General features: G+C 46.3%; 1 protein-coding gene and 1 long non-coding RNA gene across 3 annotated transcripts; one reads left to right on the top strand and one right to left on the bottom strand.

Annotated features, from left to right (window-relative positions):
• Nucleotides 1-17,817: 17,817 nt before the first annotated feature.
• LOC141117513 (uncharacterized) lies at nucleotides 17,818-27,313 on the bottom strand. The gene is made up of 2 exons (XR_012237168.1): nucleotides 27,114-27,313; nucleotides 17,818-18,707 (listed from the first exon to the last, which is right to left on the bottom strand). It is a non-coding gene; the product is annotated as an uncharacterized lncRNA (long non-coding RNA).
• A 16,875-nt stretch (nucleotides 27,314-44,188) lies between these two features.
• Nucleotides 44,189-124,452, top strand: BTBD7 (BTB domain containing 7). 2 transcript variants are annotated; one of them, XM_073609593.1, is made up of 12 exons: nucleotides 44,189-44,353; nucleotides 73,929-74,115; nucleotides 76,579-77,658; nucleotides 88,184-88,392; nucleotides 92,159-92,234; nucleotides 93,960-94,120; nucleotides 95,913-95,984; nucleotides 102,050-102,193; nucleotides 105,959-106,148; nucleotides 112,763-112,941; nucleotides 114,640-115,071; nucleotides 119,498-124,452. In XM_073609593.1, exons 2-12 carry the CDS (start codon nucleotides 74,034-74,036, stop codon nucleotides 120,308-120,310), a joined length of 3,438 nt encoding a protein of 1,145 aa, XP_073465694.1. In that variant the 5' UTR covers nucleotides 44,189-44,353; nucleotides 73,929-74,033; the 3' UTR covers nucleotides 120,311-124,452. The 2 variants fall into 2 exon arrangements, with proteins under 2 accessions (XP_073465694.1, XP_073465695.1); XM_073609594.1 differs by lacking the exon at nucleotides 95,913-95,984 and having other exon boundaries at nucleotides 44,190-44,353.
• Nucleotides 124,453-144,179: the final 19,727 nt, after the last annotated feature.

The following is a 144,179-nucleotide window of genomic DNA, read 5'->3' as shown; positions in this document are numbered from 1 at the left end:
AGTGGTGTAGAAGAGGTGTAGTGGTGGTATAGTAGAAGTATCGTAGGGGTATAGTAGAGGTGTAGTAGCTGTGTAGTAGTGGTGGTGTAGTAGAGGTGTAGAAAAAATATAGTAGAGGTGTTGTAGTGGTGTAGTAGAAGTATAGTAGTGGTGTAGTAATGGTGTAGTAGCAGTGTAGTACAGGTGTAGTAGCAGTGTGGTACTGGTGTAGTAGAGGTGTAGTGTCGGTATAGTATAAGTATCGTAGGGGTATAGTCGAAGTGTAGTAGCTGTGTAGTAGTGGTGGTGTAGTAGTGGTGTAGTAGCTGTGTAGTAGTAGTGGTGTAGTAGAGGTGTAGTAGAACTATAGTAGAGGTGTAGTAGCTGTGTAGTAGTGGTAGTGTATTAGTGGTGTAGTAAAAGTATAGTGACGGTGTAGTAGTGGTGTAGTAGCTGTGTAGTAGTGGTGGTGTAATAGAGGTGTAGTGTTGGTATAGTAGAAGTATAGTAGTGGTGTAGTAGCTGTGTAGTAGTGGTGGTGTAGTAGTGGTGTAGTGTCTGTGTAGTAGTGGTGTAGTAGCGGTGTCTATACAGTAATTTCCAGCTTCTAGAGGATCCCACAGATATAGTATATACATAGTTGGCCCAACCTTGAACAATGTAACTACGTAAATAAATCCTCACCTGGAATTCTTCTGTAAACCTTCGATCGCTCCGTCTCATGGACACGTTTAGGGCCAACATGGAAATAAGTGTCTTTCCTGTCATATAAAATGTTTCTTTCAGATTGTAACGTTGCCTTTAAAATAAAATAAAAACTGGCAATTCCTCCCCGATGTGGGAGTGTGTGGTCAGTAATGAGGAGACATTGCTGGGGGGCGCCGGAGACCTCTGAGACGATCGAGTTTGGTGAATGGCTTTATTGGATTAAGTAGGATGATGGCGGATTTAATGTCATGACAACAATCAGGTGAGCGCAGCGCTCGGGGGAGGGATAATGAGATTAATGTCCGATAATTGTACTACCCATTAATAACAGACTGTTCCTGCTATTTAACTCCATCTGCTCTTCATCTTCCTCTGCTCTTCATCTTCCTCTGCTCCTTACCTTACTCTGCTCTTCATCTTCATCTGCTCTTCATCTTCCTCTGCTCCTTACCTTACTCTGCTCTTCATCTTCCTCTGCTCCTTGCCTTCCTCTGCTCTTCATCTTTCTCTGCTCTTCATCTTCCTCTGCTCCTTACCTTCCTCTGCTCTTCATCTTCCTCTGTTCTTCGTCTTCCTCTGCTCTTCATCTTCCTCTGCTCTTCATCTTCCTCTGCTCCTTGCCTTCCTCTGCTCTTCATCTTCTTCTGCTCCTTGCCTTCCTCTGCTCTTCATCTTCTTCTGTTCTTCATCTTCCTCTGCTCTTCATCTTCCTCTGCTCTTCATCTTCCTCTGCTCCTTGCCTTCCTCTGCTCTTCATCTTCTTCTGTTCTTCATCTTCCTCTGCTCTTCATCTTCCTCTGCTCCTTGCCTTCCTCTGCTCTTCATCTTCATCTATTCTTCATCTTCTTCTGCTCTTCTTCTTCCTCTGCTCTTCATCTTCCTCTGTTCTTCATCTACCTTTGCTCCTTGCCTTCCTCTGCTCTTCCTCTTCCTCTGCTCCTTACCTTCCTCTGCTCATCTTCTTCTGCTCTTCATCTTCCTCTGCTCCTTACCTTCCTCTGCTCTTCATCTTCCTCTGCTCATCTTCTTCTGCTCTTCGTCTTCCTCTGCTACTTACCTTACTCTGCTCTTCATCATCCTCTGCTCTTCATCTTCCTCTGCTCTTCATCTTTCTCTGCTCCTTGCCTTCCTCTGCTCTTCATCTTCTTGTGCTCTTCACCTTCCTCTGTTCTTCATCTTCCTCTGCTCTTCATCTTCCTCTGCTCATCTTCTTCTGCTCTTCGTCTTCCTCTGCTACTTACCTTACTCTGCTCTTCATCATCTTCTGCTCTTCATCTTCCTCTGCTCTTTATCTTCCTCTGCTCCTCATCTTCTTCTGCTCTTCATCTTCCTCTGTTCTTCACCTTCCTCTGCTCTTCATCTTCCTCTGCTCCTTGCCTTCCTCTGCTCTTTATCTTCTTCTATTCTTCATCTTCTTCTGCTCTTCTTCTTCCTCTGCTCTTCATCTTCCTCTGCTCTTCATCTTCCTCTGCTCCTTACCTTCCTCTGCTCTTCATTTTCCTCTACTCTTCATCTACCTCTGCTCCTTGCCTTCCTCTGCTCTTCATCTTCCTCTGCTCATCTTCTTCTGCTCTTCATCTTCCTCTGCTCCTTACCTTCCTCTGCTCGTCATCTTCCTCTGCTCTTCATCTTCCTCTGCTCTTCATCTTCCTCTGCTCATCTTCTTCTGCTCTTCGTCTTCCTCTGCTCCTTACCTTCCTCTGCTCTTCATCTTCTTCTGCTCTTCATCTTCCTCTGCTCTTCATCTTCCTCTGCTCATCTTCTTCTGCTCTTCGTCTTCCTCTGCTCCTTACCTTCCTCTGCTCTTCATCTTTCTCTGCTACTTACCTTACTCTGCTCTTCATCATCTTCTGCTCTTCATCTTCCTCTGCTCTTCATCTTTCTCTGCTCCTCATCTTCTTCTGCTCTTCATCTTCTTCTGCTCTTCATCTTCCTCTGCTTTTCGTCTTCCTCTGCTCTTTATCTTCCTCTGTTCTTCATCTCTGTCTGCTCTTCATCTTCCTCTACTCTTCATCTGCCTCTACTCCTTGCTCTTCCTCTGCTCTTCATCTCCCTCTGCTCTTCCTCTGCTCTTCATCTCTCTCTACTCTTCATCTTTCTCTGCTCTTCATCTTCCTATGCTACTTACCTTCGTCTGCTCTTCGTCTTCCCCTGCTCTTCCTCTTCCTCTGCTCCTTACCTTCGTCTGCTCATCTTTTTCTGCTCTTTGTCTTCCTCCGCTCTTTATCTTCCTCTGCTACTTACCTTACTCTGCTCTTCATCATCCTCTGCTCTTCATCTTCTTCTGCTCTTCATCTTCCTCCGCTCTTCATCTTCCTCATTTTCTTACCTTCCCCTGCTCTTCATCTTCCTCTGCTCTTCATGTCCGTCTGCTCTTCATCTTCCCCTGCTCTTCATCTTCCTCTTCTCCTTGCCTTCCTCTGCTTTTCATCTCCCTCTGCTCTTCATCTTCTTCTGCTCTTCATCTCCCTCTGCTCTTCATCTTCTTCTGCTCTTCATCTCCCTCTGCTCTTCATCTTCTTCTGCTCTTCATTTTCCTCTGCTCTTCATCTTCTTCTGCTCTTCATTTTCCTCTGCTCTTCATCTTCCTCTGCTCTTCGTCTTCCTCTGCTCTTCATCTTCATCTGTTTCTTACCTTCCTCTGCTCTTCATCTCCCTCTGCTCTTCATCTTCCCCTGCTCTTCATCTTCCTCTGCTCCTTACCCTCCTCTGCTCTTCATCTTCCTCTGCTACTTACCTTACTCTGCTCTTCATCTTCCTCTTCTCCTTGCCTTCCTCTGCTCTTCATCTTCTTCTGCTCTTCATCTTCCTCTGCTCTTCATCTTCCTCTGCTCCTTGCCTTCCTCTGCTCTTCATCTTCTTCTGCTCTTCATCTTCCTCTGCTCTTCATCTTCCTCTACTCCTTGCCTTCCTCTGCTCTTTACCTCCCTCTGCTCTTCATCTTCCTCTGCTCTTCATCTTCTTCTGCACTTCATCTGCCTCTGCTCTTCATCTCCCTCTGCTCTTCATCTTCTTCTGCTCTTCACCTCCCTCTGCTCTTCATCTTCCTCTGCTCCTTACCTTCCTCTGCTCTTCATCTTCCTCTGCTCATCTTCTTCTGCTCTTCGTCTTCCTCTGCTACTTACCTTACTCTGCTCTTCATCATCCTCTGCTCTTCATCTTCCTCTGCTCTTCATCTTTCTCTGCTCCTTGCCTTCCTCTGCTCTTCATCTTCTTGTGCTCTTCACCTTCCTCTGTTCTTCATCTTCCTCTGCTCTTCATCTTCCTCTGCTCATCTTCTTCTGCTCTTCGTCTTCCTCTGCTACTTACCTTACTCTGCTCTTCATCATCTTCTGCTCTTCATCTTCCTCTGCTCTTTATCTTCCTCTGCTCCTCATCTTCTTCTGCTCTTCATCTTCCTCTGCTCTTCATCTTCCTCTGTTCTTCACCTTCCTCTGCTCTTCATCTTCCTCTGCTCCTTGCCTTCCTCTGCTCTTTATCTTCTTCTATTCTTCATCTTCTTCTGCTCTTCTTCTTCCTCTGCTCTTCATCTTCCTCTGCTCTTCATCTTCCTCTGCTCCTTACCTTCCTCTGCTCTTCATTTTCCTCTACTCTTCATCTACCTCTGCTCCTTGCCTTCCTCTGCTCTTCATCTTCCTCTGCTCATCTTCTTCTGCTCTTCATCTTCCTCTGCTCCTTACCTTCCTCTGCTCGTCATCTTCCTCTGCTCTTCATCTTCCTCTGCTCTTCATCTTCCTCTGCTCATCTTCTTCTGCTCTTCGTCTTCCTCTGCTCCTTACCTTCCTCTGCTCTTCATCTTCTTCTGCTCTTCATCTTCCTCTGCTCTTCATCTTCCTCTGCTCATCTTCTTCTGCTCTTCGTCTTCCTCTGCTCCTTACCTTCCTCTGCTCTTCATCTTTCTCTGCTACTTACCTTACTCTGCTCTTCATCATCTTCTGCTCTTCATCTTCCTCTGCTCTTCATCTTTCTCTGCTCCTCATCTTCTTCTGCTCTTCATCTTCTTCTGCTCTTCATCTTCCTCTGCTTTTCGTCTTCCTCTGCTCTTTATCTTCCTCTGTTCTTCATCTCTGTCTGCTCTTCATCTTCCTCTACTCTTCATCTGCCTCTACTCCTTGCTCTTCCTCTGCTCTTCATCTCCCTCTGCTCTTCCTCTGCTCTTCATCTCTCTCTACTCTTCATCTTTCTCTGCTCTTCATCTTCCTATGCTACTTACCTTCGTCTGCTCTTCGTCTTCCCCTGCTCTTCCTCTTCCTCTGCTCCTTACCTTCGTCTGCTCATCTTTTTCTGCTCTTTGTCTTCCTCCGCTCTTTATCTTCCTCTGCTACTTACCTTACTCTGCTCTTCATCATCCTCTGCTCTTCATCTTCTTCTGCTCTTCATCTTCCTCCGCTCTTCATCTTCCTCATTTTCTTACCTTCCCCTGCTCTTCATCTTCCTCTGCTCTTCATGTCCGTCTGCTCTTCATCTTCCCCTGCTCTTCATCTTCCTCTTCTCCTTGCCTTCCTCTGCTTTTCATCTCCCTCTGCTCTTCATCTTCTTCTGCTCTTCATCTCCCTCTGCTCTTCATCTTCTTCTGCTCTTCATCTCCCTCTGCTCTTCATCTTCTTCTGCTCTTCATTTTCCTCTGCTCTTCATCTTCTTCTGCTCTTCATTTTCCTCTGCTCTTCATCTTCCTCTGCTCTTCGTCTTCCTCTGCTCTTCATCTTCATCTGTTTCTTACCTTCCTCTGCTCTTCATCTCCCTCTGCTCTTCATCTTCCCCTGCTCTTCATCTTCCTCTGCTCCTTACCCTCCTCTGCTCTTCATCTTCCTCTGCTACTTACCTTACTCTGCTCTTCATCTTCCTCTTCTCCTTGCCTTCCTCTGCTCTTCATCTTCTTCTGCTCTTCATCTTCCTCTGCTCTTCATCTTCCTCTGCTCCTTGCCTTCCTCTGCTCTTCATCTTCTTCTGCTCTTCATCTTCCTCTGCTCTTCATCTTCCTCTACTCCTTGCCTTCCTCTGCTCTTTACCTCCCTCTGCTCTTCATCTTCCTCTGCTCTTCATCTTCTTCTGCACTTCATCTGCCTCTGCTCTTCATCTCCCTCTGCTCTTCATCTTCTTCTGCTCTTCACCTCCCTCTGCTCTTCATCTTCCTCTGCTCCTTACCTTCCTCTGCTCTTCATCTTCTTCTGCTCTTCATCTTCCTCTGCTCTTCGTCTTCCTCTGCTCCTTGCCTTCCTCTGCTCTTCATCTTCTTCTGTTCTTCATCTTCCTCTGCTCTTCATCTGCCTCTACTCCTTGCTCTTCCTCTGCTCTTCATCTCCCTCTGCTCTTCCTCTGCTTTTCATCTCTCTCTACTCTTCATCTTTCTCTGCTCTTCATCTTCCTATGCTACTTACCTTACTCTGCTTTTTATCTTCCTGTGCTCCTTACCTTCGTCTGCTCATCTTTTTCTGCTCTTTATCTTCCTCTTCTCCTTGCCTTCATCTGCTCTTCATCTTCCTCTGCTCCTTACCCTCCTCTGCTCTTCATCTTCCTCTTCTCCTTGCCTTCCTCTGCTCTTCATCTTCTTCTGCTCTTCATCTTCCTCTGCTCTTCATCTTCCTCTGCTCCTTACCTTCCTCAGCTCTTTATCTTCCTCTTCTCCTTGCCTTCCTCTGCTCTTCATCTTCCTCTGCTCCTTACCCTCCTCTGCTCTTCATCTTCCTCTTCTCCTTGCCTTCCTCTGCTCTTCATCTTCCTCTGCTCCTTACCCTCCTCTGCTCTTCATCTTCCTCTACTCCTTGCCTTCCTCTGCTCTTTACCTCCCTCTGCTCTTCATCTTCCTCTGCTCTTCATCTTCTTCTGCTCTTCATCTGCCTCTGCTCTTCATCTCCCTCTGCTCTTCATCTTCTTCTGCTCTTCACCTCCCTCTGCTCTTCATCTTCCTCTGCTCCTTACCTTCCTCTGCTCTTCATCTTCTTCTGCTCTTCATCTTCCTCTGCTCTTTGTCTTCCCCTGCTGTTCATCTTCCTCTGTTGCTTACCTTCCTTTGCTCTCCATCTCCCTCTGCTCTTCGTCTTCCTCTGCTCTTTGTCTTCCTCTGCTCTTTGTCTTCCTCTGCTCCTTACCTTTCACCTTGCACAAGAAGAGAGAGCAGAGGTGTGGGAGGGGACCCAGCAGGCTCCACCCACTACAGGCTTCCTGTAGAAACATACAGGAGAGGGCGGAGACAAGACCAACCCCCCGACACGAGGAGAGAGAGCAGGGCTGTGGGAGGGGAGCACCCTCTAGTTGTGGTAGGTGTTAGTGCAGGTAAATTTCTTGTAGCTCAGGGCAAATGCCCCCATACACACGATCCGGAAATCAGGTGACAAATTGTCCGACATTTTTTGCTTGCTAGTCGCAAGTAGAAACTGAAGAGGTTACTAACGTTATGAAAATTCTCGTACGACAGAAAACAAATTGGGAAGTGATGTCATGTGTTGTAATGTATTTGTATTGTATTTTCTGATGACAATTGTACTGATTAAAATTGTGCAATCTGGCAATGTATGAGGAAAATCGGATAATATTGGAAGAACTGTCCTGATCAGCTATTATAAGATGTGTACTAACGATTAGATTATCATACGATCGATCAGAAAACTGTATTTTTCGGATCGTGCGTACGGGGCCATAAGCCTGAGCTGTTAATCTGGGTCAGGGGTCAGTGATTTATTCTTGGTGACTCATCCTGACAGCTTCTCTGGCGCCTCGCCCTGTTTTCTGGGACATTGGAGAATGTTCTAGACATAGTGGGTGGAGGTTAGGAGGAGCTGTTGGGAATATTTATGAGGGCCTCGGCTAATCCCCATTAAAGGGCTGGCAGAGGGCAGGGGGCAGGGGGCAGACCACCTAATAAATAGGTATGGGCCATGCCAGCAGGGGGAGTCAGGTGGAAGATGGAGTGCTGAGAATGCTGTCGGAGGGCCTCAGTGGTGCCCCCTAGTCGGGAGGGGTGACCATGGGCCAGGGCTCGGGTGATGGAAGGATCCTACCAAAACACAAGGAGGAAGCCCTTCCTGGAGGCACCGGAGCAAGGAGAGAGGAGAGCGGGAGCATGGCAGCACTTCTGGGAGGTCTCCTGAGAGTCAGCCAGGTGGGTTGGCAGTGGCTGAAGAGGTGGTGCTGGGATCTGTAGTCACCAGAGGAAGAGTACAAGCTGGACACTCTAATCTTTTTGCTACATGAAATACCTGTATAAAGCACTCATAACTTCCTCTGATAGATGCATAAAAACAAATGGTATTATGCTTCTGCATTCATATACAAAAAGTGGAATAGAGAAAAATGATTATAAGTGTGTATTCAAGTCCACTTCAAAGAAATTGATTCCAACGGTGAAAAGAAAAAATGTTGTTACATCCATCCAAATAGAAACAGCAGTTTGTCAAAAACCACCCATCACCCAGCACCTATAGGTGAAATGCTCACCTCCCTTTATGACCCATTACAGGTCATATTGCTCCTTTTAGATCCTGCCTTGTAGGCTTGGTGTGCCTCCGTATGGAAGAGGAAGTCACGTGACAAGTGACGCAACGCGTGGGGCGGAGGTGGTGACATAATTTCCGGTGTCTCAGAGACGCGGGAAGTTGGTGGTGAGGAGGCAATCAGCCGCTGTTTTTGTCCCTGGATTTTAACACTATTGACAAGAAACATTCTTAGACCCGATTCCCAGGTTCCCCTAATTAAAGGACAGAGCATAAGAGGGGTGATCCATCCGGAGACACACCAAGCCCACAAGACAGGATCTAAAAGTAAGCGCATAAGGAAACCACTCTTTTTAAGTCTTTTTTTGCTACACATCCAATGGGCCTCGGGTTCCTGCCTGTAATGGGCCTCGGATTCCTGCCTGTAATGGGCCTCGGATTCCTGCCTGTAATGGGCCTCGGATTCCTGCCTGTAATGGGCCTCGGATTCCTGCCTGTAATGGGCCTCGGATTCCTGCCTGTAATGGGCCATTGCCTTTAATCTGACTGAGTGATCTTTAGATCCTTACAGTGTTCCTGCTGGGTTCTGCAAGCGAGTGCTGGAGGAAGAAGAGGAGCTGTACATAGAAACTGTATATAGAGACTGTATATAGAGGCTGTATAAGAAGCTGTATATAGAGACTGTATATTATTATTATTATACAGGATTTATAGAGCACCAACAGTTTGCGCAGCTCTTTACAACATGAGGGCAGACAGTACAGATACCATACAAATCAATACAGGAGGGATCAGGTGGCTCTGCTCGTTAGAGCTTACAATCTAGAAGGGAGGGTCAATTAGAGACTGTATATAGAGACTGTATATAGAGACTGTATATAGAGACTGTATATAGAGATGTATACAGAGCTGTATATAGAGACTGTATATAGAGACTGTATATAGAGATGTATACAGAGCTGTATATAGAGACTGTATATAGAGCTGTATATAGAGACTGTATCAGGGGCGGACTGACCATTGAGCCACTCGGGCACTGCCCGAGGGCCCTGGGCCACTAGGGGGCCCCATCAGGGTTGCCAGCCTCAGTAAAACCAGGGACAGGATGTATAAATCTGTGTTTTTTTTTACATCTGTCTGTGTATACTGTGTGATTGTATGCTGTGTGTGTGTATACTGTGTGATTGTATGCTGTGTGTGTGTATACTGTGTGTGTGTATACTGTGTGTGTGTATACTGTGTGATTGTATGCTGTGTGTGTGTATACTGTGTGTGTGTATACTGTGTGTGTGTATACTGTGTGTGTGTATACTGTGTGATTGTATGCTGTGTGTGTGTATACTGTGTGTGTGTATACTGTGTGTGTGTATACTGTGTGTGTGTATACTGTGTGATTGTATGCTGTGTGTGTGTATACTGTGTGTGTGTATACTGTGTGTGTGTATACTGTGTGTGTGTATACTGTGTGATTGTATGCTGTGTGTGTGTATACTGTGTGTGTGTATACTGTGTGATTGTATGCTGTGTGTGTGTATACTGTGTGTGTGTATACTGTGTGATTGTATGCTGTGTGTGTGTATACTGTGTGTGTGTATACTGTGTGTGTGTATACTGTGTGATTGTATGCTGTGTGTGTGTATACTGTGTGTGTGTATACTGTGTGTGTATACTGTGTGTGTATACTGTGTCTGTGTATACTGTGTGATTGTATGCTGTGTGTGTGTATACTGTGTGTGTGTATACTGTGTGTGTGTATACTGTGTGATTGTATACTGTGTGTGTATACTGTGTGATTGTATACTGTGTGTGTGTGTATACTGTGTGTGTGTATACTGTGTGTGTGTGTATACTGTGTGTGTGTATACTGTGTGGACCCATAATCTCCTATTGCCCGGGGGCCCCATGAGTTATCAGTCCTCCCCTGGACTGTATATAGAGAGTGTATATAGAGCTGTATGTAGAGCTGTATATAGAGACTGTATATAGAGACTGTATATAGAGCTGTATATAGGACTGTATATATAGAGACTGTATACAGAGACTGTATATAGAGACTGTATACAGAGACTGTATATAGAGCTGTATATAAAGCTGTGTATAGGACTGTATATAGGACTGTATATAGAGACTGTAAATAGCGCTATATATAGGACTGTATATAGAGCTGTATATAGAGACTGTATATAGAGCTGTATATAGAGACTGTATATAGAGCTGTATACAGAGACTGTATATAGAGACTGTATACAGAGACTGTATATAGAGACTGTATATAGAGCTGTATATAGGACTGTATATATAGAGACTGTATATAGAGACTGTATACAGAGCTGTATATAAAGCTGTGTATAGGACTGTATATAGGACTGTATATAGAGACTGTATAGAGAGCTGTATATAGAGACTGTAAATAGCGCTATATATAGGACTGTATATAGAGCTGTATATAGAGACTGTATATAGAGCTGTATATAGAACTGTATATAGAGACTGTATAGAGAGCTGTATATAGAGACTGTATATAGACACTATATATAGACACTGTATATAGAGATGTATATAGGAAGAATGTCTCTGAAGTTCTGCTAAAGTTAAGTGGACATCCCATAACCTCCCATCTCTAAGTTATTATCCCTCAATAAACAAATCCAGGGCCTGTTCTCTGACTCTGGGGTGACTGGAAATTCGGTGTGCCTGGCTGTGCAGGGTGGGGGATCCCTGTGGCACTACATGTGAAAATTCTGGCTGTTTTCACTCCACATCGGATGTTCTTCATTCTTAAAAAAAAAAAAGTGTGACGCAGGAAAATACTGCACTATGGTCACTAGAGGGAGCTGCTGTTCGCAGGTATAAAAACATATTGGGGGAAATGATGAGGATGAGGGTTTGTGATATCAGTGGGAACGCTGGGGTGACATTCGCACAGCTAATGTTTTTTTGTTTTGTCTTTTAGAAATAGACCCCTTATTGTACTGTATCTATGGAGGAGCTAGGGCAGAACTACAGAACACCTCCCCCTCTCCTCATCCACGTAAGATGGGGGGGGGGGGTGGAGTTCTCAGCAGTAACATAGGCAGGGCTGATAACACCAGATAGGATTTCAACTCAGCAGAGGCTCTGTGTTCACTACAGGAAGTTATGAACTCTTTGGGTTTCTGGCAGGATCAACAGGCCATTTTTTGCACTTCTATAAAAGAGATAACAAACTGCTTTGTTACATTGTTTCGGGGGGGGGGGGCAGTTTGTCCCATCTGGAACGATCGGTTTGTTTGGCAGTGAAGATGAAAAGCGGAATGTTTATTTTAATATACGACAATAAATACATTTACAGCTGAACCCGCGCCAACGCGTTCCGACTTCCCGTCCTGGGAGAGTGTCCTCCTGGCATCGCACCAAACCCTCCGATCTGGGAAAAAACGATCGGCGGTCAGGAAGACTCCTCCGGGGCGAATATCCTTCCCTCGCTCTTCATTAACAGACGCTCCGCATTAAAGGAGCCAAAAAAACAGAAACATTTCGCAGAACGCCAGAAATGTAAAGATTAAATAAAAAAAAGAATGAATGGTAGTTATAATATTATTATATTATATATTATATTATTATATTATATTATAATATTATTATATAATATTATTATGTTATATAATAATATAATAATAATAATAATAATCATAATGAATTACATTCAGAGTTTTGCTATTCTGAAATAAGTTATTAGATTATTTGAATTGTTTATTGTACTCCTAAAACTTTGTTACACCCATATTATGGACATGTATATATTGTAGACATTGCACTACCGAAAAATTTGCTTGTTTCATTCGTTTGTATTTTTTTTATTTTTCGTTTTTTGTGTCATTCGTTATGATTGAAATTCGTTATTTCAAATAAATTCGTAACCACTGAAAATTTGAATTACTTACGTTCCATTCGTTTCGTTGCAGTATTTGGAAATTTGAAAATTCGGAAATTTGGAAATTCGAAAATTTGGAAATTGGGAAATTGGAAAATTGGAAAATTGGAAAATTGGAAAATTTAGATATTTGGAAATTCGAAAAATTTGGAAATTTGGAAATTCTAAAATTCTAAAATTCAGAAATTTGGAAATTCGAAAATTTGAAAATTGGAAAATTTGGAAATTCGAAAAAAATTCGGAAATTTGGAATTCTGAAATAAGAACTAACTAATAATAACTATTAAATTATAGGTATTGGAATTTCCTTTTAAATTTGGCTGCTGGTGAACGTAACGAATACGAATTTATCCGAAGTTAGGAATTACCCGAAATAACGAATGCTGCATCTAAACGAATGGAACGTAACTAATTAATAATAATAAATAAGAATTATAATAACAATAAAACGTTTTTATTATTATTAATTCATTCCGTTCCATTCGTTATTTCAGATAATTCTATAAATACCTAAAATTTAATAGTTAATAATATTAGATAGGTAGTTATTATTTCGGATTTTCACATTTTCGGGTTTTCGAATGTTCGGATTTTCGCTCTTATTTTCGGATTTTCGTTCTTTTGAATTTTTGGATTTTCATTCTTATTTTCGGATTGTTTGAATTTTCGGAAAAATACGGGTTTTCGTTAATTCGAATATTTCTGAATAAACTCATTTGTCAAATTTCATCGAAAAAACAAATTCGGAACAAAACGAATTGCACATGTCTAATATTCTGACCATATTTTGTGTATCTCCTCGGATTTCTATGGAAACTATTTCTGATGCTTTTCTCTATTTCTTTTGGAATCTAAAAACAAAATAAATCTCCACTGAAAAAAAAAAAAAAAAAAAAAAAACAGGCCTTGCCCCATGCAGTACTTCTTTTCAGCCACAAGATGTCCTCAGTCTGTCAGGTTGAATGACAGCCAGCATCATTCAACTCACTTCCTCTGAGCCCAGGTCGTCATGGGACTGAAGAGTGAAGGAGAAGCGGCACAGTGATGACTTAGTCCCCATGAACATGGGTCTTTATTAACCATTCAAGCGCAAACCCCGCCCCCCAGGGAGCCGCAAGTGACACATACAGCCGCCAATACAAGTGAACGGCAGTTTGCGGGTGTAAACGCTGATCACATTGGCATTGGTGTTTAAGTTGAACGTCTGTGTGGAATATTTCCCCGGACGCAGGAGTCTGGCAGCACACAGTCAATCACTTGTATTGGCGGCTGTATGCTGCACCTGCAGGCTCCCCCGGGCGCTGGAAACTTTCAAATATTACACTTGAGGAGCTGATAAACATCTATGTGAATGACGCCTAAGTCATCACTCAGTCCCAGGTGGGGAGGAGGACCCACGACGACCTGGGCTCAGAGGAAGTGGGTTGAATGATGCTGGCTGTCATTCAGCCTGGAAGACTGGGGACATCTTGTGGCTGAAGAGAAGTACTGCAAGGTTTTTTTATTTAGTCTTTAAAGGGGTTGTAAACCCTCGTGTGTTTTTTTTTTTTTAATAACAAACATGTCATACTAACCTCCACTGTGCAGTTCGTTTTGCACAGAGTGGCCCCGATCCTCCTCTTCTGGGGTCCCCCAGGCGGCGCATGGTAGCTCCTCCCCACATCAGGTGTCCACATTTTAGAAGCACTCTCCTTGGTGGACACCCGTGCGGGCGGGCTCCTGAGTCCTGCTTTTGCGTGTATTCACACAGAAAAGAGGACTCAGCCCCGCCCCCCGCGTCATTGGATTTGACTGACAGCAGCGGGAGCCAATGCCTGCGCTGCTATCAATCTATCCAATCAGGACACGAGACATGTGCTCGTTCCTGGCTGGAGAAAGACAGCGTTCAGGTAAGTAAAACCGGGGGGGTGGGGGGGGGGGGCTGCAGGACTACAGAAGGTTTTTCACCTTAATGCATAGAATCTTACACATGAGGAATTTGGAGCTAATAAATGTTCGTTCTCACGAGGCCTAATTTCTTTCTGACCTCTCCTCCTATCAGCATGCTCCTTGCACTGCAACAAAACTGGTTCATTGTGCTGATTCTCCCTCTTCCAGTCTGAGCTCTGCTGCGCAGGCATACCTCCCAACCGTCACGGATTGGCCAAGACCGTCCCGGATTGCCCGGGACAGTCCCGGGATTGCAAGTAAGTCCCGGCGTCCAATGAATCCGGCTGAAGTCCCACAGTTGGCGCCAGAATAAGATCGCCTGGGGCTGATACCAGGTCTCATTTAGGTACTCACACTGCTTGTATTTGACAGATTTATTATGTATTAATTAGGGGAGGTTAAATACCAGATTCAATATACAATCTTTATTGACCACAGACATTATTATTCAATACAATGGTAAAAACATTTAGGAAGGGAACTTCTCACCCCACCACCAGGGGTACCCATACAGATGAATTTGTTTTCAAATATCCAAAATTAATTTGAATAATTTTGGCCACTAGATGGAGCTGATAATCATAAGGTGAAAAAAAACATATTTACTATGATCTATAGTTCCATCTAGTGGTCATTTCCTGGTTTGATCCATGAAGAACATTCGACCTGCAGAGAAAATAGCCTGATAACATTTAATTTTGCTCCATTTACACACAATGAAGCAATTTCTAGACATGCGCAATTGTTTTTTTTCCGAATTCATTCTTTAACGAATTTCGACAAATTCATCTATTCGGAAACATCCAAATTAACGAAAAAACGTTTAGTGAATTTTTCTGAATATTTGTAAATTCGAACAATCATAAATTCGAAAACCCAAAAATGTGAAAATCTGAAATAACTGGCTATTAGTGAACGTAGAAAATACGAATGTATCCGAAGTTTCGAATTATCCGAAATAACGAATGCCGCACCTAAACAAATAAAACCTAATGAATTAATAACAAAAACAATAATAATAATAATAATAAAAACTTTTTATTATTATTATTTATTATTAATTCGTTCCATTCGTTTAGATACAGCATTCGTTATTTCTGATTATTCGTAACTTCGGATAAATTCGTATTCGTTGCGTTCACAGCCGAATTTGAAAGGAAATTCCAACACCGTTAATTTAATAGTTAGTTATTATTAGTTAGTGACTTATTCTTTCGAATTTTCGGATTTTCTTTCTTATTTTCAGATTTTTGAATTTACGAAATTACCAATTTTCGAATTTTATAAATTTACCAATTTATGAAATTACGATTTTTCGAATTTTCTAATTCACTAATTTTGATCATTACGAATGACCCGAAAAACAAAAAAAAAAAGAAAAACGAATGAAACAAACAAATCTTTTAGCAGTGCACATGTCTAGCAGGTTCACAGAAAAGCTCTGCAATTTGAAAAAAAATACACCCCTATGTGTCCTCCAAACCTTCTCTATACATTGACAGATGGTATGCTGTAGAAGAAGACATACAATAAAACATAATATATAACTTTGAGAATATCTATAGACATTGTGATTCTGTTTAATCGTTGGGTCTCTGGATCTCTGTAGTGAGTATGTTGCGCCATCTTGGTGTGGTCACAGATGGAAGACGTCTCCCTCTAGTGTCTGATCTTGGTGCGGTCACAGATGGAAGATGTCTTCCTCTAGTGTCTGATCTTGGTGTGGTCACAGATGGAAGATGTCTCCCTCTAGTGTCTGATCTTGGTGGGGGTCACAGATGGAAGACGTCCCCCTCTAGTGTCTGATCTTGGTGTGGTCACAGATGGAAGATGTCTCCCTCTAGTGTCTGATCTTGGTGTGGTTACAGATGGAAGACGTCCCCCTCTAGTGTCTGATCATGGTGGGGGTCACATATGGAAGACGTCTCCCTCTAGTGTCTGATCTTGGTGCGGTCACAGATGGAAGACGTCTCCCTCTAGTGTCTGATCTTGGTGTGGTCACAGATGGAAGACGTCTCCCTCTAGTGTCTGATCTAGGTGTGGTCACAGATGGAAGACGTCTCCCTCTAGTGTCTGATCTTGGTGGGGGTCACAGATGGAGGACGTCTCCCTCTAGTGTCTGATCTTGGTGTGGTCACAGTTGGAAGACGTCTCCCTCTTGTGTCTGATCTTGGTGGAGGTCACAGATGGAAGAGGTCTCCCTCTAGTGTCTGATCTTGGTGGGGGTCACAGATGGAGGACATCTCCCTCTAGTGTCTGATCTTGGTGTGGTCACAGATGGGAGACGTCTCCCTATAGTGTCTGATCTTGGTGTAGTCACAGATAGAAGACGTCTCCCTCTAGTGTCTGATCTTGGTGTGGTCACAGATGAAAGACGTCTCCCTCTAGTGTCTGATCTTGGTGTGGTCACAGATGGTAGACGTCTCCCTCTAGTGTCTGATCTTGGTGGGGTCACAGATGGAAGATGTCCCCCTCTAGTGTCTGATCTTGGTGCGGTCACAGTTGGAAGACGTCTCCCTCTAGTGTCTGATCTTGGTGCAGTCACAGTTGGAAGACGTCTCCCTCTAGTGTCTGATCTTGGTGCGGTCACAGTTGGAAGACGTCTCCCGCTAGTGTCTGATCTTGGTGCGGTCACAGTTGGAAGACGTCTCCCTCTAGTGTCTGATCTTGGTGGGGGTCACAAATGGAAGACGTCTCCCTCTAGTGTCTGATCTTGGTTTGGTCACAGATGGAAGACGTCTCCCTCTAGTGTCTGATCTTGGTGCGGTCACAGATGGAAGACGCCTCCCTCTAGTGTCTGATCTTGGTGGGGGTCACAGATGGAAGATGTCCCCCTCTAGTTTCTGATCTTGGTGGGTGTCACAGATGGAAGACGTCTCCCTCTAGTGTCTGATCTTGGTGGGGGTCACAGATGGAGGACATCTCCCTCTAGTGTCTGATCTTGGTGGAGGTCACAGATGGAAGAGGTCTCCCTCTAGTGTCTGATCTTGGTGTGGTCACAGATGGAAGACGTCTCCCTCTAGTGTCTGATCTTGGTGTGGTCACAGTTGGAAGACGTCTCCCTCTAGTGTCTGATCTTGGTGGAAGTCACAGATGGAAGATGTCTCCCTCTAGTGTCTGATCTTGGTGTGGTCACAGATGGAAGACGTCTCCCTCTAGTGTCTGATCTTGGTGGTGGTCACAGATGGAAGACGTCTCCCTCTATTGTCTGATCTTGGTGTGGTCACAGATGGAAGACGTCTCCCTCTAGTTTCTGATCTTGGTGTGGTCACAGATGGAAGACGCCTCCCTCTAGTGTCTGATCTTGGTGGGGGTCACAGATGGAAGATGTCCCCCTCTAGTTTCTGATCTTGGTGGGTGTCACAGATGGAAGACGTCTCCCTCTAGTGTCTGATCTTGGTGTAGTCACAGATGGAAGATGCCTCTCTCTAGTGTCTGATCTTGGTGGGGGTCACAGATGGAAGATGTCCCCCTCTAGTTTCTGATCTTGGTGGGTGTCACAGATGGAAGATGTCTCCCTCTAGTGTCTGATCTTGGTGTGGTCACAGATGGAAGACGTCTCCCTCTAGTGTCTGATCTTGGTGGGGTCACAGATGGAAGACGTCTCCCTCTAGTGTCTGATCTTGGTGGGGGTCACAGATGGAAGACGTCTCCCTCTAGTGTCTGATCTTGGTGTGGTCACAGATGGAAGACGTCTCCCTCTAGTGTCTGATCTTGGTGGGGGTCACAGATGGAAGACGTCTCCCTCTAGTGTCTGATCTTGGTGTGGTCACAGATGGAAGACGTCTCCCTCTAGTTTCTGATCTTGGTGTGGTCACAGATGGAAGACGCCTCCCTCTAGTGTCTGATCTTGGTGGGGGTCACAGATGGAAGATGTCCCCCTCTAGTTTCTGATCTTGGTGGGTGTCACAGATGGAAGATGTCTCCCTCTAGTGTCTGATCTTGGTGTGGTCACAGATGGAAGATGTCTCCCTCTAGTGTCTGATCTTGGTGGGGTCACAGATGGAAGACGTCTCCCTCTAGTGTCTGATCTTGGTGGGGGTCACAGATGGAAGACGTCTCCCTCTAGTGTCTGATCTTGGTGTGGTCACAGATGGAAGACGTCTCCCTCTAGTGTCTGATCTTGAGGGGGGTCACAGATGGAAGACGTCTCCCTCTAGTGTCTGATCTTGGTGTGGTCACAGATGGAAGACGTCTCCCTCTAGTTTCTGATCTTGGTGTGGTCACAGATGGAAGACGCCTCCCTCTAGTGTCTGATCTTGGTGGGGGTCACAGATGGAAGATGTCCCCCTCTAGTTTCTGATCTTGGTGGGTGTCACAGATGGAAGATGTCTCCCTCTAGTTTCTGATCTTGGTGTGGTCACAGATGGAAGACGTCTCCCTCTAGTGTCTGATCTTGGTGGGGGTCACAGATGGAAGACGTCTCCCTCTAGTGTCTGATCTTGGTGTGGTCACAGATGGAAGACGTCTCCCTCTAGTGTCTGATCTTGGTGTGGTCACAGATGGAAGACGTCTCCCTCTAGTTTCTGATCTTGATGTGGTCACAGATGGAAGACGTCTCCCTCTAGTGTCTGATCTTGGTGGGGGTCACAGATGGAAGACGTCTCCCTCTAGTGTCTGATCTTGGTGTGGTCACAGATGGAAGACGTCTCCCACTAGTGTCTGGGACGAGCGGGAAGGTTCATCAGGATATATCCAGCCGGGGAGAGAAGGCCAAAGGCGAAAACGGAAAATCCGATAATGGTTCCCTAGGAGGAAGAGAAAAGGGGAGGTACCAGAATGAGACCAGAAACAAGCTTTACACTCACTACTTTACATTGTAGACAAGTGTCATTTCTTCAGTGTTGTCACATGAAAAGATAGAATATTGAACCACAATCCAAAAATGTAACATATTGCAGTTTACCAATCATTAGATGTGGCGGCTGCATTAGTTTTCTTTCCTTTGGTTCCCCCCCCCCCCCCCCCGTTTTCACCTGGTGATCTGGCCAGTAACCCATTTCCTGTATTAGTGAGACACCACTCTGGATGAAGGAACACAGGAGGCACAACGGACAGCAGCATTGTGAGTCTTGAGGGAAGGGGAGTGTTAAGATGAACTAGCAGATTTAGATACACTAACAAATTGAAGCTGAATTCCAGCTCACGCTTTGTAATCAGTTACAGCTATCTTTTTTTCCCCTTTTGGGATAAAGATTTTACATGAATAAAGAAAAGCTGATCAAAGCTGAGCACCCCTGCCAGTGTTAAGTGGTTTGTCTCATCCATGTAAACTGATACATTCTGCTGGAGAGCTTGTGCTTTGGACAAAAAAAACAGACCTGTTGGCCGGATCACCAGATGAAAATAAAGGGAGAGAAAGCCTAAAAAAACCCCAAAAAACGAATGCAGCCGTCATATCTAAGGATTGGTAAGCTGCAATATAATAATATTTTACGTTTTGGGTGTAATACATCTTAAAAGCGTCATAAAAGCAGCATAATTAAAATAACAAACATGTTATACCTGCCTGCTCTGTGGAAACCCCCAACCTTTTCTTCTGGGGTCCCCCGCCAGCCCCCTCCTCTTCTTCTGGGGTCCCTCGCCAGCCCCCCAACCTCTTCTTTTGTGGTCCCCCGCCAGCCCCCTCCTCTTCTTCTGGGTTCCCCCTCAGCCTCCCAACCTCTTCTTCTGGGGTCCCCCGCCAGCCCCCAACCTCTTCTTCTGGGGTCCCCCGCCAGCCCCCTCCTCTTCTTTTGGGGTTCCCTGCTAGTCCCCCAACCTATTCTGGGGTCCCCATGCCAGCCCCAACCTCTTCTTCTGGGGTCCCCCACCAGCCTCCTCCTCTTCTTCTGGGGTCCCCCACCAGCCCCCTCTTCTTTTTCTGGGGCCCCCTGCCAGCCCCCCAACCTCTTCTTTTGGGGTACCCTGCCAACCCCCTCCTCTTCTTCTGGGGCTCCCTGCCAGCCCCCTCTTCTTCTGGGGTCCCCCGCCAGCCCCCAACCTCTTCTTCTGGGGTCCCCCGCCAGCCCCCTCCTCTTCTTTTGGGGTTCCCTGCTAGCCCCCCAACCTCTTCTGGGGTCCCCATGCCAGCCCCAACCTCTTCTTCTGGGGTCCCCCACCAGCCTCCTCCTCTTCTTCTGGGGTCCCCCGCCAGCCCCTTCTTCTTCTGGGGCCCCCCGCCATCCCCCCAACCTCTTCTTTTGGGGTACCCTGCCAACCCCCTCCTCTTCTGGGGCCCCCTACCAGCCCCCTCTTCTTCTGGGGTCCCCCGCCAGCCCCCTCTTCTTCTGGGATCCCCCACCAGTCTCCTCCTCTTCTTCTGGGGTCCCCCACCAGCCCCCTCCTATTCTTCTGGGGACCCCCGCCAGCCCCCCAACCTCTTCTTTTGGGGTACCCTGCCAACCCCCTCCTTTTCTTCTGGGGCCCCCTGCCAGCCCCCTCTTCTTCTGGGGTCCCCTGCCAACCCCCTCCTCTTCTTCTGGGCCCCCCTGCCAGCCCCCTCTTCTTCTGGGGTCCCCCGCCAGCCCCCAACTTCTTCTTTTGGGGTCCCCTGCCAGCCCCTCCTCTTCCTCTGGGGTCCCCCGCCAGCCCCCTCCTTTTCTACTTGGGTTCCCCCGCCAGCCCCTTCCTCTTCTTCTGGGGTTCCCCGCCAGCCCCCCAACTTCTTCTTTTGGGGTCCCCCCGCCAGCCCCAACCTCTTTTTTTCAGGGTCCCCTGCCAGCCCCCAACCTCTTCTTCTGGGGTCCCCCGCCAGCCCCCTCCTCTTCTTGGGTTCCCTGCCAGCCCCCCAACCTCTTCTTTTGGGGTCCCCCTGCCAGCCCCCCAACCTCTTCTTTTGGGATTCCCAGCCAGCCCCCTCCTCTTCTTCTGGGGTCCCCCACCAGCCCCCCAACCTCTTCTTCTGGGGTCTCCTCCCAGCCCCAATCTCTTCTTTTGGGGTCCCCTGCTAGCCCCCCAACCTCTTCTTCTGGGGTCCCCCGCCAGCCCCCCAACCTCTTCTTCTGGGGTCCCCCGCCAGCCCCCCAACCTCTTCTTCTGGGGTCCCCTCCCAGCCCCAATCTCTTCTTTTGGGGTCCCCTGCTAGCCCCCCAACCTCTTCTTCTGGGGTCCCCCGCCAGCCCCCCAACCTCTTCTTCTGGGATCCCCCGCCAGCCCCCAACCTCTTCTTTTGGGGTCCCCCGCCAGCCCTCTCCTCTTCTTCTGGGGTCCCCCGCCAGCCCACAACCTCTTCTTTTGGGGTCCCCCGCCAGCCTCCACCACTTTTTCTTTGGTCCCCCGCCAGCCCCCAACCTCTTCTGGGGTCCCCCGCCAGCCTCCTCCTCTTCCCCCACCATGCTCCCCATGGAAAGCTGCTCTATTGACACAGACCGGGTGACTCTACCCTGCCCCCTGTTCCCTTCTTACAGCATTTGATTGACAGCAGGGGGAGCCATTGGCTGTCGCTGCCATTAATCTGCCCAGGGAGAAGAGAGACAATGGCGAGAGCCACCCGCTCTCCTGCCCATCACTGGATCGGATCGGGCTCAGGTTAGAAAAAGGGGGTTGGGGGGATTCTGCAGCACAGAAGGTTTTTCACTTTAATGCATACAATGCAAACTTTTAGGATCCTTTCACACTTGTGCGACTCGTCCTGCGACTTGGGACTGCAAAGTCGCATGACAAGTGGAACTCCATGATTTTCAACAGTACCGTTCATATCTGTGCGACTTCAAGTCGCAGCGACTTCTAAGTAGTCCCCGCAGTACTTTGGTCCGACTTTGAAGCGACTCGGGGTTCATAGACCTCAACATTACACGGGCATTGCTTCACGTGGCGGCAAAATCGCACGACTTTAGCGTCGTACGAGTGTGAAAAGGGGCCGAAGGCTTTACAACCACTTTAAATATCACCTCCAAAGCTGCGATTGCACACGCATGTAGGAGCGTTTAGGATGGGTCTTTAGTGATTCAGATTTCATTGATTCCAAAATAGATTAATATGATGGCCAATGGAATCAATGAATGCCCAAGCGATTGATGCACCTAAAAGCGTCTAAACGCACGTGCAAAAACACGACTTTAGGTGCGATTTTTTTAAGCTGCTTTTTTCCTGCCAGAAGCAAAGGCATCGGGGGAGGGGGAGGGGGTAAAATGTCCTTATAAATGAGGTCCATTGTATTGGGGAGAAGGACGTTCTATGAGGGTCTCGGTGAGGATGAGTCTCGAGGGGGGGGGGGGGGGCAGAACGATCGGATCTGAACACACAACAAGGACAGTAATGAGTTCTGAGGAATCATATTGTTAGGGAAATACTTTTTAGTTTTTTCTTCTTGCGGACAAATCTTGGCACATCATGAAAAGAATTCGGAGCGACCTTTTCATCCGAGTGTGAGAAGCGATTCTGAATAAATGTCATCGGTGGTGGGAAAGGTTTATGGAGGAACCGCTTCCCCTCTCCGGCCATCAAAGACACAATTCTGCCTCTAGTCCCAGAACGAGGTCATCTAGAGCCCGGGGTGAGCTGCCAAACCCCCCCCCCCCATATGTATGATTATGTGTCAGCAAAAATCCCCCCCCATATGTATGATTATGTGTCAGCAAAAATCCCCCCCCATATGTATGATTATGTGTCAGCAAACCCCCCCCCCAATATATATGATTATGTGTCAGCAAACCCCCCCATATGTATGATTATGTGTCAGCAACCCCCCCCCATATGTATGATTATGTGTCAGCAAAAATCCCCCCCCCGAAAAAATAAAAAACGAGCACTATCCTGCATGCTCCCCCCTAAGCATAAATCCTGCTTCCTCCCAGTACAAATCCACCCTTCTACTGAAATCCCTCCTGCAAACCTATGCCCCCCCAACACAAATCCCCCCCCCTGAAAAAAAACTACCCCCTCCAAATCTTTGACCCCCCCCAAGCACAAATCCCCCCCCAAAAAAAAACTTCCCCCTTCTAGCACAAATCATCTCCCCCCCCACTCCTAACATAAATACCTCCCAATCATCCATACTAGCCTAAATCCCCCCCCCCCATATGTATGATGATGTGTCTGCAAAAATCCTGCCCCCCCCCCCCGAATAAAAAAATTGAACGCTAACCTGCATGCTCCCCCACCTAAGCATAAATCCACCTCTGTGCAGCGGGCGTGCACGTGCACACCCACGGTACCTATTGCACGAAATGATGTCCAGGTATGCTGTTTCGCACAATAAAGCCGCCCTGCTGCAGTACATATGCGGTGGGTGGACTTCAAGTGGTTATTTTTTTTTCACTCATTTTTTACAGGATGGGAAGTGAAAGAAAATCTCCACAATGTAGACATGTGCACTGACAAAAAATGTGTTCGTCTTTGTTTTAATTTCATTTATTTTTTTGCTTTTTTCGGAAATTCGGAAATTCAAAAATTTGGATTTTCATATTTCCTATTTTCTGAATTGCTAATTTTCGTATTTCAGAATTCTCAAAATTTTTGAATTTACAAATTTACGAATTTTCTAATTTTCTAATTTCTAATTTTCGAATGTTCAAATATTAGAATTTCTGAATTTTCAAATGTTCAAATTTTCCAATTTCCGCATTTTCAAATTTCCGAAATTTCAAATTTTTTGGAATTTGACAATTTGGAAATTAAAAAATTCGAAAATTCTAAAATCTGAAAAAAAGAAAGAAAATCAGTAAAATTCAAAATAATAACTAACTAACTATTACTATCTAACTATTAAATTATAGGTATTGGAATTTCCTTTCAAATTTGGCTGTTAGTCAAAATAACGAATACAAATGTATCCAAAGTTACGAATTATCCAAAATACTGAATGCCACATCTAAACAAATAGAATGGAACAAATTAATAATAAATAATAATAATAAAAAGGTTTTATTTATTTATTATTTATTATTATTAGATCGTTACATTCCATTCAGGTTTTCAAAATTTCAGATTTTCATTCTTTTGAATTTTCAGATTTTCATTCTTATTTTTGGATTTTCAAATTTCCAAATTTTCAAACTTTCAAATTTATGAAATTTCCAAATTTTCGAATTTCTGAACTTCCGAAATTTCGAATTTCCGAAATTCGGAAATTTCGGAATGAACGAATTTGCCAAAATTTGTTAAAAAACTAATTCGGAGCTGAAGGAATTGCACATGTCTACCGCAATGGACTCAAATAAATATTTATTCCCTCCTTTATACAAAACAAGTCAGAAAGTTTTGTCTGTAGACAGAGCATGATAAACATTCAGCAATCCTGAGAATGAATGCGGTTAGGACTTATGAAAGAAGGAAGCGATCGTTACAGACTCCGGAGATCGATCTGATTTATTATTATCGCTCTTCACGTCTCCGATAGCCAATAACTTTCCTTCATCTGTTCCAGCGGCCGGACTGATAATCTCCTAAATTCATCATCAACTGTGTTAAAAGACTTTAATTTCTTCTTATCATTTTATTTCTTGTCCTATAACAAATATTTACAGTGTTTTTTTCATCTGTATTTTTATTTATTTATTTTTTTTTTAAATTGAATTATAACTTTCTTTCTTATGATTTTATTTCTTGTTCTTTTATTCATCTAATTGTTTCTTTATTTAATCACTATTTATTTCCTGTTATCATTTTATTTTTTGCTCTATAACATTTATTGAGGGTGCTTCCTGCACGGGAGAAATAATCCGCATTATATTTATACTTCTAAAACTGCAGCAGAAACCTTTGAGGTCCTCTTCACACCAACAACAACAACAATGCACATTCGCTTGACCTGCTTATGAATGGTTAATTGGACTAAAAGTGTTACTAAACTCACAACAGTAAAATCAGGGTGTATCTGCAGTAAAGCATGCTTGTTACACTCACTGTGCAACCTAAGGAATTAATCCTCTGCATTGTGTATAAACGCTGTGTGATCTTTCTTCTCTGATCCTCCCCTCCTTCCGCTGTCCCAAATCTATCTGCTGTTACAACAGAGCATTTGGAGTCAGGCTGCACATGCTCAGTTTGGTGTGTATTGCTAGAGAGTTTTTTATTTTTCTTCTTGGGAGATTGCATGTGATCAGCACAGGGCCAATCAGCACTGTCCAGACAGAGGGGGGGGGGGGGGATGAAAACTCCCCCTACAAGCTGTAACCAGACACTGATAGAAGTCACAAGACTGCTATATACTGCTGATGAGAAAAGGTATTTAGCAGTTTATATTTACTAAAATAATTGCATTACCATGTTCTCTGTACTGTAGGAGATCAGATATAGTGAGTGCAGGCTCCTGGGGAGACCAGATATAGTGATCACAGAGTCCTGGGGAGAGCAGATATAGTGAGTGCAGAGTCCTGGGGAGATCAGATATAGTGAATGCAGGCTCCTGGGGAGATCAGATATAGTGAGTGCAGGCTCCTGGGGAGACCAGATATAGTGAATGCAGAGTCCTGGGGAGAGCAGATATAGTGAGTGCAGGCTCTTGGGGAGAGCAGATTCAGTGAGTGCAGGCTCCTGGGGAGAGCAGATATAGTGAATGCAGTCTCCTGGGGAGACCAGATATAGTGAATGCAGGCTCCTGGGGAGACCAGATATAGTGAATGCAGGATCCTGGGGAGAGCAGATATAGTGACTGCAGGCTTCTGGGAAGAGCAGATGTAGTGACTGCAGAGTCCTGGGGAGAGCAGATGTAGTGACTGCAGGCTCCTGGGGAGACTAGATATAGTGACTGCAGAGTCCTGGGGAGAGCAGATATAGTGAATGCAGGATCCTGGGGAGAGCAGATATAGTGACTGCAGGCTTCTGGGGAGAGCAGATGTAGTGAGTGCAGAGTCCTGGGGTGAGCAGATATAATGACTGCAGGCTCCTGGGGAGACCAGATATAGTGACTGCAGAGTCCTGGGGAGAGCAGATATAGTGAATGCAGGCTCCTGGGGAGAGCAGATATAGTGAATGCAGGCTCCTGGGGAGAGCAGATATAGTGACTGCAGGCTCCTGGGGAGAGCAAATATAGTGACTGCAGGCTCCTGGGGAGACCAGATATAGCGGCTGCAGGCTCCTGGGGAGACCAGATATAGTGAATACAGGCTCCTGGGGAGAGCAGATATAGTGAATGCAAGCTCCTGGGGAGAGCAGATATAGTGAATGCAGGCTCCTGTGGAGAGCAGATATAGTGAGTGCAGGCTCCTGGGGAGACCAGATATAGTGAATGCAGAGTCCTGGGGAGACCAGATGTAGTGAATTGCAGGCTCCTGCGTTTAGTAACACTTTAAAGCTGATACAATACTGTGCAATGCAAAACACAATTGTCTGTAGTCACAACAATGTAACTTTGTTATAAAAAAGGAAATCTTTTTGTAAAATGTTACAAAATAAGATACATTTTTAATGATTACATTCCAATCATTGGGTCTGGAGCTTATTTTGGAAATTAGGAAAAGTTGGCAACTTTCATAGCCATAGGGCTCCTTTAGATTAGCAGTTGGTGGGGGTATTAAAAAAAAACCTGCATTGGTTATTATACAGGATTTGTCATATTTTTATTAGCATACAGTATTTATCATATTTGTATTATTATTATTATTACTACTATTATTATACAGCAATATTATTATTAGCATTACTACTAGTGTTATATAGGATTTATAATATTAAAATAGTTATTATTAATATTATTATCCTGGTTTTATAACAATATTATTATTTTACAGGATTTATAAAAATATTATTATTTTACAGGTACATTATTATGAATATTGTTGTTGTTGTTATTAATTATTTTTATTATACAGGATTTATAACAATAGTATTATTTTACAGGTTATATTTTTATTAATGTTGTTGTTGTTATTATTATTATTATTATACAGGATTTATAACAATATTATTATTTTACAGGTTATATTTTTATTAATGTTGTTGTTATTATTATTATTATTCAGGATTTATATAGCGCCAACAGTTTGCTCAGCGCTTTACAATATAAAGAGACAGAACAGTTAAAAAAAATAAAATTCAAGAGTTTTAGGAGAAAACCTCCTCCGGAGAGTCTTAATATGGGTGTAATTGGGGTACACTGCTTGGACCCTGTGGAAGTGGGGGGGGGGGCACACCCAAAAACTTGTCCTGAAAATTTGGATGTTAGTGCGAATATAAAAAGTATTACAGACAGCCCTCAATATCCAGGTGAAAATAAAATAAAATTGACTTACGAGAACTCCGATGTTTTTTCGGGGGGGGTTGCTGTGCCGCCATCTTAGCGCTGCGTGGGTGGCGGCGTTCCGCGGTGGGTACCGCACAGACACCCCAAGTACTTTGTACATCCCGGCCAGCATAGTGATGGGAGTTGAGTACAGATGTCCCTGTCCTTGTACCGCTCTGTCCTCAGTGAGAGTCAGATGGAAGCAGACCAAGTGATGGGACCAGGGGGGGGGGGTCCTGAGGGACCTCCCCGCCCCCACCACACAGGACAGGGTCACCTCCTTCTCCGGGTTCACATTCATTAGAATTGAATTTATTTTACAGATGTATGATGGAGGAGGTGGAACCCCCCCGGGGGGGGGTGACATGAATAATGACAATCACCATCTGACAGATTGCCTGATAAACAAATTAAGAGCAATGAGACCGAAATCCAATTATAATCAAACAAAATACATTTATGGTGGGGGGGGGGGTCACGTGGGGGTGTACAGAACACGTAAGTGGCGGGTATAGTCGCTTTTTCTAAACGATCGCTAAAATGTCAAGCTGATTAAAAAAAAAGAGACCCTGTCACCAACTTCAGAAATTTCCATTACAAGCAGAGAAGCATCCATATTATAAATACTTGTAGCGATTTTCTTCTCCATAAATACATTTTATCCAATTGGTTGTAAATCTCTGAAATGAAAAATGAACAAAGCATATCCTTCTATAGTGTGTACCTGCTCCAATTCAAAGCACTGAGTGTGATTTCTCTCTGCTCTTTCATTCCTTTCCTACCTGTATGAATCACTTCTGACAGTCTATACCAGGGGTCCTCAAACTATGACCCAAGGGCCAGATACGGCCCGCCAAGGTCATTTACCCGGCCCGCCCATGGACTAACCATTTTGGGACTGGAGCCCCCACAATGAGTGGTCTGCACTCAGCCGCCCGGAGAGATTCCCGCAGACCCTGCCCCATAGGGGGAAACTGGACCAATCTCCGGCATCTAACAGCGTGGGAAAGCTATACAAGGGGAGTCGGCTCTTAGTCCTCCTCGCCGCTGTCCTCCGATTTCCTGTTGACAGCGGTAAGTACCCGGGAGTTGTTAAAACTGACCCTCAGAGGAGACCATTATCGGCAGCTCTGTGTGATCCGGCGGCGCTCCTCTCTCTTATCCCCATAACTGGAGAGGCTGTGCTGATGGGCACTGGTGAGGCTGCATTAATGGGCACTGGTGAGGCTGCATTGATGGGCACTGGTGAGGCTGCATTGATGGGCACTGGTGAGGCTGCTTTGATGTGCACTGGTGAGGCTGCATTGATGGGCACTGGTGAGGCTGCATTGATGGGCACTAATCAAGCTGCACTGATGGGCACTGGTGAGGCTGCATTGATGGGCACTGGTGAAACTGCATTGATGGGCACTGATTGGGCTGCATTGATGTGCACTGGTGAGGCTGCATTGATGGCCACTGGTGAGGCTGCACTGATGGGCACTGGTGAGGCTGCATTGAAGGGCACAGGTGAGGCTGCATTGAAGGGCACAGGTGAGGCTGCGCTGATAAGTACTGGTAAGGCTGCGCTGATGGGCACTGGTGAGGCTGCATTGATGGGCACTGGTGAGGCTGCATTGATGGGCACAGGTGAGGCTGCACTGATGGGCACTGGTGAGGCTGTGCTGATGGGGCACTGATCAGGCTGCATTGATCTGGCCTTCAACAGTCTGAGGGACAGTGAACTGGCCCTCTGTTAAAACCTTTGAGGACCCCTGGTCTATGCGGCTGCATTAATGGACACTGTGAGGCTGCATTGATGGGCACTGGTGAGGCTGCATTAATGGACACTGGTGAGGCTGCATTGATGGGCGCTGGTAAGGCTGCATTGATGGGCTCTGGTGAGGCTGCATTGATGGGCACTGGTGAGGCTGCTTTGATGTGCACTGGTGAGGCTGCATTTATGGGCACTGGTGAGGCTGCATTGATGGCCACTGGTGAGGCTGCACTGATGGGCACTGGTGAGGCTGCACTGAAGGGCACAGGTGAGGCTGCACTGAAGGGCACAGGTGAGGCTGCGCTGATAAGTACTGGTAAGGCTGCGCTGATGGGCACTGGTGAGGCTGCATTGATGGGCACTGGTGAGACTGCATTGATGGGCACAGGTGAGGCTGCACTGATGGGCACTGGTGAGGCTGTGCTGATGGGGCACTGATCAGGCTGCATTGATCTGGCCCTCAACAGTCTGAGGGACAGTGAACTGGCCCTCTGTTTAAAACCTTTGAGGACCCCTGGTCTATGCGGCTGCATTAATGGACACTGTGAGGCTGCATTGATGGGCACTGATGAGGCTGCATTAATGGACACTGGTGAGGCTGCATTGATGGGCGCTGGTAAGGCTGCATTGATGGGCTCTGGTGAGGCTGCATTGATGGGCACTGGTGAGGCTGCTTTGATGTGCACTGGGGAGGCTGCATTTATGGGCACTGGTGAGGCTGCATTGATGGGCACTGGTGAGGCTGCATTGATGGGCACTAATCAAGCTGCACTGATGGGCACTGGTGAGACTGCATTGATGGGCACTGATTGGGCTGCATTGATGTGCACTGGTGAGGCTGCATTGATGGGCACTGGTGAGGCTGCATTGATGGGCACTGGCGAGGCTGCATTGATGTGCACTGGCGAGGCTGCATTGATGTGCACTGGCAAAGCTGGATTGATGTGCACTGGTGAGGCTGCACTGATGGGCACTGGCGAGGCTGCATTGATGTGCACTGGCGAGGCTGCATTGATGGGCACTGATCAGGCTGCATTGATGGGCACTGGTGAAGCTGCATTAATGGGCACTGGTGAGGCTGCTTTGATGGGCACTGATCAGGCTGCACTGATGGGCACTGGTGAGGCTGCATTAATGGGAACTGGTGAGGCTGCATTGATGGGCTCTGGTGAGGCTGCATTGATGGGCACTGGTGAGGCTGCTTTGATGTGCACTGGTGAGGCTGCATTGATGGGCACTGATGAGGCTGCATTGATGGGCACTGATGAGGCTGCATTGATGGGCACTGATTGGGCTGCATTGATGTGCACTGGTGAGGCTGCATTGATGGCCACTGGTTAGGCTGCACTGATGGGCACTGGTGAGGCTGCATTGAAGGGCACAGGTGAGGCTGCATTGAAGGGCACAGGTGAGGCTGCGCTGATAAGTACTGGTAAGACTTCGCTGATGGGCACTGGTGAGGCTGCATTGATGGGCACTGGTGAGGCTGCATTGATGGGCACTGGTGAGGCTGCATTGATGGGCACTGGTGAGGCTATGCTGATGGGGCACTGATCAGGCTGCATTGATCTGGCCCCCCCAACAGTCTGAGGGACAGTGAACTGGCCCTCTGTTTAAAACCTTTGAGGGCCCCTGGTCTATGCGGACATCGGACATTTCCGGGAGATGCCCCCTCCAGCGATGATTGACAGCCTTAGCTGTGCATGTTTCCCTATGAGACTTTGTGGAGGGGAGAGCTTCCATTACCTCCACTCAGGTCTCAGATTATACTAAGCTCGCTGCTCTAAGCTGTGCAGTGTGTGACATTAGATCCCCGTCCCCTGTCTACTGGAGCTCAGAAATGCTGTGTAAATTCTGCAGTTTGAACAGCTGTAGAGAAGAGAAGACTGTAGATAAACAGGTACAACTTATGTATGAGGATTTGTTTAATCTCTGTGCATCACCTGAGGCCAGTCACCTCTCTAGGTATATAAAAAAAAATTGATGCGGTTTACTACCACTTTAAAAAGTTTACCAATGGAAAATAGAGGGTACTGAAGTTCATCGTGGTTTTGCCAGCGGGCGCAAATTTAAACCCGGGGCATTTGTTTACTCGATGCAACCTCATCTGTTTTATTTTACCAAAAAAATTGGGTAGTATTTTGTGTGGCCTGACACCAAGGGGTTTTTTTTTTTATTGCATTCATTTCTGTTTTTTATGTCTTTTTTATGAGTTCCCATTTGACTCTCAGCACACTCGTGTACGTCGGCTGACAGCGGGAGGGCCTGCGCCGCCTGCCGCAATGAGAGGAGGTCAGAGAGTGACTGACACCAATCCACATACAATGTCTGACTTCTCTTCAGATGAAATATTTCTGGGTGTAGGGATCAGAGTTCAGGCACCAGAGACTGATAGACATGTATGGGCGGGGTACAGAGGATGGCGCACAGCGCCGAGCGATGAAAAGAGACGACGACTAAAGCTTAGTTTTCTACATTTGTCTGAAGTTGTGTGGAGGCGATTTTATTTATTGGATGAGGAAGGATTAGAAATGGGGGGGGGGGGGGGGCATTTCAGACCAGAACCAAACATAACAAATAAATAAACAGAAACAGATCCGCACTCTAATGAAATAAACCGCAAACCGACATTCCGAAGACGTGCGCGTCATAAGAGGAGCAACACCATCTAGTGGCTGGAAACCAAACCTGCAGGGTATGTATTGGATATACTGTATCGTTTGTAATATATATAATACATCTAATAATATATTAGTATATAGTAGTATAATAGTGTATATACAATGGGGAAAATAACGATCGTCTCCCCTGCAGATTGTGTAAGTTTTGCCCCCTTACAAAGAAATGAAGGGTCTATAATTTTTATCATAGGTGTATTTTATATGATAGAGACAGAATATCAACCAAAAATCCAGAAAAATCACACAATACAAATGTTATAAATGGAGTTGCAGTTCAGTGAGTAAAATAAGTATTTGATCCCCAAGCAAAACATGACTTAGTAGTTGGTGGAGAAACCCTTGTTGGTGATCACAGAGGTCAGACGTTTCTTGTAGGTGGTGATCAGGTTTGCTCACATCTCAGGAGGGATTTTGGTCCTCTCTTCTCTACAGATCTTCTCTAAATCCTGAAGGTTTCTTGGCTGTTGCTTGACAACTCGAAGTTTCAGCCAGTGGCGTTGCTATGGGGGTGCGGGGGGGTGCGGCCCGCACCCGGGTGACACCCATCAGAGGGTGACACCCGGCTCAGACTGGCACCGGCGCCGCATTGAGAGGGGCGCCGCCGCCTCGGCTCCCTCCTTCCCTTCCCTCCTCTCCTCTGCTCTATGCGATCTGTGGGGAGAGTGGGGGAGGAGGGAGTGAGGCAGAGATAGACTGGCTGCCCAGGATCCGACCGTCCCCACACACACCTCCACTTGGCACGGCCGCGGCTGCACTCACTGCAGCTTCCTCCTTGGCTGAGTTGACTCTAACGTGCTGTACACAGGCAAGGAGGAAGACCCGAGGATGTGGATGCACACCATCCATGCTACAGCACCTGCCCTGAGGTATGCAACAGGAGTGTTGCAGAGGAGGGGGACATAGTGGTTGGGGACATTGGCAGGTAACAATTATGCTGCCAGGAGTGATTTTAGGGGGGTTAGAGAATAGGTGCTAGGGGGTGCTCTTTGTTTTGGGTTGGAGAGGACTTGTACTAGAAGTAGGAGAGGGCAGATTTGAAGTTTGACCCCCCTCCCCCCAGCGCAATTCCTCTCCCCTCCCAAAGCACCCCCTAGCACATATCCTTTCACCCCCCCAAATCAAAGATCCTATCTCGGATCCATCCACCCCCAAATCCCATTCTGGCTCCATCCACCCCCCAATCCCATCCAGCTCCACCCACCTACCGATCCCATACCTGCTCATCCACCCCCCTGATCCCATACCCACTCATCCACCCCCCCTGATCCCATCCCGGCTCCATCCATCCCCCCTGATCCCATACCCGCTCATCCACCCCCCCTGATCCCATCCCGGCTCCATCCATCCCCCCTGATCCCATACCCGCTCATCCACCCCCCCTGATCTTATACCCGCTCCATCCATCCCCCCTGATCCCATACCCGCTCATCCACCCCCCCTGATCCCATCCCGGCTCCATCCATCCCCCCTGATCCCATACCCGCTCATCCACCCCCCCTGATCTTATACCCGCTCATCCACCCCCCCTGATCTTATACCCGCTCATCCACCCCCCCTGATCCCATCCCGGCTCCATCCATCCCCCCTGATCCCATACCCGCTCATCCACCCCCCCTGATCTTATACCCGCTCATCCACCCCCCCTGATCTTATACCCGCTCATCCACCCCCCCCTGATCCCATCCCGGCTCCATCCATCCCCCCTGATCCCATACCCGCTCATCCACCCCCCCGATCTTATACCCGCTCATCCACCCCCCCCTGATCCCATACCCGCTCATCCACCCCCCCCTGATCCCATACCCGCTCATCCACCCCCCCGATCTTATACCCGCTCATCCACCCCCCCCTGATCCCATACCCGCTCATCCACCCCCCCTGATCCCATACCCGCTCATCCACCCCCCCTGATCCCATACCCACTCATCCATCCCCTCTGATCCCATCCCGGCTCCATCCATCCCCCAATCCCATTCTGGCTTCATCCATCACCCCTCTATCCGTCCCCCCGTTCCCATTCCGGCTTCATCCATCCCCCTGATCCCATACCTGCTCCATCCATCCCCTCAATCCCATCCCCAATCCCATCCCGGCTCCATCTATTCCCGCGATCCCATCCCCACTCTATCCATTCCCCCGATCACATCCTGGCTCCATTCATTCCCCCCATCCCTTCCCAGCTCCACCCAGCCCCCGATCCCAAACCCGCTCCAGCCATTCCCCTGATCCTGATCCCATCCCGGCTCCATCCATCTCCTCAATCCCATCCTGGCTCCATACATCCCCCGCCTGATCCCATACCCACGTCATCCACCCCCCTGATCCCATCCCCGCGCCATCCATCCCCCCCGATCCAATTCCGGCTCCATCCATCACCCCAATCACATCCCAGCTCCATCTATTGTGGTAGATTAAGGGGGGGAAACCACACCGACCCACTAGCCTGCTTAGTGCCAGGGGGTGGGGGGGGTGGGGGTGACACCATGTATTACCGCACCAGGTGACACCAACCCTAGTGACGCCACTGATTTCAGCTCCTCCATAAATTTTCTATAGGATTAAGGTCTGGAGACTGGCTGGCTAGCCTCCGTACCAACCAACAATAATTCTGCCCCCCACAGACTGGCTACAGTAGGTGCTCATGTGGTACACAGATTAGTCCTGTCAATGTAAGAAGGTTCTCCTAACGACAACTCGTTATGTGTATAAAAGACACCTGTCCACAGAATCTCTTTCTTCCATCCATTCCTCACCATCATGGGGAAGACCAAAGATCTGTCAGAGGACGTCAGGGAGAAGATTGTAGACCTGCACAAGGCTGGAATGGGCTACAAGACCATCAGCAAGAAGCTTGGTGAGAAGCAGACAACTGTTGGAGCCAGGCCCGGACTGGCCATAGGGCAGACCGGCATTTGCCCGGTGGGCCGCCTGTTCCGTGGGCTGTTGATGTTCAGGCTGCACAGCGGGAGGTAAGCGGCGACCGCGGCCTGGACAGGGTTAACACAGGCCACAGCCGCCGCTCGCCTACCGCTATGCGGCCGTGCCTGTGCCTTCTCCGGCGGAACTAGTGGCTGCATGGGCTGAGCTGTGTGTCTCTCACACACTGCTCAGCCTCAGAGCCGCACTGAGAGTTCAGCTCTTGGCCCCTCGTTCCTCCTCCTCTGGGCCGCTGTCACGATGCCCCCCCCCTTTCTCATGTCAGGCTTGTGGCAGCACGGGATGGGAGAGAAGAAAGCTTCCTGCTTGTTCTTCTTCTCTCCCAATTGGCCACAGCGGAGGGCCAATCAGAAATAACTAGTTGGGCATCATGGGAAATGTAGTCCCAGAGATAGGATACCCAATTGATCTCAGCAGGGAGACGGCTACACTCTGCAGCATGCACTCTGCTGGGGGGAAAAAGAGAAAACCTGGAAACAAGCAGGTACTACAGGAGACATGGAAAAAGAAAGAGGACTGTGCTGGTGGAACTAATAGCCCCAGCACCACCAGATAGAGCCACGCTGTACCCACACCTCCAGAGCGCCACGTTGTACCCGCACCACCAAAGAGCCATGAGAGCCATGCAGTACCCGCACCACCAGAAAGCCACGCTGCACCCGCACCACCAGAGAGCCACGTTGTACCCACACCTCCAGAGCGCCACGTTGTACCCACACCACCAAAGAGCCATGAGAGCCATGCAGTACCCGCACCACCAGAAAGCCATGCTGCACCCGCACCACCAGAGAGCCATGTTGTACCCACACCACCAAAGAGCCACGCTGTACCCACACCACCAGAGAGCCATGAGAGCCATGCTGTACCCACACCTCCAGAGCACCACGTTGTACCCACACCACCAAAGAGCCATGAGAGCCATGCAGCACCCGCACCACCAGAACGCCACGCTGTACCCGCGCCACCAGAGAGCCACGCAGTACCCGCACCACCAGAGTGCCACTCTGTACCCGCACCACCAAAGAGCCATGAGCGCCACACTGTACCCACACCACCAGAGAGAGCCATGAGCGCCACGCTGTACCCGCACCACTAGAGAGAGCCACGCTGTACCTGCACCACCAGAGGGAGAGAGCCACGCTGAACTACACCAGCAGAAAGCCACGAGTGCCACGCTGTACCATACCACCAGAGAGAGCCCTGCTGTACCATACCACCAGAGAGAGCCACATTGTACCGCGCCATGCTGTCCAGGACCACTAGAGAGAGCAGGTCAGTGTCACTGGGCAGTGTGGGCACAATAGTAGACAGACAGTACTAGCATTGTATGGCCACAATAGGACTGGGACACTGTAATATATAGGGGACTTCACTGTAAAGGGGCACTGTAATCATTACATTGTCCCTTTACAGTGCAGTCCCCTTTATATCACAGTGTCTCTGCACATTACAGCGTGGAGGACCGACACCAGCCACCCCTGCGAATGTGTACCGACATCTCTCCCCCCCAGTCCCTGGAAAAGTTGGCTGCTCAGTCTAAAATCCCCTTGCCTATTTTTTTCCCAGTCCGGGCCTGGTTGGAGCGATTATTTGCAAATGGAGGAAATACAAAATAACCATCAATCGCCCTCGGTCTGGAGCTCCATGGAAGGTTTCTCCTCATAGGGTGAGGATGGTCATGAGAAAAGTGAGGGATCAGCCCAGAACTACACGGGAGGAGCTTGTGAAGGATCTCAAGGCAGTTGGGACCACAGTCACCAAACAGACCATTGGTAACACAATACACCACCATGGACTGAAATCCTGCAGCCCCCACAAGGTCCTCCTCCTCAAGAAGACACATGTAGAGGAACGTCTGAAGTCTACCAATGAGCATCTAAATGATTCGGAGAAGGATTGGGAGAAGGTGCTGTCGTCGGATGAGACCAAAATTCAGCTCTTTGGCATTAACTCAACTTGCCGTGTTTGGAGGAAGAAAATTGCTGACTATGACCCTAAGAACACCATCCCTACATCACATGGAGGTGGAAACATAATGATTTAGGGCTGTTTCTCTAATAAGGGTTCAGGCCGACTTTTCCGCATTGAGGGGCCAATGGATGGGGCCATGTATTGTAAAATCTTGGATGAGAACCTTCTTCCCTCAGCCAGAACACTAAAGATGGGTCATGGATGGGTCTTCCAGCATGACAATGACCCAAAACATACCGCCAAAGCAACAAAGGAGTGGCTCAAGAAGAAGCACATTAGGGTCATGGAGTGGTCTAGCCGGTCTCCAGACCTTAATCCTATAGAAAATGTATGGAGGGAGCTGAAACTTCGAGTCGCCAAGAGACAGCCAAGAAACCTCAAGGATTTGGAGAAGATCTGTAAAGAAGAGAGGACCAAAATCCCTCCTGAGATGTGAGCAAACCTGATCACCAACTACAAGAAACGTCTGACCTCTGTGATCGCCAACAAGGGTTTCTCCACCAACTACTAAGTCATGTTTTGCTTGGGGATCAAATACTTATTTTACTCACTGAACTGCAACTCCATTTATAACATTTGTTTTGTGTTTTTTCTGGATATTTGGTTGATATTCTGTCTCTATCATATAAAATACACCTATGATAAAAATTATAGACCCTTCATTTCTATGTAAGTGGGCAAAACTTACACAATCTGCAGGGGAGACAATCATTACTCCCCAGTATGTCTGGTTTTGTTTCTAGGTGAGGTTGTACCCCTAAAGTGATGATTTCCCTTTGATAGACTTATTTTTATATATATTCTAACGGCTGGATCATCAATAGTTTGAAGTAGATACTGTAGATGTAATCTGGGTACATGCTTATTCCAAATGGTTGTTTTATACTCTCCATGCTTTTTCGTTCTATACCAGTGGCAGTGGTGCTCTATTTTAGGGAGGCGGCAAACAAACCACCCGACCCCCCCCCTTTTGTTTGGTCGGTCAAACTCGCGAACAGTAATTGGGAAGCTTCGGGGGCTTTTCCCCTGTGTCTCCTCCTCTGCGCCCCCTGCTCCCGGCCAATACGTCGCTTCTCCTCTCGGCCAATCATGTCGTAAGATCCGCTTCCTGATTGGCCTGGGAGGAGAAGCAGGAAGACAATAGTGAACATTAATTTGCTATTGTCACACAGCTCGGTGGGCTCGGGGCGCAGTGCTCTGTGCCCCGAGCCTGCCCCTTTTTTGAAGCCAATTACAGCCTCAGGCTCTAATCAGGTGCTTAAAGAAAAAAAAAGAAGCCAATTGGAATCCATGTGTCCGGTGCCCCGCATGTAGATTAGGGGGGCGGCTGCATAGATTAGGGGGGGGGCGACACCCCCGCACCTCATATGGACGGGCCGCCACTGCTCTATACATAAATCTTTTGTTTTTCACACTCCATTGGATAAGGAATACTATATAGCCGCCTCTTTCGGGTGTCGGTGTTCACTATTGATCCACTGCCGTTCTGTGCAATTCAAGATTGCATATGTACAGTATATATTTCTTCAGGTTACTCTTCTTTGCCTCCTAGAATACAAGGTCCTGAAGAGGCAAATCCAGCGAAACGCGCCAGAATTTGGCCTCTTTCAATTATGTTGGGCCAAAAACAGTAATTGGGAAGCGTATGTGGCCTAAAAGGGTCTGATAAAAACGGGACCAATTTGTTGTATTTTTAATCTGTGATTTTTTTTTTTTTTAAACTTAACAAACTTCATGTAAACGTTTGTTACCCATTTATGTGTTTGTCCTCTCTGCGCCAGAAAAAGTCCAAATCAAATTTGTTTTTTGTTTTTTTACATCTATTATTTGAAGTGTCGCAGAGTGAAACGCACATACAAGAAAAATGAATGTATTTCGATGAGCATCGTGTGCAGCATTGTCTACTAAGATAAACTGACGGAGCTTTGAGAGCAAAAAGCTGATTGGAGAACATCCATTCCCTGATCCCGCCTGGAGACGAATGAACCCGGAAGTGACATCACCTCCGGGGTCACAACTGTCATTCCTTGCAATGCCAGGACAAGGTCATCTAGAGTCCAAACATGCCAAACTGTGCCCCTGCCAAGAGGTATGAGCGCCAATCTGCATGCTTAGCTCAAATCATTACATTCCACATATGCCCCCAGCCCAACAACCCCCCCCCCCCAAAAAACAAAAACAAAATCCCCCTCCCTTGCACAAATCCTCTATCCCTCAAATTTCCCCTCCAAGCACATATCCTCTCCCCCACCCCGCTCCAAAGCCCCCCTCCCAGCACAAATTCCCCTCCTCCAATCCCCCATCCTAGCACAATCCCCCCCCCCCACCAAAAAAAAAAAAATTCCCCCCTCCAGAACACAAATCTTCCACCCCTCAAATTTTCCCTTTGAGCACAAATCCTCCCCCCCCCCCCGCTCCAAAGCCCCCCTCCCAGCACAAATACCCCTCCCCCAATCCCCCATCCTAGTACAATCCCCCCTCCCCAAAAAAAAATTCCCCCTCCAGAACACAAATGCTCCACTCCTCAAATTTTCCCTCCGAGCACAAATCTTCTACCCCCCACTCCAAAGCCCCCCTCCCTGCACAATTTTCCCTCCCCCAATCCCCCATCCTAGCACAAATCCCCCCCCCCCACACACACACACCTTAAACCCTCCCCCAATTTCCCCTACAAGCAAAAATATCCCTCCCCAAAAAAATAACCCTTCTTAGCACTAATACACCCCCCCCCCCACTATATTACCTTTTGTAGCACAAACCCCCAAATCCCCCATCCCAGCACAAATCCTCACTCCTTGGCACACCTCCCCCAATTATCCCTAGTAGAATACATTTTTTACTTCCTAACGCCCCCCCCCCCCCCCACAATTCACCCTCCCAACCCAAATTCTTCCCCCCCTATCTTCTTGTGAAGCCCCCCGAACCTCACATGATACCACAGAAGGTGAATCCCCCTCTCTTGCACAAGTCCGAGGAGTGGAGCATTTGTGTTCTGGAGGGGGAATTTTTTTTCCTCCACCCCTCAAATTTCCCCTCCCAGCACAAATTCCCCTCCCCTAATCCCCCATCCTAGCACAATCCCCCCCACACCCAAAAAAAAAATTCCCCCTCCAGAACACAAATCCTCCACCCCTCATATTTTCCCTCCAAGCACAAATCCTCCCCCCCCACTCCAAAGCCCCCCTCCCAACATGAATTCCCCTTCCCCAGTCCCGCATTCTAGCAGAAATCCCCCCCACCAAAAAAAAAAATTCCCCCTACCTAACACAAATCCTCCACCCTTCAAAAAATTTCCCCTTCCTAACACAAATCCTCTACCCCTCAAATTTTCCCTCCCCCATCCTAGCACATATCCCCCCCCCCCATTTCCCCTACTAGCAAAAATACCCCTCCCCACACCCCCACACACAACTTAAAAAAAATTCCCCCTTCCTAACAGAAATCCCCTACCCCTCAAATTTTCCCTCCCCCATCCTAGCACATACCCCCCCCCCCCCAATTTCCCCTATAAGCAAAAATACCCCTCCCCCCAAAAAAAACCCCTCTTAGCACAAATACACCCCCCACTATATTACCTTTTGTAGTACAAACCCCCAAATCCCCCATCCCAACACAAATCCTCTTCCCCCGTCCCCCCATCTCAACACAAATCCCCCACTCTTTGGCACACCTCCCCCAATTATCCCCTAGTAGAATACAATTTTTACTTTCCCGTCCCCACAATTCACCCTCCCAATCCAAATCCTTCCCCCCCGAACCTCACATGATACCACAGAGGGGGAATCCCCCTCTCTTGCACAAATCCCCTTCCTAACACAAATCTTCCACCCCTCAAATTTCCCCTCCCAGCACAAATTCCCCTCCCCTAATCCCCCATCCTAGCACAATCCCCCCACACCAAAAAAAAAAAATTCCCCCTCCAGAACAAAAATCATCCACCCCTCATATTTTACCTCCAAGCACAAATCCTCTCTCCCCCACTCCAAAGCCCTCCTCCCTGCACAATTTTCCCTCCCCCAATCCCCCATCCTAGCATAAATCCCCCCCCACACACCCCCCCACACACAACTTAAAAAAAATTCCCCCTTCCTAACACAAATCCTCTACCCCTCAAATTTTCCCTGTCCCATCCTAGCACATACCCCCCCCCCCCAATTTCCCCTACTAGCAAAAATACCCCTCCCAAAAAAAATAACCCCTCTTAGCACAAATACACCCCCCCCCCACTATATTACCTTTTGTAGCACAAGCCCCCAAAACCCCCATCCCAGCACAAATCCTCTTCCCCCATCCCCCCATCTCAACACAAATCCCCACTCCTTGGCACACCTCCCCCAATTATCCCTAGTAGAACAATTTTTACCTTCTAACACCCCCCCACAATTACCCCCCCAACCCAAATCCCCCCCTCCATCTTCTTTTGAAGCCCCCCGAACCTCACATGATACCACAGTGCCCAGGGCAGCCATCCCTCCTGCCCTCCCCTTGTCCCGGCCCCCCTGATTCCTTGGCTGTTGTAGCCAACGGTGCAGCTAATCATGTACAATCTGTGCTTCAATAGTTTGTATTGGAGGGCGGTGGAGACACTGACCCCCCCCCCCCCCCCCCCGATGTCTCCATAAAGAGGACCTCTCATCTGCCTATGCAATCGCTGAGGGGGAGATCGCAATAAAGGTAAAATAGAACTAAAGGCAAAACTTTTTTTTCTTTTTTTTGCCACCTGTATTCCCATTGGGGAGATTTCCCTTCACTTCCTGTCCCAAAGCCAGAACAGGAAGTGAGAGGAAATCCCTCTAAAGGCAAGTGAAGGAATCCCTGGTTGTCACCACTGGGATATTTCTTCTTTATTCTTGTTCTGGGGACAGCCTATAATTTGGGGATTTTCTTTCACGTTCAGTGATAACAAGACCAATAAAGAGGGGGGGGGAGGGGGTCTCCCTAATAGGGACACAGACAGCAATAAAAACTCAAAATACAATGTATTTCCTTAGGTAAACTTTATTTGAAAAAATTATTAAAAAAATAAATAAATGATATAAATTAAAAAAATATAAAAAAACATATAAGTGATGTAAATTAAAAAAATATTTAAAAAAAACATATAAATTTAAATTTATAAAAAAACAAAGAAATGATATAAATTAAAAAATAAAAAAAAAACATATAAATTATATAAATTTATAAAATTATAAAAAAAAAAACATATAAATGATATAAATTAAAAAAAATATTAAAAAAAACATATAAATTATATGAATTAAAAAATTATTTTAAAAAAATATATAAATTAAAAAAATATATATGTAAAAGGACCCCTGCCCCCCTCCCAAATAAAAAGTGCAATGAAGGAATGTGTATGTAAACATCAATTGTGTCACACATATGAGGAATGCGAAAATTGGAGGGAAAGCGATAATTCGAGGGTCATAATTCATGATGACCTGTAAAGGCTTCTAAAGTAGACATGTGCCGAAACAAAAAAATTTGCTTCGCTTCGATTCATTATTTACATAAATTGTTTCGTTAAATTTGTTTCATTCGTTTAATTTGTCTTCAGAATTCGTTTCCTTTATTCGTTTTCAAATCGTTTTGAATTTTTCGAATCGATTCGAAAAGTTTTTGAAACAATTTCGAATCGTTTTCGAATTCGAAAAATATCGAATTCGAATAGTTTTCCAATTTCCAAAGAGAATGAAATAGAATAGAAAATAAAGGAATATTCTATATTCTATTCCTTTATTTTCTGTTCTATTTTATTCTCTTTGCAAATTGAAAAACTATTCGATTTTGAAAAAGTATTCAAATTTCGTCCAAATTTTTTTTTTTCATCATTTCGGATACGTTTAAATTCGGTATTATTCTAATTCAGAAATTTGGATACATCCGAATTTCCGAAAAACTAAAATTCGTCTGAATTTTAATTCGGAACGAAACGACCCGCACATGTCTATTCTAAAGCGATAATAAACCTGAAAACCAAAAGTGTCACGTATTGCAGCTTACCAATCATTAGATGTCGAATTACGCTTCTCTGAATTTTTTTGTGATTTCAATGGTGAGCACAATTTTAAGATTTGACATGTTTGGTATCTATTTACTCGGCTCCAACCAATCTTTTATATTTTACTCCCCCCCCCCCAAAAAAAAAGGGTATTATCTTGTGTTTGTTTGCAATAATATCAATTTTCGTAATATCAATTTTCAATTTTTTTTATTATTATAATAATAAAATGATATATTATAATATATTATATTATTATTATTATTATAGTATTGATATATAATATATAATTTTAATATATTGTTATTATATTATATTATTATATATTATAATAAAATGTATTATAATAATAATAATTTTTAATAATAATAATAATATCAATTTTCAATTGTTTGATTATTATAATAATAAAATGATATATTATAATATATTATATTATTATTGTTATTATTATTATTATTATTATTATTATTATAGTATTGATATATAATATATAATATTAATATATTGATATTATATTATTTTATTATATATTATAATAAAATGCATTATAATAATAATCATTTTTAATAATAATAATATCAATTTTCAATTTTTTATTATTATAATAATAAAATGATATATTATATTATTATTATTATAGTATTGATATATAATATATAATATTAATATATTGTTATTATATTATATTATTATATATTATAATAAAATGTATTATAATAATAATCATTTTTAATAATAATAATATCATTTTTTTTCCCCTGAAAATATGTGTTTAATAAACAACCACAAATATCGTGCATCTTTAAAATTTGCAACTGCCACCATTTTATTCTGCAGGTTCTCTGCTTTCAGAAAATAAATACTTTTTTTTGGGGGGGGGGGGTGTACGGTAAACAATGCGGATTTCACCATGTGTGCAAAATGTCAAAAAAAAAAATAAAAAATGCCCCCGGAAGAGCAAGGGGTTAAAAAAAAAAAAAAAAGACAGCATGTCGCATTTTTTTTTTTTGCCGGTGATCGCAGCACAAATGCGTGTAAGGTGCAACTCCAGCCCCAAAAAATGTTCTGCAAACGCATAAGTGGAAAAATCGCTCTGAATGCGGGGATCGCACCGGATGCATTTTAGACGCAGAACGCAGGAAGAACGATTTATTTTGATGACTTCTCGCCATCGCTCGGCTTTTAGGTATTTATTAAAAAAAAACAAGAAAAAAAAAGGACGACACGCGGCATTTCATTGCATCCGAATGTTGCGCCATCGCAAGAAATGCCAAAGAAACGTAATTTGATTGCGTCTGAAATTCATGCAAACGCACAGACGGGCGAATGAGGCAATAGCTCATCATTTTTTATATTTTATTATTATATATTATTATTATTATTTTACTATTAATATATATTATTATTATTTTAGCAAATAAAAATGACTGACCAATCAAATGAAGGCTGAATGAAAAGTTTATATAAGGCTGTGCGCTGCAGTTCATTTAGACGGCTCTGTCCATCCAATGGGGGGGGCGAGCTCAGAGGAGGGGGGCGGGGCCTGTCGGGGTAGGACCCGGGAATCGAACTCAGAGAGCAGCCAGGAAAGAGGAGAGGGCGGGGCGAAGGGTGGAGAGGGCGGAGCGGAGGGTGGAGAGGGCGGAGCGGAGGGTGGAGAGGGCGGGGCCTCCCGGTATCACTCCAAAACCACGCCCCCTTCTCCCTTCTCTGGCTGAGGACGTCACAGTCAGGTCACGTGTCCCGCCGACGTCGGCTGAGGGAGGGGGAAGAGACAAGATGGCGGCGGCGGGGATGTGAGGCGGAGGGGGGAGGAGAGAGACGCCAATCACCGGGAGAATGTCCGCCGAGGAGCACCGGAGAGGGGCGGAGCCAGAACGGAGCTGCTAAACCGCCGGGAGGTGAGTGAGGAGGATGGGGGAGGGGAGACTGACACCCCAAATCCGTCACCGAACACCCCAATACACCCGACACCCCATATCCTATACTACCGACACCCCAATACACCCGACACCTCATATCCTATACTACCGACACCCCAATACACCCGACACCTCATATCCTATACTACCGACACCCCAATACACCCGACACCTCATATCCTATACTACCGACACCCCAATACACCCGACACCCCTCATATCTATGTCCCCGACACCCCAATACACCCGACACCTCATATCCTATACTACCGACACCCCAGTATACATCTCTACACCCCAAATATGTCACCACACACCCCACATTCATCACCGTACACCCCAATACACCCGACACCCCCCATTTATATCACATACACCCCCTTCTATCTCCAAACACCCCAAATAAACCTGAGATACCCCAATATGTCACCACACACCCCAAATAAATCAACACACCCCAATATACATCCTACAGTGACCCCAACACCCCATATCCATCACCAGACACCCCAATATACATCTCTACACCCCCTTCTATCTCCACACACCCCAATATAACCTTAGTCACCCCAAATCCAAACCAGACACCTCACATCTATATCGCCTACACCCCCTTCTATCTCCAGACACCCCAAATACATCTACACACCCCACACTGACCCCACATCCATCACCGTACACCCCAATACACCCGACACCTCACATCCTATACTACATACACCCCCTTCTATCACCACACACCCCAATATACCCCAGAAATCCCCCATCTATATCCTTACACCCCAATATAACCTAGTCACCCCAAATCCAAACCAGACACCCCAATAAACCTGACACCCCTATCTATATCCCCCAGAGACCTCTATATACACCCCACATCCATCATCCTACACCCCAATATACCCAAGACTTACCCGAACACCCCAATATACCTCAGAAATCCCCCATCTATATCCAGACACCCCACACCCTGTGTACACCCCGATATCCCCCGACACCCCACACCCCGATATCCCCCTCCCTCCCCCCCCTCATACACATGTTGGGCTCCTGACCATGAAGACGTTGCGTATCGCCGCCCCCCAGAATGAGGGCGATAATTCCAGGCCCCGCCCCCTCCAACACTGAACTCACCAATAGGAGACAAGTAAAGAAGAACTGGAGGCAAAACTTTTTATTTTTTCCATTATGGATGAAGCAAAGAAGGGTTATAACCCCGGGCAGATTTTATTTATTTTTGCTATTTGTGTCCCATTGGGGAGATTTCCCTTCACTTCCTGTCCCATCGCCGATCACCAGAACTAGTGACCCCACACAAACACTCCTGTGCATTGGTGTGATGAGCGGGGGTGGGGTGGGGTTGGCAGGGCGAAGGGGTCATGTGTCTGAGCAGCGGGGGGGGTCTCTGACTCGGGGGGGGGGGGGGGGGGGTGAAGGGGTCGTGTGTCTGATGGGGGGGGTGAAGGGGTCGTGTGTCTGATGGGGGGGGGGTGAAGGGGTCGTGTGTCTGATGGGTGGGGGGGGTGAAGGGGTCGTGTCTCTGGCCTGGCTGCTCTCCAGGATAGGGGACCCCCCCCCCCCCATTGGAAGATTTCCCCTCTATTACTTTTTTGGGGACAACCCAAAATTTGGAATTTCCTTTTATTTTCAGTGGTAAACATGACAAATAGAGAGAGGGGGGGGGATCTCCCCAACGGGGACACAGCAATAAAAACCTGACAGGGGGTCTAATCCCTCTCCACTCCGTCCAACACCAAATACAACATTTTTCCCTTTTAGTTCTACTTTGAAGTGTCACCTCATGGAGAATATCGGGTAGTGAAGCTTGTCACACACAATGACATGTTTGGTATCGATGGACTCGATGTAATCCTCGTCTTTTATATGTTACCAAAAAAAAACAAATTGGGTGATTTTATAAAGTTTGTGTTCCCCTGATATTCACTTCAGTGTATTTTCTGTCGTCATTTTGTTTCCTGGACTTTTGCAGTGATATCGTTCGACATAAAAAATTGGAACTACCAAAACATTTTATTCTCGAGGGCCGAGATGTGCGATCAGAGGAACCTCCAACTACGGCAAAACTACAACTCCCATCATCCCTCTGTCTCTGGGTGTCATAGTGGTGGCTGTCAGAGTCTTGCTATGCCTCGTGGGACTTGTAGTTCTGCAACAGCTGGAGGTCCAATAATTGCATATCCCTCCCCTAGGGGGTCGGCCTTCAGAATATATGTTGTGGTTTTTGGGGAGGTCCGTGTAATAATTTAAGCCCTGAAGATTACATTATTATTATTATTATTTATTTTTTTAAACGTGCAAAAAATTTTAAAAAATATGGCTCTGGCAGGGAAAGGAAGAGAGTGCACTGAATGGAAATTTTGGTGCCAAAAAAAAAAAAAATTATTATTTTTTTTTTTTTTTTTGGTGCCAAAATTTCCGTTTGGTACACTCTCTGCCTTTCCCTGCCAGAGCCATATATATATATCTATCTATATAATCTAATCTATCTATATATATCTTTTTTTTTTTTTTTTTTTTTTTTCGATTCACGATTCGAATTAAATTATTTTTTTTTTTTTTTTTTTTTTCTTTTTGGTGAACACCACGCCGGTCCTGAGGAGCTGTGGGCAGGAGTTTTTAGGCGAGGCCACAGCCTAAAAAAACCCCCGCCCACAGCTCCTCAGGACCGGCATTGTGTCAGCGGCGGTCCTGGTGGGAAAAAAAAGTCTAAAAAATCGATTTGCTGAAAATTTGAATCAATTTGACCTCTCAACTCGATTCAAGATTCCCCAGCCCTATATTAACGCATGAGTTATTTTATCCATTTCCCTCCCGGAAGGTTCCCCCCTCCCCCCCCTTGATTTAAATAGAGAAATCCCTAATATGAGAAGTGAAGAGGCTGCACACCCTCGAAAAAAGCAACATGTGTGGCTTCTTGCAAGCTCCTTTTGGGCTGGACGCCATCTTGGGGAGATGAGGATTGATCGTGGATCCTTCTGAATTATCCAATTTCTTTTAAACTTCTGCTTATAGGATTTCTGTCCAAAAATTCCATCTTTTAGCAGTATATATACCATTGCTGTGTACATAGATGTGTGTGTGGACTATGAAATGCTTTGAAATTGTGAGTCTTTGTATACCCTTTTAGCGCAAATTCCTCCCTCTGAGGAAGACCATGACTGTACGGGTCAAAACGCGTTGGGTGTCTATGTGGCTGCCATTCTGTAATGTTTTGCTCCACTGTATTACTATCGCTATTCATGATTGAAAATATCTTGTCTTGTATAGCCAGAGCTTATATTTTAACACCCCCCCCCCCCCCCCCCCCCCCCCCCCCCCAAGGGAAGACCATGACTGTATGGGTCGAAACGCGTTGGGTGTCTATGTGGCTGCCATTCTGTAATGTTTTACTCCACTGTATTACTATCGCTATTCATGATGGAAAACGTCTTGTATAACCAGAGCTTATATTTTAACACCCCCCTGAGGAAGACCATGACTGTACGGGTCGAAACGCGCTGGGTATCTATGTGGCTGGCATTCTGTAATGTTTTGTTCCACTATATGACTATCGCTGTTCATGATGGAAAATGTCTTGTAAAACCAGAGCTTATATTGTGACTCATACATGATACTGAACTTCATTTTGGTATAATAAAGAACTTTTACAAATAGTTACCCTCTTTTCAACAATTGAATTTACTTTGCTGCTAAAAAAAAACCCCTTGAGGCAAAAATCCAATACTACAAACCCCCTTCCCCCACCTTTTATGACCTGGTCTTTTTTTTACGATACGGCATTATTTTATCAGACAATTGCGCGGTTGTGCAACGCTGTACCCAAATAAAATTGATGTCTCCCCCCCCCCCCCCCACAAAGTTTTCTTTTGGTGGTATTTGATCACCTCTGCGGTTGTTATTTTTTGCGCTTTAAACAAATAACGACAATTTTGAAAAAAATAACTATTTTTTTACTTTCTGCTATAAAACATGCCCAGTAAAAATATGTAAAAAAAATCCAATTTCTTCATCAATTTATATATATATTTCTGCTACATATTTTTGGTTAAAAAAAAAAAAAATCCCAATAAGCGTCTATTGATTGGTTTGCTGCCATGGTGGATCCGATATGTCAGGACTTGTTCTCGCCGGTCGTTAGAATCTTTAATATTTGCAAACAAAAATGAAGGTTTCCTATTTAGAATAATAAGCTTTCAGGTTAGTAAAACAACGATATCAGAACCGATTCAATCATACAGTTTGTAGTGTACATAGATTTGCAAAACAATGGGATAAAGGAATAAATATTCCTGAACTTTTGTTTTATCTCCAGGTTACTGTGACATTGTGTGAATGCATCATCGCAGTGGATGTTATCTCAGCTTGGATTCATTGAATGAGTTTACCAAAAATGTAAATACTGCAGAATATACAGCCTCATGCTACATAACTAACCTCCAGTTCATGCTGAATAATCTAAATGTATTTTAACCACTTGACCACTGGGCACTTAAACCCCCTTCCTAACCAGACCAATTTTCAGCTTTTGGTGCTCTCACATTTTGAATGACAATTACTCAGTCATGCAACACTGTATCTATATGAAATTTTTGTCCTTTTTTTCACACAAATGGAGCTTTCTTTTGGTGGTATTTAATCACCGCTGGGTTCTTTATTTTTTGCGCCGTAAAAGAAAAAAGACCGAAAAATCTGTAAAAAAAATACATTTTTCTTCATTTCTGTTATAATATTTTGCAAATTAGTAATTTTTCTTCATATATTTTGGCCAAAATTTATACCGCTACATATCTTTGGTAAAAATAACCCAAATCGGTGGATATTATTTGGTCTTTGTGAAAGTTATAGAGTCCAAAAGCTATGGTGCCAATCTCTGAAAATTGATCACACCTGAAATGCTGACGGCCTATCTAATTTCTTGAGACCCTAACATGCCAGAAAAGTACAAATACCCCCCAAATGACCCCTTTTTGGAAAGAAGACATTCCAAGGTATTTAGAAAGATGCATGGTGAGTTTTTTGAAGTTGTCATTTTTTCCCACAATTCTTTGCAAAATCAAGGTTTTTTTTTTTTACTTCTTTTTTTTTCCCCACAAAATTGTCATATTAGCAGGGTATTTCTCACACACCGCATATGCATACCACAAATTACACCCCAAAACACATTCTGCTATTACTCCCGAGTACGGCGATACCACATGTGTGAGACTTTTACACAGCGTGGCCACATACAGAGGCCCAACATGCAGGGAGCACCTTCAGGCGTTCTGGAGCACCCAGGCCAATTCTGACATTTCTCTCCTACATGTAAAAATCATCATTTATTTGCTAGAAAATTACTTAGAACCCCAAAACATTATATATTTTTTTTTAGCAAAGGCCTTAGAGAATACAATGGCGGTCGTTGCAACTTTTTATCTCGCACGGTATTTGCGCAGCAATTTTTTTAACGCTTTTTTTTGGAAGAAAAACTGTTTTGTGCTTTACAAAAACCAAAACAGTAAAGTTAGCCCAATGTTTTTGCATAATGTGAAAGATGAAGTTACGCTGAGTAAATAGATACCCAACATGTCACCTTTCAAAATTGCACGCGCTTGTGGAATGGCGCCAAACTTTGCTACTCAAAAATCCCCATAGGCGACGCTTTAAAATTTTTTACTGGTTACATGTTTTGAGTTACAGAGGAGGTCTAGTGCCAAAATTATTGCTCTCGCTCTACCGATCGCAGCGATACCTCACATGGGTGGTTTGAACACCGTTTTCATATGTGGGCGGGACTTGCGTATGCGTTCACTTCTGCATGCGAGCACACAGGGACAGGGGTGCTTTAAAAATTTTTTTTTTTTTTTTCTTTATTGTTCATTTTACTTTATTTTAGTTTGATGCTTTTTTTCCAAAAAAAAAAAAAATTTGACCACTTTTATTCCTATTACAAGGAATGTAAACATCCTTGTAATAGGAATATGGCATGACAGGTCCTCTTTACAGTGAGATCTGGGGGGTCAATAAGACCTCACATCTCACCTCTAGGCTGGGAAGCCTGAAATAAAAAAAAAAAAAAAAAAAAAAAAAAACGATCCTGGCTTCGATCGTAGCTGTGAGTCGGTAGAAGCACGGGAGGGGGGGATATCCCCTCTCGCCTCCAATAACAACGATCAAGCAGTGTAACAGCCACTATGATCATTCCTATGGTGTAGGGAATCGCTGGCTGAAAAAGCTGATATCTGAATGATGCCTGTAGCTGCACCCATCATTCAGATATCCCCGCACAAAGTCAAGGACGTTGTATGACGGCCGGCGGGCGGGAAGTGGTTAAAACACTTTTTTTTTTTTTTTAACACAAAGTTGTCCATTTATACAATATTTCTACCACATAACATGTACATACCAAAAATGACATCCCAAAATAGATTCTCCTACTCCTCCTGAGTACGGCGATACCACATGTGTGAGACTTCCACAGCTTGGCCACATACAGGGGCCGAGTACAGCCGAGCATGGCTCAGCATGGCGGGGTATGGCGGGGGTATTGCAGAGTAATGCGGGGGTATTGCAGAGTAATGCGGGGGTATTGCAGAGTAATGCGGGGGTATTGCAGAGTAATGCGGGGGTATTGCAGAGTAATGCGGGGGTATTGCAGAGTAATGCGGGGGTATTGCAGAGTAATGCGGGGGCATTGCAGAGTAATGCGGGGGCATTGCAGAGTAATGCGGGGGCATTGCAGAGTAATGCGGGGGCATTGCAGAGTAATGCGGGGGCATTGCAGAGTAATGCGGGGGCATTGCAGAGTAATGCGGGGGCATTGCAGAGTATTATGGGGGCTTTGCAGAGTATTATGGGGGCTTTGCAGAGTATTGCACAGCAGAAGGGATGGCTGGATGTCTCTGTGCAGCGCTGTGGGCACTACACATCCAGCCATCCATCCATCCCCCTCTCCTCCACAGTGTACCGATCGGTACACAGGAGGGGAGGAGAGGAACCGGCGTCATCAGATGACGCCGGTCTGTTTACATGTGATCGCGCCGTCATTTCACGGTGCGATCACATGGTAAACGGCCGCGATCAGCGGCCATTTACCGAGATCCGTGATGCGCCGGGTCCTCTGGACCCGGCGGTCAAGGATGTGCTCGGGTGCGCGCCCCAGGGGGCGCGCGAGAGGGGAATTTCGGGAGGACGTCATATGACGTCCTCCCAGAGTTAAGCAACCGCCCTGCAGCCGTCATTCGGCTATGGGCCGGTTGTTAAGTGGTTAAATAGAAAAGCTAGATATAGATAGATTTTTTTTTTACTCCAAAAGCATTTTATTAAAATAAATAAATATATAAAAATACATTTGATAAAAATTTAAATCAGATTTAAATTTAAAGAATCAGATTTTAATATTTTTAACCGCTTCAGCCCCGGAAGATTTTACCCCCCCCCCCTTCCTGACCAGAGCACTTTTTGCGATTCGGCACTGCGCAGCTTTAACTGACAATTGCGCGGACAATTGTACCCAACAAAATTGATCGCCTCTGCGGTTTTTATTTTTTGCGCTTTAAACTAAAAAAATTGCGGCAATTTTGAAAAAAATACATTCTTTTCAGCCGTCTGTATCACAACGTAGGAGCTGTAGCTCCCTCTTTATTTTCATGTCATCTGATGATTCTTTTATTCGCATGATTACTTTATGTACTTTTTGTATGTTATATCATTTCTATTTTTCTATGTATCAATAAATTATCTTTTTATCTAAATACAAAATTCTTTCATCGCTACATTGCCTATTTTTTTTTCCTCAGTTTAGGCTGATACGTATTCTTCTACATATTTTTGGTAAAAAAATTGCAATAAGCGTTTATTGATTGGTTTGCGCAAATGTTATAGCGTTTAAAAAATAGGGGATAGATTTATGGCATTTTTAATAATTCTTTTTTTTTTTTATTAGTAATGGCGGCGATCAGCGATTTTTTTTTTTTTTTTTTTTTTTTTTATTTATTAATTTTTGTGACTGCGACATTATGGCGGACAGATCGGACACTTTTGACACATTTTGTCATTTATACAGCGATCAGTGCTATGGAAAATGCATTGATTCCTGTGTAAATGACACTGGCAGTGAAGGGGTTAACCACTAGGGGGCTAGGGAGGGGTTAAGCATGTCCTGGGGGCGTGTTTCTAACTGTGGGGGCGTGGCTACATGTGAAACATCACTGATCTCTGCTCCCAATCACAGGGAGCTATGATCAGTGTCCTGTCACTAGGCAGAACGGGGAGATGCTTGTTTACTATCAGCATCTCCCCGTTCGTCCTCTCCCTGAGGCTCGGTTCACACGGGGGCGACTTGTCAGGCGACCCAGCCGCCTGACAAGTCGCCTCCCGTTCTGTACAATGGAACCGTTCTAATCGTCGCTCCGACTTAGAAGAAAGGTTCCTGTACTACTTTGGGGGCGACTTGCATAGACTTCTATACAGAAGTCGTCTTGCAAGTCGCCCCGGCAGTCGCGTGCAGGTCGCCTCGGTGAGGCGACCTGCAAGTCGTGCCGCCTCTGGTGTGAACCGAGGCTTAAGCGATCGCGGACATGGAACCCACGACCCGACTCGAGGAGCTCCCGGCCGGCGCGCACGCAATGGCACGGCGGCAAATTCAAAGGGACGTACGGGTACGCCCATTTGCCCAGCCGTGCCATTCTGCCGACGTATATCGGCGTGCGCCGGTCGGGAAGTGGTTAAAAAATCTGATTTTAATTTTAAAAAATCACTTTTTAAAAAAAAAAAAAAAAAAAATTTAAATCATTGATTTTTATCCACCCTGCTCGCCACGCCTCTTACTAAACACCTCAGACTGGGGCCCACATACGTGGACGCGGTTTGGTGTCTGGAGCCTTTCTGTTCACCGGTTCAGGTGCAATTTTTTTTTTTTTTTTTTTTTTCCCTGAATTCGCTCGTTAACCGGACCCACACAGGACCTTTTTCAGAACCGCCCCGCACATGTGTGAACCGCCATCATTGAAATCTGACCACAATCACATATATGTGAACCCTGCCTAAGACTTTCTACTTTCCAAAAAGGGGTAATAGGGTGGTATTTGTACTGTCCCGGCGTTTTCAGGTCTCAAGAAACGAGATCATTCGTCAGTACATCAGGATTGATCGATTCTCAGATATTTATCCCATTTGTGGACTCTAAAACTTTCCTTCAGGCTAAATAATAATCACTGATTTGGGTTATTTTTCACCAAAGAAATGTAGCAAAAAACTATTTGGCCTAAATGTTATGAAGAAAGGTTATTTATTTGCAACATTTTATAACGGAAACAAAGAAACTTTTTTTTTTTTGTTTTTTTTTTTTGTTTTTTTCTCTTTTTAAAATGTTTGGTATTTATTTGGTTTATATAGCACAAAAAAAAAAAACCCCAATGGTGATCAAATACTACGAAAAGAAAAATTTACCTAAAAATGTCGTACAGTGTTGCGTGACGGCGCAATTGTCATTCAAAGTGTGACAGCGCTGAAAGCTGAATGTTGGCCTGGGCAGGAAGGGGGTAAAAGCGCCGGTATTGAAGGGGTTAAGACGGATGGCGTGGACGCTGAGTACACTTCGTGTTTTCCTGGAGAGCGCGCGGCGTTCCCCCGATTGATTTCACGCGTTGCTCGAGGTTCCTGTTTAAATATTGATCAGGCAGAAATGATTGATCTGCATTTATCACATTGGAGACATTGGCGGCGTTTGTAGAACGTAAACGTTTGTTTTTGGGTGTTTCCAGACATCGGCCCGGCTTGTCGGTTCTGATCTCTTAATTAAAGTGGAGTTCCACCTCCCCAAAAAAAGGAAAAATAAAAGCCAGCAGTTACACATTCCGCTCACATACCGCAGCTGCTGGCTTTTAACAATCGGACACTTACCTGTCCTGGAGTCCGGCGATGTCGGCACCACAGCTGAATTTTTCATCGGCTGGTCGGGTGCTGCCGCCGCCATTGCGGGTAAGGGTGCCCGGCTGTGTAGCCTTATGGCTTCATGCCAGGAATGCTACTGCGTATGTGCGATGCCCTGCTCCCCTCTCCTACTGGCCCGGCAACAGGGAGAGGAGGCGAAGGGAACCCCGCGGTGATGTCACGGGCCGCAGCCCGGACTCCTGGAAGTGGGAACTGGATACTTGTCAGACGGGTATCCTGTCCCCCCCCCCCCCCCCCCCCCCCCAAAGGTGCCAATTGTGGCACCAGAGGGGGAGAGGAGACAAATGAGTGGAAGTTCCACTTTTGGGTGGACCTCCGCTTTTAATATACAACAGAATATTTATTTTTTGTTGTCCTGTTTGGGGTGTAATTGGCAGAAATGAACTTCATCTTCAGCTTTCATGTCTTCAGCAGATGTACAAGAATAAGTCTTGATGGGGAAAAGACACTGAACCAGTTTCAGTAAAAATGGTTGTTTATTCCAATGAAAATCAGGTGTTTTTCAGGCCTCAGGTCCCAGATGATGTCTTATTAGACGAAACGCGCCGGAACGGGCTCTGCTTATGTACTGCGTCATATTTTATATCAAGTGCTTTTTATCTTTACAAATGTGAGTGTTCCTTTTAAACATGGTGCAATTCCAATTCAGTAAAGTATTATGTATAAAAGGAACACTCACATTTGTGAAGATAAATTTCGCTCAACATAAATAATGACGCACTGGCATCAGCACAGCCCATACTGACGCGTTTCGTCTAATAAGACATAATCTGGGACCTGAGGCCTGAAAACACCCGATTTTTCATTGGTATAAGCAACCATTTTCACTGAAATGGAATTGCGCTGTATGTGGCCTCACTGCTCTTCACACAGGAGAGATCACTCATCAGGTTCCCTGTTAATACCCCCTTGGAGGGCTCTTCATCAGAAGTAATGTGGTGAAGGACCACGGGAGTTTATACCCCTAACCGGAGGTGGTGTATGTTGATGCCGGTATCCCCCGGTGTGTTACACCACAAGCTTGATTGACTCATTAGGCGTTTGCCTATTTGGGTTCAATCCCCCTGGTAAGCCTTGTACCGATTGGTGGTGGATCGTCTATTGGCAACTTTTTCTACACAAACCTCACATTTGAAGTCACTACGATGTCACGTCGTTCATTCATTTATGGACTTTGAATCATTTCACTTTCTGGACTTTTGTTTTATTCGTTTTCTATTATATTCCCACAATTGTTTTCTATATTAGAGACCCGTCACTTTTAAAGTGGTTGTAAACCCTAGAAAAAAAAAAACCCTGGAAGACAAAGGCATAATGAGCTAGTATGCATAGCATACTAGCTCATTATGAATTACCTGAGATCGAAGCCTCCTGCAGCCGTCCTAATACACCGATCCGGCGGCCGACATCGCCCCCGGAGTTACTTCCGGGTATCGCGGGCTCCGGCGCTGTGATTGGCCGGAGCCGCGATGACATCACTCCTGCGCACGCACACGGGAGCCGCCGGTAACGGCACAGTCTAACTGAAGCAACGGAACGTACAGTATGCATGACGTCAGGCACATGCAAATACAGGGGATATCTCCTAAACCGTGCATGTTTAGAAGATATCCAGTGTAGCTACAGGAGTACAGCATCGAGTTGAAGGTCTCTTCACCATTTTTCAAACAACTTTTATGAGTTTTGTTTCACTTTTGATATGGTGTACATTCACTTTTGCATACACTTATTGTTTTGTTTTACCACCATTCGAGGCGTTCACTTATATATACTGCACACCTTTGTCTAAATATTCAGTCTTGGTTCATTCTAAGACCGTTTATTAGCTCTGCACTTTTCACTTATTGTTTTTTTACTTTGCAACGTATCCTTTATTAAACATCTACCTGCCTTTTTATTGGTGGTTTTTATGTGCGTTGTGTTCAGCTTTATACACATTGACCTATATATTCCTCTCCTCCGTATCGCCCTCTCAGCAGTTTGCTCTCTCCTCTTACAGAAGATGTGTGATTTACAGGCAGATCTAATGACCTGTAATTTTCTACACAGACATTCCTTTTCGCTGATTGTTTTTTAGTTTTCATTTTGCTTTTATGTACAAGAAAGAGGAGGATGGGGGGGGGGGGGGGGGGGGTTATTTTTATATACTGAGCAGCGTTAATAGAGAAGAAAAAATATTATATTATATAAAAAAATCATTTGCATGCAGAGGTTTAATCCGATTCCTCATCCTTTTTTTTTTTTTTTGCTAGAAAATTACTTAGAAGCCCCCAAACGTTGTTGTTGTTGTGTTTTTTTTTGTTTTTTAGCAGAGACTCTAGGGAATAAAATGGCGATTGTTGCAACTTTTTACGTCACGCTGTATTTGCGCAGCAATTTTTCAAACGCGTTTTTTTTTGAGGGTAAAATTTTTTTTTAATGAATTTTACAAAAAAAATTGATGTCCCTTCCCGCCGCCTGTAAAGACTGAACTGCCGCTTTGATTGTTCGAATCGCCGGACGAAAAAGATATCTGATGCCCGTAGCTGCGCCCATCATTCAGATTTCCCCACTCAGTCATATGACGTCCTTGGGCTGCAAGTGGTTTAAAGAGGTGTGTTTTTTTTTTTTTGGATTTATACTTGCGTAGCTGGATGCTGCATCAGTCCCCCCCCAGCACCTCCAACACTGAGAACCGAGTGATTGAACGCTGCCAATCTCTCTTTTCTCACAGCTCCCCCGAGCAGAGAGCTGGTGGCTGTCAGTCGCAGCTCTCTGCTCTGCCCCCCTCCTCGCTCACTGGAGCGCTGGGCTGGGGAGGGGTTGGGAGCGGCTGGCTGAGAGGCTGAGCCGGGTGCCGGTCCATGGATGTGGGCGGATCCCAACTCTATGGTCGTGATGATGCCCGCGCCTGGACCGGACTCTGTGACGTCAGCAGAGAGCGGGCTGAAAAAACGGGTCACAGGTGTGCAAAACGATCTGCACTCGTGTGATCTATAGAAGTACAGCCAAGCGAGTTTTCCCCGTACTTCTCCTTTGATTTCCACCACACCTTGGCAATGAGTGTACATTGTATGGCCAATAGTTTGGGCACACCTGACCATCATACCTACAATGCTACAAGATATGCAAGTTCCATATACTATTCCAGGGCTCAACAAATCCCAGGTTGCCATGGCGACCAGAAATTGCATCCTGGCGCCTGGGCTGATGTCTGAATGCTTCCATGAGCGTCTATCCGTGATGTATCCCGCTTACCCATTTGTGGGACCGACATAGCGGGTGGCCCCGGGGTGGAGGGGAGGGAGAAGAGAACGACACATGTCTCTCTCCTCCCCTTCTTGTTCCTGACCCGGAAGTGACGTGTATGACATCACTTCCGGGTCACCGGGAAAGGATGTAATGCGGTGCGATGTGCATTAGATTGAGTGGAGCACAGGGGAGATTTTGGGGGTCTCATTAAAGAGAACTGTCACCAAAAAATCATCACATAAGGGACTTTTTGTCCCCTATGTATTAAAAAAAAAATGAAATAAAAAAGTTAAAGTGGAAGTAAACCCTTTTTTTGAACTTGTACCTACAGGTAAGACTATAATGAGGCCTATAATAAGGCTTACCTGTAGGTAGAGTGAATATCTCCTTAAGTTGCACTGTTTAGGTGACGTCACCGGCACATGTACTCTGAGGGGGTGGCGTACCGTGCTGTCCCTTCAGAGCTCTGTGTCGTGGTCTGTGACTCCCACGCGGTCATTCAGACAGTCCGGGGGGGGCGTGAACCCAGGAGGAAGACTGGGTGAGGATGGAAATGTGTTCAGCGATTGACAGCGCGCCGCTGGAGGACTTTGTTCTAAGGTGTGTATTTCATAGTGTGCATAATAACACATTATACCGTTTAATTGAAAAAAGTTACACCCAAGCACATAAATCTGCCCCCGCCCCCACATATACGGATGTGTAAGTGTAAACGCACATGTTGATTACAATGCACATGTTACATATCGCCGCGTACGCCGGAATGAGAGCACTAATTCTAGAACCAGACCACATCTGTAACTCTAAACAGATGACCTATAGGGGCATTTTTATTAAAGTGTTGCCTATGGATAATATCGGGTACTGAAGTTTGTCGCCATTTCACGGGCGCATGCAAATTAAGATTTGACATGTGGGGTATCTGGAAATATTTGGAGGATGTGGGACTTTAAGGGTGCAAGATATTGAGACAATATGTAAAAAAAATATATATACAAATTTTATTAAATTAACAATGTCATATAAACAATACATACAATATAATCATAGCCATAGGTGTGTGCAAAGCATCGTAATAGTGACAATGATTTACTGTAGTCACGTTTATGTTTTCTACATGTTTCGCCATATGGCTTCTTCAGGAAAGAACGTGGCGGTTCGTTTATTTAGATATAAGAACCTATAATCCGACAACTTTAGTTGTGCAGTAAAGACAAAGAGAAATACAAATTAATACATCAAATATAAGCAGGTTATGCCTTATTATATACCTATGGCTGCACAAGGGTGTCTCTTGCCCTTCATTTAAGTGCAGCCATAGGTATATAATAAGACATAACCTGTTTATATTTGATGTATTAATTTGTATTTCTCTTTGTCTTTACTGCACAACTAAAGTTGTTGGATTATAGGTTCTTATATCTAAATGAACCACCACGTTCTTTCCTGAAGAAGCCACATGGCGAAACATGTAGAGAAGATAAACGTGACTACAGTAAATCATTGTCACTAATACGATGCTTTGCACACACATATGGCTATGATTATATTGTATGTATTGTTTATATGACATTGTTCAATAAAATGTGTATATCATTTTTTTACATATTGTCTCAATATCTTGCACCTTTAAAGTCCCACATCCTCCAAATATTTCCTCTTATCTGTACGGGATATTGGTGCCATATCTCATGTAGATGTTGATACTGGTTTCTGACCACACACTTTACCATGTGTGGTATTTATTTACTCGATGGAACCTCATCCTTTTTTATATTTTACCAACATTTTTTTTTTTTTTATTCAATCTCGTTTTTGTGCCCCTAAAATTTACTTTATACTAATTTAATTGTGCGGTAGTATCGTGTGACAAAAAATTGGAACTACCACTTTTTTACGCTCTAGGGCAGGGGTCTCAAACTAGTGGCCCTCCAGCTGTTGCGGAACTACAAGTCCCATCATGCCTCTGCCTGTGGGAGTCATACTTGTAACTGTCAGCCTTGCAATGCTTCATGGGACTTGTAGTTTCGCAACCGCTGGAGGGCCGCCAGTTTGAGACCCCTGCTCTAGGGGGGTGTCAGCTTTCAGAAAATATATGGTGATTTTTTTTTTTTTTTTTTTTTTTTTTTTTTTTAAACCTGCAAAAACAAAAGGGTTAGAGGATAAGTTCACCTTCCGGAACATGTTACATGTTCCACCCCTAAGCTTAAAAAAAACAAAAAACTGGCTCCTAACTTTTTTTAGATTCAAAGCAAATTTGCACAACTCCCAACTATTTGAGATGGGAATGAGGGACACCTATTAGCAAAAGTAGGTAGGCATAGGACACACCCCCTGCCACGCCCCTCCTAAAGGAGAATTTTACAAAAAATGATTAGTTAAACCATTAAGTGTGTTTGTTTTTTTTTAACACTAATATTCCTTTTATATTGGCTTTTGAAAGTTACAAATGTAGCAGTTTAGAAATTGGATGAAAGGTTTAGCACTGGGTAACACTTCTTGAAAGATAAAAAAGTGAGTTTTATATACAACTATATAAATCAGACCAAAATGAGGGACAAATGATGAGGAGGAAGAAGGGACAGAGGTACATTGTTCCAAATCCGGGACAGTTGGGAGCTGTGTGTTTTGTCAAGCCCCGCTCTATACTTCTATTTATAGGAAGAATTCTATAATATAGGAGATGTGAATGATTGTCTTGCTGAATTGCTGATCCCTCAGTGTCCCCAGTATCGGGTTTGCAGTAGTCCTGTCTGGGTTCACATACTTCTGTCCCCGGTAGAGGGTTTGCGGTAGTCCTGTCTGAGGTTCACATACTTCTGTCCCCGGTAGAGGGTTTGCGGTAGTCCTGTCTGAGGTTCACATACTTCTGTCCCCGGTAGAGGGTTTGCGGTAGTCCTGTCTGAGGTTCACATACTTCTGTCCCCGGTAGAGGGTTTGCGGTAGTCCTGTCTGAGGTTCACATACTTCTGTCCCCGGTAGCGGGTTTGTGGTAGTCCTGTCTGGGTTCACATACTTCTGTCCCCGCAGAGGGCTTGTGGTAGTCCTGTCTGGGGTTCACATACTTCTGTCCCCGGTAGCGGGTTTGTGGTAGTCCTGTCTGGGGTTCACATACTTCTGTCCCCGGTAGAGGGTTTGCGGTAGTCCTGCCCGAGGTTCACATACTTCTGTCCCCGGTAGAGGGTTTGCGGTAGTCCTGTCTGGGTTCACATACTTCTGTCCCCGGTAGCGGGTTTGCGGTAGTCCTGCCCGAGGTTCACATACTTCTGTCCCCGGTAGAGGGTTTGCGGTAGTCCTGTCTGGGGTTCACATACTTCTGTCCCCGGTAGCGGGTTTGCGGTAGTCCTGTCTGGGGTTCACATACTTCTGTCCCCGGTAGAGGGTTTGTGGTAGTCCTGTCTGGGTTCACATACTTCTGTCCCCGGTAGCGGGTTTGCGGTAGTCCTGTCTGGGGTTCACATACTTCTGTCCCCGGTAGCGGGTTTGCGGTAGTCCTGCCCGAGGTTCACATACTTCTGTCCCCGGTAGAGGGTTTGCGGTAGTCCTGCCCGAGGTTCACATACTTCAGTCCCCGGTAGAGGGTTTGCGGTAGTCCTGTCTGGGGTTCACATACTTCTGTCCCCGGTAGAGGGTTTGCGGTAGTCCTGTCTGGGGTTCACATACTTCTGTCCCCGGTAGCGGGTTTGCGGTAGTCCTGTCTGGGGTTCACATACTTCTGTCCCCGGTAGCGGGTTTGCGGTAGTCCTGTCTGGGGTTCACATACTTCTGTCCCCGGTAGAGGGTTTGCGGTAGTCCTGCCCGAGGTTCACATACTTCTGTCCCCGGTAGAGGGTTTGCGGTAGTCCTGCCCGAGGTTCACATACTTCTGTCCCCGGTAGAGGGTTTGCGGTAGTCCTGTCTGGGGTTCACATACTTCTGTCCCCGGTAGAGGGTTTGCGGTAGTCCTGTCTGGGGTTCACATACTTCTGTCCCCGGTAGAGGGTTTGCGGTAGTCCTGTCTGGGGTTCACATACTTCTGTCCCCGGTAGCGGGTTTGTGGTAGTCCTGTCTGGGGTTCACATACTTCTGTCCCCGGTAGAGGGTTTGCGGTAGTCCTGCCCGAGGTTCACATACTTCTGTCCCCGGTAGCGGGTTTGCAGTAGTCCTGTCTGGGGTTCACATACTTCTGTCCCCGGTAGCGGGTTTGCAGTAGTCCTGTCTGGGGTTCACATACTTCTGTCCCCGGTAGCGGGTTTGTGGTAGTCCTGTCTGGGGTTCACATACTTCTGTCCCCGGTAGAGGGTTTGCGGTAGTCCTGCCCGAGGTTCACATACTTCTGTCCCCGGTAGCGGGTTTGTGGTAGTCCTGTCTGGGGTTCACATACTTCTGTCCCCGGTAGCGGGTTTGCGGTAGTCCTCTTTGGGGTTCACATACTTCTGTCCCCGGTAGCGAGTTTGCGGTAGTCCTGTCTGGGGTTCACATACTTCTGTCACCGGTAGCGGGTTTGCGGTAGTCCTCTTTGGGGTTCACATACTTCTGTCCCCGGTAGCGAGTTTGCGGTAGTCCTGTCTGGGGTTCACATACTTCTGTCCCCGGTAGAGGGTTTGCGGTAGTCCTGCCCGAGGTTCACATACTTCTGTCCCCGGTAGAGGGTTTGCGGTAGTCCTGCCCGAGGTTCACATACTTCTGTCCCCGGTAGAGGGTTTGCGGTAGTCCTGTCTGGGGTTCACATACTTCTGTCCCCGGTAGAGGGTTTGTGGTAGTCCTCTCTGGGGTTCACATACTTCTGTCCCCGGTAGAGGGTTTGCGGTAGTCCTGTCTGGGGTTCACATACTTCTGTCCCCGGTAGAGGGTTTGCGGTAGTCCTGTCTGGGGTTCACATACTTCTGTCCCCGGTAGAGGGTTTGCGGTAGTCCTGTCTGGGGTTCACATACTTCTGTCCCCGGTAGAGGGTTTGCGGTAGTCCTGTCTGGGGTTCACATACTTCTGTCCCCGGTAGAGGGTTTGCGGTAGTCCTGTCTGGGGTTCACATACTTCTGTCCCCGGTAGAGGGTTTGTGGTAGTCCTGTCTGGGGTTCACATACTTCTGTCCCCGGTAGAGCGTTTGCGGTAGTCCTGTCTGGGTTCACATACTTCTGTCCCCGGTAGCGGGTTTGCGGTAGTCCTGTCTGGGGTTCACATACTTCTGTCCCCGGTAGAGGGTTTGCGGTAGTCCTGTCTGGGGTTCACATACTTCTGTCCCCGGTAGAGGGTTTGCGATAGTCCTGCCCGAGGTTCACATACTTCTGTCCCCGGTAGCGGGTTTGCGGTAGTCCTGCCCGAGGTTCACATACTTCTGTCCCCGGTAGCGGGTTTGCGGTAGTCCTGCCCGAGGTTCACATACTTCTGTCCCCGGTAGAGGGTTTGCGGTAGTCCTGTCTGGGGTTCACATACTTCTGTCCCCGGTAGAGGGTTTGCGGTAGTCCTGTCTGGGGTTCACATACTTCTGTCCCCGGTAGAGGGTTTGCGGTAGTCCTGTCTGGGGTTCACATACTTCTGTCCCCGGTAGAGGGTTTGCGGTAGTCCTGTCTGGGGTTCACATACTTCTGTCCCCGGTAGAGGGTTTGCGGTAGTCCTGTCTGGGGTTCACATACTTCTGTCCCCGGTAGAGGGTTTGTGGTAGTCCTGTCTGGGGTTCACATACTTCTGTCCCCGGTAGAGCGTTTGTGGTAGTCCTGTCTGGGGTTCACATACTTCTGTCCCCGGTAGAGCGTTTGCGGTAGTCCTGTCTGGGTTCACATACTTCTGTCCCCGGTAGCGGGTTTGCGGTAGTCCTGTCTGGGGTTCACATACTTCTGTCCCCGGTAGAGGGTTTGCGGTAGTCCTGTCTGGGGTTCACATACTTCTGTCCCCGGTAGAGGGTTTGCGATAGTCCTGCCCGAGGTTCACATACTTCTGTCCCCGGTAGCGGGTTTGCGGTAGTCCTGCCCGAGGTTCACATACTTCTGTCCCCGGTAGCGGGTTTGCGGTAGTCCTGCCCGAGGTTCACATACTTCTGTCCCCGGTAGAGGGTTTGCGGTAGTCCTGTCTGGGGTTCACATACTTCTGTCCCCGGTAGCTTGTTTGCGGTAGTCCTCTTTGGGGTTCACATACTTCTGTCTCTCGTGAGCAGACAGTTCTATTTTCTGCATGACTGGTTCATTAGCTCCTCGCTTGTCTCTACATGAAATTCTGCTTTTCACGGTTCTCAGATGCAAATGAACACAAGATGAACACAAGATGAACACCAGGCCGGCAGACACTGAACAGACTTTTTTCGGGACTCTAATTGAGTTTGGTAAATGGAGGCTCTAATGACCGTGTGCTGGAGATGGAATGTTCTCTTTTTTTTTTTTTCCCTTCATCTCTGTTAATGAAGGTTTACTGTCACATTTCCTCTCATTCAATGATTGTCATGTCTGGACGGGTCACAGTCCCCGGATTTTGCTCGCAGTGCTATTGTCTATGGGGGGGGTGACAACTCCAGTGAGGGGGACGCGTCCAGCAAGTTACTGACAGAATCACTAAGTGTGACAGTCCTGACTCAGCAATGTACTAATGAAACGCGTCAGTTTTAAAGACTGGCTTTTATCCGCTGTGACTGTGCTTAGAGTCATCAATAAATGTGAAAAGCAGATTGTCTGGTTTCCATCTGTTGCACAATATGACCAAATTTGTGTTCCTGTGGCTGGACTGAAGCCTAAATGCTGCCAAAATCGGCACAAGGGACATAGGAGGCGTTTCTTCTGCTGATTTCTTTTGGTGAAAATCTCTCTCTGCAGCCCCCAACTCTCCATGTGCTATTAAAGGTGTCTGTTCCAAGGCTGCCTTCGTAAAAATGGCTTTAATACCTCGGTGACTCCCAAGGTAATGAAGCCTGGGTCATAATGGCAGCTCTGGGGAGCCAAGGAGCCAAAGTGAGATTCTGAGTCCAATGTGCTACCCCATGACATAAGACCGGGGTCTCCAAACGTTCTAAACCAAGGGGCCAGTTTACTGTCCTTCACACTTTGGAGGGGCCGGACTGTGGCCAGGGCGAGTAGAAAAGGTCCTGATGTCAGTGGTAAAAAAACAATGCCCCATCTTTGGTGTCAGAGTGAGAAATTGTGCCCCATCATTGTGGTCATTGGGCCCAATTGTTGGTGTCATTGGAAGTGTATCCCATTGTTGGTGTAATTAGGCCCCATCGTTGGTGTCAGTGGGAGGAATTGTGCTCTATCATTTGTGTAATTCGGCCCAATTGTTAGTGTCCTTGTGAAGAATTGTGCTCCATTGTTGGTGTCAGTGAGACCATGGACATAGGAGATAACTGACTACTACTGGTGAACGGGCCGAGCATTGCTGACCCTGCGCCCAGTGGATGTCCAGGCCGAGCATCGCTGACCCTGCGCCCAGTGGATGTCCAGGCCGAGCATCGCTGACCCTGCGCCCAGTGGATGTCCAGGCCGAGCATCGCTGACCCTGCGCCCAATGGATGTCCAGGCCGAGCATCGCTGACCCTGCGCCCAGTGGATGTCCCGGCCCGAGCATTGCTGACCCTGCGCCCAGTGGATGTCCAGGCCCGAGCATTGCTGACCCTGCGCCCAGTGGATGTCCAGGCCGAGCATTGCTGACCCTGCGCCCAGTGGATGTCCAGGCCCGAGCATTGCTGACCCTGCGCCCAGTGGATGTCCAGGCCGAGCATCGCTGACCCTGCGCCCAGTGGATGTCCCGGCCCGAGCATTGCTGACCCTGCGCCCAGTGGATGTCCAGGCCCGAGCATTGCTGACCCTGCGCCCAGTGGATGTCCAGGCCGAGCATTGCTGACCCTGCGCCCAGTGGATGTCCAGGCCGAGCATTGCTGACCCTGCGCCCAGTGGATGTCCAGGCCGAGCATTGCTGACCCTGCGCCCAGTGGATGCCCAGGCCGAGCATTGCTGACCCTGCGCTCAGTGGATGCCCAGGCCGAGCATTGCTGACCCTGCGCCCAGTGGATGCCCAGGCCGAGCATTGCTGACCCTGTGCCCAGTGGATGTCCCGGCCCGAGCATTGCTGACCCTGCGCCCAGTGGATGTCCCGGCCCGAGCATTGCTGACCCTGCGCCCAGTGGATGTCCAGGCCCGAGCATTGCTGACCCTGCGCCCAGTGGATGTGCAGGCCGAGCATTGCTGACCCTGCGCCCAGTGGATGTCCAGGCCGAGCATTGCTGACCCTGCGCCCAGTGGATGTCCAGGCCGAGCATTGCTGACCCTGCGCCCAGTGGATGTCCAGGCCGAGCATTGCTGACCCTGCGCCCAGTGGATGTCCAGGCCGAGCATTGCTGACCCTGCGCCCAGTGGATGTCCAGGCCGAGCATTGCTGACCCTGCGCCCAGTGGATGTCCAGGCCGAGCATTGCTGACCCTGCGCCCAGTGCATGTCCAGGCCGAGCATTGCTGACCCTGCGCCCAGTGGATGTCCAGGCCGAGCATTGCTGACCCTGCGCCCAGTGGATGTCCAGGCCGAGCATTGCTGACCCTGCGCCCAGTGGATGTCCAGGCCGAGCATTGCTGACCCTGCGCCCAGTGGATGTCCAGGCCGAGCATTGCTGACCCTGCGCCCAGTGAATGTCCAGGCCGAGCATTGCTGACCCTGCGCCCAGTGGATGTCCAGGCCGAGCATTGCTGACCCTGCGCCCAGTGGATGTCCAGGCCGAGCATTGCTGACCCTGCGCCCAGTGGATGTCCAGGCCGAGCATTGCTGACCCTGCGCCCAGTGGATGTCCAGGCCGAGCATTGCTGACCCTGCGCCCAGTGGATGTCCAGGCCGAGCATTGCTGACCCTGCGCCCAGTGGATGTCCAGGCCGAGCATTGCTGACCCTGCGCCCAGTGGATGTCCAGGCCGAGCATTGCTGACCCTGCGCCCAGTGGATGTCCAGGCCGAGCATTGCTGACCCTGCGCCCAGTGGATGTCCAGGCCGAGCATTGCTGACCCTGCGCCCAGTGGATGTCCAGGCCGAGCATTGCTGACCCTGCGCCCAGTGGATGTCCAGGCCGAGCATTGCTGACCCTGCGCCCAGTGGATGTCCAGGCCGAGCATTGCTGACCCTGCGCCCAGTGGATGTCCAGGCCGAGCATTGCTGACCCTGCGCCCAGTGGATGTCCAGGCCGAGCATTGCTGACCCTGCGCCCAGTGGATGTCCAGGCCGAGCATTGCTGACCCTGCGCCCAGTGGATGTCCAGGCCGAGCATTGCTGACCCTGCGCCCAGTGGATGTGCAGGCCGAGCATTGCTGACCCTGCGCCCAGTGGATGTGCAGGCCGAGCATTGCTGACCCTGCGCCTAATAAATAATCCTGTTTCAGGTATCTTGGGTAGTTTGGTTGAGCTAGTCAAGGGTTAAAAGTTCACGCTTCTGATTATAGTGTGCCTGTCCTATTATGTTGGGTGAAGCTGCTCAGGCTGCCGTGCATTTCCAGTAACTGAAAACATAAGGCTGTGCTTCTTGGAAAGGCTCGGCTCTGTTACTTTTAAACATGTTCCAGTGGCGTGCTACGTGATCTCCAACCAGCACACTGAGATCTGCTGCGTGCGGGGAGCGCTCCAACATGTCTGTTTTCTGTTTGGATTCAAAGAATAAATGCAACTGAGATCTAAACAAATAGTAATGGAGCGCCCTTCTTGATGCATCCTCAGTAGTTCTAAACCCATTCTTTCTGTGTTCCGGCCTTCGCTTGGGAAAGATAAGGACCGGGAACTGGAAATTTAGACACAATGAAAAGTAGAGGCCGATACCCCTCGTGTTCAGTGTGTGAGGGAGAGCGTCCCTCTACTGGGCTTATTTATTTATTAAAGGAAATACAATTATTTAATTTTATTAAATTAATCGTATTTAAGTATTCGGCCTCTTCTACATGGGCATACTTAAAGTGGAACTTTATGGCAGGGTTTAATACAGAAGAGACTTGTTATAGTAATGTCAGCCTGGTCCGTGAAAGCAGTAGGCAATCAATACCCAGAAACAGGACACTCGATCCCTTCAGAGACTGGACCGCAGGGCAGTATTCCAACATAACGACCCCAAACACACCTCCAAGACCACCACTGCCTTGCTAAAGAAGCTGAGGGTAAAGGTGATGGACTGGCCAAGCATGTCTCCAGACCTAAACCCTATTGATCATCTGTGGGACATCCTCAAACAGAAGGTGGAGGAGCGCAAGGTCTCTAACATCCACCAGCTCTGTGATGTCATCATGGAGGAGGGGAAGAGGACTCCAGTGACAACCTGTGAAGCTCTGGTGACCTCCATGCCCAAGAGGGTTAAGGCAGTGCTGGAAAATAATGGCGGCCACACAAAATATTGACACTTTGGGCCCAATTTGGAGATTTTCACTTAGGGGTGTACTGACTTTTGTTGCCAGCGGTTTAGACATTAATGGCTGTGTGTTGAGTTATTTTGAGGGGACAGCAAATTTACACTGTTATACAAGCTGTACACTCACTACTTTACATTGTAGACAAGTGTCATTTCTTCAGTGTTGTCACATGAAAAGATAGAAGAGAAGATTTACACAAATGTGACTAAGGGGGGTACTTACTTTTGTGAGCTACTGTTTGTGCGTGTGTGTGCGTGTGTGCGTGTGTGTGTGTGTGTGTGTGTGTGTGTGTGTGTGTATATGTATATATATATATATATATATATATATATCTACACCCTTCCATTGTCCTCGGATAAAAGTTGGACGGTTATGACAGTGGAGGGTTTCTCTAGTATTTATGTATGTATTTATATATGCGGAGTCTCTCCCCCCGTATAGACCGCACATTATGTCAGCGGAGCCGTGTAGCACATATTTGTGGATTTGGGATGTATTGGAAAGTTCCATTGCTGGTTTCTTGTTGTGAAGCGGATGTAATAATCCCAGAATGAGTCCTGTGTCTAATTACCGCACAATTTGTAGCCTCATCCCGGCTGTAAACTTCTATTCTATTTTAAAGCCCAACTCCGGGCAAACCTGAAATTCCTCAACCTTGCTTCCAGAACTGTTCCTGAGCCATCCTGCACTGTAATAATGGATCACAATCAGTTTCCTCTTTGAGCCGAGCTTATTTCTCCTGCTGAGGATTGGACATTTCTCCCTCCTTGGTGGGCACTGGTCTCCTCACCACCCAATGACTTCTACCTCTGGGAAACAGTGAGAGAGAACCCTCTGCTGTAAGGGTTGTCTCCACCATTAGGAGGTGTCCACATAAAACAGGCAGCGATGTGGACATCCAAAGAAGGACCCCAGGAACATGGCTTCAGGTAGTTGGTATAACAAAAAGGGAAAAAAAAAAAGTTTAGGGGAGGGAGGGGGTAGTAGTTGGACATATTGCCTTACAGAATATGCTAAGCTGGTGCCCCAGCAAAAGGGAAAATTCATGGTTGGCCGGTAACTAATTCAAGAGACAATATACAAATAAAAATGATCAAAGGCACAAAACGTTATTTAGAAAAAAAAAAGAAAGCAAAAATCTTAATGTAAAAATTTAGCTGCAAAACGTTAATGAAACGCTTCTGGGATAGAAAGTTTCAAAATCGTCCATCCGCATGTCCATAATAAGAAACTAAGAAACTGAACAACTACATCTCAACTCTGGGGATCTTTGTAACCGTTATAAAAATTTTTTTGTAATGTAGTATATATATAAGAGAGGGAGAGAGAGGGAGGGAGAGGGAGAGAGAGAGAGAGAGAGAGAGATCTCGATCTCTCCTAGATACAGAGAGAGATCTCGATCTCTCCTAGATACAGAGAGAGATCTCGATCTCTCCTAGATACAGAGAGAGATCTCGATCTCTCCTAGATACAGAGAGAGATCTCGATCTCTCCTAGATACAGAGAGAGATCTCGATCTCTCCTAGATACAGAGAGAGATCTCGATCTCTCCTAGATACAGAGAGAGATCGGATATATCACATAAAATCCCAATCCATGTTCCCTGCGGCTTATTGTATTCTGTTAAAACAAATTTAAGTTGGCTCATATTCCTTTGGACTTTGGATGTGATGTAGAATTTTATTGTCTTTGTTCTCTTTGATCAAAGAGGAACTTCAGTCTTTTTATCTAACCAGTAGCTAAATGACGGCTACAGCACGGTCTTCCAGTTCTGGGGGGGGGGGGGGGGGGGGGCGCGGCGCATCAATAGACATCCTCTCAGAATCCCACCCCCTGCGTGCCTCCTGCAGCGTTGCATCGGGCGGGCTCGGAGGCCGCTGTGTTCTTCGGACATAGCTGATCACAGATCGGGGTAAAGGGCCAATCACTGTGGCCCTTTACGGTTTGATCAGCTGTGTCCAATCACAGCTGATCACATGTGAACAGATTTGCCGGTTATCGGCAGTCCTTTTCCCCCCCACGCTTTGTCTGTGTGAGGAAAGGAGAGTCGATAACCAGCAAGGCTGTAAGGACATTGATCACACTGGTAATCGGGGCAGCCTATAAGTGTGTCGTCGTGTAACTGGTGTGATGGTGATCAGGGACAGACTGGTGACAGTACAAAAAAAAAAAAAAACATTTTTTTTTTTTCAAATTTATTTTATTTGTATTTTATTTTTAAGATTTATTTATTTTTCACAGACCTGATCAATATGTTACTATGGCAACACTGTACTACTCTGGGAAAGTGATCAGGTTTGTTTTTGTTTTTTATACATTGATTGCTTATAGCAGTAAATTTTATTGCTATAAACAATAATTTTACTGAATAAAACTGATTAATTTTAGTTTATTTTGATTAGCTGTGATTGGTCAGATCTAATCACATGGCACAGATGGGCTATGAATGGCCTGTCTGGTCAGTGTGATCACATGGCACAATCACAGCTAGCAACACAATTGAATGCAATGGATGGCATGAAAGGAAGTCATCCATTGTTTACAACCGTCATGTGACCTGCTGTGATTGGTCAGTGTGATCACATGGTACAGACATAGCCCATCTGTGCCGTGTGATTAGCTCTGGCCAATCACAGCTAATCAAAACAAACTGAATGAATCATCCATTGAATGATTGGTCACAGCGGTCACATTGTACTGGCAGCGAGCCGGTACAGTGATCAGTCTTCGGCTGCGTCTGATGGACACAGCCGGTGACAGATTGTGCCGCAGTGTGCCCGATCTGGGTGGATGTCGTAATGTCTGTGACGGGACTCACTTTGGGCGGGGGGCCTGTGGAATCCAGAATCCCTTGGAGAGGTTGGGAAACCCTTGTTTCAGCTCCCCATGCAGCTCCTATGTCTTTGTCACCTTGTGTCTATTAGGGGCACAGGGTGACTGAGAAAATGATGGGCCGCTATTTAATGGACACTGAGAACGTGGTTTGGATTCTGTAAAATGGAACAGTAATATTTGTCAACAATATCCCTCAAGATATCTGATACAATGTTTTATCATTCTGATACATTGGAATTATTGTAAGAGTTTTGTAGACTGTTGCCATGCCACCTGCAATCCCTGATTAATCAAAGCATTGCTTAGATATGGATTTCATGATCTTCAATGTAGGAGCCGGTCCGTCTGCTACTAGGGGCTCCTGCTATTGTATGAAGGTGTTCTGTGTTTATACTTATGATAATGTGTATTGTGTCTTCTGAGCTAGGAGACGGCAAGTCTGACCTAAAAGGTTAACCTAGGCTGGTTAAATGATTAGTTAAAGAGGAAGTACACCCTAATGGATTTACTTCCTCTTTTGCTCCCTGCAAGGCCTGCAAATTAAAAGCATAATGACATTTTACCTGCAAACGAAGCCCGAGCTTTCCCCTGTGCAGGCCGCGTCCATCTTCGCCCCTCTTCCTTCCGGGGCCGCGGACTCCGGCTCTGTGACTGGCCGGAGCCGCGTGACGTTATTCCAGCGCATGTTGTCAGTCACGGCACTTGCTGGGGGAAGAAACGGCACAGTCCGTTTCTTCACAGCGCATGCGCCGATGATGACATTGGCGCACTACAATACATTTAGGAGATATTTCCACTACCTATAGGTAAAAGTCACCTAAAAGGGTTTACAACCACTTTAATTGGCTCATATTAATTTATGTTTCTGGTTATAATTTGTATTGTTGTGGTAATATGATCAGGAGGGGGAACCTCCTTCTCAAGTGTAGAAAAGACGGTATTCTTCAAATAAACAGTTCTGGTTTATTCCAATTCTTGGGGTAACTATAGTCAGACTCACTGATCTCGTATTCCAGAGTTTTGGAAGCAACGTCTTGGCGGAGATACCCAGTCGGGGTGTCCGGATTCCGTCACAACGTCCACCTCTAATAACGAAAGACCCGGCCGTCTTTTTGTTTTTATAGGCCAGTCGGGAGCTGGTTAACCACAGAAATCTCTAACTAAGCATGTACAAAGACTGCTGGGTGGGGGGAGGGGTTGTTTAGACTTTGTTTACATGAGAATTCTGTTTATCTTGGAAAAGCCGGATATATAAAGTAAGAAGCTGTTGCAGTGACTAAATATAACCGGTTCGCACTTCTTCTACCTCCTTCCCTGCAGTTGGAGCTTCAGAGAAGTTCTCACACCGCGGCTCACCTCCCTTTACATCACATTTATTAGCAGGGATTGAATACATTGTATCCAAAGATTTTTTTTTTTTTTCCTCCTTTTTGTTTAGAACCATGGAGTCACAATGTGCTGAGAATCGATCGTACACAGAAACAGAGATCATTATCTGATTGTGTGCTCACATAGGAAGTTTTATGTTTAGATGTTGTTGTTGTGGGTGAGGGCCGGGCCACTCCCCAGACTGAGCTCATTAATGAGACTTCATAATACAGATGGCAACCGTTCACATTCCTTTCTAATATTAGTAGAAGGCTGTGCCACCTCCCTTAAAGGAAAACTTCATTTTCATTCAAACAGATCCAAACCCATTTACTAAAATAATATTATAGTTTTACCATGCTAACTTCTCCCTCCGCCCTCCCTTTAGGTGTACCGGTTCCTCTCCTGGACTGAAACGGCTTCCTCTGATTTCACTGCACACTGTGAGCTTCTCACCATGTGCATTAGAAGCTGCAGCAAGTCAGATAGAGCCCCGCCCCATTTCCCGAGTGGATGACATCCAGCATCATCTAGTCTTTTTCTTGATTTATTGTAGTAGTGAACATACAATGTTATAGATACTTTCTAACACAGTTATTACTATGCCGTCACCATAACCGCTTCTACTCCTTTTCAGAAATTATCTTGCCCCCCCCCCCCCCCCCCCTTTTTTTTTTTTTTTTTTTTTTTTTTTTACAAGGGTAACAAGTTCAGTCGTGGCCATGCATCTCTTCTTCCTGATTGGGGGGGTGCAGGATTACAGGATGCTGTGAAGGCACACACAGAGCTTGTATTAGGGAGGGGACGAGCGCCGGAGGCGGGCAGTGATCGGGAGGGGGCTTGCGCCAGAGGCGGGCAGTGATCGGTCAGGGGGCTTGCGCCAGAGGCGGGCAGTGATCGGTCAGGGGGCTTGCGCCAGAGGCGGGCAGTGATCGGTCAGGGGGCGTGCGCCAGAGGCGGGCAGTGATCGGTCAGGGGGCGTGCGCCAGAGGCGGGCAGTGATCGGTCAGGGGGCGTGCGCCAGAGGCGGTCAGGGGGCGTGCGCCAGAGGCGGGCAGTGATCGGTCAGGGGGCGTGCGCCAGAGGCGGGCAGTGATCGGTCAGGGGGCGTGCGTCAGAGGCGGGCAGTGATCGGTCAGGGGGCGTGCGCCAGAGGCGGGCAGTGATCGGTCAGGGGGCGTGCGCCAGAGGCGGGCAGTGATCGGTCAGGGGGCGTGCGCCAGAGGCGGGCAGTGATCGGTCAGGGGGCGTGCGCCAGAGGCGGGCAGTGATCGGTCAGGGGGCGTGCGCCAGAGGCGGGCAGTGATCGGTCAGGGGCGTGCGCCAGAGGCGGGCAGCGATCGGTCAGGGGGCGTGCGCCAGAGGCGGGCAGCGATCGGTCAGGGGGCGTGCGCCAGAGGCGGGCAGCGATCGGTCAGGGGGCGTGCGCCAGAGGCGGGCAGCGATCGGTCAGGGGGCGTGGTGGCTGAGCAAGCTACCCAAACCAAGCATGCTATTTGTCTGCAGTGTCCTGTACGTCTGGGGTAACATGGACTTTAATTTCGCCTGCTGTCAGCCCACATCCTGTCCCAGGGTGACAACACAGGCTCACCTTACTGTATATAGTGAAGGGGCATTTTCTCTTTAGCCAGGACTACAGAACACTTTCCCCAATGTTATGAAAAAGAAGGGTGCTGTATTGAGAGCTGAGAATAATTCCACTGATAAGAGTGCAGCACAGGCAGGGAGGACAGGAAGTTAATCGGCTCACTAGGTTTCAGGCGGGATCAACAGGTATTTTTTTGTACTTCCTGAACAGATGTAACCCTCAATCTCAATCATTTTTCTCTGTTTTCAGACATGGATACGCGTCTTCTGGGAGAACCTGGCATTGGGAATCATGCGGCGATGTGGCCTCGTACTTTGGACAGCGGTCAGGCGGAATGTCTGAGTGACTGACGACATGGGTGTGAATGCATCGAGCTACCCGCATTCCAGTTCCCCAAGGGTCGGGGGAAACGCACAGACGCAGCAAACCTTTATAGGTAATCTCTCTCTCTCTCTCTCTCTCTCTCTCTCTCTCTCTCTCTCTCTCTCTCTCTCTCTCTCTCTCTCTCTCTCTCTCTCTCAAGCCCCGGCTTATTCTCTGTGAAATCCAGCGGTGGTATTTGGGGGTTGCCCTGAGAAGAATAAATGCCTTCTGTGTAGAGCGATCGTCCGGCTCGTGCCAACACTAGAAATTTCAGAAATGTTTACAGAGGCGGATGAAGAGTCTCATGTGAACTGCTCTGAATACTTCTCTCTCCCGGATTTCCTGGGCTTATTAAAGAGGTCATACAGCCTATCAGAGAAACCCGTCACACACCCGGGAAATATCGGCCTCGTTCACATCCGTGTTCTGTGTGGCGGCCATGTTTACCTGCACAGAGGTGCACCGATCCTCTGCAGGCTGTCCCATTGCTGTCACTCGGCCCTGCTGACTATATTAGAGCTGAATGTGTGTCTGCCATTCAGGGCAAGGCTTCCTCTGATTGGCCAAGGTGGAGAGGCGGATGACGTCACAATTCCTACTTTTGAACACATCTCTGCTTACTGTATGTAGCTAATGCTACTACCGTGTTGTTGTAGCGCACACACAGCGGCCACATTGTTCTGCAATGGAAATAGTTCATTAGGACCAACTTGGCCCAAATATACCAAAGTGAAATGAAACCCAGAACTCGACTATTAACCACTTACCGACCGCGTTATTGCAAAATCATGTCTACAGTGCGGTCGGCCAGTGCTGGGAATGCGTCATATGATGTTTTCCCGTGATCGGCGCACCTGCTGCTGTGCGTGGACGGCATGCTCGGTGATCGCTGTCTTCTAGACACAGTTGATCACAGATCGGGGTAAAGAGCCAATCACAGCGGCTCTTTACCGGGTGATCAGCTTTATCAAATCACAGCTGATCACGATGTAAACACAAGCCAGTTATCGGCATTCCTTTCCTCACGCTGTCACTGCATGAGCAGAAGAGAAAGTCGGTAACCAGCTAGTGTGAAAGGGGACATCAGCATTGATCAGAGCTGCCTAATAGTGACCATCAGTGCACTCTCCGCAGTGCTGCCTATCAGTGACCCTCAGTGCAGCTTATCGGTGACCCTCAGTGCAGCCTCCTCAATGCAGCCTATCAGTGACCCTCAGTGCAGCCTCCGCAATGCAGCCTATCAGTGACCCTCAGTGCAGCCTCCTCAATGCAGCCTATCAGTGACCCTCAGTGCAGCCTCCTCAATGCAGCCTATCAGTGACCCTCAGTGCAGCCTCCTCAATGCAGCCTATCAGTGACCCTCAGTGCAGCCTCCTCAATGCAGCCTATCAGTTATAGCGTCTACAAACTATGGGATATTATTATTGACTTTTAAAAAGTGCCTCGGATCGATTCAGAGCCTGAGTAACCTCAGCCAACAGTGGACTTTACCCCGCTGTCGGCTGAGAACTGGTCACAGGAGTGCACAACGAAGTGTAGTCCTGTGACTCTCAGGAGAAGTAAGGCTGGAAGAACTTTGGCCCTACTTCTCATTTAAAGAGGAACTGCAGTCTGCTCACATTATTGGTAATAAAAACATCTTTGCCATTCTGAAGCTTCCCTCCAACCACTTTGCATATTATTTTATATATACTGTGATTCTGTACTTGCTAAATATGCTGCAGAAATCTCCCTCCACTGAGTTTGGCTGCAGCCATTTTAACTGTGGGCAGCTGAAGCTGCTGCCTGTTCACTTCCTGGATTTACAGACACACAGAGGCACACATCCAGCCTTGCAGCCCTCATTGGCCCTCTTATGACTCATCCCCCCTCCCTTCCAGGAAAACTCTCAGGAGAGAGAGAGCTGTGTATGATGTCGTAAGCCTAGGCTAATGACCAAAAAGGAAACAGGAAGTGGGCTGTATAAGGGATTTACTGGCAGAAAAAAAATGTTTTACTATCCAAAGTTAAAACAACAACAAGGGCAGAAGATTTAATAGAAGGAAAGATGAAAAAATGACTGAAGTTCCGCTTTAACTTGTAATAAAAAATGTGTAATTGTGTGAAAATTTACACTGTTAATATATATAACTGATTGTACATTCTTTGACAGCAAATTAATCCCCTGAGGAAGACTTTGACCACGCATGTCGAAACGCGTTTGGAATTTGCATTTTAAATATTGATATCTATTGTATGATTACAATATTGTAAAATTGAATGTTTACACATATCTCTGACTGGAGCTCATATTTTAAACTTTTATGTGTGTTTGTCTTGTTATAATTCCAATAAAATCTTTTAAACAAATTCAATGACTAGAATTTTGCTGCGGAAAAACCCTATTGGGGGAGATTTTCCCATATTGTGACCCACTCAGGGTGGCAGCAACATATATCGCTCACATTCATGTGTTTTTCCTATGATATGTGTAGTTGTGTGTGTTGGAATCTTCCACACTTTGAAGATATAATAGCTTGTTTGTTTCTTCCCCCAGGTACATCCTCCTACACCCAGCAAGGCTATGGCTACGAATCGAAGCTCTACAGTCTGGAACATGGTATTGAGAAACCCCAAGACAAGAAAAAGAAAACCTCCGGCCTGGCCACCCTCAAGAAGAAATTCATCAAGCGTCGGAAGACGAGTCGCTCGGCGGACCATGCCAAGCAGATGCGGGAGCTGCTCTCCGGGTGGGACGTCCGAGACGTCAACGCGCTTGTGGAGGAATATGAGGGAACGGCAGCCTTAAAAGAGCTCTCCTTACAGGCCAACCTGGCCAGGCCAGAGACCCGGACCTTACAGAAGGACATGGCCGACCTGTACGAGTACAAATACTGTACGGACGTCGATTTAATATTCCAGGAAACGTGCTTTCCTGTCCACCGTGCCATATTGGCAGCGAGGTGTCCATTTTTTAAGAAGCTGCTCTCGTCCTCTCCGGAATTTGGGGCAGAAATCATCATGGACATTAACACCGCCGGCATCGATATGCCGATGTTCTCTGCCTTGTTACACTACCTGTATACGGGCGAGTTTGGCATCGAGGACTCCAGGTTCCAGAACGTGGATATCCTCGTCCAGCTCAGCGAGGAATTCGGTACACCAAACTCGTTGGACGTTGACATGCGTGGACTGTTCGATTACATGTGCTACTACGACGCGGTGCTGAGCTTTTCCGCCGACTCCGAGTTGGTGGAGGCGTACGGGGCTCAGGGCTGCCTGGACGAGGAGCTCCGGGCGCACAAGGCGGTTCTCTCAGCGCGTTCTCCGTTCTTCCGCAACTTGCTGCAAAGGCGAATACGGACTGGGGAGGAGATTACTGATCGGACTTTGAGGACTCCGACCAGAATCATTCTGGATGAATCCATAATACCAAAAAAATATGCAAAGGTCATTTTGCATTGCATGTACACGGATGTAGTGGACTTGTCCTACGTCTTGCACTGTAGCCCATCAATCGGGAGCCTGAGCGAAGTTCAGGCTCTGGTAGCAGGAAAGCCCAACATGACCCGGGCGGAAGAGGCCATGGAACTCTACCACATAGCACTGTTCTTGGAGTTCAACATGCTGGCACAAGGTGGGTGACGACTGGTATCATTGGAACGTCAAAAACAAAGCAACAATCAATATCGGGTGATAACTCATCGCTCAGAGTTCTGTGAACAGAGAGCTGGTGACTGTAGGCCACCGGCTCTCTGCTCTGCCCATTCTTCTACATATTTTTTGGTGAAAAAAAAATCGCACTGAGCGTATATTGGTTTACGCCAAATGTAAAGCGTCTACAAACTATGGAATATATTTATGGCATTTCTATTATAATTTTTTTACTAGTAATGGCAGCGATCTGCGATTTTTAGCGGGATTGCGGCGAACAGATCGGTCACTTTTGACACTTATTTTGGAACCATTGACATTTATACAGCGATCAGTGCTATAAAAATGCATTGATTACTGTATAAATGTCACTGGCAGGAAGGGGTTAACACTAGGGGGAGATAAAGGGGTTAAATGTGTTCCCTGGGAGGTGTTTCTAACTGTGGGGGGAGGGGACTAACTGGAGGAGTAGAGAGATCGCTGTTCCTGATCACTAGGAACAGCAGATCTCTCTCTCCTCCCCTGTTAGAACGGGGATCTGTCTGTTTACATTGACAGATCCCTGTTCTGGCTCTCTGTGGAGTGATCGCAGGTGGCCGGCGGACATCGCGGCCGCTGGCTATGCGCATTGGCTCTGATGTCATGCCGCGGGCGTGCGCCCTGCCACAGCTTTAAGTGACCGACGTACACCTACGATGGTTTGTGCAGCCATGCCAACTTGCTGCCGTATAACAACGGCGGCTGGTCGGCAACAGGTTTATACAACCCTCTTGAAAGAAAATGCAAGGCAGTGTGCCGTGATATTTGTAGAGAGCCTGCCAAGTTCATCCATCCAAAGTTGAAGCAAAGACCCGTGATGACGTCATTGGGTCTCCAAGGTATTTTTTTTGGAAATAAAATATTTTGCTTAACCGCTCCCGGACCAGCCGCCGCAGTTATACTGCGACAGGTTGGCTCCCCTGCGCGAAACCACGTAGCTATACGTTGGCTTGCGAGGTCCGGATAGCAAGCACGCGCTTAATGCACAGCGGTGGTACTGATGCTCGTGGCCGATAATCGCGATGACCGCCGGCCACAAGCGTTCACGAGCAGGAGACACAGAACAGGGACGAGCGTGTGTAAACACACACTTCTCTGTTCTATTCTGACAGGAGTGACAGATTGTGTGTTCCTATTAGCTAGGAACCACGATCCGTCACTTCCTCTAGTTAGTCCCCTCCCCCTTCAGTTAGAATCACCTCCCAGGGAACACGGTTAACCCCTTCACCGCCCCCCTCAGTGTTAACCCCTTCACTGCCAGTGACATTTTTACAGTAAATGCATTTTTAATCGCACTGATTGCTGTATAAATGCCAATGGTTTAAAAAATGTGTCATAATTGTCCAATGTGTCCGCCATAATATCGCAGTCACGATAAAAATCGCAGTTCACCGCCATTACTAGTAAAAAAAAAAAAAAATGCCATAAATCTATCAATCTATCCCCTATTTTGTAGACACTATAACTTTTGCGCAAACCAATATACGCGTATTGCGATTTTATTTATTTTTTTACCAAAAATATGTAGAAGAATACATATCGGCCTAAACCTGAGAAAAAAATTCCTTTTTTTTTTTTTTTAAAAAGGGGATATTTATTATAGCAAAAAAGTACAAAATATTGTTTTTAAAAATAAAATGAAAACCGCAGAGGCGATCAAATACCACCAAAAGAAAGCTCTATTTGTGGGAAAAAAAGAACGTCAATTTTGTTTGGGTACAACGTCGCACCACCGCGCAATTGCTGGTTAAAGCGACGCAGTGTCGAATGTGCATTTTATTTATTTTCCAGCAGGATACTGAAAAACATTGCATTAGCGATCAGCAGAAGGCGGGTGCAATGTGTACTCCCGGCAGACATGTCCTCCGGCTTTCAGCCCGTACCCCTGTAGGGCTTTCTGTTTGTAAGCTGGAGGACATGTCGGTGGACTACGAGAGCGCTCATCGGTGCCCTCGCAGCCCATTGAAACTATAAGTCTGCTGCAGTGGCACAGGGTACCCTGTAGATTGTCTATTCACAGGAAACTGAGTGAATGGACGTGGTTGTGTGGGCGGAGCCCCGCACAGCCGCTCTCTTCAAAAAGTGACAGCGGGTGCGGGGGAAGATCGCCCATCCACTGTCAGGGAAGAAGGGCGATCAGGGGGAAGATGCTGCGGGAGCTGGAACAGGTTACATGTTACACCCTAAATATGGGTGCAACATATAACCTATTCTGAAGGGGAACTTATCCTTTAAATTAAAAGAGAAGTATAGGAACTTTTTTTTTTTTTTTTTTTTGGTTGTATACTCAAATTTGACATTTTTACCTACAGGTAAGCCTATAATAAGGATTACCTGTAGTAAGATGAATATCTCCTAAACCTGTATGGTTTAGGAGATGTTCCCTTTGCATGCAGACACTGCCGGACCTTGCCGGGAAGAAAACTCCCACGTGCATGTGTGGGAGTGACGTCGTCATGGCTCCGGCCACTCAGTGCCGGAGCCGCGAATCCGGAAGACACGCTGAGGGCAAGATGTCAGCTCCCTCGGCATGGACTGGATTCCTATACGGGGTCTTCGCTCTGAGGGAAGTATTTCATAATGAGCTAGTATGCGCTGCATATTCGCTCATTATGCCTTTGCCTTGCAGGGGTTTTTTTTTTTTTTTTTTTGGTAATGTGCGGGTATACAACCACTTTAAGAATTAGGTGGATGCAGCTTCAGTCCCCAGCCGGCTCTAAGACCCCTTTTCACACTGAAGCGGTTTTAGCGCTAGAAATGCGCTCTAAATAGCGCCTGAAAACCGCTTTCCATTCATTTCAGTGTGTCTTTTTACATTGGGGCGGTGCGCTTGTGGGACGCTAGGAAAGGTCCTGCAAGCAGCATCTTTGTGCCGGTTTGGGAGCGCTGTATTTAGCACTCCCAAAACGCCCTGCCCATTGAAATGGATGGGCAGCGCTTTCAAAGCACCACAACACGGGCGCTTTTAACACCACCTTTTGGGGCTAAAAGTGCCCTGCTAGCACCTGAAAAGCGCCACCTAAACAGCGGTAAAGCGCCGCTAAAAAGGAAAATGTGAAAGGGGTCTTAGGCTGAGAACTGAGTGATCAAATCCTGCTGATCGCTCAGTTCTCAGAGCTCCATGCGCAGAGAGCTGGGGACTCTGCTCTGTCCCCTTCCTACGCTCCCTGTAGCGCTGGGCTTCGGAGGGGGGCAGGAGTATCTGGCTCGGGCTCTCAGCGGCTCGCTGAGAGGCTGAGCCGGGTGTCAGCCCAGGCATGTGGGCAGATCTCAACCAATATGGTCATGATCCTTCCTGAGCCTGGACTGGCTCTGACCTCAGCGGCTTCAGCCCGTTGTCGGCTGAAAATGGGTCTCAGGAGTGCAGAACGAACTGTGATCCACAGGGGAAGTCCAGCCAAAAAAAGCTTTCCACTACTTCTCCTTTTTAATGCCGGTACCAAGCTGCAGCAGCATCCATGAGCTTGATTTGACTACTTCTCTACCGTGCTGTTTATAACCGTACTTTGGTAGACAAGAGGCAAAACTGACTGAACATAATGAAGCCAACACTGAACTGGATGAATTTCGATCGGTGTACGGCCAGATCATCAGGAATCTTCAAACTACGGCCCTCCAGCTGTTGCGGACTACACGTCCCATGAGCCATTGCAAAACTCTGACATTCACAGACAAGACTAGGCATGATGGGAGTTGTAGTTTCTGAACTGGAGGGTCGTAGTTTGAAGACCCCGGAACTAAAGAATCGACTAACAGGCCGCGTTTTGTAGAGGAAGGGTCAGCAGTAGCAGCCGATCTTCTTTGAGTAGAGCTTCCTCTTTAATGTATTGGAATGCTTTGAATTGGGTCTGATGGACGTATTTCATCTCATAAGTGGGTTGAGGATTTTCTCTCACAGCCGCTCGGCGCGTTTCCTGCACAGATCAGATAACTGATCATTAGTGGCTGCTGAATATACACAAATTGCTGCTTTCACATTCGTCTTCACAGAGCTCCTCGGGTATTTTAGGAACTTCCACCAGCCTACAGAAGAAGAGTGGAGCCCAACATGTGACAGAGATTATTATTTATTTTTTTTTTACTCATTGGTTTATTTTCGTTTTTTATTTTATGTTTTCATCGGGTTCATATTGGGGTATAAGACCCTCACTAGGAAATGTTACTGTTAACTGCCATTTCATATAATTGATCGAAACTGCCAATTAAGCGTCAATAAAGCTGAAAACCGGCACAAAAACTTTCATTAAAACATTCTTAAGCCTCGTACACACGATTTATTTATTTATTTATTTTTTAAAGCAAAAGATCAAAAAACGTTTTTTTTTTTTTTGTTTTTAAAGGTAAAGAAGAGATTTGGGGTCTTTTTTCGACCCCAGATTTCTCCCATGAAGATGACCTGGTCATCCCTACTATTACAAGGCATGTTTACATTCCTTGTAATTGGAATAAAGGTGATCAAAAGAGGAGAAAAATTCAAGGGACAGTGTGACAATAAATAAATAAATAAAAAAAGTAAGAAAAAAATATTAAAGCACGTCCCGCCCTCCATGCTCGCGTATAGAAGCAAACGCATTTTTAAGTGCGTAAACAGTATTTGCAACACGTGAGGTATCGCCGCAAACGTTCGAGTGAGAGCAATAATTCTCGTGCTAGACCACCTCTAACTCCAAGGCGATTAAAGCGTCGCCTATGGAGATTTTTAGGTATTGTAGTTTGTCACCATTCCACAAGCGTGCGCAATTTTAAAACGTGACCTGTTAGGTATCTATTTACTCTGTGTAAAATTTTTCACATTTAAAAAAAAAAAAGTGGGGTATGTATTTCGTTTTTTTTTAACCCCTTGTTGCCAGCCGTACACAAATCTGTAGCCTCTCGGGCGCCCCCAATACACCCGGGCCGAGAGTGTGCATTGCGCGCTCCCGGCACAGTTACCTTCACTTTACTGAAAGCTCCAAATCGCTCCTTGCGATCATGAGTTTTTGGACCACGTGACAGCCAATCACGGTGGTCACATAATCTTAAGCCGCCCTCTGCCTCCAGGCATCATGAACCTCTTAACCACTTGCCGACCGGCCACAGTACATATACTAGGGGTGTGGAATTTAATCGCTGCATCGCGATTCGGGGGTCCCCGATGCGGCATCGATGCAAGCAGCGACCCGAAAAATCGATGTCTGGTGATGTCATCCCAATTTGCCCCGCCCCTCCCGGAAGAGTGCTCTGAGCATTTTTGTCAAAATGGCTTTTGTTAATAAATGCAATTGTAATCCATTAAGTGGTGACCGCTGTATGTGATTTTCTTAAATATATGCAGCTTCAGACTTCATTTTTAGTCTGTGTATATAACTGTATAAGACGCTCATGTGACTGCTCGGTCCGGCCCACCTCTCTCCTCTCACGTATCTCCTGACCTCAGCCCCGCCCCGCCTCTCTTCTGATCTGATAGCTACAGTCGGTGGGCGGGGCTGAACTCCCACTGACGTCAGGAGAGACATGAGACTGAGAGGAGAGAGGCGGGCCGGACCGAGCAGTCACATGACCGGCTTATACAGTTATATACACAGAATGAAAAGAGAGGTATGAAGCTGCATATATTAAAAAAAACACAGCGGTCACCACTTAATGGATTACAATTGCATTTATTAACAAAAAGCCATTTTGACAAAAACGCAGTTATACACAGACTAAGAAATGAGATATGAAGCTGCATATATTTTAAAATGCACATATAGCAGTGGGCACTTATAAGTGCATTTTTTACCACACCGGTATTTTAACAGCAGTATGTAGAGTACAAATGTGTTTGTATTTTACTTACACTGGCTCCTACACATGCTCATTGCTGACATTTTCTCTGCCCCCCTCCCCAGTTTGCACATTCCACTGTTAACTCCTAGTGTGCTGGAAGGTGCAAACGAGGGAGCCCAGAGAAATGTCATCACAGAGACAGTAGTACAGGAACTTCACAGGGCTGTTTGTCAGTTGTGGATTGTAATCCCTCCTGACCTCCCAGCAGCCGTGTGTGTGAATTCCTGTACCCTGTAGTGCACCGGATTAGTGCACTACATAAAGTGGAGGAGTTCCACCCGTTTTTTAGAAAAAGTGTAGCTGCTGACTTTAAATAATCAGACATTCACCTGTCCCACGGTCCATCGATGCGGCCGCTCCTCTCCCTTTCCTCGGCGCCGTCAGATCTACTGTGGGCAGTGACACCCGCCCAAGACAGCTTATGGCTTCACAGCCGGGCACAGACTGCACGAGCCGCGCTGCACTCTGCCATTGGCCGGCCAATCTTCTGGGACCCAGAAGATCGCTGGCAGGGAGGGGCCGCCTAGTAAATTTTTTTGTTTTTATTACAAGTCAGCAGCTACAAAAAAAAGTGTATTTTCTGACTTTTAATAAAAAGACACGCACCTGTCCCACAATCCAGCGGCGTGGCCACCCAAACCCTCCATTCTCTCCCCTCCGCCTGTCCACGGCGCTGGCAATACTACTGTGGGCCTCCGGCTGTGACAGCTTGCAGCTTCACAGCCGGGTGCGCCTGTCTCGCTGCGCTGTCCTAAATGGCCGGGCAATCTTCTGGGACCTGTGATGTGTCCCAGAAGACTGAAGGGAGGAAGGGCCGCCTAGGCGGCCCAAGCGGAAGTGGGAGCTCAGTAAGCGTGATGTATCGCGGAATCTAATCGTGAGACCAGTGAAGATGCTCGGCCCTAACATATACTGCGGCAGGTCGGCTCTATTGGGTGAAACGACGTACCCGAGCGTCAGTTCATGCAATAGCCAGCGAGGACGCACTCAAAGTTTTTTTTTTTTTTTTAACCATTTCTTCCCGGCCCAGGGTGCTCCCTAGTCTGTTCTGCAGCTACAAGCCCTGATGAAGGGGATCCTTGAGCCCCCGAAATGCATTGGTTACTCCTGTACAGTGAGGAAAAAAAGTATTTGATCGTCTGCTGATTTTGTACGTTTGCCCCACTGACAAAGAAATGTTCGGTCTATTAATAGTTGGTTTATTTTATCAGTGAGAGACAGAATAACAGCAATATCCAGAACAACGCATTTCAAAAACTGTTATAAATTGATTTGCATTTCAATGAGTAAAATAAATATTTGATCCCTTCGACTTGGTGGCAAAACCCTTGTTGGCAATCGGAGGTCAGACGTTTCTTGTAGTTGGCCACCAGATTTGCACACATCTCAGGAGGGATTTTGTCCTCTTTGCTGGTCCTCTCCAAGTCATTAAAGTGGTTATTAACCGCTTCAGCCCCGGAAGATTTTACCCCCTTCCTGACCAGAGCACGTTAATTAAATTTACGTCCTTTTTTTTTTTTTCCCCACAAATAGAGATTTCTTTTGGTGGTATTTGATCACCTCTGCGTTTTTTATTTTTTGCGCTATAAACAAAAAAAGAGCAACAATTTTGAAAAAAAACACAATTTTTTTACTTTTTGCTATAACAAATATCCCCCAAAAATATATAAAAAAACACTTTTTTTTTCTCAGTTGAGGCCGATATGTATTATTCTACATATTTTTGGTAAAAAAAAATCGCAATAAGTGTATATTGACTGGTTTGTGCAAAAGTTATCGCATCTACAAAATAGGGGATAGTTTTATGGCATTTTTATTGTTATTTTAGTAATGGCGGCGATCTGCCATTTTTATCGGGACTGCGACATTATGGCGGACACATCGGACAATTTTGACACATTTTTGGAACCATAGGCATCTATACAGCAATCAGTGCTATAAAAATGCACTGATTACTGTAAAAATGTCACTGGCAGGGAAGGGGTTAATTGTGTTCCCTAGTGTGTGTTCTAACTGAAGGGGGAGGGGACTGTGTAGGGGAGATGACAGATCGCTGTTCATACTCTGTATGTTCTCCCCTCAGAGAACCGGAAACTCTGTGTTTACACACACAGATCCCGGTTCTCGGTGTGCCCCGAGTGAGCCGATGTGAGTGCCACCGGGCAGTAGCCAAACAAGGAAGCGACGTAAGATAACGGCAATTCGCGCAGCGGGGCCATGTTGCTGCAGTATAACTGCGGCGGCTGGTCGGCAAGCAGTTAAGTCATTCTAACCTGTATACACCATCAGCGCTGCCTCTTATTGCAGTGTCCCCCTCTGTATATGATTTATAAATGCTGCAAATACCTAATTTCACAGCCGAGATTGCGATCACATGACCAGCCAGCTCTCTCCTTTCTTCCTCTGAGAGATGCAGTGGGAGGGGCTGAGATTCCCCTGTCTGGAGGGGAGGAGGAGAGAGCTGGCTGGTCATTTGATCCCAATCTCGGCTGTGAAATGAGGTATTTGCAGCATTTATATTTATAAATCACACACACTACAATAGGAGGCAGTGCTGATGGTGTATACAGGTTAGTGTTATGCAAGCAGTGGGAGGAGAGAGGGATGACACTCATGAACAGGGGGGGGACATGAGCAGAGAGGATAGCAGGCTGTGGATGACGGAGGCATGTAAACTGACCGCGGTGTCTGGTCTCAGCAGCCATGATACACCGTGGTCAGACTACATAGGGGAGGGCAGAAACTGGCAGGATCAGCCAGGTGTTACAGGGGGCCACATGACACAGGACAAGCACTATGTCATATAATATGCTTTAAAGGAGCAGGATCCACTTTTTTTTTTTGTGGGTTAACAAACGCTTTACGGTTTCCAGGCTTGGTAACTCGAACCTTCAGCTCCCTCCACATATTCTATGGGATTAAGGTCTGGAGACTGGCTAGGCCACTCCAGGAACTTAATGTGCTTCTTGAGCCACTCCTTTGTCGCATTGGCCGTGTGATTTGGGTCATTGTCATGCTGGAAGACCCATCCACGACCCATCTTCATTGCCCTGGCTGAGGGAGGTTCTCGCCCAAGATTTGATGGTACATGGCCCCGTCCATCGTCCCTTTGATGTGGTGAAGTTGTTCTGTCCCCTTAGCAGAAAAACACCCCCAAAGCATAATGTTTCCACCTCAATGTGTGACGGTGGGGGATGGTGTTCTTGGGGTCATAGGACCTCCATGTATGACGGTGGGGGATGGTGTTCTTGGGGTCATAGGACCTCCATGTATGACGGTGGGGGGATGGTGTTCTTGGGGTCATAGGACCTCCATGTATGACGGTGGGGGATGGTGTTCTTGGGGTCATAGGACCTCCATGTATGACGGTGGGGGATGGTGTTCTTGGGGTCATAGGACCTCCATGTATGACTGTGGGGGATGGTGTTCTTGGGGTCATAGGACCTCCATGTATGACGGTGGGGGATGGTGTTCTTGGGGGTCATAGGACCTCCATTTTATGACGGTGGGGGATGGTGTTCTTGGGGTCATAGGACCTCCATGTATGACGGTGGGGGATGGTGTTCTTGGGGTCATAGGCAGCATTCCTCCTCCTCCTCCAAACACAGCCAGTTGAGTTGATACCAAAGAGTTTGATTTTGGTCTCCTCTGACCAGAACACTTTCCCCCAGTTCTCCTCTGAATCATTCAGATGTTCATTAGTAATCTTCAGACGGACCTGTACATGTGATTTCCTGAGCAGGAGGACCTTGCGGGCTCTGCAGGATTTCAGTCATTCACGGTGTAGTGTGTTACCGATTGTTTTCTTGGTGACTATGGTCCCAGCTGAGATCATTGACAAGAGTCTCCCGTGTAGTTCTGGGCTGATTCCTCACCGTTCTCATGATCATTGAACCTCCACGAGGTGAGACCTTCCATGGAGCCCCAGACCGAGGGAGATCGACAGTTATTTTGTGTTTCTTCCATTTGTGAATAATCCCACCAACTGTTGTCACCCTCTCACCAAGCTGAGCCCATTCCAGCCTTGTGTAGGTCTACAATCTTGTCCCGGACATCCTTGGATAGCTCTTTGGTCTTGGCCATGGTGGAGAGATTGGAATCTGATTGCTTCTGTAGACAGGTGTCTTTTATACAGGTAACAAACTGAGATTAGGAGCATTCCCTTTAAGAGAATGCTCCTAATCTCAGCTGGTTACCTGTATAGAAGACTCCTGGGAGCCAGAAATATTGATTGATCGGGGATCAAATATTTATTTCACTCATTAAAATGCAAATCAATTTACAACTTTTTTTAAATGAGTTTTTCTGGATATTTTTGTTCTGTCTCTCACTGTTATAATAAACCGACTATTAAAATGTATAGACTGATCATTTCGTTGTCAGTGGGGCAAACCTACAAAATCAGCAGGGGAGCAAATACTCTTTTCCCCCCTCACTGTCTCTCACTTTGGCAAAAAATAAATAAAATCATCTGGACCTAATGAACTTTGCCCCCTCGCTTCCTGACCACCTTCTTTGCCTCTCTACAACGGGGACCTGTGTTGGGTTCACCTGTTTTTAGAGCGCCCCCCCTCAGCCCATGCCTGCACATTATTCTGTATACCGGTGTCCGGCCTCATGACCCTGAATAATGCGTTTTCTTCCCCCCCCCCTTCTTGCAGGCTGTGAAGACATCATTGCAGAGAGCATTTCTCTGGACACGTTAATCGCCATCTTGAAGTGGAGTTCTCAGCCGTACGGCTCCAGCTGGGTCCACCGGCAAGGTCTGCACTTCCTGTGCGAAGAGTTCAGCCAGGTCATGATCTCCGATGTCTTCTATGAACTCAACAAGGACCATCTGCTGACAGTAATACAGTCCGACTACCTGCAGGTGAGTGTAAGGCGGAGCCGTGCGTTTTATGACATGTAGACACAAATATCTCGGGAATTAGTCATCTCTCTATCCACCTTTTTTACGAGCTGCTTTTACAGCGCTGCAAGACCGACACCACCTCCTCTCCAACTTCAATGACTCCCTCTATTTCTATCTGGGTTCTCAGCAGACTTTTTTTTATTTTTTTTTCCACGAACAATTGCCCCGTTTGTCCATGAACCATTGTGCCCTTTTCCATTAGATCAGGGGTCTCAAACTGGTGGCCCTCCAGCTGTTGTGAAAGTCCCATGAGGCATTGCAAGGCTGACCGTTACAAGCATGACTCCCAAAGGCAGGGGCATGATGGGACTTGTAGTTTCACAACAGATAGAGGGCTGCCAGTTTGAGATCCCCTGCATTAGATGGTACATGGGGGGGGCCCATTAATCCTGACGAAACACTGCTACCCATCAGAAAATGCAATGGAAATGACGTTCTGTTGCGGCCATCTTGGTACACCCTGCACTCCCCTGCAGTTAGCCTACAGTCAGAAGGCGGCAAGCGGACATCTTTACACCCACTGGAGTCTTGCATTTCACACTTATTTTTACCAGTAAACTCAGCTTGTATAATGAAATTCAGTATTTTGAAATCCCTGACACTGTTTTGATGTTGAATGTTAAAGTGACACAAAAGGTACAGTGTTTTTGTTTTTTGTTTTTTTTATAACAAATGTCACACTTACCTCCGCTGTGCAGTTCATTTTGCACAGAGTGGCCCCAATCCACCTGTTCTGGGGTCCCCCGGCTCCTCCCAGCTGCTCCTCCCCGCAATAGATAATTCCCTCTGGGAAGCTCTCTCCCGAGGGGGTTGCCTTGCGGGGGTGATCCCGTGTCATACACTGGGTGTCCGTAGCCACCGAGTCTATGACTCAGCCCCGCCCCCCGGTGCCCGCTTCATTGGATTTGATTGAGAGCAGCAGGAGCCAATGGCTGCGCTGCTTTCAATCTATCCAATGAAGAGCCAAGAAGCCATGGGGAGAGAGCAACGCGGGATCACGCCCACGGTAATTCAGGGCTCAGGTAAGTAAAACATGGGGTGGGGCTGGGGAGCCAGACACTGCAAGGTGTATTTAGGATGCATTAAGGTGAAAAAAACACGACCCTTTACAACCGCTTTTAAAAGCAGTAGCAAGCCTGCTGATCTTACAGGTTTGCTAATCTGACAGAAGACCGCTGCTTTTAGGATTCAACATTAAAACAGACGAGTTTAAAAATCCTGTATTTCAGAATATAAGTTCAGTTTATTGGTAAAAAGAAATGTGAAATGCAAGACTTCGGTGGGTGTAAAAAGATGTCCGCTTTGCGACCTCAAACTGTAGGCTTAGTGTGGCCGAGTGCGGGGTGTACCAAGATGGCCACGACACAACGTCACTTCCGTTGCACTTTCTGATGAGTAGCGGCTTTCATCACAGCCACGGCGTTGCAGCCTGCATGATCCCGAAGTAACAAGCTCATGAAACAAAATATGACATCTGCACAAAATGGTTTATAACTGATAAAGAGAAGGTAGACAAGGGCAGGCTGTACACTGAATTATATAATTCCTCAACATTCCATCCAGCTAGTCGGCACAAAAATACCTAATTGCTTCCCGCCCGCCGCGTTGTCGACAGGCAGGCGGCGGCACTCTCGTTCTGGGAGGACGTCATTATAATGGCCTCCCACTCTCGCTGCGCATGCGCTCCCGCAGCCCGGCGATCGGTGGTGCCATCTGTCCCTGAAACACAGCGCACCACTGATCCCGGTAAGGAGCCGATGATTAGGCTCTTTATGACATGTGATCAGCTGTATCCAATCACAGCTGGTCACATGTAAATAAGGAAATTCTGCTGAGTGGCTGAGGTGGAGATTGTGACATCATCTACCCGCCTCTCCGCCTCAGCCACTCAGAGGAAGCGTTGTATTCACAGACTATAAAGCTCCCTGTGAAGCCTGACTATTTTGTTCCAAGAGTGGCAAAGAAAGTTCTTGTCCAACGGCCGGAACACAGCACTGTATATAACAGACTCCACACAATTAGATCCAGCACACACCCAGCAAGTCCACCTGTCAGTGCCGACCATAGATGGTTCAATTCTCGGCCCGTTCAGCAGGGACCAGCTGAGATTCGAACCATCTATGGGCAGCCTGATTGTACTCAAGTTGATCCATCGATCAACTTGGGTACAACCAGCATGCTGTCGTTTTACATGCGATTATTGCTCGTGGGTGTAGCTACTGAGAATAATCACTGTGTTCTCTCGGCCAGGATGTCTCCCTGTGCCCCTCCTCTCTGGGAGATCACAATTCCTCCATGGGAGGGATTCCTTTAAAAACAACTGTGTTGATGGGAGAATCAAGCCGTTTTCTTTCCTGCAACCCGTGGTTGCTGGAAAGGAAGTTGCGTCATCTATGGCTTGCTTTAGGCTTTATCTGCTCGCCGACCAGCCGCCGTCATTATACGGTGGCAGGTCGGTTCATTCACGCAAATCGCCATAGGTGTATGTCGGCTCCTTTTTAAGAGCTATAGCAGGCACGTGGCGGGGAAGCCAATGTGCATGGCCGGCGGCCGCGATGGCTGCCTGCGATCGCTCCTCAGAGAGCCAGAACGGGGATCTATCAGTGTAAACAAGTAGATCCCCGTTCTGTCAGGGGAGGGGAGAGAGATCTGCTGTTCCTAGTGATCAGAAACAGCGATCTCTCTCCTCCTCCACTTAGTCCCCTCCCCCCCACAGTTAGAAACACCTCCCTAGGGAACATTTAACCCCTTGATCACCCCCCTAGTGTTAATTTCTTCCCTGCCAGTGACATTTACACAGTAATCAGTACATTTTTATAGCACTGATTGCTCTATAAATGTCACTGGTCCCAAAAAAGTGTCGTGTCCAGTCTGTACGCCGCAATGTCGCAGTCCCAGTCCCGCTAAAAATCGCTGATCACCGCCATTACTAGTTAAAAAAAAAAGGAATAAAAATGCCATAAATATATCCCCTATTTTGTAGACGCTATAACTTTTGCGCAAACCAATCAATATACGCTCATTGTGATATTTTTGGTAAAAGAAAAAAATGTAGAATACATATTGGCCTCAACTAATTTCGAATTTTTTGGGGAATATTATAGCAAAAAGTACACATTTATTTATTTATTTTCAAAATTCTTTTTTTTTTTTTTTTTTTTTTTTTTTGTTTATAGCGAAAAAACCCCACAGAGGTGATCAAATAACATCAAAAGAAATCTCTATTTGTGGGGAAAAAAGGGCGTTAATTTTGTTTGGGTACAGCTTCGCACAACCGCGCAAATATCAGTTAAAGCAACGCATCGCCATATCGCAAAAAATGGCCTGGTCATTAAGGGGGAAAATCTTCCGGGGCTGAAGTGGTTAAAGAAAACATTTCACTATATATCTTCTATTCTTCTTTCTCGCAGGGTGCCGAGTGCATGTGATCTAATATAGTTGGTTGCACCCCTGAGTGGCGTTTGGTGGTCTGGGCAGCAGGAGATGAAAGAATTTGGGATTTTTTAATTTTTTTTTTTTTTTGCGGGAATATCCTTCTTTTTTTATTTATTTATTTTTTTTTGTGTGTATGACACAGCAGTGTGAAGTCTGGCACTACCACTCCATCCATAGAGAGATCTATATCGCATGTATTTACTCTCATTCCTGGTTCAGTAACAGAAGAGCGTTTGGTTGTGTTTTAGTGATCTTGTGCCGGAGTAACTTTTCTCTTAACCTGTTGCAGGCAAGTGAACAGGATATCCTGAAGTATCTCATAAAATGGGGGGAATATCAGCTGATGAAGAGAATCGCTGACAGAGGTACGGCTGAAGGCAAATATTTACTACCTGCATCTGCTGTATGTAGCCCCAATATATTCCACAGCCCTTCACACGTATATCATAGAACCATCGGTTCCCGATTACTACCTGGAATATCCTGCCTGCCCTGTTTCATGGATGTTCTAGGTCCACTTGAGCAAAACCTTTGGTAACCCACTGTTATTTTTTTTTTTTAGTATAGCGTATTTTTATTGGGAACGCGTTTTGCAATATTATCCTCTGGGAGGAGAACTGCTGTTTATGTACACACATCAGTCCTGCCTGCCCCACCCCTTTGCTGCCCAGTCGCGGAAGCCCTTTGTACTGGCCCCGGTCGCGGAAGCCCTATGTGCTGGCCCCGGTCGCGGAAGCCCTTTGTGCTGGCCCCGGTCGCGGAAGCCCTTTGTGCTGGCCCCGGTCGCGGAAGCCCTTTGTGCTGGCCCCGGTCGCGGAAGCCCTTTGTGCTGGCCCCGGTCGCGGAAGCCCTTTGTGCTGGCCCCGGTCGCGGAAGCCCTTTGTGCTGGCCCCGGTCGCGGAAGCCCTTTGTGCTGGCCCCGGTCGCGGAAGCCCTTTGTGCTGGCCCCGGTCGCGGAAGCCCTTTGTGCTGGCCCCGGTCGCGGAAGCCCTTTGTGCTGGCCCCGGTCGCGGAAGCCCTTTGTGCTGGCCCCGGTCGCGGAAGCCCTTTGTACTGGCCCGGGTCGCGGAAGCCGTTTGTACTGGCCCGGGTCGCGGAAGCCGTTTGTACTGGCCCCGGTCGCGGAAGGCGTTTGTACTGGCCCGGGTCGCGGAAGGCGTTTGTACTGGCCCGGGTCGCGGAAGGCGTTTGTACTGGCCCGGGTCACGGAAGGCGTTTGTACTGGCCCGGGTCGCGGAAGGCGTTTGTACTGGCCCGGGTCGCGGAAGGCGTTTGTACTGGCCCGGGTCGCGGAAGGCGTTTGTACTGGCCCGGGTCGCGGAAGGCGTTTGTACTGGCCCGGGTCGCGGAAGGCGTTTGTACTGGCCCGGGTCGCGGAAGGCGTTTGTACTGGCCCCTTGTGATTGGGCAGGTGACTCTTCAACTGAAGGAGCTGAGACCAGAAGGTCCGGTTTTGGAGCTCTGGAAATGTCGTAGTAGCTATGCTCCTGGAGCGCCATAAAACTGCCAGATGTAAAATAGAGATGAGTCCAGGTGGCATACACCTCGTTGGACCTAAATCATAGTATGTCTGCACGTTTTGCCAACTGGCTTTATTCCTGGAGCTTCACTTTAAAAATTTTTGGAAAGTTGACAACATTCTTTGAGATTCCAAATCGGGAACCAGGGATGACAACACTGCTCATCCATTGATACAGAACAGGGAGTTGGTGTCACCTAGAACAGGAAGTGATACTGGAAAGTTCACCAGGTGAAAAATGAACTATACCTGAAAAATGGAAATGAATGCAGCCATCATGTCTTAGAATTGGCCAGCGGTAATGTGGCATTTTTTATTTTTGAGTTTAGGAAGTTTAGTATTAGTTAGATACTTTAGTTTCAGGTGGAGTAGAAAAGCCAATATTTTTTTTTTTCATAGTTTTTGATATTAGCAGTTGGAGCTCCTATAGCTGTACACCCCCCTATGCAGTGTTTTCATTTCTATTATGGGTAATTATTTGACAATAACTTTCGGATAAAGCAGCGCTATGCTCGGCAATGCTGGCATTGTGTAAGAGGCATTGATGATCCTTCCATTGTGTGTGTTACAGAGCCCAATCTCCTGAGCGGGACGGCGCACAGCGTGAACAAGCGAGGGGTGAAGAGGAGAGATCTTGATGTTGAGGAGTTGCGGGACATCTTGTCTCCTTTGTTACCATTTGTCCGCATAGAACACATCCTACCCATGAACAGCGACGTGCTGACTGACCCTGTAAGTGTCTTTCCAGCTTTTATATTGGGCTTTGTTGACAATTGAAACGTCTGTTTCTTTTAAATTCTTTGTATTCTTTTTGTAATAATGTTGTTTCCTATGTGTTCTCACACACTGCGCACAGTAATCATTCTGGTGTCTGAATCCAGGCCTATGTACAAAGGGTGAGTCCTGTGACAGGTTCAGTCACACGCCGTGCCCAACTGGTGGCCCAAGGGCAGCACATGGCGTTTTAGTACTTGCTGTGTGCTCCTTTCCGGGCCCCAGGAGACAATTAAAGCAGAGCTTCACCCAAAAGGGGGATTTAGCTTTAAAAGGGTTTTAAAGGCTCGTGTTTTTTCCCCTTAATGCATTAAGGGGAAAAAACACCTGGCAGTCGCCGGCCCCCTAGCCCCCCCCCATTTTACTTACCTGAGCCCCTTCATCCTCTTTGGTGGGGACGCACCGCCCTTCTCTCTCTTTGATTGGATAGATTGATGTCAGCGCAGCCATTGGCTCCCGCTACTGTCAATCAAATCCAATGACCCGGGCGGCGGGGCCTAGTCATACATTCGGCTTCTATGGATGCCGAATGAATGATTCGGAAGCGCGCCCGCAAGGTAACACCCCCCCCCCCCCCCCTTCCCCCAGGAGGGTGCTTCTCCTATGGGGTTAACCAATGTGGGGAGGAGCCGCGAGAGCTGCCGAGGGACCTCAGAAGAGGATGTTTGGGGCCGCTCTGTGCAAAACAAGCTGCACAGTGGAGGTAAGTATAACATGTTTTAAACAAAGCTTTAGTATCACTTTAAGGCCTCCTGCCCCACTCCTGTTGCTAAAATGGGGGGGGGGGGGGTGTACTTGTGTTTTGTTTTTTTTTGCCAAGTGCAGAAGTTCTGTCTCATCCGCCCCCCACCCCCCACACCAGTAGTCTGCTGAATACTGCCGGATCATTCACGGTGCACGGCTCACGCATACGCAGTGGCCGCCAGGCTGGGAAGCTGCATGCTGTCACAGCCAAGTACAGTTAGGATTCCGGCGCTGAGGACAGGGGGGGGGGGGGGTGACTATGGCTGGGGAGAGCACAGCGCTGGATTGGGGGATGGGTGAACCTCCAGTTTTTGTAGCTGCTGACTTTTAATTTTTTACAAAGGAGACTGAAGCTCCTCAATGGTAGCAATCTCCAGTCTCCAATACTTGAAGCATGTCTGCAGTCTCAAAGTCTTCTGTAGCATTTTATATACTGAACGTACTGTGTGGCCCTGTGGTGCTTTCAGGGGCTGCAGTTAAAGTGAGTGCAAATGCTCTTTTAAAACAATAAACAGGTTAATACTTACCTGCTCTGTGCAGTTTGATTGCACAGAGCAGCCTCGAACTTCCTCTCAGGTCCCCCGCCGGCGCTCCTGGCTCCTCCTCTCTGCTGGGTGACCCCATAGAAAGCTGATTTCTATGGGGGGCACTCATTGCCGGCTTGCTCCTGAACCTCGCTGTCTACGAATATTGACACAGACAGCAGGACTTCGCCCTGCTCCGTCATCACTGGCCTTGATAACAATGGCCTCCCGCTGGCTCAGCAAAGCCTGTGACCCGGAAGTGAGGGAAGAGAAGAGCTGCAGACGGGCACAGCGCTGCATCGAATGAGGGCTCAGGTAAGTAAAAGAGGGGGAGGGGGGGGGATACTGATGCCTAAATATTTTTTTACCTTAATGCAAGGAATGCATTAAAGTAGAAAAAGTTTAGACTTTATAATTACTTTTAAAGACCCCTTTATACCTTCTAGGTTGAAAACACAATAAACTGCTTTTGTGTTTTAAAGAGACACCTTGCCCAATCCCTCTGTAAGCGAGTGATCTGGTGGTATGGTGAGGCGGCATGGGAGTGTCTCTCGGTAAGTATACCCACCTGGGGGGGGGGGAGGGGGTTGTCTGCAGACATTGTCACTATGAATGGGCAAAATGACACAATGTATTTTCTGACCTGTTTCCTTTATATAGAGAGGAAAGTGACTTCTGACACAGATAATAGTGCAGCTTAGATTTGTCACCACGGAGCAGAAGCCGCCTAATCACCAGATTCATTACGGAGCTGAAAATAATAACTATTTGCTAAACACAATTCTAGAAAATGAGCAGCACAGCCCGATCTGTCAGAGTTCTGCCGGATATCTAAGCTTTAAAGGCGAACTCCACAGTTTTGGCAACATTTTGAACCCCCAGCTGCTGTCACTTTTGAATTTTTCTCAACCGGTGGGCTCCACCGACAAAGCTGTGTCCATCATTCAGAGAGATCTGTGAATGAAATACAAGTCTCATCTGCCAGACCTGTAGTTCTTGATGGAAATAAAGGACAGTGTCCCCCCCCACCCACCCACCCACCCACCCACCCACCCACCCACCCACACACACACCCACCCACACACACACACACCCACCCACCCACCCACACACCCACCCACACACCCACCCACACACCCACCCACACACCCACCCACACACCCACCCACACACCCACCCACACACCCACACACACACCCACACACACACACACACACACACACACTCATAGTCCATCCACACTTCCTACAACTCTCCAACTGAAAGCCTGTACCCGGGTACTGACAGGGAGCTGGAGAGAGAGTGTGCAGGTGCCTGGCATTGCACCTGATTGCTGTTGCAAGGCTCATTTACAGAAAAATAATAAATCCCTTTTTCTGCAAAAGTATGTGCAGTTATATTTATCTTTGTTAAGTGGTCCATTGTGTCTGCCTTCTTCTTCTCCTCCTCCTCCTCCTCTTCCTTCTTCCTTCTTCCTTCTTCCTTCTTCCTTCTTCCTTCTTCCTTCTTCCTCCTCCTTCTCCTTCTTCCTCCTCCTTTTTATTCTTTTACTGTCCGTAATTCTTTTTTTTATTTGCACTAACATACAATTTTTCAGGACAAGCTTTCGGGGTATGTCCAAATCTTTAATGTCCCAACAGTACTGATTCACAAAAGTTTTAGCAGAATGTGTTTTTTTTTTTTTTTTTTTTTTAACAATCTGAGGCAAAGGAATAAAAAAAGAAAAACAAACACTAGCAAATTAACACAGAAATGGTAATCAAATAAACATAGTTGGTGAGATAAGATACCAGCTGATGTCTGAGGTTGGGTGGTTGTCTGTAAGCCAGTATTGGGGAATGTTGGAATATTTCTTTCAGAGTTTCATCCTCTGTTATGATGGGTTGTAAATCTTTGATTATCTTTTTTTTTTTTTTTTATCCCTTCTAGCACTGGGTTGTATGTGGTGATTAGAGGTCTACGTTTTTTTTTGTTTTTTTTTATCTTTGTATTGGAGATTTTCTCTTTGGGTTTTCAAGGTTGTGTTGATAGTTTTTTGTCTTTGTACCCTTTCTTATGGAAGGAATCTGCTAGTGTTCTAAGATGTTCAGCGTCTCTCTTCTTTTTTTTTCCCCCTCTATGGTCTAGGCCTAGCACCAAAGGTCTTTGTCTTTTCTCTATCACTCGGTAGCCATAAACATGCATTCTTAAGATAAGCAAGGAGAACAGAAAAGCTAAAAATAGCACCGGGTGCAAAGTTCAGCCAAGCAGCCTTAGGCAATCGGTGCTCTCCGGTATGGTAGATAAGACAGGTGTACAAAGAGACCAGATCATGCAGAGATTCCAAACAAAGGAGACTTCAAAAGAAGCCCCAAGGGATCCAACATCTAATTAAGGCACCGCTGTCTACAAAACGACTGCCAAAGCTTTGTAACGGTGGGGGCTCCCGGTACTGAGATTGTCGCTATGCTCCCTCTAGTGGATGGAACCTCTCGGAGAGCTTATTTCCCGCTGAGAATATATCTACTGTTGTGGATTTGGTACCAAGGCAGCCATTCTCAGCCAGGGTTCCGTGGTACCCGAGGCTTTCTCAAGAGGTTGTCGGGGGTTCCTTGAGCTGTGGCTCATTGACCTCTCTGATGGTGTCTTCATAGTTCCAGGTCCATCACCATTTGCAGTGTCTGGCATGACACCAATGCCAGGGTGGCATTTTTCAAAATGGCCACCAATGTAAGGAGCATTTTCATAGTGACAACCCCCCCCCGGTAAAAAGATTGAGAAGGAGCACAGATATTGGGGATCAGAAGTGAGTGAAGACTTCAGCTTTTGCATGCCAAGACCAGAGGGAAGATGTCTACCAGCAGCGTTGTGTATCGACCATTGGAAATATTTTCCTTCATAGTTAGAACCTTCTTTTCCAATGTGGTATCTTAATGCCCTTGCTATAGCCTCAGTTTTAACCACTTGACTTCCAGAAGGATTACCCCTTTCATGACCAGGGCATTGCACCGTGCTATTTTAACTGGAAATTGCCAATCATCGGCTCTTTACCATGTGATCAGCTGTGTCCAATCACAGCTGATGACGATGTAAACGGAATGGCACTTCTTTCCTCACACTGACAGCATGAGGAGAAGAGAGCTGATAACCAGATTATCAGTGCAGTCCCATCAGTGCCAACCAGTGCCACAGCGCACATCAGCAGCGCACATTAGTGGAGAAAGATTACCTGTTTGCAAAATTTTATAACAAACTATGAAAGTTTTTTTTTTTTTTTTTTTTTTTTTTTTTTTTTTTCAAAATTTTCGGTCATTTTTGTTTTAGCAAAAAAAAAAAAAAAAAAAACAGTGGTGATTAAATACAACCAAAAGAAAGCTCTATTTGTGTGGGGAAAGTGATAAAAATGTCATAGTGTAGCATGACCGCGCAGTTGTCATTCAAAGTGTGACAGCATTGAAAATTGGCCTGGGCACTGATTTTTTTTTTTTTTTTTTTTTTTGCTAAATAAACAAAAAACTGAAAATGAAACACATTTTTCTTTACTTTGCAAAATTTCATAACAAACTGTCTATCCTCATAAATTTAGGGCAACGTGTATTCTGCTCCATTTCTTTGGTAAAAATAATCCCAAATCCGTGTATATTTAGTCTGTAGGAAAGTTATAGAGTCCACAAACTATGGGATATATGTCTGAAAATTAATTAAATCCTGATGTACTGACGGTCGATCTCTTCTTGAGGCCCTAAAATACCAGTACAGTACAAATATCCCCCGAATGGCCCCTTTTTGTAAAATAGACAGTCCAAGGTTATCAGTAGTGGGTCATTTTTTTTTTTTTTTTTGTCATCCTTTTTTAAAATCAAAAAATTTAATACATTTTTCTTCCCCACTTTTTTTAAATTTAATTTTTATTTATTTTTTATTATTTTTTTTTACATACTGTCCCCATATTACGACTTGTGTGACGGTGATCAGGGATACTGACTGACAGTATGATAAAAAAAAAAACGTATTTTCCAAGTGGTTCTAAAGCAAGCGGCTGGCTATGGGGGTACTCTTGCCTGCTCGCTCCAGAGCCACAGACTGTCTATGGGACAGTCTGTGGCTCTGTCCGCCCTCCCTCTACTCACTGACTATGGTTGGTCATAGCGATCACATGATACCCTGGCCGTGGTGGACACAGCAGTCATGGGATCGAGCCGCTACACGCCTCAGGGGAGCGAGCTAGTTCACATGTGGGAGGTGGCGTACGGGTACGTCGCCTAGCCTGGCTGTTCCTCCCGTTCGTAGTAAATGTGGGCGGTAGAGAACCAGTTAAAAAGCAATAAAGACTATGAACTGGCATGACATGTGCTCTTCACCACAGAGAGGGCATACTGAAAACTGACCATTTAGTTTTGGATTGTACAAATGTGAACAGGTGTGTCGTTTGGTTGAGGTGAACTGAACAGGTGTGTCGTTTGGTTGAGGTGAACTGAACAGGTGTGTCGTTTGGTTGAGGTGAACTGAACAGGTGTGTCGTTTGGTTGAGGTGAACTGAACAGGTGTGTCGTTTGGTTGAGGTGAACTGAACAGGTGTGTCGTTTAGTTGAGGTGAACTGAACAGGTGTGTCGTTTGGTTGAGGTGAACTGAACAGGTGTGTCGTTTGGTTGAGGTGAACTGAACAGGTGTGTCGTTTGGTTGAGGTGAACTGAACAGGTGTGTCGTTTGGTTGAGGTGAACTGAACAGGTGTGTCGTTTGGTTGAGGTGAACTGAACAGGTGTGTAGTTTGGTTGAGGTGAACTGGAATCTCCGGCATTAAGCAGCACTTTGTATCTGGAGCACATTAAAATATAATATGTATAAATTACTTTAATTCACTTTAACTGCACATGATAATTAGTAGCCCCACTTTATAGTCGGCTCAGTCTGCATTCCTGGGTGTAAGTTGAAGTCAGAAGCTGCTGCTTTGAATCACCTCCTGGGTTCATCTGTCTGCCATTATCTCTGATTCATATACAACCTAAAGTATAACTGATTCCCTGCATGACGGTCTAAACAAGTACCAGATACAGTTACTATGTGATACACAAGCCTCATAAAGTAAACAAAAAAAGTCTTTACCTTTTCAGACTGAATGAAGGAGAGGAGTGCAGAGGGTATGACAGTGGGCACTATGTACAGGAGAGGAGTGCAGAGGGTATGACAGTGGGCAGTATTTACAGGAGAGGAGTGTGGAGGGTATGACAGGGCAGTAAGTACAGGAGAGGGGTGGGCAGTATGTACATAACAGTGTGGAGGGTATGACAGTGGGCACTGTGTACAGGAGAGGAGTGTGGAGGGTATGACGGGGCAGTAAGTACAGGAGAGGGGTGGGCAGTATGTACATAACAGTGTGGAGGGTATGACAGTGGGCACTATGTACAGGAGAGGGGTGTGGAGGGTATGACAGTGGGCAGTATGTACATAACAGTGTGGAGGTTATGACAGTGGGCACTGTGTACAGGAGAGGAGTGTGGAGGGTATGACGGGGCAGTAAGTACAGGAGAGGGGTGGGCAGTATGTACATAACAGTGTGGAGGGTATGACAGTGGGCACTATGTACAGGAGAGGGGTGTGGAGGGTATGACAGTGGGCAGTATGTACAGGAGAGGGTGTGGAGGGTATGACAGTGGGCAGTATGTACAGGAGAGGGTGTGGAGGGTATGACAGTGGGCACTATGTATAGGAGAGGGGTGTGGAGGGTATGACAGTGGGCACTATGTACAGGAGAGGGTGTGGAGGGTATGACAGTGGGCAGTATGTACAGGAGAGTAGTGTGGAGGGTATGACAGTGGGCACTATGTACAGGAGAGGAGTGTGGAGGGTATGAAAGTGGGCACTATGTACAGGAGAGGGGTGTGGAGGGTATGACAGTGGGCAGTATGTACAGGAGAGGGTGTGGAGGGTATGACAGTGGGCACTATGTATAGGAGAGGGGTGTGGAGGGTATGACAGTGGGCACTATGTGCAGGAGAGGGTGTGGAGGGTATGACAGTGGGCACTATGTACAGGAGAGGGTGTGGAGGGTATGACAGTGGGCAGTATGTACAGGAGAGTAGTGTGGAGGGTATGACAGTGGGCACTATGTACAGGAGAGGGGTGTGGAGGGTATGACAGTGGGCACTATGTACAGGAGAGGGGTGTGGAGGGTATGACAGTGGGCACTATGTACAGGAGAGGGGTGTGGAGGGTATGACAGTGGGCACTATGTACAGGAGAGGGGTGTGGAGGGTATGACAGTGGGCACTATGTACAGGAGAGGGGTGTGGAGGGTATGACAGTGGGCACTATGTACAGGAGAGGAGTGTGGAGGGTATGACAGTGGGCACTATGTACAGGAGAGGGGTGTGGAGGGTATGACAGTGGGCACTATGTACAGGAGAGGGGTGTGGAAGGTATGACAACCAGCAGATGAATCTCTTGACTCTCAAATGGTGGTTACTGATCTTTCCAGTGTGTGTGGAGCTTAGGACAAGTCACTGCCAGCGTCCAGCACCGGATCTTCCATGCGGGTGATCCAAGTCAGGGCTTTGGGAGGCGCGCACCCCGTACTTTTAGGATTGCATTGTTGAAATGTCATTCTTTTCTTTACAAGGTCTGCTTTTTATTATTTTCAGATGAAGAGGGGTCTGATCAGCACTCCCCCAGCAGACATGCTGCCAACTTCAGAAAGCGGGAAATCAAACTCCTGGTTGCGGCAGAAGAATGCCGGCATCTATGTCAGACCCAGACTGTTCTCGCCTTATGTGGAGGAGGCCAAGGTAATGTCACTTCTCTATGTTCCTGGACACGAGAACGTTTGTATTACCGAAGATTTGCAATTGGCGTTTATTTCCTTTAACAGTATATTCTGATTGGAAGGGACAATGTGCAGGTCAGACACAATACAATCTGATCACTATCTGAAGGTCCTACGTAACGGGTACAATGTGAGGGAAAATATGGTTATAAATTATAAGTAGATTGTATAAAAATATTTGCATAATTTGGCCTGTTTTATAGAAGACTGTGTCATGTTATAATCATTCCATTCTTCCCGACCTTCTCTGGAATATCATCAGTAGGTTTATACAATCGTCACTAATTGAGGCGCCATTCACACCTCCGCGTTTGCTGGAGGAGAGAAAAAAAATCAATATTTTCCATGGAGACGGTTCACATTTCCACTCAGTTTCCTGAAGTTCAAAGTTCTGGAGCTTTTTTTTGTAGCTCAAATTGGGTAGATTTTTATTCCCATAGAAATTCATGAAAATTCGCCATTTGCCCTTTTTGTGCGCCTTTTGTCGCGCGTCTTTGCGAAATGTTTTGCTCAAATTAAATTTAAAAAATAGGAATATGTATGAATGTCAAATAACTAAAAATCTTCATTAATAAATAAATTAAATTTAATATATAATACATAAGTAATAACCCCCAACCTTAAAAAATATAGCAAATAATATAAAAAAACCTGAAAAAAAATACAAGATGAATAATAATAATAATTATTATTTTTATTAATAGTAATTTTAATAATAATAATTATTATTATTAATTTTTTTAATAGTAATTTATTGTGTTAGGGTGTTTAGTTATATATCTTTTTTTTTTTTAAGGGTTGTAAGTGATATTAAAGGCCCATTTTTTTTCTTTAAAAATAAACTTTTTAACTTACCTGCTCAGCACTAGACCTGAGCCTCAGCCGTAGTCGTGATTAGCACAGCGGTCACGTGATCGGAAACCTCCTGATCACTAGTATGCATCAGGACCCTTCCAGTACCTGCCGGCCACCGTTCTAGAAGCGTGCAGGGAGCGCACTGCCAGCTCGGTAAGTGGTTTACACGGGGCCACATATATGCACCCCCTCTGTATTAAGGCCCACACACCAAGAGGCCGCATATATGTGCAGCCAGTGTGAAGCGGCTTATGCATTAAGGTAAAAAAAAATAAAAACCTGTGGGCAGCCCCCCTAATGATTTCCTGAGCCCTATCTCGATCCAGCATTGTGCTTTAGAGCAGTGGCTCTCCCCTCTCACCTCACAGGGCATATTAATAGCAGTGGGAGCCATTGGCTCTTGCTGCTGTCAATCAAATTCTGTGACAAGGGAGCGGTGCCGAGCCACACGGTTTGTGTCAATACACACAGATAATGTGGCTCGGAAACCAGCACGCAGGTAGGTCCCAATAGCAAGCGGCTTCCTATGGGTACATACCAGGAAGAGAAGGGGCCAAGAGCGCCGGTGGTAGACCCAAGAGGAGGAGGATAGAGCGCCGATGGTAGACCCAAGAAGAGGAGTAGGAGCGCCGGTGGTAGACCCAAGAAGAGGAGTAGGAGCGCCGGTGGTAGACCCAAGAAGAGGAGGAGGAGGAGCGCCGGTGGTAGACCCAAGAAGAGGAGGAGGAGGAGCGCCGGTGGTAGACCCAAGAAGAGGAGGAGGAGGAGCGCCGGTGGTAGACCCAAGAAGAGGAGGAGGAGGAGCGCCGGTGGTAGACCCAAGAAGAGGAGGAGGAGGAGCGCCGGTGGTAGACCCAAGAAGAGGAGGAGGAGGAGCGCCGGTGGTAGACCCAAGAAGAGGAGGAGGAGCGCCGGTGGTAGACCCAAGAAGAGGAGGAGGAGCGCCGGTGGTAGACCCAAGAAGAGGAGGAGGAGCGCCGGTGGTAGACCCAAGAAGAGGAGGAGGAGCGCCGGTGGTAGACCCAAGAAGAGGAGGAGGAGCGCCGGTGGTAGACCCAAGAAGAGGAGGAGGAGCGCCGGTGGTAGACCCAAGAAGAGGAGGAGGAGCGCCGGTGGTAGACCCAAGAAGAGGAGGAGGAGCGCCGGTGGTAGACCCAAGAAGAGGAGGAGGAGCGCCGGTGGTAGACCCAAGAAGAGGAGGAGGAGCGCCGGTGGTAGACCCAAGAAGAGGAGGAGGAGCGCTAGGTGGGGGACCCAAGAAGAGGAGGAGGAGCGCTAGGTGGGGGACCCAAGAAGAGGATGAGGACCCGTGAGTGCCGGTGCTGGACCCAAGAGGAGGAGGAGCCGGCAGCGCCGGACCCAAGAAGAGGAGGAGCTGGGAGCACCGGTGGGGGACCCAAGAAGAGGAGGCTTGGGGCTGCTCTGTGCAAAACCATCACACATTATAATATGTTTGTAATTTTATGGGGAAAAAAATATTTTTTTACATTCACTTTAACCACTTGCTGACCAGCCCACATACATGTGTCATTTTGCACACTGGGTCTGAATCGCACGCGCGCCGCCGGCAACCTTTTTCTGCTGTGATTGGACACAGCGGGAGCCAATCGGTGGGTTTGGTGGACTCTGTCCACCAGTGATCATTCGAGAGGCAGAACAGCAGTCTATCTATGTAAACAAGGCAGATCAACGCGTTCTGTCAGATCTTTACCTTCCCCCCCCCCCAGTCAAAGCACCTCCCCCAGTTAGCAGGCACTCCCTAGGGACACATTTAACCCTTTGATCGCCCCATATGTTAACCCCTTTTCTACCAGTGTTATTAGTACAGTTATAGTGTGTATTTTTAGTACTGGTCCCCCAAAAAAAGTGCCACTTATTGTCCAGTTTGTCCGCGGCAATATCGCAGTCCCGCTATAAGTCGCTGATCGCCGCCATTACTAGTAAAAAAATTAACAATTCTATAAATATATCCCATCGTTTGGTTCTAACAAAACATATATATTTTTTTTTTACCAAAAATATGTAGCAGAATATATATTGACATAAATTGATGAAGAAATTAGATTTTTTTAGATTTTTTTTTTTACACTTTATTGGTTGATTTATTGCAAAAGGTAAAAAAAATTGTGATTTTTTTTTTTTTTTTTTTTTTTTTTTTTTTTTTTTTTTTTTCCAAAATGGTCAGTCTTTTTTTTGTTGTGCAGAAAATAACAGCAGAGGTGATCAAATGCCACCAAAAGCAAACTTTATTTGTGGGAAAAAAAGAACATAAATTTAATTTGGGTACAGCGTCGCAGACCGCGCAATTGTTAAAGTAACGCAGTGCCATATCGCAAATAAGGACCTGGTCATATGGGGGGGGGTAAACCTTCCAGAGCTGAAGTGGTTAAGGATATGAGATGAATAGGTGTTTTGTAGTCCTCATTAGATAGAAACAAGCAACCTAGTGTGACAACCCTGCTCCTCCATAGAGTACGGCGAGTGTTGTCACCCTGGGACAGGAAGTGTGTGAGGAAACGAGCCCCAAAAATGGTTACTGATCCCAGAGGCTCCCGAATGAAAGAGAATGCTTGAAAATCTTTTACATCAAGGACTGGTCATTATTGGCCATGGAATGTATTTCTACACCATCAACGCGTTTCGTGGCACCATCAGACACTTCATCAGGAGTACGTGAGTAAACACTTGTTGAAGGCTGCAGAGTAACAATCCATTCTGTAGCGTTCAGTGTTTGTCAGGAGAACAATGCACTCATCACATCCAAAGACAGGGAGGCTACAAAATATTACATTTTTGTTCTATGGTTTAGATACTTTATTTCCTGCAATGTATCAAATTCTCCATTTTCTAATCTGAAATTTTTATATTTCAGTCTGTGCTGGATGAGATGATGGTGGAGCAGACGGATTTGGTTCGGTTGAGGATGGTTCGAATGTCGAACGTTCCCGACACGCTGTACATGGTGAACAACGCAGTGCCACAGTGCTGTCACATGATCAACCACCAGCAAATGAGCAGTAGCCAGACAAACCCTCCTACTGTAGTAGCCAATGAAATACCAGGTAAATGTGATCAGCTGTCTTTGTGTCTCTCATTTCCCTACTGATTATCTCTGTTCAGTTTTGTTTTAAGAGCTCCACGCATAATCCACCAGTGACCAAGGTGAGGAGCAAATGGCTGATTAACCTTGTCAGTTTTGGGATTCTTTTCTTTCGAAGAAAAAGAATGCCCATTAAATTGTTTGAAATATATAAGAATTCTTCTCACTGACTGCCAATGTAAGGGACCATTCTTCTCACTGATCACCAATGTAAGGAACATTCTTCTCACTGATCACCAATGTAAGGAACATTCTTCTCACTGATCACCAATGTAAGGAACATTCTTCTCACTGATCACCAATGTAAGGAACATTCTTCTCACTGACCACCAATGTAAGGAACATTCTTCTCACTGATCACCAATGTAAGGAACATTCTTCTCACTGATCACCAATGTAAGGAACATTCTTCTCACTGATCACCAATGTAAGGAACATTCTTCTCACTGATCACCAATGTAAGGAACATTCTTCTCACTGATCACCAATGTAAGGAACATTCTTCTCACTGATCACCAATGTAAGGAACATTCTTCTCACTGATCACCAATGTAAGGAACATTCTTCTCACTGATCACCAATGTAAGGAACATTCTTCTCACTGATCACCAATGTAAGGAACATTCTTCTCACTGATCACCAATGTAAGGAACATTCTTCCCACTGATCACCAATGTAAGGGGCATTCTTCTCACTGATCACCAATGTAAGGAACATTCTTCTCACTGATCACCAATGTAAGGGACATTCTTCTCACTGATCACCAATGTAAGGAACATTCTTCCCACTGATCACCAATGTAAGGAACATTCTTCTCACTGATCACCAATGTAAGGAACATTCTTCTCACTGATCACCAATGTAAGGAACATTCTTCTCACTGATCACCAATGTAAGGAACATTCTTCCCACTGATCACCAATGTAAGGAACATTCTTCCCACTGATCACCAATGTAAGGAACATTCTTCTCACTGATCACCAATGTAAGGAACATTCTTCTCACTGATCACCAATGTAAGGAGCATTCTTCTCACTGATCACCAATGTAAGGAACATTCTTCTCACTGATCACCAATGTAAGGGACATTCTTCTCACTGATCATCAATGTAAGGAACATTCTTCTCACTGATCACCAATGTAAGGAACATTCTTCTCACTGATCATCAATGTAAGGAACATTCTTCTCACTGATCACCAATGTAAGGAACATTCTTCTCACTGATCACCAATGTAAGAGACATTCTTCTCACTGATCACCAATGTAAGGAACATTCTTCTCACTGATCACCAATGTAAGGAACATTCTTCTCACTGATCACCAATGTAAGGAACATTCTTCTCACTGATCACCAATGTAAGGAACATTCTTCTCACTGATCACCAATGTAAGGAACATTCTTCTCACTGATCACCAATGTAAGGAACATTCTTCTCACTGATCACCAATGTAAGGAACATTCTTCTCACTGATCACCAATGTAAGGAACATTCTTCTCACTGATCACCAATGTAAGGAACATTCTTCTCACTGATCACCAATGTAAGGAACATTCTTTCCACTGATCACCAATGTAAGGAACATTCTTCTCACTGATCACCAATGTAAGGAACATTCTTCTCACTGATCACCAATGTAAGGAACATTCTTCTCACTGATCACCAATGTAAGGAACATTCTTCTCACTGATCACCAATGTAAGGAGCATTCTTCTCACTGATCAATGTAAGGAACATTCTTCTCACTGATCAATGTAAGGAACATTCTTCTCACTGATCAATGTAAGGAACATTCTTCTCACTGATCACCAATGTAAGGAACATTCTTCTCACCGATCACCAATGTAAGGAACATTCTTCTCACCGATCACCAATGTAAGGGACATTCTTCTCACCGATCACCAATGTAAGGGACATTCTTCTCACTGATCACCAATGTAAGGGACATTCTTCTCACCGATCACCAATGTAAGGGACATTCTTCTCACTGATCACCAATGTAAGGGACATTCTTCTCACTGATCACCAATGTAAGGAACATTCTTCTCACTGATCACCAATGTAAGGAACATTCTTCTCACTGATCACCAATGTAAGGAACATTCTTCTCACTGATCACCAATGTAAGGAACATTCTTCTCACTGATCACCAATGTAAGGAACATTCTTCTCACTGATCACCAATGTAAGGAACATTCTTCTCACTGATCACCAATGGAAGGAACATTCTTCTCACTGATCACCAATGTAAGGAACATTCTTCTCACTGATCACCAATGTAAGGAACATTCTTCTCACTGATCACCAATGTAAGGAACATTCTTTCCACTGATCACCAATGTAAGGAACATTCTTCTCACTGATCACCAATGTAAGGAACATTCTTCTCACTGATCACCAATGTAAGGAACATTCTTCTCACTGATCACCAATGTAAGGAACATTCTTCTCACTGATCACCAATGTAAGGAACATTCTTCCCACTGATCACCAATGTAAGGAACATTCTTCTCACTGATCAATGTAAGGAACATTCTTCTCACTGATCAATGTAAGGAACATTCTTCTCACTGATCACCAATGTAAGGAACATTCTTCTCACCGATCACCAATGTAAGGAACATTCTTCTCACTGATCACCAATGTAAGGGACATTCTTCTCACCGATCACCAATGTAAGGGACATTCTTCTCACTGATCACCAATGTAAGGGACATTCTTCTCACCGATCACCAATGTAAGGGACATTCTTCTCACTGATCACCAATGTAAGGAACATTCTTCTCACTGATCACCAATGTAAGGAACATTCTTCTCACTGATCACCAATGTAAGGAGCATTCTTCCCACTGATCACCAATGTAAGGAACATTCTTCTCACTGATCACCAATGTAAGGAACATTCTTCTCACTGATCAATGTAAGGAACATTCTTCTCACTGATCAATGTAAGGAACATTCTTCTCACTGATCACCAATGTAAGGAACATTCTTCTCACTGATCACCAATGTAAGGAACATTCTTCTCACCGATCACCAATGTAAGGAACATTCTTCTCACTGATCACCAATGTAAGGGACATTCTTCTCACCGATCACCAATGTAAGGGACATTCTTCTCACTGATCACCAATGTAAGGGACATTCTTCTCACCGATCACCAATGTAAGGGACATTCTTCTCACTGATCACCAATGTAAGGGACATTCTTCTCACTGATCACCAATGTAAGGAACATTCTTCTCACTGATCACCAATGTAAGGAACATTCTTCTCACTGATCACCAATGTAAGGAACATTCTTCTCACTGATCACCAATGTAAGGAACATTCTTCTCACTGATCACCAATGTAAGGAACATTCTTCTCACTGATCACCAATGTAAGGGACATTCTTCTCACTGATCACCAATGTAGAGGAGCAGTACAGTTTTCACTTTCAATTTTTTTTTCTAGCCATTATTAATCTTCATTTCAAAAAATAATATTCTCATAGAGAACACCCCTGGGTGTCCATTACATGAAGTATGCCACGTTCCTTATTCTTTATTTTTATATTTGGAACTTGCTATCCACACTAATGTGTCATGATCTGTAGATATAATAAATATTAGGAGGGGCTTCCTGAGACCTGAAAGGTGGGGTGGAGTGACCCGTGGGGAGCTCGGTGTTATTTTTTGGCAATGTCTGTTAGGTTTTGTATTTTTTTTTGAAGCAGGAATATTCCTGAGATGAATTAAATCACAACTGCAATGGTAGCCCAGCATGGTATGAAAATAAAAAGCTCATCAGTACCTGTCTTCTTCTGCGTTTTAATGATGGGCTACTTCCTGTGAGCTCGGTCTGTCATGTTGTCAGTTGGGATTTTTCATCACTGCAGTCTACAGGTGCAAAGAGCGGGGATGACATCATAGAATAGGGAAGGGGTTAAAATCCATTAGGTTTTTTTTTTTTTTTTTGCCACTTCTGTCCTATTCTTGATTCTATTCTTTCACTGTGTCCCGGGGTGTCATCAAGAAGTGAGAGAAGAGCCTAGGGATGCACCGATATCGATATCTGTGCTGATACCGAGCATTAATACCCGTGAAAGTGCCCCCGATACCAAAACAATACTTTGCAGTGCGGTTTGCGTTCATCTAAAATAAATAGATGCAAATCCCACTGCTAAGAATCGCATGAGAGTTGGAACAGGAATGCAGTCCGATTCCTGTCCGACTCTCATGCGATTTCCCCCACCGCTCCTGTGTGTGTGAACCCAGTAAAGAAAGCGAAGCGTCGTGTAGTGCAAGCAATAGAGAGTTTATTAACCACTTAAGGACCAGGCCTATTTTTCAAACTTGTGTACAAGTTAAAATCTGTTTGTTTTTTTTTTTTTGCTAGAAAATTATTTATAACCCCCCAAACATTATTTTTTTTTTTTCTTCAGACACCCTAGAAAATAAAATGGCCGTCGTTGCAATACTTTATATCACACCGTATTTGTGCAATTTTTTTTTGGAAAAAATACACTTTTTTTTCAATTTAAAAAATAAGAAAACCGTAAAGTTAACCCATTATTTTTTTTATATTGTGAAAGATAATATTACACCAAGTAAATTGATACCCAACATGTCAGGTTTTAAAATTGCGCCCGCTCGTGGAATGGCAACAGGCTTTGACCCTTAAAAATCTCCGTTGGCAACGTTTTCTACAGGTTACCAGTTTTGAGTTGGAGGAGGTCTTTTGCTAGAATTGTTGCCCTCGCTCCAACGATCGCGGCGATACCTCACATGTGTGGTTTTAACACTGTTTGCGTATGTAGGCGCGACTTGCGTATGCGTTCACTTCTAAACACGGCGGGACGGGGCGCTTTAAATTTTTTTTTCTTTCTTTTACTTTTTTTTTACACTGTCCCTTTAAACAATATTTTTCTGGATCACTTTTATTACTAGGAATGTAAAAATCCCTTGTAATAGAAAAAAAGCATGACAGGACCTCTTTATTGTGAGATCTGGGGGGTCAAAAAGACCTCAGATCTCATATTTACACTTAAAGTGGTGTTCCGGCCGAAATGATACTTTTTAAATAAAAATACCCCTATAATACACAAGCTTAATGTACTCTAGTAAAGTTAGTTTTTAAACTAAGGTCTGTTTTGTTAGTTTATAGCAGTAGTTTGTTATTTTATAAACTTACAGCAGGCCGTGGCCATCTTAACTGTGGGCATCTGAAGCCAGACTGTATTTCTTCCTGGATCTCATCCTTGCAGATCTCGCACATGCTCAGTGCAGCACAAGCACTGTAATAGGTTTCAGGTCAGGTTTCCATAGCAAAGGCAGTGTCAGAGGAAGTTGCCGCCCCTTCCCAGAAGGCATTGCAAACAGGAAATGATGCGATGGGCCACGGCCAGGGAGGAGGAAGTGAAAAATGAATACAGCAGATATACAGTGGGTGCTGAGGAAAAAAATTTAAAAATATCCAATTCGTTTACAGTGCACAGTTTAGTGAGGGATGCTGAAGAGTTGTAAAAGTGGGTGGAACTCCACTTTAAATGCAATAAAATATATATATATACGTCGCTTCTGTCATCCAACGTCATTGAGTCAAATGGGGGGCCATCATTCCCTCACTGAACACAGTGCCTCTGAGGGGGAAGCATCGGATCGTCACCGCCGGCTACAGTAAGTGGCGGGGGGGAGGGGGTTTGGGCTCACCGTAGCCGGCGGTGACTAAGCCGCTGCGGAGACCACTTCCACCTTAGAGGACCGCCCACCGTTTCAGAAAATTCCGGGGTTATGGCAGCTATCTTCTGCCATAACCCTGATATTCTACATCAAAAAGTACCGATGTACAGCTACGGCGGTTTGCGGGAAGTGATTAAAAATGTTATAATTACTCGCAAAGTACATATCTAGTCAAATCCATATCTGCCCGTCCTGCCAATAATGGGAAACCACGGCCGCTGGAGATGTCCGGCAGTCGGCCGCCAAGCTGACATCACTTCCGCCCCATACCCACAGGAGTCCCGGAACTTCTCCTCCAGCCCTGCGAGTACCTCCAGCGGCCGTGGTTTGTGATCATCGGCGGGACGAGGACCCTCTAGATATGATTTTGACTAGACATTTACTTTGTGAGTTGTTGTAACATTTTAATAAACTGCCTATTGCTGCACTACATGGCGCTTCACTTTTTTTTTTCTGGGTTCACACACACAGAGTAGCTGTGGGGGGGAATCGCATGCGATTCAGACAGGAATCACACGCGATTCAGACAGGAATCACACTGCATTCCTATTTAAACCACATGCAGTTCTTTACAGTGCGATTTACACCCATTCATTTTGTATGGATGCAAATCGCAACCCAAAGTATCGGTACTCGCAAAAGAACGCTGTTGGTGCATCTCTTCAAAGTGATTCTTGGCATTTGTTTTTTGAACGAGTGTCCTGATTGGGGGGATTTCCAACGTGGACATCCTTTTCTTTTCAGGGTACCACAATGTGCCTGACAAGATTATTTTTTTTTTTTTTTTTTTTTTTTTTAACAAGAGTTCAGCTTTAACCAAAAATGTGATCACATCTGCTTTTGTTTCCCTCAGTTCCCCCGCTTGGAGTCGTGAGGGAGATGATCAGACGCCTGCAGGAACTGCGACATACGGAGCAAGTTCAGCGCGCATACGCCTTAAACTGTGGAGAAGGTGCTACTGTCAGTTATGAGATCCAGCTCCGGGTTTTGAGGGAATTTGGTCTATCTGACACGGCTGCAGAGCTGTTACAGGTAATCTGGTGGATTGTTTTGATTGGGGCTTTTGCACCCCCCAGGGATCTCTACCATAAGAACTTCTAAAAGAGGACGAGAGGTTTATTTTCAGTTTCTATCCAAAGACAAGACGAAAGGGTCATTGATTGACTGATGGGGTGTAGAAGCTGGAATAATGATACAAGAAAAAGCTTGTATTTCACTTCTGTGATAAAGTTGGTAGCCAAGGATTTGTGATCAACTTGCTTGATATAGGGCCCAGGTGTGGCCCCTAACACCTGCAAAAGACCCCGCATAAAATTCTTGAACCTAATGCTATAGAAAGCTGTCAGGCTGCTGTCATGCCAAAGTAGGTGGGCAGAGACTAAAAATATGCTACGAGAGATGGTCAGACTGGGGAGATGATTGTGCACTTCCAGCCTTGTGGTAACAGTTTGGTGAAGACCCTTTTCTGTCCCAGCATGACTGTGCCCCCCTCCCCCCTGTGTACAAAGCCAGCTCCGTAAAGACATTGGTTTAGCAGTTCGGACCAGCGCCGTAAAGACATTGGTTGACTACTTTAAACCAGCTCAACAAAGACGTGGGTTGACCAGTGTGGACCAGCTCCACAAAGACGTGGGTTGACCAGTGTGGACGGTTGACCAGTGTGGACCAGCTCCACAAAGACGTGGGTTGACCAGTGTGGACGGTTGACCAGTGTGGACCAGCTCCACAAAGACGTGGGTTGACCAGTGTGGACGGTTGACCAGTGTGGACCAGCTCCACAAAGACGTGTGTTGACTAGTGTGGACCAGCTCCACAAAAATGTGGGTTGACTAGTGTGGACCAGCTCCACAAAGACGTGGGTTGACTAGTGTGGACCAGCTCCACAAAGATGTGGGTTGACTAGTGTGGACCAGCTCCACAAAGACGTGGGTTGACTAGTGTGGACCAGCTCCACAAAGACGTGGGTTGACTAGTGTGGACCAGCTCCACAAAGACGTGGGTTGACTAGTGTGGACCAGCTCCACAAAGACGTGGGTTGACTAGTGTGGACCAGCTCCACAAAGACGTGGGTTGACTGGTGTGGACCAGCTCCACAAAGACGTGGGTTGACTGGTGTGGACCAGCTCCACAGACGTGGGTTGACTAGTGTGGACCAGCTCCACCAAGACGTGTGGGTGGACCAGCTCCACCAAGACGTGTGGGTGGACCAGCTCCACCAAGACGTGTGGGTGGACCAGCTCCACCAAGACGTGTGGGTGGACCAGCTCCACCAAGACGTGTGGGTGGACCAGCTCCACCAAGACGTGTGGGTGGACCAGTTTGTTTGAAGAAACTCGAGTGTCCTGCACAGAGCCTTGACCTCAACCCTACTGAACCTTTGGGTTGAATTATACCATCGACTGTGAGCCAGGTCTTCTCATCTAACTCAAGTACCTGACCTCACAAATGGCCACAAATTCTCCCAGACACCCTCCAAAATCTTGTGTAAAACCAGATGGCTTGAGGATGTCATTGCTGTGTGTGTGTGTGTTGGGGGAAGGGGAGGAGGGTGGTTTAGGGGCAACTCCTATATTAATGACCATGGCTTCCAAATGTGGTGTCCTACAATATCATATAGGTTACATGCAAATTAATGCAAAGCTGTGAGTAAAAGTTTTGTGTATTTTTAGCAGCTATACCAGTTAATATTAAAAAAAATACAAAATAAAGCAATGCTCTGCTTGTTTGCAGAATCCTCACAAGTTCTTCCCAGACGAGCGGTTTGGAGATGAGAGTCCTCTTCTGACGGTGCGCCAGTCCGGGAGATGTAGGATCAACAGCACCCCTGCTCCGGAAACCATGTTTACTGACCTAGACTCTTACGTGGCCTTCCATCCTCCGTTACCTCCACCACCCCCTCCTTACCACCCGCCTGCCACGCCAATACACAACCAGTTCAAAGTGGGCTGGAAGCAGAGAGTGCCCAGTCAGCACCCCTCCCGCTCTTTTTCCTACCCCTGCAATCATTCATTGTTCCATTCCCGTACTGTCCCTAAAGCCACCCCACCCTCTTACCTGCCTGGTGTCAAAACCATACCCCCTGATTGCACTAATAATACTGGCTTTGGCAGGCAGACCGTAGCGGCAGCTGCAGCGGCTGCCCTAGCAGCAGAGCAGCAAGCGGTGAGTGCAAATGTAACCCTTATTTTTTTCTTTTTTTTGTTATTTTGGGATGTGGCTGTCAGTGAGGTAAACCCTTGATCTGCTAGCTGGGAAACTTAAAGGGCTTGTAAACCTTTGTGTTTTTTCACCTTTATCCTATGCATCAAGGTGAAAAAACACCTATCAGTGACCACCCCCCACCGTTTTTACTTACCTGAACCCTCAAACTTGACGCGGCGGGGACACGCGCTCTCTCTCTGCCCCGGGGTTCTCGGCTCTTGATTGGATAGATTGATAGCAGCGCAGTCATTGGCTCCCGCTGCTGTCAATCAAATCCAATGACACAAGTGTTGGGGGGCGGAGCAGAGTCCTGCATTCGGCCTCTACAGGCGCTAAATGCTGGACTCGGGAGCGCACCCGTAAGGTAGCCCCCTCAGGGAAACGCTTCTCCTAGGGGGTTATACGATGCGGGGAGGACCCTAGAAGAGCAGGTTTGGGACCACTCTGTGTAAAACGAGCTACACAGTGGAGGTAAGTATGACATGTTTGTTATTTTATTTTTTATTTACCTTTACAATCACTTTAAGGTTGGGTTCACACTGTGTGCGGAGCGGCTCACAGCAGGGGGTCTGGTTGCGTCCCTGTTCACCTTTTTCAACTCATTATTTTTGGCTGCATTCAGACCTGAAATGGACCAGAAGACGCCCAGGGCTCTAATGCAAACCGCTCCGCAGCCGTCCTGGAGCTGTGTGAACCGGCTCCATTGAAAGGCCGTCAGTCTTCTGACATTGGATGTAGTGAAACTTGCATTCAATTTGCACCAGTGTGAACCCAGCCTGAAGGATCAGTTCACCTTTTGACAAAAAAATAATAAATACACTTTTTTTTTTTTTTTTGCAGGTTAAAAAAAAATAAAAATGTGCATTTATTATTTTGTCGCAGGAGCCTGTAAGGCATTGCACCACCAATCGGCAGATCTCCTTCAGATCTCAGTGTATCGGCTTGCTTATACCTCGTACGAGGAAGCCGATTCATCCTGATAGGAAAACTCAATGAAGTAGCACAGCGCCGTGAGAGTGTATTGAAAACTACAAGCCGACAGCCACAAAGGCCGCCGGATCTTGTAGTTTTCTGTTCATAGAGCGCTCTGAATGAGTGATGTGGACAGAGCCCTGCACGGCCGCGTTCTTTTAAATAATTTGACAGCTAGTGGGGGGATAAGATCCCCACTAGAGCTGTCACCGCGGGGGGGGGGGGGGGGGGGGGTCTGTTTTTAACATGTTGCATATTACACCCTGAATATGAACACTTGCCTTTTAAAGCTGAACTCCGGGACAGTTTTCAGTGTGCACCATTAATTCCTGTTCCATATTTTTTTTATATTTTTTAGCCACCTATTTTTTTATTAAAGTATCTTTGTAAGAAACAGAAATCATAGCTATGTTTAGGACACCCGGAGGATGTACAAAGGGAAGCACAGATGTCAATACTGGAACAAACTACAGTTCCCATCATGCAATTGGAATTTGTTGTCTATGGGCATCAATGTGGGTGGGATTTTGAATCAAATGTGCGTTCACTTTTTTTTTTTTTTCCTGCAGAGCCTGGAAAGCATTGCACAGCGATCGTTAGATCCAGGGGTGCAATGTCAGGCTTCTGCAGACAAGCCCTGCAGCTTTCTCTCCCTTACCTCCATACAGGCTGTCTGAAAGCTGCAGGGCTTGTGGAAAAAAAAACTACGAGAACGCTCACCCGCGGTGCCTGACGGTACTGCAAATGAATGATGCAGCTGTGTGGGGGTGGAGCCCTGTACGCCAGTGCTTGTTGTAGGGAGAAGATCCCTTTGTCACAATGGGTGGGGGTATCGGAGGAACTGGTTGCAGGAGCTGGAACATGTTCGAAAAGGTGAACTTTGCCTTTAAAGCCCATTTGCAGGTTCTGGGGAAATGTTTTCTATGAATCTGATGCGCGGGGGGGTCTGTCTTACTGTTGATTTTTGTGTAAGAAAAAAAAAAAAGCTTCACGGAAAATGTCCTGCTGCAGAGAAAGGACCACCCTGCAGTAGTCTTATATAGCCCAAAAATGGGATGCTCTGAACTATAACTGGTTCACCCTCCAAGGACACCGGGTGCCAGACGCTAGAGAGCTGGTAGCCATTCTGCAAAGATGGGACCTTTCTCTGTTAAAAGAGAAGTTCGGGATTGTAAAAAAAAAAAAACAAACATACTTGCCTAGCTGGATGCTGCATCTACCCCCCACTGGCTCTTTAGTGAGAAGTGAGCGATCAAACACCGCTGATCACTCAGTTCTCCCCCCTCCGCTCAGAGCCGTGACTGTCAGTTAACCAGCTCTTTGCTCTGCCCCTCCAGCACTCACTGGAGCCCTGGGCTGTGGAGGAGGCTGGCTCAGGCTCTCTCGGTGTATTGTTGAGAGGCTGAGCCTGGTGCCGATCCAGGCTCCTGGGTGGATTCTGGTGGTCGGGATCTTTCCTGAGCCTCTGCCGGCTGAGTGACGTCAGCAGGCTTCAGCCCGCTGACAGCTGAAAACAGGTCACAAGAGTGCAGAATGAACTCCACTCCTGTGATCCAGGACCTCAACACACTTTGGCCATACTTCTCCTTTTAAAGCCGTAGTCTCTCCGCATGTTTCCAATGCCCCCTCCCCCGTTACAACTCATCGATTGTCAAAGCTCATGATCCCCGTTAATTTCAGGGATCTGGCTGTCTTTCAGGGGGGGGGGCATGTTGGCTGAGTTATCACTGCTTTTCCCGAGCAAGGACCCAACTCTGCAGCATATCCAATGTTTTGTTTTTGTTTCTGAATGCGTTTGGTGTGTGGGGCACAGAAGTGTCTCTTCACAAGTGCCACTCGGTTATATTCTTGAGAGCAGAGCACCCCGGTTTACCCCACAAGTCCAACATGGGGGCCATGTTGGACTTCTGCAGGGAGCAACAGTCCTTCTTAGCAGCATAGTGCAGGACATGCGATTTTCTAGCCCTGCTGGGGCTGCATTAGACCCCTTTCACACAGGGGGAACTTTTCCGCTATTCTTTTCGGCCGCTAGCTGGGAGCTTTTAACCCCGAAGAAGGTTAAAACTTCAGTTTTGTGGCTCTTTTCAGGTGGTTCGGAACCGCTGTCCATTCATTGCAATAGGCAGGGCGTTTTGGGAGCGGTCTATACACCGCTCCCAACCCGCCCCAAACATGCTGCTTGCAGGACTTTTCCAAACGTCTCACAATAGCACCGCCCGGGTGTGAAAGCACCCATTGCAGAGAATGGGAGGCGGTTTACAGGCGCTATTTCTATCGCTAAAACGCCTGAATACTGTCTCCGTGTGAAAGGGGTCTTACAACAGTGTAAATTATGACTTCAAATTTCGATTTCGTTTTAGTCAGTCTTTTGACTAAAACGCCATTTTAGTTTTAGCTGTATTTTGGTCATCTGAATTGTGTTAGTCGTATTTTAGTCGACTAAAATCTCAAGTGCCAGTGTTAATTTGGTCAACGAAAATATTTTCATTAATGAAATTTACACTGCTTTGTAGACATGTGCAATTCGTTTATTTCCGAATTCGTTTTCTAATGAATTTTGACAAAATTTGTTAATTCCGGAATTTCCGAAATTACGAATTTCCGAAATTACGAAATTACGAATTTACGAATTTACGAAATTACGAATTTACGAAATTACGAATTTATGAATTTACGAAATTACGAATTTACAAAATTCGAAATTTCATAAATTTAAAAATTCAAAAATTTTGGAAATTTGAAAATCCAAGAATAAGAATGAAAATTCGAAAATCTGAAATAATAACTAATAATAGATATTAAATTATAGGTATTGGAAATTCCTTTAAAATTTGGCTGTTCGTAACGCCGGATAAATTCATTATGTTCACTAATTCTCTAAAATAACAAATGCCGCATCTAAACGAATGGAATGTAACAATTTAATAACAATAAAAAAACCTTTTTATTATTATTTGTTCCATTCCATTTGTATAGATGCGGCCTTTGTTATTTCGGATAATTCGTAACTTTGGATAAATTTGTATTTGTTCCGTTCACAAAGAGCCAAGATTGAAAAGAAATGCCAATACCTATAATTTAATATCTATTATTAATAGTTATTATTTCGAATTTTACGGATTTTTCTTTTTTTTTTTTTTTTTTCAAGATTTTCGAATTTTTCCATTTCCGAATTTTAAAATTCCGAAAATTCGGAAATTTGAAAATCCGGATTTTCGGTTTTCCAAATTTCTAAAAAACAAACGTATTTTTTGTCAGTGCACATGTCTACTGCTTTGCAAAGAAAAACAAAAGTAGGAATTTACCGTTTCCCTTCACACCGAATGTATTTAAAACATTTTCCATGAAACTTGCATAACAACATTTTGCATTTAGATACGATGTTAATGTATTTTTTTTCTTTTGTGTTCACCAGTGTGGCGAGCCGGTGCTCAATGAGTTTATGCCGGACATCGCGATGGGCGTTTCTAGCATGACACTAAAAGACAGGAGGCTGCCGGAATTGACCATGGATAGCCAGCTGAGCCAGCAGGTGTCGGACATGTTGCCGGTCCCCGCCCAGCACCACACCTACGTCCCGAGTCGGCATATGCACACCTCCCGGAAAAAGCAAACCATGGAGCCAAAAATGGATACCCGAGACAGCCAGCCGGAATATCCGGAATTCTACGACTTCTCCAATTCCGCTTGCCGGCCGTCTACGCCGGTGCCGAGCAGGCGCTCCCCCTTGACTTCCCAGGGCATTTATTTTGGTCCCGATCTGTACAGTCACAGCAAACCCCCACCGAGCGGATTAAAATCGGCTTACCTGCCCAACCAGATTTCCCCGAAAAAGCAAGACAATCCCAGGAGGGATTACCTTTACTCGCAAGACGGTCACCCCCACAGGCAAAAGAACAACGAACCCTTACACCTCGATGTCTTAGAACAGCCGCCGCAGAGACTGGATCTGGCGCTGGCCGCGCAGGAGGGCGCCGGCTCTCACCACGGCCGGGGGCGGACGAAAATGGAGTCCGACCTGACGTACGGCCTGACCTCGAACAGACCCTCGCACTCCGCCTACGGCTCCGACCGGCAGGACGAGCGGTCGTTCAGGAGGATCACGGACAGCGACCTCCTGGATCACTCGGCCCAGAGGAACATGGACCTAGAGCGGGAGGACACCGTAGGCAGGGAACGAAGGTCTCCCAACAAACCAGACTTTCTCTACAAGAAATCCGCCCTTTGATACGATAACCTCCTCAACGTGATCTCCGTGCCTAAAACTTACACCTCCTTTCTTTGGGGGTTTATTCCGACCGACATCAGTCTCCGCTTTGCTGGGGAAATTACCCGGCCTAATTTTCTTTCCTCGTAGCTGACCACGGCTTCCTCTACATCAGACGTTTTGAAGATTCAATTTTTTTGTAGCATAATCTCTGCAGGCACCTTGATTCATTTTTTTCTTTTTATGTTGTATTTGCGGTTTTATTTTGCACCTCCTCTGTCTCACAGCTTGGTATTGACTGTTTAAAACACTATATCTTTTATGTTTTTTTTTTTTTTGTTTACTCTTTTATGCTTGCAATGGCTTTTCAGCTTCCATCTCTGGTGGGTTTAAAACATTTTGAGAAGTATTTTCTAATGCCAGATAAAGCGTTTACTTTTTAATAATCAAGTGATCCAAAGAGCACATGTAGAAGTCTTATTCTCCAACCAAGTTCATTTTACCCAGTTTGTGTCGTCTTTTTAGCTTTGCTGTAAATGCGTATGTGGTCATATATATATACACACACTGGCTTATTAGAAGCTGAATTCCACAAATTCAGCAGCTTTGTGAAAAGTGCAGGCATGCCATGAGTTAGGTCTTAATGGATGCCTTCCACATTGTGGGCTACCCTCCACACTTGAGGCTGTGAGAGAGGAGAGAAGCACAGAGAGCAGCTATGCCCGCCCTTCCCCTCTCTGCCCATTCACAGAAGTGGCAGCTATGCCCGCCCTTCTGTGCTGCCCATTCACAGAAGCAGCAGCTATGCCGGCCCTTCTGTGCTGCCCATTCACAGAAGCAGCAGCTATGCCTGCCCTTCCCCTCTGCTGCCCATTCACAGAAGTGGCAGCTATGCCTGCCCTTCCCCTCTGCTGCCCATTCACAGAAGTGGCAGCTATGCCCACCCTTCTGTGCTGCCCATTCACAGAAGCAGCAGCTATGCCCGCCCTTCCCCTCTGCTGCTCATTCACATAAGCGGCAGCTATGCCTTCCCTTCCCCTCTCTGCTCATTCATAGGAGCGGCAGCTATGCCTTCCCTTTCCCTCTGCTGCTCATTCATAGGAGCGGCAGCTATGCCTTCCCTTCCCCTCTGCTCCCCGTTTACAGAAGCATCATCGATGCCTGCCCCTCCCCATTGCTGAGCGTTCACAGAAGCGGCAGCTATGCTCGCCCCTCCCCTCTGACCATTCACAGAAGCTATGCCCGCCCCTCCCCTCTGCTGACCATTCACCGAAGCGGCAGCTATGCCCGTCCCTCCCCTCTGCCCAATAACAGAAGCTATGCTCGCCCCCTCCCCTCTGCTGCCCATTCACAGAAGCTATGCCCGCCTCTCCCCTCTTCTGCCCATTCACAGAAGCTATGCCCGCCCCCTCCCTGAAATGTAGCAATAGCTGTGCCCCCGAAGCTCCATAATACTGTCGGATGTGAATTAGAGTGCACCTCATTGGACACTTGAAGGGGCGGAGTCCAGCGTTCGAGGTCCAGACGCAATGCTGCTTGAGCACAATAAACCTGTCCAATATAAATAGAGATCAGGCCGGGAGGGGGCAGGCACCTTGTTGGACTTAACTCATAGTGTGCCATGCTTTTGCTGAAGTTGCTGAACTCCTGAAATTCAGCTTTAAAACTGAACTCCGGGCAGATAGAAAATAAACATGTATGTGATTGTTAATATGTATAATTTTCTTTTCTAATATGCAAATCCTGTAAGTACTCAAATTGGTGGTTTTCAGTGAAGCAGTGCTCAGAGAGGGGAAAGGAGAAGCAGCAAAAGGAGCTAATCATAAACAGAGAGCATGATGATGGGAGGAGAGAGCAGGGAGATGAACTTGTCCTCTGCTGTGCAGCAGGGCTCGGAGAGGAGGAAGGAGAAAAACAAAAGTAGGCAATCATGTACAATGAACATCATGGGAGGAGAGAGCAGGGTAAAGAGCTCATTAGTCTGCTGTGCAGCAGGGCTCTGAAAGGGGGAAGTAGAAGCAGCAAATGGAGCCAATCCTGTACAAGGAACGTTATGGGAGGAGTGAGAAGGGGGATGAGCTTGTCCTCTGCTGTACAGCAGGGCTCTGAGAGGGGGAAGTAGAAGCAGCAAATGGAGCCAATCCTGTACAAGGAACGTTATGGGAGGAGTGAGAAGGGGGATGAGCTTGTCCTCTGCTGTACAGCAGGGCTCTGAGAGGGGGAAGTAGAAGCAGCAAAAGGAGGCAATCCTGTACAAAAAAAAACATGATGGGAGGAAAGAGCAGAGAGATGAGCTTGTCGGTCTGCTGCTTCTCCTTTTACTGTCTAGTCACAAATTGGAGGTGGGACAAGACTTGTAAGTGTTTTTAAATTAAAACCAGGTCTTTCTCCAGCCCCCCAGCTCTCTGTGCAATTCTTAGAACTGGATGGACAAATCCTACGTTCTAAGCCTTTGGCAGGTAAAACGGATCCCCTCATCTCTCTCCTGTGTATTTCACGGTTTGCCTGGAGTTCAGCTTTTAGAAATGGGTGCAGATCTCTGTGAGGACATTGAAGGTGGAGTAACCTTGAGCGACCAATCAGACTTCAGTGTGATGACAGTTGAATCCTTATTGGTTGCTTTGGGTGCAGTTTGCCTTTTGCTTTACTGGATGTGATAGAAAGATAAACGGAAGGTTCTGTGTGCGTCCTCCTACGCCCCGTACCGAGCATGCTTCCATTGTTTTCTCTCTCTGTTTGTTCTGCAGTTCTGTATTTTCTGACAAACCTTTATTTTCATTGTTCTGAAATACTCCTCTTTGTTATGATGATGAGATGATGATAGAGACTCATGGCTATGGAGTACAAAAGAAAGCTATGGGGGGGGGGGGTGGTGTTCGAACACTTGCTCTCCCAGTGGGCTCAGTCATGTGTCAGGGGGAGGGGTGTTTGATATCCTGTTCTCCCAATGGGCTCAATCACATGGCTTGGGAGCAGTGGCAGCTGGTGCTAAAAAAAAAAATAAAAAAAATTTGGGGGTGGGGGGTGCAAACAAACCCCTTTCAGGTTCTCACTCATCAGAGGACACCTTGTGTTCCACGAGACGAGAAGCCGGAAACCAGAAGTGACGCGATGACTAATATGGATTCGCTAAAATCAAATGTTGGAGGGTTTGGGGGCGCAGTACTCTGCGCCCCCGAGGACAACCTGAAACAAGCCAATTGGAGCCTCTGCCTCAAATCACATGCTTTGCAAACATTTATGGATCTAATAGACAGCCATTAGTCCGGTGCCCCACATAATGCACACACATGAGAATGATTTATTTTTTTAATCAATTATACTATGACTAACATTTCTTCTTTGGCAAACGAACATTGGGAACTTTGGGGGGGGGGGGTGCCCCTTATAGACCGGCTGCCACTGTTTGGGAGGGAGTTCAGTACCCTGCTCTCCCATTGGACACACACACATGGCTAGGGGAGGTGTTTGATATCCCCCTCAGTCAGCATTTGGGGTGGGGTTCAATATCCTGCTTTCCGATTGGGCAGTCCTATGGCAATTGAGGGTGTTCAATTTCCTCCTCCTCCTCCCTTTTGAGCATGGTCACATAGCTTTGGCAGTGTGTTCCTCCCTTCAGTATCGCCAGGACTGGTAACCGAATCCTGGCCTCCTTCGTAATTTAATCATTCCTGGCACTTCATTGCAGCAGAGGCTTGTATTGCTGAGTGTGTATCTTCATATTGAGCCCTATTAGATGGGAGGCTATGCTGTGTATTAGAGCTGCACGATTAATTGTTAAAAAAAATCGTGATCTCAATTCAACCCCCCCAACAGGATCTTAATCCATCATTTCCACGATTCATGTAACGGGTGCAGAGCCGTCAAAGAAAAAGCAGTCGGCAATGTTTATAAACAAAGCGCTAAAATAGAGGTGAAAAGAAACATTGTATCTTTCTGCTCATTTACAGATCAAAGGGATGAACTTCAGTCTGTAAATGAGGTCAGTTTAACCACTCCTTTTTCGGACGCTTGTTGCTTACAAGTTAAAATCCGTATTTTTTGCTAGAAAATTACTTGGCGCCCCCAAACATATTTATTTACTTTTTGCAGAGACCCTAGAGAATAAAATTGAGGTTGTTGCAATATTTTATATCGCACTGTATTTGTGCCGCTTTTTTTTTTTAAAACACCATTTTTTTGTGAAAAAATACTTCCATTAATTTAAAAAAAAAAAAAAAAAAAAGAAGAAACATTAAAGTTAGCCCAATTTTTTTGTATAATGTGAAAGATGATGTTACGCCGTGAATCATGAGAAAATCGTGATCTTTATTCTAAGCAAAAAAAAATTGTTAATAATTTTATCCAGAATCGTGCAGCTCTGTGTATGGCTCTGTCCATCCTTTTCTGGTACACGCTGGTTGTTTTACCCCCCCCCCCCCCTCCCCCGACCATCTACATGTGTCATACCAGTTGTCTTATTGTGTCACCACACGCTGGGCCTGATGACATCATCAGCGGGGTGATATTTATACTAGGAAATCATTTTGCAGTGCATGCGCCTGTGGAATTTAACATGTTGGTTTAGAAATCTGAAAATCCCTGTTTCTATCATTTTTTCCCACGAATGTTGCAATTTGTGCATCAAATGATCGCTTATATTTATTCGCATAGAAAAAGCGTACTGGAAATCTTGTGAGCGAATCGGTTCCTGCGTTCTCAAAAAATGATCTTTTGATCACTTTTCTGGACAGCAGACCTCTGAAAAATGAAAGCACACGTCTGGTTGGTTGTTGGGGGGCGGCAGGGTTGGTATTTCTGAGTTTTTTGCTGACACTGGGGACCAGTAAGGGCCAGTACTTTACACCTCCAGTTCTCTGCACCAATGACAATGCAAATGCCAACTATTAATAAATAAATCCAGTGAGCTCCGAACTTCCTGTAGTGGGCTGACAACGCTATGTTTGCTGCACAGATATCAGAGCAGTGTTGTCAGCCCTGCCCAGTTTTCCCTCATGGACTATAGAACACCCTCCCCCTCCACACCGACGTGTTCTGTAGTCCACAGAGAACTGGGCAGGGCTTGGGGTCCCAGAGCAGCAAAGGCAATGTTCTCTGCTCACTGGATGACTGGTAGGATCAACCGGTACTTTCTTTCCTTACAGCAGTTTCAGGGGAATAAAACAAAGAAATGTGCATGTTTTTTAATATTTTTTTTCTGGCCTGACATTCACTTTAACACTAGAAATTGTATGAAATGTTCCCTTTGGCGGCTGAGCCTCCTCTGATAGTATAGATGTATCTTTTACATGGAGGTGCTATATATTTTATTTCTCATTGCCTTCAATATCCCTGGGAATGGGGACAATTAAAGGGCTCTGTCTAATCTGCTATGCTTCATGTATGAGAAATTTAAAGGGTTTTGTATGTCGGCCGGCAATCTTAAGCAAGCGGCCAGTGTTTGAATTAGTCCAGCCAACCTAATACACAACAAAATCGCTAATAACTTGAAACACTACAAAAGGCTATTATAGCCAAAATATGTCATAATGGAGCCACCCTTCATGTGCGATGGAGCCACCCTTCATGTGCGGTGGAGCCACCCTTCTTGTGTGATGGAGCCACCCTTCTTGTGTGATGGAGCCACCCTTCATGTTGTGATGGAGCCACCCTTCATGTTGTGGTGGAGCCACCCTTCATGTTGTGGTGGAGCCACCCTTCATGTTGTGGTGGAGCCACCCTTCATGTTGTGGTGGAGCCACCCTTCATGTTGTGGTGGAGCCACCCTTCATGTTGTGGTGGAGCCACCCTTCATGTTGTGGTGGAGCCACCCTTCATGTTGTGGTGGAGCCACCCTTCATGGTGTGGTGGAGCCACCCTTCATGGTGTGGTGGAGCCACCCTTCATGGTGTGGTGGAGCCACCCTTCATGGTGTGGTGGAGCCACCCTTCATGGTGTGGTGGAGCCACCCTTCATGTGTGATAGGAAAGGAATCTTGCGTCTCGTAACCAGAACTGCATGAAAAATGTACATTTTAGTCCTGCATGTGGTCACTCCTCTCCCCTCCCAGCATGTAATAGCTGAGCAGTTCCCATCCAGGGAAGTCATGGGATTTGTATGATTTATCAGGATTCTGTAGTGATTTGCTCATGTACACGCTGTGCTGTCAGTCAGCGGTGATGTATTGGGGGGGGGGTGGTGAGAATAAGCAGTTTGGGTCTCTGCATCTGCAAAAAAGGTTTCAGATTGCAAGGAAAAAGAGGAATATATTGGCTGATTTATAATAATAGTAACCGGCAACTCGGAGGCTTCTTGGTATAAGTTCTTTATTGGTTACATAAATGCTGATACAGAATCCAAAGTGCTAACGCGTTTCGGCTTACAAAGCCTTCCTCCTAGCAGGAGCATATAATTGTATAATGGTCCACCATTGGCTTGCTCCACTGCTTCTCTCCTGCCTGTGCCCCCATAGCATGCTGTGGTGGCACATGTGCGGGTGCCCTCCTGAGCCATTTAGTATACGTCCTTAGACACGCACAGCGTAGCTACCCCCCCCCACCACCACCACCCACCCCCCTGCACTCTCTGCTCACAGGATTTGATTTGACAGCAGCAGGAGCCAATGGCTTTCACTGCTGTCGGTCTGTCCAGTGAGAGCAGGAAGATGGGAGAGAGGAGCTGCAGCCAGGGACAGCGCTGCATGGAGAGAGATCAGGTAAATGTTGGTGGGGGGCATTGAAGCGGAACAACACCCAAAAGAGGAAATTCCGCTCGTTTGCACCCTCTCCCCTGCTCTCTCCTTGTGCAGAGTGACTAGTCTTGTCGCCGCCCCCTCCTGTAGTGGGTGGAGCCTGCTCGGCTCCTCCCACAGCTCTGCTCTCTCGTGCAGGGTGACTGGTCTTGTCGCCGCCCCCTCCTGTAGTGGGTGGAGCCTGCTGAGACCCCTCCTGCAGCTCTGCTCTCTCTTCTTATGCATGGTGACTGGTCATATCTCCGCCCCCTCCTATAGTATTCTGTAGTAGGTGGAGCCTGCTGGGACCCCTCCTGCAGCCCTTCTCTCTTTGTGCAGGGTGACTGGTCTTGTCTCCACCCCCTCCTGTAGTATTCTGAAGTAGGTGGAGCCTGCTGGGACCATCCCATAGCTCTGCTCTTTGCAACGGCTATGTACAGCCCAGTGATGTCACTGCAACATTTTACAAGGTTTGCAAAGTAATTTGGCGCTCACAAAGTGGATTTATATGCTTTGTGGCTACTGAGGAATTTATTTAAATGAACATTTTTAAATCATTGCTAAATGTAACGAACATAATTTTTGCAGAGGAAGGAAAGTAATATTTAGTCCGGTATCTGAAACTGCAACAGTTCAATGCCCACCCCCTCCAATACATCATACACAGAGCATAGGAAGAACAATTCTTCATTATGGGGCCTAGAAGTGGGGTTTTTTTCTTGGTTCCCATTCCTTTCTTTGGAGAAGCAATCATGTGCAGATCCTAATCCTTGTAAATTCTTCCATGTGTGCATGACTGCGCATGCATGAGCCCAATAGTGCTTAATTGCATTTTGTTCCCTTTTTACTGGAAATGTTGAGCAGCTTCTAATGAAATACATTACCCAGGCTTGCAAAATGGCTGCCCAGTTGACATAATTATTTAAAGTTATTTTAAAGTAATTCAGAGACCCCATATAGGTCATTAGGAATCCGAAAGCGGCTTGAAGCAGGTCAGTCAAAAGGTGGTCAACTCAAGGTCAGATGCACCTGTCTATTAACTCTAAATGAACTTGGATGTCAGAAACAGACTGCGTTGTCATAGGCCCTATGACTGCTTCCAAAGCTTTGGAGACACTGGGTTAGCGGGATTAGCCTTGGCCATAGGTGAAGATAATTGTGTAAGTTCTGAATAGGGGTGATGTCATGTGACGGGGGGGTGTTCGGTCTGGTGTGTATGCTTTTAAAGTTCTGTTCTGTTTGCGTTGTTTGTCACATGGAGGTTCTTGAATGTGTATACAAGTAAGTGTTTTGTGACTTAAGTGGTGCTATTTTTCGGTGGTGATTTAGCTATGTATATTGTGCTGATTGTTAAACTTGCAGATTCCATTTTAGAGAGTACCTACCATACTGCATGGAAGCTGCTTTTCTAGGTGTTTAAAGGGTCTAGTCACTCGGTAATGGGCATCCTCAAAGGGTCTAGTCACCTGGTAATGGACATCCTCAAGGGGTCTAGTCACTCGGTAATGGGCATCCTTAAGAGGTCTAGTCACTCGGTAATGGGCATCCTCAAAGGGTCTAGTCACTCGGTAATGGGTATCCCCAAAGGGTCTAGTCACCTGGTAATGGGCATCCTCAAAGGGTCTAGTCACCTGGTAATGGGCATCCTCAATGGGGTCTAGTCACCCAGTGATGGGCATCCTCAAAAGGTCTAGTCAACCAGTGAGATAGGCATTCCCAAAGGGTCTAGTCACCCGGTGAGATGGGCATCCCCAAGGGTCTAGTCACCCGGTGAGATGGGCATCCCCAAAGGGTCTAGTCACCCGTGAGATGGGCATCCTCAAGGGGTCTAGCCACCCAGTAATGGGCATCCTCAAGGGGGTCTAGTCACCCAGTGATGGGCATCCTCAAGGGGTCTAGTCACCTGTTAATGGGCATCCGCAAAGAGTCTAGCTGCCCAATAGAGGGCATCTGCAAAGAGTCTAGCTGCTGAATTCGCATGCATCCCCAAGTAATAAAATAAACTGAACCTAAAGCCAATGACACACTGGCATTCCTATCATAGGTGACTTCTTGCTACAACATTGCTTCCTCACTGACCAGAATGCTGCAGAATCTTCCATGGCAGCAGCAAAGCCACGCTTCATTGTTCTAGCATAGTTGCCATCAACAACCATATCAGTTGTCTGTCATTGGTCTAAGGAAGTACTGATACTTTGAAAAAGATTTCCAGAAAATGGGAAATCTTCAGTTAATTGGGACAGTCCACCCGTGTAGGTATTCTGAATCCTCCTCTCCCTTCCCTTTGGGGACTTCTTGAGACTGAGAATGACAGACTTGTCCCCCTAATGGTGAACCATGGTATTGATGCATGACCATCAGACACCACCATTCTCCCTAGGTGTCGCTGTATTCCACTGGCTGGACTTGAGTTTACTAACCAACAAAACCTCAGCAGGTTGTGACCCCCGTCAGTCATGTTACTACAAGGAGTTGACTTTCATGTTCCCTTTTGTATTCCACCCAACCGGCGATGTCATAAGTTTGTCCTAAATACTGGACTTCTCTACCCCTCCCCCTCCCCGACAATCAGGTCTGGACAATCGTAGACTGCTTTGGACTGTTAGATGGTGATGTGACTGTGATGCCGTAACTATGTGTTCTGTCTTTATAGTACAAAGAAATCCCTTTTAGATTGTTCATATTCTGTACCCTTTCCCAGATTTTTTTTATCGCTAAATTTTATTTAGATATTTATTTCTGGACCTATAATGTGTGTGTGGATTTATTGGATTTGTGGAAGATCTCATTTGAAGAGAAAACAAAACAATATGTATGTTATATGGAAGATATAGAAGTCATTGAAGGATTTAGCCTTAGTGTAGGGCGTTTGGTGCTGCACATTGACCGGTTTTCAGCGTACTCTCTTGTTAAAGTCAAGCGCCATTTTTGAATACAAATCTTTTCCAACTCCTTTTTATACAGGAGAATTCCAATTATAGAGCTTCATCTTTTTATACCGGGGTGGGACATTGCAGCGACTCCTCAGCCTGAAGGATGTCGGTGGGTTAACTCTTAAAGTGATACTTAGAGGTGCTTTCCTCCTCTTCTGGCCATCACCACAGGTGCGGTCTTCTCCTCCTTTGTGCTTCCAGTAGCATGCCAAGTTCTAAGGAGGTGGGACATTGCAGCAACTCCTCAGACTTAAGGATGTGAATGGGTTAACTCTTAGGCTGCATTCACACCTGAGCGTTTTCAGCTCATAAAACGCCCAACAAGCAAATTTCATTTAAATGTCCCTTGATCACACCTGAGCGTTTTCAGCTCGTAAAAGGCCAGAAAAACCACCTGAAAAACGCCCAACAGGCAAATTCCCATTCATTTAAATGTCCCTTGTTCATGTCTGAGCGTTTTGGAGCCTGAAGCTCAAAAAAGTATATGAGCTTCTTTTCGGGCAGATTACAGGTGTTCTTCTGCTTTCAATCTTGGTGACCTTTTGACCTGTACAAAATCGCGGCAAAAAATGCAGTAAAAACATACGACTTTCTGCCTGAAAACGAAACGCTCAGGATTGAATGCAGCCTCAGTGATACTTTAGAGCAGTGATTCTCAGCCAGGGTTCCATGGAACCCTAGGGTTCTTCCAGAGGTTGCTAGGGGTTCCTTCAGCATTGGGCAATTTCTGTTCCTCAGATAAGTTCCCACTGACACCATTGATCTTTTTATCTATCTGTAAGGAGGTAATTCTTCCCAATGACCACAAGTGTAAGGACCCTTCTTCCTACTGACCATCACACTAATGTATCATGAGTTGTAGATTTCTCATTTTTAGCAGGGGTTCCCCGAGACCGGAGAACTATTTCAAGGGTTCCTCTGTGTTGAAAAGGTTGAAAGGCTGCTTTAGAGGTTTTTTGCTCTTCTGGCAGTCCCCACAGGTGCTGTCAGATCCTCCCTCCTTCTGGTGCCTCCTGTAGCACATCAGGTGCCAAGAAGTCACCCCATGTGCACACTTCAGTTGGGTCCAGAGCTAAGCTGTGTGCATCCATAGGTGCGCACACAGAGCAGGTTAGCCTTTCCTCCATTGTCACAGGAGTTTGAATGCCAGTGCTGCCCTCCCTCTGTTCCTCCTGTGAAAGCAGGAAGTGAGTGGAGTGGTGAATTGGAGCCAGCTCAGTGTTTAAGGACAAAGGAGGGAAGGACAGGTAGTGTGGTGTTTTGCAGAGAATGCATTAAGGTGAAAAACATTTAGGGCTGGTTCACACCATATGCAGCCCAGTGCTTTTTTTTTTTCCCCCCGCATCTAAAACACATGGACAGTAGATTACGTTGATTTCAATGCCAACGTTTGCACCATTGCAGTGCGTAAAAAAAATCTCTCAAGAGACACTGCGCTCACTTTGTACAGATAGCAGCTCACACAACAAAACAAGGAAATTTGTCAGTAATGCAGGTATATATAGTGTAGCGCTGATTAGATGATAATTTTTACAGATTTCAAAAAGATACCAAATAATTATTCATAACGCCATACATTCCCTAGTAACAAGGAACTCCAATAAACATCTATTGCGTATAAAATATAAAAATAAATAAAATACAAAGTATATAAACTAAGAGTCCCGCATAGGTATTGGGGTTATACACCCCGTGGATGTCAGACTTAAGGAAGTGGTATATAACAAATGGATCCTCAGTATGGAAGCAATGCAGGCTTACCGGAACTGTTGGACTCAGAGAGACATATGTCACCTGAGTCAATAACGCTTGTATTGCCACCATGCAATGAAATGGGGTTTCTCAATAAGACGTTGTGGAATCCAGATGTTATTCTAGGACTCTCGGCAGACCTCTTCCATACGTGACCCGATATTGAAATGGCCCATATAAAATAAAGAAAGTGGCCACATAGTGTAATACCGTTTTTAAAAGTAAATTTATTGAAAAGTAAAACACTTACATTATCCGTATAAAAAAGCGCTTGTAATAAAATAGTGGCAGGGAGACTCCACTGCCTGCCACTATTTTATTACAAGCGCTTTTTTATACGGATAATGTAAGTGTTTTACTTTTCAATAAATTTACTTTTAAAAACGGTATTACACTATGTGGCCACTTTCTTTATTTTATATGGGCCATTTCAATATCGGGTCACGTATGGAAGAGGTCTGCCGAGAGTCCTAGAATAACATCTGGATTCCACAACGTCTTATTGAGAAACCCCATTTCATTGCATGGTGGCAATACAAGCGTTATTGACTCAGGTGACATATGTCTCTCTGAGTCCAACAGTTCCGGTAAGCCTGCATTGCTTCCATACTGAGGATCCATTTGTTATATACCACTTCCTTAAGTCTGACATCCACGGGGTGTATAACCCCAATACCTATGCGGGACTCTTAGTTTATATACTTTGTATTTTATTTATTTTTATATTTTATACGCAATAGATGTTTATTGGAGTTCCTTGTTACTAGGGAATGTATGGCGTTATGAATAATTATTTGGTATCTTTTTGAAATCTGTAAAAATTATCATCTAATCAGCGCTACACTATATATACCACCATTGCAGTGCGTTCCTGTACAGTCGACAAAAGAACATGCTGAATTTTTTGTGTAAGGAATTGCACTGAAATGTGGCAAAATGCACCGGAGCTCATTACAGAAAAAAAGAAACTTTGAAAAAAGAGGGTAAAAACACACTAGAATGCAATTAAAACACAACAAAAAATGCACCAGAACTCCTCAAAAACGTGCATGCAGCAATGCATCTGGACTAAGTTTCTGTGGTGTGAACCGGCCCTTAGTATGCCTTTAAGGCGGAGGTTGGTCAAGGTTTGGCTTGTTATACATGGGCTACCAAATCTGCTGATTTCCAAAATCTACAATCCGATTTCAGAGCTTGTGTTCTCAATGCTGGATTTGTAACTAAATACTTTACCATATGAGCGAAAGCTAGATGTAGCCACGTGTGTAAAGGGTCAACGTAAACCACTGCAAGATCTTCACATTGGGAGAAGGACACTTCCACCACATTCCTTCTATTGCATTCCCTATAATGGCTATTCTCAACCAGGTTTCCGTGGACCACTAGGGTTCCTCTAGAGATGGCTAGTGGTTCCTTGAGCTGTGACTAATTGATGTCTCATCTGATGGGGCTTGCATAGTTCGGGAGCCAACACCATTTGGCATAACTACCACCATGGTACCAATTATCTTTCTGATTAACTATTCCCAACCAGGGTACCTCCAGAGGTTGTTAGAAGTTCCTTGAACTGTGACCAATTGACCTCCCATCTGATGGTGCCGGCACAGTTCTGGAGCCAATACCACTTTTGCAGAACCAGTGGCAAAGGCACCAATGGTCTATCTGATCATCGAATATCAGCCAGGGTTCCATGAAACTGTTGCCTTCCTCCAGATGTTGCCATGGGGTTTAATGAACTGTGACCAATTGACCTCCCAGCTGATGGTGCCTGCATAGTTCTGGAGCCAACACTACTTTTGCAGAACCAGTGGCATGGCACCAATGGTCTGATCAGCCATTCTCAACCATGATTCCACCAGAAGTTGCTTTGGGTTCCTTGGACTGTGAATGACTGACCACCCATCCGATTGTGCCTGCATAGTTCTGGGTCCAATGCCATTTGGCATAACCAGCGGCATGGCACCAATGATTTCTTTTGATCAGCCATTCTCAACCAAGGTTCCCCCAGGAGTTCCTTGGCAGTACCTACACTAATGATCTTTCTGATCAGCCATTGCCAACCAGGGTTCTGTGGATTGCTTGGGTACCTCCCAAAGGCGGCTTAGGGGGTTCCTTGAGCTGTGGCTTAACAAACCTCCCATGTGATGGTGCCTTCATAGTTCCAGGTCCAACACCACTTGGCAAAGCCAGAGGCATGAATGTAAAAGTGGCATTTTGACCACCAAAATAAGGGGAACATCCTTCCCACTGACCGCCACCAATGTAAGGGGCATTTTCCCAATGACCACCAATAGACTAATAGCAGGGGTTCCCTGAGACCTAAAAAATCACTACAAGGGTCACCTTTGGGGTAATACGGCTGAGAAGGGCTGCTCTATAATGTAGGATCAGGGAGAGTGAATAGCCCCTTTGTAACGGCTGGGGGGGGAGGAATGCATGAGTAGACAATTCAGCCTGCCATCATCCATCCAGAACTGGAATGCGATTCGAGTGGAGTGATCCTTCAAGTTGGGGATTCTTAAGCTTTTCCCAACAAAATGTAACTTTATGATCACAAAGTTATGCTGTGATGGTATCCTTTATCGTTCTGGATTTTTTTAACTGTAAACCCCAAAAATAGTTTGCCATTGTTTTTCTTAGACAGATCTATAATCACCAATTTATGGTGGATTTTCTGATGTCTGATATCGTTCTCTGGCTTCAGAACATTTTATATTCCATGGCGCTGGTGGGGCAGTAAATTTTGACGTTGGAGGTGGACATGTAATAAATATATGCAAATTCAAGATTGATGCAAAACTCCAACTTTTTTTGGGTGGGGGGCAGGGGAGGGCTAGTTAGTGAGGAAAAAATTGAAATGAGTAATTTGCAGCAACCAAACAGATCTCCCCCTTCCATCATCCTGGCTTCTCGGTAGCGCTGAAATAGTCACTGTGGTTGCTTGTAGCTTTGCACCAGTTTGCGCCTTGCTCTTGATCTTTGCACCGCCTTATTAAATACATCTTTTTAATACAAAGATATTTTTAGTAAGAGGAGCGTTGCGTTTCTCTTTTGCATGTTACATTCCTTCCATTCTCTACTTCCAGCTAACTGAACCTCATAAAGACACCAAAGGGCTGACAGGTCTCTGAGAAGCTCTGCTTTCCATCACACGTCTCCTGCAACTGCTACATAGAATAGTGAGAGTGGATGAGATGGTCTGCAGGATCTGGGATGAGATTTGAACCCTGTCACTCCATGCTAGGAATGCAAAAGTTTTTTTTTTTTTCAATATAAAACTAAAATTGAGCGGTTTTGGAGCCTTGTGCTTCCCCCGCCTGCAGGAGCCATTGCTGTCCCATCTCTCTGTGTTGCCTCTGAATGCTCATTAAAGCCCAACTCCAGCCAGAGTTCTTCTTTGGATAAAAAAGTGGCCACAGTTAAAGTATTATTAAACCCGCAACATTTTTTAGATTAATACATTGAGCGCAATAAAATAAACATTCCCCGGTAAACTATTTGTTACAATTTATTACCCCAGTACTTACAGTTTTCTAATTTAATTCTGCTCTTAGTGCTGCTTTCCTGAACGTCCAGCCTTCACAGGAAGTGTTATATTAAAGGCTTTTTTTAAAATAAATGTTATATTTGCCTGCTCTGTAATGGTTTTGCACAGAGCATCCCTGATCCTCCTCCTCTTGAGTCCCTTGCCGGCTGTCTTGGCTCCTCCCTCCTGCCCCCAGAGCAAGCGGTTTTCACCGCTTAAAAACCAAACTGAAAAACAAACAGAATCTTGCGATCTACCATGTGAGAATCCAAATGATAATTAGAGATGATTAAAGGACAGCTGCTAGCATTGATCACGTCCCATATGCTCGTGCCAAAAAATGTTCTACCAATATAATGCTGCACTATCCAAATGTATTCGTACGGTAACCGTACTAAATCATATTACTGGCTGCAGTTAAATAGTTGTGGTGAGATATTCTATTCCTATATAAATATTATGTTAGATTTTTATATAGGAATAGAATATCTCACCACAACTATTTAACTGCAGCCAGTAATATGATTTAGTACGGTTACCGTATGATTACATTTGGATAGTGCAGCATTATATTGGTATAACAAGCTTTCACTGAATCACAGTATACACCACTCCTCCGCCGCCCTTGAATGGGCGCCACCTTCAAAGCGCTTTTAAATCAGCGCTAAGCATGCGCTTTTAACATCTTCTGGGGGGTTAAATGTGCCCCGCTAGCGGCGCCAAAGCACCACTATAACAGCGGTAAAGCGCTGCTAAGACTAGCAGCACTTTACCGCTAACGCCGGCACCGCCCCAGTGTGAAAGGGCTCTTAAGGCCGGTCACAGCCAGAAAAACAACAAATTGTTCTTTTAAAAGAAGTGATCCTTGAGCAGAGGGACGTTTCTTAGGGCCCCAAAAGTTGTGCGTCTCCCAGCTCCAGTGGTGAAAATCCAGTCCTGAAGGCAGCCACAGACATAGGCAGATTGATGGGACTACTTTTGGTTACTGCAGACACGGTTGGCAGATCTGGTGTGGACAAGTTCTTCACCACCTGGTTGGATTATATTGATTGCGAGTCTGCTGTCCCGTCCCCCCCCCACACCCAGAAAGCGGCACCCTCCTTCGATATTTCTTCTAAGATGTTCTACATATGGCTTTTTATTATCGAACAGAGTACAACTTGGCATTGCAGTCACCGCCAATTCCAAACACAATGGCATCTACAAAGCGATGTTGCGAAGTGTGGCTGTTGGGCTTTAGCAGCTCACAAATGCTTTATATAGCCATAAACTGCTTTATTTTGGACTAATTTGGGGGTCCCCTCCCCCCCAAAAAAAATGTATCCCAAAAGTTAGAGGAGCAAACAGGCACAAGGGGAAAAAAACCTGCAAAACACCTGTAGAAACTGCTTTTTTTTTTAAGCCCAGTGTGCATGGATCTTTGAGCAATTTACAAAGCTGTTTATCTTTAAACTTTGTGTGTGGTCTATAGATAAGAGGGTCAGCTGTAGGTTTATGTTTTTAGCTTGCTTAGAATGTTATCCTATTTGGATCTGCATTCAGTTCTCCCTTAGAGGAGCTGAAGAATATTTAACTCTCCCACTACCAGAGCAGTTTTTGTACCCGTATAAAATTTTATTTTAGGCTTGAAGATTAGTTAAAACCCAAAAAACATTAAATATTTTCTGAAAGCAGAGATCCCGGAGAATAAAATGGTGGTAGTTCCAGTTTCCATGGTATTAGTGCAACGGTTTTATCAAGTGCGAATTTTCAGTAAAAGTTCGCTTTAGGGCACACAAACAGAAAATATAAAGTGTAGTGAAATAATATAAAAGCCCCTTCAAGTCACCAGTTTAGAGTTAAAGGGTAATTAAAGATTTTTGTTTTTTTTTGTTTTTTTAAACAAACATGTCCTACTTACCTCCTCTGTGCAGTTGGTTATGCACAGAGTGGCCCCCGATCCTCCTCTTTTGAGGTCCCTCAGCGGCGCTCCTGGCTCCTCCTCTTCTCGAATGCCCCGTTTGGAGAGCCGCTCTTCCCCTGGGGCACTCGGACTCAGCCCCGCCCCCATGTCATTGGATTTGATTGACCACAGCGGGAGCCAATGGCTGTTGCTGCTATCAATCTATCCAATCAGGACCTGAGACGGCGGCTGTAGCTGGTTTGCTTGTCCCCGACGCTGGAAAGACCGGGCTCCGTTAAGTAGAAGGGAGGCTCTGGGGGGGGGCTGCTGCAGCACAGGAGGTTTTTCACCTTAATGCATAGAATGTATGAAGGTGAAAAACCTTGAGGGTTTACAACCCTTTTAACAGTGAATACTGGGCCTAAAATTATTGTTCTTATTCTGGTGTGTGCCGCGATATATAACATGTTGCAGGGGGGGGGGGGTTTAAGTGCTAGGATGTACAATTAATTTTTTGCACTTTTTTTTTTTATACTTAAAGCAGAACTTTACCCATAACAACTTGATAAAAAATAATGCTCATTAGCTAGGAACATACATTCCACATGAATAATTCTGCTACCAAAATGAGTGTGTGCTGTAAATTGTCTCCAGCATTGTTCCCGTTTCTTCTTGCAGGAGGCGGACATTTTGCTGAAGCCCAGAGCCCCTGAACAGCAGTAAATCCTAAAGCGGGACTAAACCCATCCATTTTAACTGTTTTATGAAACAGTTGCATTCCTGGAATTCTGGGATTGCTAACTGTCACATTTGCTTGTGTCCTTAACCAACCTGTCAAACCATCAAATGGCTGGTTTCATGATTGATCATATGTGTAGCACCATGGCAGCTGCAGATCAAACAGAAGCAGCTTCCTTGGCTGTAAAGGATAAGGAGGGTTTAATTCCGCTTTAAGGCTGTCAGCAGATTGACCTCTACATACTCGGCACAGTGCCTAAAATGTGGAGAGCAACTGAGCATGTGCAGAACAGGTTGAAAGTGTATTACTGGATTTGAGATAGTATAGACACTTTTTAATGTTTTACATCGCTACATCTGCTAAAGGGGCCGGCCTGAAGTCATCTAGCGGGACTTAATTCTGACTACAGTTCCACTTTAACCTCTTGGCGTCGGCGTTTGCTGTCCCTTTAAGAGGTTTAGGATGCCAGGAGGTGGGGCAGAGTTTAAGATCATGTGACCGCCAATCACATGATTGGAAAACTCCTGATCGCAAGTACCCACCGGGAGCTTCCCGTTAGCTGTCAGTAACTGTGCCGGGAGCGATCTCGGCACAGCTGTATTTACGAGGCCCACCTAGAGACCGCATATTTGCATGCGGCCGGTGTTCTGCCAAGAAAGGTCCCCCGTCTGATAGTGTCCGCCCTGTACTGCGCAGCGCTTGCGCAGTACGGAGGACAAAGGAGACGCCGAAAGTTTTCGCACATGAACAGCTGTTGAGTTGTACACGGCGCCTGCGCAATTAAGACTACATTGCGGCACACGCTCCCCATGCTCGTGCAACTCTACAAGGGGCGGGTGGAGGGGCGGATGCATATAGAAGAGGCCACATGATGAGCAGAGCTCATACGATGGGGGTGGATTTTTCAAAGGGACAGATGTATTAAGAAGCGCGTAAGGGGCGGATGCCTACCCGCCCATCAACATTGAACTACTTGCCCTTATCAGCACTGCCCATCGTAAAACTGTTCTGCCGAGAAAGGTCCCCCTCGGATAATGTCCAATCAACATTGCAAAACCCACCCTTCAATTGTGTAAACACGCCCCGCAAAGACGTGTAGTTTATTGATAAAACCCCACCGAAAACCACCCCCAAATTATCAGCTCTGTCCATCATTGTAAAATACGGCCTCTTCTGTAGGCACCCGCCCCTTGCAGAGTTGCACGAGCATCGGGAGCATGCAGGAGCATGTGGCACAATGTAGTCTTAATTGTGCAGGCGCCGCCTACAGCTCATCAACAGCTGTTCATGTTCGGAGACTTTAGGCGTCTCCTTTGTCCTCCGTACTGCGCCTGCGCAGTACAGGGCGGACACTATCCGACGGGGGACCTTTCTCGGCAGAACACCAGCGCCAAGGGGTTAACATTATTGCCAATGGCCTCCTAAGTGATGGCATCTTTCTTCTGACCGGTTCTTTTAGTGAGACATATATGTCTTCCCTGTCCTCTGCTGGAGCTTATGTAGTACAGATTGCCCTCTATTGGCTTCCTTCTGGGTGACGCCCACTAGGGAAGGTGACAGCAGAAACCGGGAATTACTAAATCCTTGTTGATTCTGGGTTCTTATTGGGTAGGGGGGAGCTCAGTAGGTGTTTGCTGGTCTCCCTTCCTATCTACCTTGTGACACCTCACATTATGGCCCCGGGGCTCACTGGTGAGATTGCGGAGCCCGGGGAAAGGGCGAGAAGGTTGCGCATTTTATGGGGGACTATGCTGAAGCAGCCGGGAGTAAAACCCCCCCCCCCTTTGTAAATGCTTGCTGACTGGTATTTATAAGCCGGGATTGGATGATACTGGTGCGTTTTAGGTCTCATTCAGACGAGCAAATGACGGCAGATTGGCTGCTGCAGACAGAGGTGGCAGCATACAAGCTGGCTGATTGGCTGCACCCACAAATCCTGTCCCAGGACTCGGTCAGCGGCTGTATTCGCACCTGGGTGCGCAGTCACATGCAAACAGCGACGGCACCACTCATTCATTTCTATAGGTGGTGCTGTTCTTCCACCGGCAAAAATCTGTTGGCAGCCTCCCGTGTGAATGAGGCCCTAGGGCTGCACACACATTTTTTACAATCTGATTGTACAACCTTGTTTAGATTGACCAAAAAAAAGTCAGTATGGGGACATTCCTTCCGCAATCCATTCATTGTATATCTGGAGAGAACCTGAAAGGGATTGTACAAACTTGTATCGTGTGTGACTGGCTTTAGTGTCCATTGACCACGGGTTCTTGTGAATGTGCAATCGCCACCTTAACCCTCCTGCAAAACCTCCCCGACGTGTTTCGTCCTTGTCGTCCTCTGTCCTTTTATTTAGGACCATCGTACCTGTGACTTGTCCTGGACGCCGAGACACGCTATGTGGTATGAAGACGCTCGTTTTTACTTTTGAATGTCTGTAACCATCTGCAGTTGTAAAAAAAAAAAAATCCTGAAAACAAAAAGTCAAAGTGCCTTCACCGCTTAAGGCTCAAAAATAAAAGACAAAACCTTACGAACTGATTTCTCACATCCTATGCAAGTGTTTTGTACAACCTGCATAACCAGTACTTTGTACGACTTGTTTATCACTCGGACTGTACATAGTGTTTTTAAAGAATAGTATTTTTATTTAGGTACTTCAGACTTGAATTTGTGTCCTGTGTTGGTACTTGTATAATGCCGAATCTCTCTCTCTCTTTTATGGATACCATTGCTGTTGTACAGAGGTTTTCACCGCAGTTCTATTTTTCTACTGTTACTGACAAGCATGTAACACGAACTTTATCCTACATATAGATGGCTTTTCCAATAAATGGCTTGTATAGAACAAGTCTGCCTGGTCCTTTTATTTTCGTCTTTTTGTGTCTTTATACTCCTGTCCTGCATGAAATTTCCTCCATTGCTGCTCAACGGCTGTCACATTGTTACTCCATGTGGAGAGTTCAGGACCGATTTTCATATAGGTCTGTGCGGTCATTCTTGTCTGAGTCCATCCAAGTTTTGTTTTTGTTTGTGATTTTTCAATACTTACAGGGAACAGGGTTTCGTATAGCACAACATATATTTCACAAAATGTTCAATCCAAGTTGAATAGTAAATGGTACTTAAAGTGGGGTTCCACCCAAAAAAACAAAAATACCTCAAAAATTCCTGCTAATAAAAAACAAAACATTTGGATTTTTTTTTTTCACTTACCTCTAAATGCCTGTTGCTAGGTGGTCCCTCGTAGTCTGCCTCTTCCTTTGCCTGGGCTGGTGACATCACTTCCCCCTCGGCACAGGAAGGGCTCCGCTCTGCTCCCTCCTGTCAATCATCTGGGACCCATTACAGGTCCCAGGTGATTGAGCAGCCAATCGCGGCGCTGCTCGCGCATGCGCAGTGGGTGCCAGGCTGTGAAGCCACAGCCCGGCGCCCACAGTTGAAATGCCGGCACCGACGAGCAGAGGGGGGGGACGAGCGGGGCTTCCATCCCCCCGCATCGCTGGACCCAGGGACAGGTAAGTGTCCAATTAAAAGTCAGCAGCTGCAGTATTTGTAGCTGCTGACTTTTAATTTTTTTTTTTTTTTTTGACGGCCCCCCTGGGTGGAACTCCTCTTTAAAGAAGAAAAAAGTCTACTGTATAAGAAAAAAAAAGGAAGGAGGCCTGGTGTAAAGGGTGGGGAGGAGCAGAGGGGACCTTGGGTGACGGGCCTGGTGGCATGGCGGGGAGGAGTGGGGACCTTTTGGGGGAAGGGCCAGTTGGAGTAGAGCTGGGGAAGAAGAGGGGACCTGGGGGGGGTGTCAGATCTAGGAGAAGAGACTTTGGGGGAAGTACCAGATGGAGTAGTGGGGAGGGGACCTTTTGGGGGAAGGGGGAGGTCAGATGGAGAAGGGACCTCAGGGGAATAGCCAGATGGAGTAGCAGAGGGGACCTCAGGGGCCGGACCAGATGGAGTAGAGGAGACCTTGGGGGCAGGGGCAGATGGATTGAAGGAGAGGGGACCCAGGCAGGGAAGGTCAGATGGAGGAGAAGGGGTCTTGTGGGAACGACCAGATGGAGTAGCTAAGGAGAGGGGACCTTGAGGGGAAAGGTCAAATGGAGGAGAAAGGGACCTTGGGGGCAAGGACCAGATGGAGTAGAGAAGGGGAAGGTAAGGGGACCTCGGGGGAGTGGTGAGATGAAGAAGGGACCTTGGGTGAAGGACCAGATGGAGTAGCGAAGGAGGGGACCTTGGGGGAAAGGTCAAATGGAGGAGAAGGGGACCTTGGCAGGAAAGGTCAGATGGAGGAGAAGGGATCTTGGGGGGAAGGACCAGATGGAGTAGCTAAGGAGAGGGGACCTTGCGGGGAAAGGTCAAATGGAGGAGAAAGGGACCTTGGGGGCAAGGACCAGATGGAGTAGAGGGGAATATAAGGGGACCTCGGGGGAGAGGTCAGATGGAGAAGGGACCTTTTATTGAAGGACCAGATGGAGTAGCAAAAGAGAGGGGACCTTGGGGGAAAGGTCAAATGGAGGAGAAGGGACATTGGCAGGAAAGGTCAGATGGAGGAGAAGGGATCTTGGGGGGGGGGGGGGGGGGGACCAGATGGAGTAGAGGAGGGGAAAGTAAGGGGACCTCGGGGGAGAGGTCCGATGGAGAAGGGACCTTGGGTGAAGGATCTGATGGAGTAGTGAAGGAGAGGGGACCTTGGGGGAAGGGCCAGATGAAGTAGCGGAGGGAAAGGAGAGGGGACCTCGAGGGAAGCCCTAGATAGAGAGGGGAAGGAGAGGAGACCTGGGGGGGAGAGAGAGAAGGAAGGGCTAGATGGGACAGCAGGGTTAAGCATTCCTAAAATATGAGGACCTTACCTGCAGCCAAAAGAGAGTCTAGCTCCTAGATCTCCTGTTTATTTTGGGAAGAGAATAAGGTCTTCCATACACTGAATTCCTTCAACCTTGCACAACCAAAGAGAAATTTTATGGCGGGGGGGCAGTGTCTTCCCATTTTACGAGGATTCAGGATTTTGCTGCATTCAGGAGATGTCGGAGGATGGATTTTGAGTACATTTTGGTGGAGATGGAAGAATGATATAGTAAAAAAAAAAATTCTGGTAAGGCCATGTCTGGAAATTTCTCAAGTCCAGGAAGAGTTCAGTTTGGGGCGGGACCGGAAGATGTGTAGGTGTGATCTGTTTTGTGAGATACAACGCCAACAAATGTCAGGGATATCGGGGTTACATTGATAAAGAATGGACGGGGTTTTGTACCATCTAGATAGAATTTTATAATTTCCTGGAATCTTTAACATAACGGAGGAGTTCATCCTGTGTTTTATCCTGTGTTGAGCTCTGATGAAGGGGGTGGTGTTGCCCTAAAACGTGTTGGCTGTTTTTATATGACTTTTATTACCAACAATTAAAATAATCTTGGACTCTTTCATCTAGTCTCGGTCTGGCACTCTTTTCTGTATTTCATTACATAAAAATGCTGAAGCCAAAACTTTCTAGTGGTGGACAGTAAAGATACTCGGCTCAGTTTTGCTGCGGATTCCTGTTGGGTGGCCCTGTTGGCTCAACAATCTGGGAGAAAATTGTTGGATGAACAGTGACTACAACCAATCAGATGGAGTCGCTCTGCAAATTCAGGTAGCCACGGGTGCTGGCAGCCTGAATACAATACCACCAGGGAGATTCCTCCATCCATGCTGTACATTGTGGTTGGGGAGTCAGGTGAGAAATGGCTAGACTTAGATGTTTCATCAACATCCCTGTTGAGAGATTCTATATCACTCTGTCCTGGTGACACCCTGACAGGAAGTGAAGGAGAATGTGCTGAGTGGAGCTTCACACACCAAGGAAAGCCACCACTAGAGCAATTTGCGCTCACTTGCCTTTCCAATGAGATGGAAACAAGAAGAGAGGGGAAATCCTATGCAGTGCATGTACGTTACCTTAGGCCCTTTGCACATTTACTGTCTAGCCCAGGGGTCTCAAACTGACCTTCCGGCTGTTGCGAAACGTAACGTCCCATGAGGCATTGCAAGGCTGACAGTTACAAGCATGACTCCCACAGGCAGAGGCATGATGGGACTTGTTTCACAATAGCTGGAGGGCCACCAGTTTGAGACCCTTGGTCTAGCCCTTTTGCATCCAATCCTGGCGTTTTAGTGCGCCTGGGAAGCACAAGGTCTGGCAGGCTGAAATGTGCTGCAGCTGGATAGGGCTGAATTCTGATACTCGCATTTAGGGCCTTTTGCATTCAAGGATGAATGCCCAGAATTCAGGTATTCCCTATGACACAGGATATTCGCCCTGAAACACGTAGGGCAGGGATATGCAATTAGTGGACCTCCAGCTGTTGTAGAACTACAA

The sequence above is a fragment of the Aquarana catesbeiana genome, linkage group LG13 (genome assembly GCF_042186555.1).
Source record: "Aquarana catesbeiana isolate 2022-GZ linkage group LG13, ASM4218655v1, whole genome shotgun sequence".
Taxonomy (NCBI): Eukaryota; Metazoa; Chordata; class Amphibia; order Anura; family Ranidae; genus Aquarana; species Aquarana catesbeiana.
The sequence above is the reverse complement of the archived record's forward strand: the minus strand, read 5'-3'. Positions and strand labels throughout refer to the sequence as shown.

Bases quoted from the DNA above. Each gene is read 5' to 3' on its own strand.
- BTBD7 (XM_073609593.1), top strand. From the start codon at position 74,034: ATGGGTGTGAATGCATCGAGCTACCCGCATTCCAGTTCCCCAAGGGTC. The intron at 92,235-93,959 runs GTACGGCTGAAG...TGTGTGTTACAG, and splicing joins GAAGAGAATCGCTGACAGAG to AGCCCAATCTCCTGAGCGGG. The intron at 106,149-112,762 runs GTAAATGTGATC...TGTTTCCCTCAG, and splicing joins AGTAGCCAATGAAATACCAG to TTCCCCCGCTTGGAGTCGTG.